This window comes from Giraffa tippelskirchi, chromosome 8 (assembly GCF_054371585.1).
Source record: "Giraffa tippelskirchi isolate mGirTip1 chromosome 8, T2T-mGirTip1v1.2.pri, whole genome shotgun sequence".
Classification (NCBI taxonomy): Eukaryota; Metazoa; Chordata; class Mammalia; order Artiodactyla; family Giraffidae; genus Giraffa; species Giraffa tippelskirchi.
This window is the reverse complement of record NC_137282.1, coordinates 142,064,272-142,179,975: the sequence shown is the minus strand read 5'-3', so window position 1 is coordinate 142,179,975 and position 115,704 is coordinate 142,064,272. Positions and strand designations below refer to the sequence as shown.

Genomic DNA, 115,704 nt, shown 5'->3' with positions numbered 1-115,704 from the left:
CCCAATTCTGGGTTGCTAGGACTGTGGTCCACAAGAGGGACTTGGAAGTTGAAGCTGGGTTTGGGGGAAGAGAGTGGTGAAAAGTAGGGCAGGGGTGGGGAGGGGAGATAACAGGCCCTGTGCTGGGGAAACAGGAAGCTGAGCCCAGGGGCCTCATCACTGGGAGAGGTCTTCTCCCTTTCAGTAGCCTGTTCAGCTTTAATGCGTCCACTTCTGCCCCCCATCTGGACCCCCTTCCTGAGTCTTTTGCCCTTTTCTCAGTGACTGGTTGCCTTGGAGATGAGGAAAGCATGGGGTTACTGTAGCCCTAGAGTAGAGCAGCACTGATCCTACTGGGCTGGTGGAGCTGGTCCTCTCGTGGGGGGAAAAAGTGAAAATCAGACAAGATAGTGTGAGCGGAGTCCTTAGGGAGAGAAACAAAGAAGTAGAGAGGACAGAGGAAGAATAGTTCTCTCCCTCCCTCCCTCCCCAATAACCTTGATTTTGAAGGTTCTATCAAACTGTATGATCTGCTGAAAAATAGCCCCCAAATATGTTCTCCAAACAGGACATATGCCAGCCTCCACATTTGAATCTCTGTCCTATTCAGCCATCTCTTTCTTCCTCACTACCCTCTGTCTAACAAGACACCTAGAGTTTCAGAAAATCATGGTGGGATGCAAGGATATAGGAGCAAAACAGGGCTTGAAACTTAAAGAACAGGAGAGAGTTGGGGGAGGAGTGGGTGGAGTGAAGAGAGGTGCTGGAACCAGCAGTTAGTGGTTTCCTCTCACGCTTCCTCTTCTGTGGGTTTTCTCTTCCCTGGAGGAAGGCCTTGCTCTGTCCTCCTCACAGAGGGGATATATTTGGTGTTTGTTCTCTTTTGGGCTTCCCTTGTGGCTCAGCTGGTAAAGAATCTGGCTGCAATGTGGGAGACCTGGGTTCAATTCCTGGCTTGGGAAGACCCCCTGGAGAAGGGAAAGGCTACCCACTCCAGTATTCTGGCCTAGAGAATTCCTTGGACTGTTTAGTCCATGGGGTCGCAAAGAGTCAGACACAACTGAGTGACTTTCACTTTCCTTCAACAGAAGAATGTAGAATGATTCAACAAATATGTGTTCGTTGAGGGAATCTCCTCCAAGGTGACCCTTGAAACCTGCACACATGACCCCTTCCATTTGAAGAAGGAAGTCAAAGCAGCACTACTTCCCGGGGTCCTTTTCTGCTCCAGCTGGTCCATGTCCACCAGAGAATCTGCCTCACAAAAATCTCCCCTCTGGGAGAAGCCTCAGGCAAACTAGGCCAGTCCTGAGCTCAAACGGGTTTGGCAGCTTCTCCCCTACCTGTCTTTTCTCTCCTACAGTTTTTATAGCTAGAACTGCCTTGATCATCAATATTGACTTTGGCTAGCTGGCATGGCTGCCCACAAAGTATTTTTCCTTAACTTCTCAGGTGATGGGTAATGTTGCCCTCTCCTGATACCATCCATCAGTGTCTCATGGGTTTGAACTCAGGGGCTACACCCCCCAAATCCTACCTCAGAGAAGTTTCCCTCCCTTCTCAATCTCCTTGCCCCTGCTTTTCTCCTATTTCAGTCTCTCCCCTTTACTTCTCCAGGCTTCTCTTTCCACTTCCTCCCCTTCCTCAGCTTGGTAAACCAGTCCCTAATCTCTTCCCACCCCAGATTGGAAGGTGTGTCCCTCCCCTGACACTCTTTAGAGCTGTCACCTGGCCTCCTCCAGGTTTCCATAGCTCCGTTGCTCAACAGTTTGCCAGGGGTAACCATTAACCTAGTCTTCAACTCACTCCTCCACCTTTCTCACTAGAGGAGATTTTCCATTTATTAGCAGAGCCAGTTTACCCCTAAGTGCTTGGATGGGAATCTCTGCATCTCGAAGTACTCAGAACAACCTGGGGGTGAAGACGTATTTTAAGAGATTTTTAAAAAATATATATGTATTTGGCTGCATCTTGTCTTAGCTGTGGCACACAGGATACTTAGCTGCAGCCTGTGAACTCTTAGCTGTGGCATGTGGGATCCAGTTGCCTGACCAGGGATCCAACCTGGACCCCCTGTATTGGGAGCATTGAATCTTAGCCCTGGACCACCAGGAAGTCCCTTAAAATTATATAATTGTTTATTTTGGTCTATCTTCTTGTTTCTCCTCCCCTCATATACACACTCAAAAATTAGGCTCATGGAGTAGGAACTTATGTCCCTGCTTTGATTCCACCACCTGGCCCAGAATGAATAACACTCTTCTGTTCTTAGGAGTGTGTGTGTGTAAGTGTAGGGGCATGTGCTTGTTAGGTGTGTAGGGGTTTTTTATTAGGTCTACTTCTCTCTGCCAATATTCTTGCCTGGAATATCCCATGGACAGAGGAGCCTAGTAGGCTACAGTCCATGGGGTCGCAAAGAGTCGGACACAACTGAGCGACCTCACTTTCTTTCTTTTCTTTTTCTCTCTGCCAGAATTTGGTGAAATTCGAATACTTCCAACTTCTCCTGGGGCGCCGAAATTATTAATTAGGCCTTGTGGTGCCCCTATGGCAGCGATCATAGCCTACACCCAGGAAACAGGCAGAGGTGGGCTGAGATAGGAGCCTCGCTTCTTATTTCAGCTTATTTATATAAAATACTCACAGCTCTTACTGTGTTTGCCAGGCACTGGTCTAAGCTCTTTATAAATATTAACTTAGAATTGTTGGCATAGGTTGAATTAATGTTGCTTATCTCCATTCTCCGGGGGGGGAAAAATGCATTTCTGTTCCTTTAAGGTCGGTCCCCTCTGCAGGGGACCCCAAAGTCCCTAGACCCGTTGCGGGGTAAGAACCTTTCTCACAGGCTCCACCCTATGTCAATCAAAGCCCAGAAAGCCTGAGAGCCAGAGGCCCGGGTGCTAGGCAACGGCAGAGGGCGGGAAGTTTGAACCTTCTGGCAACGCCCCGTATGCGAATAGGCCAATTATCATCCAGTCTTCTCTGTGGCCCCTTTCTCCCTTTCAGTCTGTTGGATCTCCAAGTAGAATCCGGGTTTCTTCGACCAATAGCGGCTAAGAAGGCGGGGCGTGTGCGCGCGCACCCCGCCTTCGTGTTGGCGCACCCGTCCCGCTGGTCCGCGGCTGTTAGTGACGAGGTGTCGCGCACGTCGCGACTCAGGTGACTGAAAAGGCGGGAAAACACTGCGAGTTTCCCGCAACCGGGTCGGGGAAGCCAAGATCGTGAGACTATGATCTTGGGGGCTTGGTTGGCAGGAGGGGAGAGAGGAGGCGTGTAAAACTCGCCCTCCAAAGGACCCTCAGACCGTCTCCAAAACAACCTCCGCGTGACAGGAATGAGGGTGGGGCGAGTGGTGTTTTCCACAGTCTGTACTTAAGTGAAATACCGGAGAAGTCGCCCCTCCAAATGTCCTACTCCTGTAACCACAGGTCTCGAAGGCCCACGCGCCCTTGCCCCTCAGCCCTCTCCCAGTAGTTCTCAGTGGATTTGCTTCTTCTGCGCGCCCCACTACCCCCGCCTCCTAGCAGGTGAGCTCTCGCTCCAGGTCTGTCTTCATTTTCTGCATCCACAGAGCCTCCAAAGCTATGGCCTCGGTAGCAGCGACCCCAGCCAGGACGCTGAACGGACCAGGACCCGGGGAGGCCTCGGCCAGCTTCCCCACCGTGGCTTCAGTGCCGGGCCCCCAGGAGGCCGAGGAGGAGGGAGAGGAGGAGCCTGCTGAGGTCTTGTAGGGGGAGAGGCGCTGTCGGAGGGGCAGGAGCTCGACAGAGCCGGATATTGATTGGAACGCCTGATTGTTAGAATATAAAGGGGCTGGGAAGACCTTGACTAGTCACTTCCCTCCGCTGAATGGGGGTGATGATACCTATCCCTGAGAATCAATAAAATAATTAAAATTAAATAAGACATGGCCCAACCCTGTACTTATCAGTGGTTCAAATATTAGTTTCCTTTCCTCCTTGCCTGACAGATTCATCTGTGTGTCCTGTGGAATTCAGGATACCTGGGCATTGCCTATTATGATACTAGTGACTCTACCATCCACTTTATGCCAGATGCCCCAGACCACGAGAGCCTCAAGCTGCTTCAAAGAGGTGAGGACAGAACTAGGAATTCCTCTACGCTGGCACTGGAAGTGTATTTCACTCATATGGCTTTACCTGACTCAATCTATTTTATTAGTTGACTCCTAGAGGCTCCCTTTATTGTTTTCAGGAATTCATCTTGTTATTCACAAATATATCAGGTACAGGAGATATAGTCCTGGGTAAATCAGTCATGTCTGTCCTTTAGGAGTTTACAGTCCAGTGAGAATCTCATGGGCACCCCTCTTCCCTCCCACTACCCCATCAGTCTTACTGCTCTTTCTTTTTCTAATCTCATATGTGACTCCTACTTCTGCTCCCAATGTGGAGGGCCCTCCCTACTCTTGGAGGAAATAAGTTTTTGAGGAGTGAAGGGAGATAACAAGGGGAGGGTTACAGGTTCCCTTTTAGTCAAGAGATAAAAGATCCTTGAACTCATTTGCTCTCCATTCTCCTTCCAAGTTCTGGATGAAATCGATCCCCGGTCTATTGTTACAAGTGCCAAACAGGATGAGAATATGACTCGGTTTCTGGGGAAGCTTGGTAAGCACTGAAAAAGGGAAAGAGGAAAAACGGGGAAGGACAAAATTATGGAATGTTCCAGAGATTAAAGGGTCTTGTGGGGAGCTACAGCCAGGAGATCAGAATTGTGTGAGAAGGAAGATGGGAAAGAGGCAAAAGGACTACAATGTACAGACTGATGGCCCTTTCTTTGTTTACTTTACAGCCTCCCAAGAGCACAGGGAGCCTAAGAGACCTGAAATCATATTTTTGCCAAGTGTGGATTTTGGTATCTCCTCCCTTTTGCTTTGCCCACTCCCCCATCCCAGTTATGTGACTACCCTTTCTCCTAACTCCAGTTTCATCATCAGAGGTCTTCTCTCAGCCCTGTCTCATTCTAAACCTGTATGTTCTTCAGGCCCCATGACCAGTCTCCCCACGATCTCTCCTAATCACTACCTTTAATAACCTGCAGTTTAGGCTTGTTTAGGGATGAGGGCCCTCCCTGAAAGAGGGCGTGGTAGCATTTTTTGGTCAGTTTTGATTGTTGGCATTTTCCCCTTTAAGCCAAAGCCATTTGCCCCTTAGTAAAAAAAAAAGGCACTGCCTCAGTTACCTTGTTGGTCTAGAAGGCACTTCCATTATCTTCCCAGGTTTGTAAAAAGGACAGGGAATGTTCTATCCTAAATTCCTCTATTAATATGATGTTTTGACCCCAAATCCCCAATTCCAGATATCTTACTCGCCTGAGCCGTTTATCTTTCTCAGCTTATGTTCCCAGTGAAACATCTTTATATTATATGTAGACTAAAGAGAGAGTCTAAAATTTGGTTCTTGTCTCAGCTTTCCACCAATTGCCTGTGTGAATTTGGCAAGCCACATCATCTCTCTGTTTTCTCATTCTTAAAATAAGGTGAAGATTGGGGCTACAAGATCTTTCCCTCCCGTTCCCCCCTCAAAATAGGCCTGGAGATAAGCAAACAGCGCCTCCTTTCTGGAAACTACTCCTTCATCCCCGACTCCATGACCACCACCGAGAAAATCCTCTTCCTCTCTTCCATCATCCCCTTTGACTGCCTCCTCATGGTGAGATGGGTCTTGCGAGATAAGGGCTGGGATGTAGTAGATTAGAAAAAGGCACAAGCACCTAGACACCAGGGTTGGGTCCTGGAGGTACTAGCCCAGCTCTGGAAAATAATAGTTCTTCCTGGTGTTGTCCAGCCACCAAGACACTGGGATTTAAGCCCAGCTCCATTACTGATCTCCTCCTAGGTTCGAGCACTTGGCGGACTGCTCAAGTTCCTGGGTCGAAGAAGAATCGGGGTTGAACTAGAAGACTATGATGTCAGTGTCCCCATCCTAGGCTTTAAGAAATTTGTGTTGTAGGTGACTTACCCTAACCTCAACCAAAGTAAGGTGGGATTGGGAGGCCCGGAAAGTAAGGCAGGTTGGGGAGTGGTGGCAGTGACCCATCTGGTAAAGTGCTCCAGGACACACAAGGGTTCCTGAGAGGGTGTGGCGCTCTGGGGAGAAAACTGAGACAGTCTTCTCGAAGGAGGTGCGACTTAGGAATGAACTCAGACCCCTCATACCCCAGCCACCTTCCTTTCTGCTTGTTTTCTGTCCTCAGGACCCATCTGGTGAGCATAGATCAAGACACTTACAGGTAAGGAGATGGAAGCAGGCTGTCATCTTTGGGGAGGGAGAAGGATTAAGCTTAATGCTGTAATAATCCTAATGGGGCTTCAGTTTCTTTAATCTATAAGATCTCTCTCCCTGAAGGAAAGAGAAGTCAGAGGTGAGAGGAGAGAAGAAAAACACAAAGATGTTACACTCCTTTTCTAAAGGGAGAAACTGAGGCAGAGAGCAGTGAGGGACAAACCTTGCATCAAGACTTGATCTCAGGAGGGGTTCCCAATCCCCATTCCATTTTCTCAATCACCTTTAAAAACCCAAATGACCCTAATTTCTCCCTGATAGTGTTCTGCAGATATTTAAGAGTGAGTCTCACCCCTCGGTGTACAAAGTGGCCAGCGGACTCAAGGAAGGGTTCAGCCTCTTTGGTAGGTGTGCCCGTCCCTCATCCCACACTGCACAGGCCTGCCAGAAAAGCAGCTGCCTCCAGAGACGGATCCCAGCCCCTCTCTTCCCACTTTACCCCACTCTAGTCCAGCTTTATTATCTTCTTTGTACCCTTTTTGAGCTTGGGCATCTCCCCGAAGCCTTATCCAGTATAGTTGTCCCATGTCATTTGCATATCATTCTCTACTTTACCAACTCCGTCTTTATTCCTTGGGTTTGTATGAATGTTTGTACTAATGATGTACCTGTCTAGGGACTTTGGGAGACCCTATGTATAGAGGAGAGTTATGTAGTTGCATAACTCTTGTGTTTGTTTTGTATAGAGTCTTATCTCTTACAGTTGTCTCAGGCTTTAGGCTGTGTTGGGAACATCACCCAAGTATCCATGTGGTTTCACTGTGCATCTCAGTGGATTGGGTCTAATGTTTACGTATATGTGTTGGGCTTTTTGTGAGTCTAACTGTGCCTACTCTGAGTATTTTTCTGGCTGAGTGTTCCTATGAGTGCTCATTCCCTTGCCCAGGCTCATGTAAGGTAATCCCAGCTCAGACTTGTGACCAGACACTGGCTTTGGCTGCCTTTGTGTCCTATATCTGGGGACTAACCCCCAAGCCAGCCAGCCCAACACCCAAACCTCTGACCCCAATGCCTCAGCTTAGATACATCCATACATTCCTTTCTCTGCCCCTGCTTGTAACAGGCTCACTCCCTACCCCAACAGGAATCCTCAATAGATGCCGCTGTAAGTGGGGAGAGAAGCTACTAAGGTGAGCGAGAGTCACACATTTGCATGCCGCCTATAGCCTCAAACACACCACCCTTAACAGTAATGAAAACAGCTGCCCTTTCTCAAATGCTGGCTAAATGCCTTTAGTCCTTACAACGACCCCATGTGGTAGTTAGTGTTACTCTCATTTTACATTGTCAGCACAGATACAAACCCATTGATGACACATGGACTTTCACACATACTTGCAGCAGAAACACAATCACAAGACAGCAGTGTACACATGGTAATATCTTTAATGATTAAAAACACACTTCAGATGTGAGCTGTTCTCTGATGACTTGCAAATTAGTATCTCTAGTTCTGAGCTTCACATGTGGAATGCTCTTTGGCCCATCATTACCACCTGCAATTTCCACAGGAAGCTCAAACTCAGAGCATCCAAACTGATGCCCACTGGCCCTGTTCTTACTTCCTGCATTCCCTTTTCTGCTTAGTGGCATTGCTGGCAATATAGTTTTTCAAACTCTGAACCTTGGATTGATGCTTATCCCTCACCCCCCATATTCAATTATTCACTAAGACCTATTGATTCTATCCTGAAATGTCTCTCCCAGCCATCCCCTTCTCCCTCTTTCCTCTGTTCTGATTCTGGCTATCTTCATCTTTAACCTGGAGCATTGCATTCACCTTCAAATTGGTGTCTCTGCCTCTATACTCTTCTTTTCCCCAATCTATTCTTCATTCTAAAATAACTGTCATTCCAAAACAGAAATCTGAGCATGTCACTCCCCTATTTTTTAAACCTTAAGTAAAAGCAAAAGACAAACCTTAAGAGGCTCCCTCATTACCTACAGGATGAAGATTTTCATCTTTAGCAGTATGATGCTCAGGGTCCCTCAATTTTAATTTCAAGACTTATCTCTTCAAGTGTATGGTTATTTTTTGTTGTTGTTGCTGTTTGGCCACAAGACTTAGGATCTTAGTTCCCAGACCACGGATGAACCTGGGCCCTCACAGTGAAAATGTGGTGGTCCACTGGACCACCAGAGAATTCCCCTTCCAGTCTACATTTATGCTGTTCCCTTTAGAAGGCCTTTCCCCTGTTCTTCACCAGTCAGAATCTTACATCCTCTTCAAGGTGCAACCCAACTATCACCTTTTTGGTGAAGCTTTCACAGGCACCTCTGAGTGTGTTGGCATGCATCTTGCTGTGTGGTCACATAGTGCTTATTTATGTTTTTTAATTGCACTATCACATCAGGTTGGAATTAGCACTTAGTGAATCTACTTGCCTTCTGTGCAAGTGAGTGAATGCTATGCCATGGCACATTCCTGTTACCTCAGCACATAACTCTCTATGAAGTAGAATGCAAGCACACTGGTTACATCATCTCTAAAAAGTTAGGAAACCTTTGCTAGCCTGCAGGTACACAATCCTTTTCCCATGCCACCTGCCTGCAATCTATATCTTTTGGAGGTTAATTTAGGATTATCTCTGAAATCATCCCTAGACAATTGGTGAGGTAATTTAATTACCCCTACATTCTCTAGTTCTTCAGGTACAGATCTCTAATCTCAATGAGAGATGAAAGGAAAGGAATTCTCAGAGGGGAAGAGAACTGAATAAAAAATGAGGGAGAGTGCAGATTCCCTAGATAGGACCCCACAGGGCATTGAATCACAACCTCATGATCAGCTAAGGGCCCAGCTGATCTAAAGCCAGACAAGGAACCTGGAAGGTGACTGTCACAGTATGGTCTGAAGAGTGATGTCTGAGCAGTCTGGAGATCTGATTTTGAAATCCAGCTGTCCTTCTTACTAGTGGCATGACTTTGGACAGTTTGCTTATCTTCTAAGGGTCTCATCTCCTCAACTGACTTGAGCCTGACTTGACTAAGACCTCCAGGCACTCGAAGTACATGAGTCAGAGACACTCAGGTGTTTTATAAGGAAGCCTGTCTGGTGAGCCCATGTGCTCTCCATGTGGGGAGGGTATTCACAGACTGGCCTACACTGCCTCAGGCACCCCTGCTCCCTTGTGTCTCCCCTGCTCCCCAAGAACCAGAGGTGCCTGAAACCCACCCTCGAATCCAAATGAGTCCTCCATTTCATTCTAACCTAGGGTGTTCTAACCAAGAATAAGTGGCCATAGACTCAGTGTGAGATACACATTCTTAGGCCCCAGTGTCTCCACAGGTTGGCTCTTATACAAAATGGTATGCCTAATGGCTTGCTCTAATACAGGAAAGAATCCGTGGGCTCCCAGGTCATTATAGAGTCTCACTACTCTTCATGGCCATAGAGAGATAGGGGTACCCTCCCTGAATTAGACAAACACAGATGATACATTTATTTCTGTTTAAGAATTTGTCAGGAAATAATCTCAGCCACATAAAAAGTAGTAATAATAATATAAACCTCTGTGTTTCTACTAGCCAGTTTAAAAACAAGACAATGTTGTGAAGCTCTTTGAGTACCTCTACCCAATACTTTCTTCCCTGCAAGCATTACCTTGAGGACTTATGAATATGAATTGAGGACTTATCATTCTACATGGAACAGTTACATAGTTTCATAGGAAGGACGTGAAAAGACAAATATCTGTGCTGTTTCACAGCTAAATACAGATATGCAAACTCTTTCTGTCTGACTCCTACTCAGCTGCAGGGAGAGCTAGAGTGTTGGAATTCAAATGCCTCAGCACGCTGCTCTCCCTTTAAAAATATTGAAAAGCTCCATCACATATCCACAGGGAACGACACATGGTCGTATCCATCACAACCAAGATACACAGTCACAGTTGTGCTCTCATCCAGGGATTTTCAGTAGGTGTGAGTAAACACACCTGCATAGGTAGGACACTGTACTTACAGTATGTACCGATACACATTGCCACCATCCCCCAGGGCCTTCCAAGGGCACATTTTCCCAAATTGAGATCAAGACACTGATGAGAACAGGTGTAATTTCTATTCTCCCCACTCCAACCCTCACTTCCAGGCTGTGGTTCACACGTCCAACCCAGGACCTCGGGGAACTGAATTCCCGTTTGGATGTCATTCAGTTTTTCCTGTTACCTCAGAATCTGGACATGGCTCAGATGCTGCACCGATTGCTGGGTCACATCAAGAACGTGCCTGTGAGCCCAGGTTGGGAGGCGGGGAGTTGGGAAGGAGGCTGAGGAGTGGTGGGTATCTTGAAGGCTACTAGAGTGGGAGAAGGAAACCAGCAACTGTCTCTTTGTTCAACTGTAGCTGATTCTTTTTTTTTTTTTTTTGTAGCTGATTCTTAAACGCATGAAGTTGTCCCACACCAAGGTCAGTGACTGGCAGGTTCTCTACAAGGTAAGACCTCCCTTCTTGAACCTAGAAATCCAGGTTAAGCCCCCAGCATGTGTCCCAAACCCTCTTTACTCTTGTCCCTCTGTCCAACTGTACCCCAACACCTTAAAAAAAAAAAAAACAACTTTGTAGTGTGGAAATTGTCAAAAAAATTTTAGAGAGAATAATATAATGAACCCTTGTGTACCCACCCGGAGAAGGCAATGGCACCCCACTCCAGTACTCTTGCCTGGAAAATCCCATGGACGGAGGAGCCTGGTAGGCTGCAGTCCATGGGGTCGCTAAGAGTCGGACACGACTGAGCGACTTCACTTTCACTTTTCCCATTCATGCACTGGAGAAGGAAATGGCAACCCACTCCAGTGTTCTTGCCTGGAGAATCCCGGGGACTGTGGAGCCTGGTGGGCTGCCGTCTATGGGGTCGCACAGAGTCGGACACGACTGAAGTGACTTAGCAGCATGTACCCACCATGTAGCTTTAACACTTTGACTTATGCAAATCTTGTTTGATGTATCTCTTCTTTCACTTTCCTTTTCTTGGATTATTTTGAAGTCTAAGCCATCACATCACTTCACCCATAAATATTTCAATATGATTTCTAAAAGAAAATTATTTTTTAAAAAAGAACAATACCACTGTCTCACCTAAAAATTAATATTTTATTATTGTCAATTATCTCATTTAGATTTTTATTCATCTCTGTGATGGTTTTTTAAAATTTTAAATTATTTATTTATTTTTGGCTGTGCTGGGTCATCTTTGCTGTACAGGCTTTTCTGTAGCTGTGGCGAGTGGGAGCTACTCCTCTCTAGTTGTGGTATGCAGGCTTCTCATTGCAGAGGCTTCTCTTGTTAGGGAGCACGGGCTCTCGGATGCGCAGGCTTCAGTAGTTGCAGTTTCCGGGCTCTAGTGCGTGCATGCATGCTCAGTCGTGTGCAACTCTTTGCACCCTCATGGACTGTGGCCCACCAGGCTCCTCTGCCCATGGGATTCTCCAGGCAAGAATACTGGAATGGGTTGTCATTTCCTCCTCCAGGGGATCTTCCCAACTCAGGGATCAAACCCACATCTCCCACATCTCCTGCCCTGCAAGTGGATTCTTTACCACTCTGCCACCTGGGAAGCCCTTCCTAGGTTTTAGAGCACAGACTCAATAGTTGTGCACTGGCACAGGCTCAGTTACTTGGGCTTAGTTGCTCCAAGGCATGTGAGATCTTCCTAGACCAGGGATCGAACCTGTGTCTGCTGCATTGGCAGGAGTATTCTTTACCACTAAGCCACCGGGGAAGCCCCATGTTAGTCTTATTCTGTGAACTTCCTTAGTAATTTTAGTTAGTTCCACAATTTGATCAGTCTTTTTTGTGAGTAGCCATTGTTTTTGCTACTTGTTTGTTTCCATCATGGCTAGATTATAAGCCCTTTGATTTATATACTCTATATGTCCTTTGACACAGAGTAAGGTTCAGTAAATGTCCTTTGGATTGGGTCTGTGCACTCAATCTAATCCCTGGTTAGAGCAGCCACCCCAGGTCACTGACCTTCAGGCTGGGAATTAACTCTCAGTGACTCTCACCCGTCCTGTCTTCATGCTCTCTCACCCAAATGCTGGCATTGCCCCTACTGCCTATTTACTTCTTCTCTGCCTTTCATATCCCTATTTCTCTTTCTCCTTCCTCTGTACAAACTTCTCTCTTGGGACATTGTACAAATCTCTATCAAAGCACCTACCACTTTATTTTTAAATATTCTGGGTATATTTCTGTTTTCTTCACTCGACTGAGAGCCCATGTGGGACAAGGGACCCTGCTGTCTTTGTTGTCTTCAGAGTCTCAGTGTTTAGTGTGATGCCTGGTGAAGAGTTTTGCAGATGCTATTTTCTCTTGGTTTCTTTTTTGCTTTTGAGAGCTCCTCTGTCTCTGTTATTATGTTTTCCCCTATTGGTCTTTGTTCTTCTCCATCCAGCCCTGTCCCCTTGCCTCAGCCTGGCCTGGGTACAGGCCACCCTCCTCTGTCCATTTCTCCCACAGACAGTGTACAGTGCCCTGGGCCTGAGGGACGCCTGCCGCTCCCTGCCCCAGTCCATTCAGCTCTTCCGGGACATTGCCCAAGAGTTCTCAGATGACCTGCACCACATTGCCAGCCTCATTGGGAAAGTGGTGAGTGGCAGGAACGAGGCAGATCTCCTGGGAAACTAGGGGAGAGGGACGGATCTGAATAATGGAGAACAACGGGTGGGGGCTCTGGGGAATATGGTGTGGAAGACGAGGAAGCATGGGAGACACTGAGGTCAGCTGGATGGCCAAAGGATGGGATGGCAGACATCAGGGGTGTGCTTTGAGGCCTAGAGGGTCAGGGTTAAAGCCAGGACTGAAGGGCGAGTTGGGGCCCAGGTAGAGGTGAGGAATAGGACGAGATTGTGCTGGATGGAAAGAACCTGGATTTCTTGTCTCCTCAGGTGGACTTCGAGAGCAGCCTTGCTGAAAATCGCTTCACAGTCCTCCCCAACATAGATCCTGAAATTGATGAGAGTGAGTGTTAGGTGTACGGATGGGCCCCTGAGCCCTGAAACATGAACCTTGCCCACGATGGGGTACCGTGCTTGGCAGGTGACCCCTGCAAGTGGGGATGATCATCACAACCAGGGTGGGAGCCTTACTTTTGATATCTACGTGTCTTCCCCGCTCCTAGAAAAACGAAGACTTATGGGACTTCCCAGTTTCCTCACTGAGGTGGCTCGGAAGGAGCTGGAGAATCTGGACTCCCGGATTCCTTCATGCAGTGTCATCTACATCCCTCTGGTGAGGGCAGGAGGCGGGGACGGTGCACTCCCCGGGGAGGTTAGGGAAACATGAGGCTTAGGACGGACACATTGGTAGATAAGAAAACTCCTGGAGAAATCAGAAGAACATGAACACTCTTTGGTGCTTAGGCCCCTGAGGGAAGCATTTGGGGGACACAGGGGACTCTGGCTACTTCTAAAGAAAGTGCCCAGAGCATCACTCCTTGCTTTATCTCTTCTTTACTCTCCCCAGATTGGCTTCCTTCTTTCTATTCCCCGCCTGCCTTCCATGGTGGAGACCAGTGACTTTGAGATTGAGGGTCTGGACTTCATGGTGAGACACTTGACCTCTGTAGGGGGCGATAAGGAAAGGCAATCAGCAGCTGAGGGAGGGCGTTTCCCCATCAGCTCTGCCCAGTGTGGGATCCCTCTTTCATTGTTGTATCTTTACCAGCTCTGAGACAAAGGAGAAAGAAATTAAGGCCGGGGCTGGGGTGGGGTGAGAGAGGATGAGGATGGAGAGGTGCACAGCCCATAGCTTTGAACCCTTGTACCCAGTTCCTCTCAGAGGAGAAGCTGCACTATAGAAGTGCTCGAACTAAGGAGCTGGACACACTGCTGGGGGACCTGCACTGTGACATCCGGGGTGAGGAGAAGCGAGTGGCTGGCGCGGACCGGGCAGTGTGGAGGTGATTCCGATAGGCTCCTTTCCTTCCTGCTTTTCCCTCTCTCTCTCTGACTCTGCCTTTTCTGAGTGTCTCTGGATTTCAGATGGTTTCTAGGTTCATCTGCTGGCTTCTTTGTCCTCTCCTTTGTTCTCCCCTGGAGCTGATACCAGCTCCTTCCCTCCCCTGCTCCCAGACCAGGAGACCCTGCTGATGCACCAGCTGCAGTGCCAGGTGCTGGAGCGGGCAGCCGTCTTGACCCGGGTGTTGGACCTTGCCTCCCGCCTGGACGTCCTATTGGCTCTTGCCAGTGCCGCCCGGGACTACGGCTACTCAAGGCCCCGTTACTCCCCACGGCTCCTCGGGGTACGAATCCAGAATGGCAGGTGAGGACAGAAATGGGTGGAGGAATAGACATGGGGGGGCCCAAAGGCCCCATCTTCTGGATCCACAGGCCACATGCAAGGTAACTTTCCACTGGCTGCAGGCATCCGCTGATGGAACTCTGTGCCCGAACCTTTGTGCCCAACTCTGCAGAGTGCGGGGGGGACACAGGGAGGGTCAAAGTCATCACTGGACCCAACTCCTCAGGGAAGAGCATATACCTCAAACAGGTAGACGAATCTCTGCACTCTCTTCTCCATCTTCTCCATCCCCGACCTCCCAGTCAGCCCAGGTCCCCACATCTCTTCTCCACTGTGCTCTGACCCCACGTGTCATGAAAAGACTCACACCCGCTGTCCCTCTCCCTGCCATGTTCTCATTCTCTACCTGAGGAAGGGCCGTGTGCTAATGACCATCCTCTGACCTGAATCCTCCTCTCCCACCTCTGAGGAGGTCCACGCTGTTCCTCAGCATGCCTCAGCCCACTCCCTGCCTCTTTTCACTGACTCTAAAGTGAGCTGAAGGGGCTGTTAAACTGTGTCCCTCTATCTTGATCTATCATTCTCCCCTGAGATCAGCCTCACCTTCACCTCAGCCCACACCACCGGGTACTGTACCTGTCTCCTCCCTTATTCAGGTAGGCTTGATCACATTCATGGCCCTGGTGGGAAGCTTTGTGCCGGCAGAGGAAGCTGAAATCGGGGCAGTAGATGCCATCTTCACTCGAATTCACAGCTGCGAATCCATCTCCCTTGGCCTTTCCACCTTCATGATTGATCTCAACCAGGTCAAGAGGAAGCAGGGTTGGGGGAGGGGGTAATGGGGAGGGAACCCTAGCCCTGAAAAATGGTCAGAACAGGAAAAACTTTCCTTCTGCTGCCTGTTCTCTATGCTAGGGGCAGGGAGCACCCAGTTCGGAAACCAGGAGAATCAATACCATGAACCTTGCCAGTCCCTGACTTTGTGTGAGGCACTGTTGTCAATGAAAGGATGAATAAAACATGGGTCTTGCCATTAAAGAACTTGCAGTTCAGTAAGGTGGACACATATTCAAGCATCTTTACTCGCAGGCACACTGGTCAGTGCCAGGCCTCGAATGTTTATGAAACTCTCCCTTATCCTCTGGGTGCCCAGCAGGTGGCGAAAGCGGTGAACAATGCCACCGAGCGCTCGCTGATCCTTGTGGATGAATTCGGAAAGGGAACCAACACGGTAAGGGCAAAAGCTGATGAGGAACTAAGGAGAGGAAAATGAAAGAGGGTGAAGGAGCAGGAGGGTGGGGCTGGCCTCTGGAAAAGAATAGGGGTGTGTGGGCATGAGGTGGGAAAGGCCCGGCAGGAGGAGGGGGCGCATGGGGCACCTGTGGCTCCACACCTTCACCCTGTGCTCCTTGCAGGTGGATGGGCTCGCGCTGCTGGCTGCTGTGATCCGACACTGGCTGGCACTTGGACCCACGTGTCCTCACGTCTTTGTGGCCACCAACTTTCTGAGCCTTGTTGAGCTGCAGCTGCTGCCGCAGGGGCCGCTTGTGCAGTACTTGGTGAGGAGACCTACCCAGCTCCCCAGGGGCCCCGAGGCTGAGCATTTCCCAGAGTTTGGAACTGGCTCCTGCATCAGAACAGGGACCGTGTCCCTTCCCGTTTCTTAGTCTCAACAGCAACTGACCAAGGGTATTGGGGCAGGAAGCAGAATGACTGATGAACACTGTCCCTTTTTATTCTCTTTGAAGACCATGGAGACCTGTGAGGATGGGAATGACCTTGTCTTCTTCTATCAAGTTTGCAAAGGTGTTGCCCGTGCCAGCCATGCCTCCCACACAGCTGCCCAGGCCGGGCTTCCTGAGAAACTCATTGCTCGCGGCAAGCAGGTGAGGCCCGAAGAGCAACCACCTCCATCAGGGCTCGCATCTGCTGTCCCTGCTTCTCTCAGGGGTCCAGATTTCTGGGCCTATGGAATTTCTGACCCATACTTTCTCTTTTACCCAATACCCACCCCCATCCCTACCCCTTCCTCCTTGGTTCCAGGTTTCAGACTTGATCCGCAGTGGAAAGCCCATCAAACCTGTCAAGGAGCTGCTAAAGGAGAAGCAAATGGAAAAGTGAGTGTGGGCCCTGGGTCCTTGTTCTCAGGGTCCATGTTCTGCAGCTCCTCTGCCCCTTCCAGGGACTCAGACAGCCTCTTTGCCCTTTAACGATTCACAGTTTCTTCCTGAAATTCCTAAATTCTCAAGGTCCTGGATTTCCTGTGCTGCATCGTCTCCCCTCTGCTCAGGGATTCTGTTATCCATCCTCCCCCAAACCTCACTCTTTTCTCTCCCTTCAGTTGCCAGACATTAGTAGATAAGTTTCTGAAACTGGATTTGGAAGATCCCAGCCTGGACCTGAACATTTTCATGACTCAGGAGGTGCTGTCTGCTGCCACCACCATCCTCTGAGAGACCACCATCCTCTGAGAGTCCTTCCTGGGCCCTCCTCCAGGTCCCAAACCCCCCAAGGCTGCCAGGCCCCTTGTTTTCTTACCTCCCTCAGACCCAGAGTGCTCAGTTTCCCTGGAAATTCTGTTTCATGTTAGTAATAAAGCTTATTTTGGAGAAAGTTGTTGTTTCCTTAGACCAGCCAAAACAAAGCAAAGCAAGTAGGAAAGAGATGAAACAGGAAGCAGCAATCTACAGAGGAACCTGCCTTGCCTCACTGTAAATACAGTATCACTGCTGGAGGGAGGCCTCGGGCTCTACCAGGGGGACTTTATGAGAACCAGCCCCTACAACAGGCCCTACAAAAACAGATGAGAGGGAAGACAGAAGCCCAAGATGTTCTTTTCTCTCAAAGTAGGAACACCCTGGCCTCAGACAGACCCAGCTGGAAGGCCTCTGAGAGGCTGAAAGATTAGGCAGGACCAGTACAAGGCTGGGGGAAAGGGAGGGCCCAGCCCTGCACCAGTGGGCGTGGCTCCACCCTTCCCACCTCAGAGCCATGGGGAGCCAGGGTCCTGGTGGGTGGCCCCTGGTGCAAGCCCCCTACACAGTTCTGTTGCTGCCACTGGAGACAAGCCGCCAAGACCCAGGGGCCCGGAGCTTCTTTATCTGGGTGAGTATCAGTCCCACAAGAAATCCCGGGGAAGCCCATCTCCCTAGATCAGTCTCCTACAGTCCTCGTCAATTTTGAGGACTCATAGCTCCAGCCCCCTGCTTTCGCTCGCCCTGCAGGTCCTCAGTGGCCAGACAGTGAACCCAACCAGACAGTGAAGCCAAGCATGGCCCATCGCCCTGCTGTAGAGTGAGTCAGCCTTTGCTCCTTGCCCTTTCAGCTGCAGAGGATGCAGGCACTGGAGCGGGAGCAGGACGCCCTTTGGCAGGGGCTGGAGCTGCTGGAGCATAGCCAGGCCTGGTATGAGGGCCGTCTAAGGGAGGCTCAGCAACAGCAGCTGCACGTGGGGGCCCTTGGTGAGGTACGGGGCTGACCCAAGGTGGGGGGGCAGGGGTCGCAGGGACAGGTGGACACAGCCTGACACCATCCCGGAAAGGCAAGAGTTAATGGACAGGGATCAAGAGTGGGAAGCAGCATTGTAATGACAGGATGCCACCAAGTGTTAGGTCGGTGTTCATAGTTGGGCCTAGAGGAGGCTGGTCGGCATTCTATTCAGAGGGACACAATTTGGATCACTCCATGGAGCTGGGGGAGTGGCCTGGATTGTTCCAATGAACTGGGATGGGCAGGGAGGATCCATAAAGAATAGAGAAAGTGGGGACTATGCCATTTGAGGAGCTGAAGAACTGGACTATTACAGAGATGAAGCAGAGAGTACTGGAATTGCCCACCTGCCTGGCAGGGAACCAGGATGAGGGGTCTGGATGGAGGAGAGGAATGGCCTGTGGTGACAGGAGAAGAGTGGCAGATGGAACTCAAGTTTTCACCACGGTGTCTGCCTCCAATTTCTCCTTTAGAATTTTCTAACGGATTTACACTCAGAGCCTGGTGGCCCTCAGTTAGCCCAGATTCAGAGAGTGAACATCTGCTTGCAGAATCTGCTTCAGGGGAAGGTGAGTTTATTGTTTTTAGTTTAGACTTTTGGGAAATGGGGATGAAGAGGGGACTTGGGGTCAGCACTTGTCTAACAGAATATCGCATTTCCCCCCAGTTCTTCCCACATCCCCCAAACAAAGCTAGTTCCTGCACCACCCAGGCCTGGAAGGGAAGGCCAAGGAAACAGGACATGTGGCGGCAACAGGTGAGTGGTGGGGGTGGGGGCAGGAGCCGGCCAGCCGTGGGAGTGAGGAACACAGATGTCCAGACTGTCTCTCTCCTCTTCTCCAGGAGATGTCAAGGCAGCAGAAAGGAGGCATTCAGCCAACAGGGGAGATGGCTCAACCAGGCTGCCCCCATGGACGGAGGGGTCCTACCCGTGTCTAAAGGCTCCTTTGGTCCCCTCAGTCATGCTGGAGAGACTGAGAGAACCCCCAGCCTCCTTATTCTGACTCAACAACTAAATGGCTCTGGGTGGCAGGTCAACTGAAATCCTAATATACTGGTGTAAAGTTTCCTCTCTGCTCCTGAAAACTTCTGTTTCATCTTTTTTGGTATTTCATGCTCTCACTCTTCCCTATGCATGCATGCTCAGTTGCTTCAGTCATGTCTAACTCTTTGCGAGCCCACCAGGCTTCTCTATTTATGGGATTCTCCAGGCAAGAATACCTGAGTGGGTTGCCATGCCCTCCTCCAGGGAATCTTCCTGACTCAGGATCAAACCCATGCCTCTTATGTCTCCTGCATTGGTTCTTTACCACTAGCACCCACCTGAGAACCCCACCCCTCCACCGCCCCCCCCCCTTTCCAATACGATGTACATAAGTGATCTTTCTCTGAAATCTCTTTGGGGAGAAGACATGTTTATTGGCATTGTCCTTCAATTTTAAATACAAAAATAAAATAGAAGCCTCTCCAGAATTTCAAAAATAAAATAGGAACATCTCCAGAATGTCAATAAAGGCAGTTCTATAAATAACACTTTGGGTAGGAAGTGGGGAACCCTTCTCCCCACTTCCAGTCTTAGTCACTGCCCCACATTCTTCCCCTCCACCTGAGCTTGGGAGAGAGCATGAATAAGTAGTGGAATAAAGATGCTGCAGAGAAAGAGAAAGCAACTGTCTCCAAAAATGAGTCTGTTAGTTTTTTTTTCCCCCACAAGGGTTAGGGAAAGTGCATTGTGGGAAATCCATTGCCCTCTATCCCATTCTTGGAAAGAAAGGCAAATGGATGAGAAGGAAAACCTCTATCCCACCTAGAGAGGTAGAGGCCCCTCCTATCTTCTCACCAGTGGGCAAGATGGTGCACAGCACTGGAGACCCTTCCCTCCAGGGGCTGCTGCATCACCAGGGGCCGAGGAGCAGAAGCAGCATCCCCCCAAATGTGGTCCACCAGGGGTTGCCCACCAGCCCTCCCCCAGCCCTTCCCTGAGTCACCAACGTGGAAAGATGGAAGGCAGGGCTGGTGGTGGTGAGGACCGAGTCAGTCGAGTAGGCGGGAGCAGGGAGCTGGTCCTGGGGAGAATTAGAGACTGTCAGGGTGGTTGCCCCCAGATTAATCCCGCACCACCCTCCCCTTACCCTGCCTATCCTGCAATGGAAAGTGGGGGCACTCACCTGCAGGGCGGACGCCCGCACCAGGAGCCGGAGGAAGGCATGGGTCGGGGGCATCGTGCTGGCTTCTCCATCCTTTGCAGTCACCGTCACCATCACCACGGAATCAGAGGCGGCTGTGTCTGGTACCTCCAGCCACAGGTGCCCCCAGGCAGACTCGTTCTGTTCCAGATGAACCCTGGGGAGTGATGCCAACATCTGGCTTCAGCCACACTCTAAATAGCTGGAAGCCAAGGGGAGGTGGGGAGGGAAGCAAGGAATCTGAGCTCCCATCCCAAAGGGCCAGAGGAGCACGTACCAGATCCCATGCCTGGGCACAGAAAGATGGGACCAGAAGGGAGCAGGAGGTTTCAGGGGCTTCACCTGGAGAGGTTAGAGGTGATGGCGAAACTGGGTTTGGCAGACGTCCTAAGATGGAGATCCTGAGGGCCTGAAAAGCTGGCGATGCGGAGGCTGAGCGGGGCCGTGGTGCCTGGCACCAGGAAACCCGGGGGACCACTGAGCTGCGGAGGAAGGCTGGTCAGGGGAGGAGCAGGGCTGGTTCTCTCCAGCCCCAGCCGCACCTTTCCGCGGCCTCTCACCTCCAGCAGGACTGGAACTACAGCGCAGGGCTGGGGGGCCGCCCGGTGCAGGCCCCGCCCCTCTCTGTCCTGGCCGACCAGCTCCAGAGAGAAGGGTCCCAAGGTTGACAGAAGGGTGGGCGGTAGAGAGGCAGCGAGGAGACCTCGCTCTGGGGGTCCCCTGGGCTCCAGAGGCACCCGGCCCAGCTCAGCACCCTGAGGGACCCCTCGGAAGACCACGTGGGAGAAGTGCGGCAGAGGGCCTCCAGGGTTTCCTCTGGAGCCCAGCCCTGTCACTTCTACCAGTAGCTGGGTCTGGAGACCTGGACAGGGGACGGGAGGGGAGAACAGAGATCGGCGTGAGACTTAGAAATAGGGAGAAAAACATGAGCGGCTTTGAATAGTGGTAGCTCTGGGCCATGTGGATGGGGAAAAGGGGTTACCTCTAGGGGGTACTGATGGGCAGGGCCAGCAGCAAGTTCTGGGATGCTGGAAATATTCCATAGCTTGAACTGAGTGATGGTTATTAATATGTAAAATCCACCCAGCCTGTACACTTTAGTGCACCTTATTAAATGTGGTAACTCAATAAAAAGTTACATATATACATGCAAGTTAGGGGTGGGGCTAGATGTACCTGCAACTGGTTGAGTCAGGGGGTAGAGGCCAGGGTGGGGTCCATCCTCCATGGGGATCCCAAAGTGGAAGAGGAAGTCCAGGGAGGTCTGGGCTGAGGGAGGGTAAAGGCAGTCAGAGACCCTCCCGCGATGAATGTGACTGATATTGCTCTCTGGTCTCCCCGTCCCTTTCCCAGGAATATCATCCTCCTTACCTTGCACTCTCACCCGGGGGGTACCCTTGGCTGTGACTTGGATCTCCCAGGTTCCTGACTGTGGAGGGTCATTCACGCTCACCATCCAGAACCGCCCAAAGCGGCGAGTGTGACCTAGAGGCCCCTCACCTTCCTCCTGGCCCTGGGAGACCCCTGGGTGGGTGTGTGGGGTGAGAGATTGGCACAGAAGAATTCCTTTCGCTTCGTACATTACCCCACCTTCTTCAGTCTCTATTCTTCCCACTGCCTTGAGACACACACAGGGAAGTACCTGCAGGGTTTCTGATCCAGAAACTGCTGACCTCCCCGTGGATCCGGACCGTGACCTTCTGGAGCAGTCCATCCACTCTGAACACAAGTGGCCTCTCAGCCACCACAACACGGGGCTCCAGGGGAAGGGTCACCTTGAGGGGGTAGGACCGAAAAATGGGGGAGAAGAAAAGACATGGGATGAGGTGGGAACAAAGGCAGGAGAGAGGCAGAGACAGAAAGAAACGAAGGAACACATGGAGAAGGGATCCCAGTGAGAGAGGAAGGAGCAGGGGTGGAGCTATGGTCAATAACAAAGCTGGAGGCAAGGGATTAAGGATGACGCAACCACCTCCTGCCCACCCCATAAGAGATGGCAGGACTTCCCAGAGGAGCCATGAGGACAGAATACTGGAGGTCAGGATTGGGGGGGACAGGTAGTACTAAAATGGAAGAAGCACGATAGAAGAGGGTAGCCGTGGATCTCAGAGGGAGAGAAACTTCCTTCCCACCCTTCTGCCTGGAATGGCAACTCAGCAAAGGGAACCATTCCTTATGAGAAAGAGAAATGCAGTGTCGCCCGTCCCCTCAGTTCTTAGCTGAGCCTCCACACGTACTCACCAGGTCAGCTATACTGTCCCCAACAATGGCCGCCACATCCTGAATGTACTGGTCCTCAGTGAAAATCACTTCTCCTCCTGAGGCCAGGGCCACCGTCTCGTATGGCTCAAAACGCAGAGGGGACAAGACCTCACGCCGGGCCCGGCCCTGAGCCCTAGATGGGTCCTCAGTTACCAGGAACGTGACCTGTGTCGGAAGAGAGGCCAGTACTTGAGGTTTCTACTTGCTATCTACCATTGTAACCAAGGATCTCCTGTGCTCTAGCTCTCTACAGAGCTGACCATTGGTGATAAATTCTGTCTCCCCTCTGGCTGCTACAGCATTAAGAGCAGGGCCTCCCACTCTAGGATTGTTAAAGGGATTTGGAAATGTTACAGTCATGATCAACTTCTTTCCCCTCCAAGCCAAGGCTGGTTTAACCACCCTAGTGTGAGTGTCACCCTTGTAATGAGAGTTGCCCTGGGGTTTCCCACATCCCTGGGTACCTAACATTGAGTCTCCCACCAGCTATGCTCACTCTGCAACGCCGTTCCTGCGTCAGAGATTCCACCCGGTTGGTGAGAAAGACGTCCTTGGGGGAGGCATCAGTGAAGACAAAAATGTCTGAGAGTGGAGGTGTGTGCAGCAGAGCCAGCTGGCAGGGAGAGAAAAAACTGGTAGTAAAAAATGACAGCCTTCAATGAAAAATAAATAAATATTTCAAAAATGGTGGCAGTAGGGGAATGGACAGAGCAAGGGAGGACAGAGTAGAAGGCAGTATGGCCCTGAAATCTGGAATGAAATGAGTGAGACTAGTTTCTGAAGATGGGATGGAGGGGAGGGTCCTAGGGAAGCTCTAGCTCCCTTGATGGTGGGGCCTAGAGAGGGGGTAGGGGGCGGGGAAGGGTGGGGAGAGCAGACCTCCAGGGCTGACAGGCACATCTCTGGCTCATCTCCACCTCCCAAGGCATGCATCTCTTTGAGTTGTTCCCAGAAGTTGTCAGGGTCACTTGTTGTAAAGACAGGGCCAAACCCTGGGGAATGAGGTTGAGAGAGTGAGGAAAAGGCTTCCCTCTTTCCTGCCCAGGGCCATCTCCCCAGTCAAGAGGCCCTGCAGTATTCCTTGGGTGGACATGTATTGAGATAACAATATTCTTTTTTTTTTTTTTTTTAACAATATTCTTTATATTTATACTGACAGGATAGGATAAGGCAGGGCTTAGGTACCTCTGATGGGAAAGTGGACCTCATTTCCTCACAAATGGTGGTACTTCCTGTGGTCTTGAGTGGGCCTTTTTTGGGTATATGTTTAAGTATAAAAACAACTGGTGAAGCAACATGGAAGGACCTAGAGATTATCATACTAAGCGAAATAAGTCAAATATCATTATGATATTCCACTTGTATGTGGAACCTAAAAAAATGATACAAATGAACTTATTACAAAACAGAAATAGATTCAAGGACATAAAAAACATATTTATGATTACCAAAGGGAAAGGGGGGGAGAAATTAGGAGTTTGGGATTAAAAGATACATACAACTATATATAAAATAGATAACCAACAAGGACCTATTATATAGTACAGGGAACTAGATTCAATATCTTGTAATAACTTATAATGGGAAAGAACCTAAAAATGATATATATAACTGAGTCACTTTGCTGTATATCTGAAACACTGTAAACCAACTATACTTATCAATTACAAAAAAAACAAAAAACCTGAGTCCTCAGTTTCCTCACAGAAAAGCCAGAGAAATAATAGTGCTTACCTCAGAGAAGCCTATTGAGATGATTGAGTTGATTTTGTAAATTTCAGAACAGTGTTTCGACACATAATAAGTGCTAAATTCTCAATTATTTATTTATTCATACCCTTATCAAATATGTGATAAGCTCCTGTTGAATGTCAGTCACCATGAGATTTATATAGGTGGATCAGACTCAAACCCACTCCTTAGGGAAGTTTCAATCCAAATTTTATTTGATGATCATTTCAACCTTGGGAGATAGTCAGGATAAATACTGACCCATTTTATGGATGATGAAGTTGAGGAAAGAGAGGTTAAACAAACAGGCTAAGGACACATGGTAAGATTGGTCAACCCAGGGCAAATAATCTGACTTCTAAGTCAGTGGGGGAAGGAATGTGATGTAAGTAGCTGTCTTAGATATTTCATAGAGGCCTGGACACACCAACTTCCCCATCTTCATCCCAACCTCCACAGGAAATGGAGAGAATTGAAAATGACTTATTAGGATGGATGCATAACAACTCAGAGGCTGCCTGCCTAAGCACCCGTCATGATTAAACTCCTATGGCAAGTGTTATCATATTGGAAACAGTGGAAGAAGTGGCTGATAGTTCCCTATATGCATAGAGGTACCAATAAAGGACAAGGATCCTAGGAAGTGCCTCCATTCTATTATGGAAGTGAAGCCATGAGGCCCACTTCCCTACCAGTGACATTACCTCTTTCCCCAGACTTGCATCCACTCTCCTGGCCAGACCACAGTTACCTGGATCATGGAATGGCACCAGGACATAGTGAGTGGGCTCCATGGGGGTGCCCCGTCGCTGCTCCACAATGTGACGGGCCTGGATCTTGGCAGCATTGATCTCCTCGCCCATACTGCCTGTGGTATCCAGGACGAAGCTCAGGCTGGAGGCTGGGGTGATGTCCAGCAGCCTGAGAAGCAGGCCAGAGATACGGTGCACAGTCTGCACACTCATCCCCAGGCCCTTGGTTTCGCAGCTCCAGAGCACCTACCTATTAAGGAGCCCAGCTCCAGGAGGCCACTCACCTGGAGAAACCCCTGTCTCCCAGGCGGCTTCGTAGGAGGTTGAAGGCCTGGATGGAGGCCATAAGGGCCAGTTTTGCAGCCTGGAGGTGCAGCATGTGGTGCGGGGAGAAGCCTGGGGACGTGCTATCCTTGTTGATGCCTCCCCGTGGCGGCTGGGAGCTGCTCTGGTCAAAGTGGCCCCCGTGGCTACATTTCCCTGGGTTGGGGAAATGGATCTGAAGGGTGAAGGTAAAAAACCCACTGCCTTCTAATAAAATGAAGCCCTTTCTGACTTGGCCTGACCCTCTCACTCCTCAGGAAAGGATCAGCAAATTAGGACATTTTGCAGAGGGCAAATCTGAAGTAAATCTGGAATGGTTGGTTACAACAGCACGTGGTAGATCCCCTGATCCCTCAAGTTGGTCCCCAGAAGCTCCCTTGGGCATTGAAGTCTTATCAGCTCTGTAAGAAGCTGTCCCCCCTGCACTCCAACAATCATGGCCACCTCGGTGGGCCTTCAGCCAGCCACCTACCCCCTTCCCAGCATCCTTTCCTTCCAAGAAATGATACCACAGGATTTTAGGACAAGGGCCTACAGGACTAAGGTCCTTAGGAAGAGGGTCAGGGGAGAGGAAGGGACTTCACCCCTTACTCCTGGGGGTCTTCCCATCTGGTACCTGGAGGTTTGGGGGGATGAGTTCCAAAGTAGCCAGAGGTGAGGAGTGTGAAGCCCAGCAAGTTCCCAGGGCAGCTCAACTTCTCACAGTCAGAGCAGGTAGGATCACCCGCTGGGAAGAGAGGACAGGGATCCAGCACCCATGATTCTGCTGCCCCTGACATTTATCCCAGTCCACCCAAACTTCTTCAGCTTTTCCTCCCACCTGGAACAAGATGAAAGCCCACAGGTACTCTTCATGGGTACCTTTCTAGGCTTTCTGAACTAAACCCTGGAGTTTATGGCTGGCAATGAGACTCGATATTTGAGACTGAGAATGTGCTAGAAAACCATGGGGACCAACCCTAACAGGGAGTATACCCTCTGTTTGCTGTGGACAGGAAGTGTACTTGTAATAAACAGGAGGCAGCTTCTGGGTCACAGTTCAGTTGGAAGGGGGACTGAGAGAGAGAGTCCCTTGCGATCCAGTACAGGGAGGAAACCTCATGAAAGAGAACTCCCTGTGGTCTGCAGAAATGGTTCTGGCTCTGTCCTCCCCTGCATGATCTTGGGGAAGCCAGCTAATTGACTGGCCTTTGGTTGAACTGAGGGACTTCACAGGCTGTCTCAGATTTGAAACCACGTCACCTCCTAGTCGACCTCAGGATGTGACCCAGTGGCTGGATGGGCTGAGAGGAGGTGGTACTGTGGGCTTCCCCCTTAACAGCAGGGGCACGGCCGTACCTTGTGCCAGGCTCCGGAGCTCCTGCCTTGGCCAGAGGAGGTGAGGGTGTGGCTGCTGCCTCCCCAGTTCCACCCAGTTGCTGTGACTGTAGAAATCCTGGTCCAGAAGAAAGACAGGGAAGAAGCACTAGCTGACTGCTCTCGCAGTCTCCAGCCCTAACTGCCAGTCCTTCCATTTCCCCAGCCTGAATGCCTCCTCCCGCCCGGCTGCTCCTCCAGACACTCCATGTCCCCTCCAGTGCTCTCTCCCTTGCCGGGAATAGAGCTCTGGTGAAGTGGGAGCCTCTCACTGTTTCTTCCCATCTCACTCAGAGCCCAACCTAAGGCCTTTCAGTGGCCTGCATGGCCCACCTCTGGACCTCAGCACCCTCTTCTCACTCGCTTCACTCCAGCCACAAAGGCGCCCTGGCTGTTCCCACAGGAAGCTGCCAGTTTGGAGGTGGGGTCTAGGGAATAGCCCCAGGGTCTTTGCAAGCAGGGCCCCAGCCCCTTCTACAGTAGGGGGAGGCATGACTAAGAAAGCACTATCCGGGAGTCCAGAAGACTGGAAGCGAAGACCTCTCTGACCACGACCCCCAACTCTGTTCTCACCTGCAGGGCGTGAAGCGCAGCCCCCAGGCGCTGGCGAGCCAGGGTGTAGTCAAGGGCTCTGGCTGCCGCCATAGTCTCCTGCAGAGCCTCCACCAGGCGTGTGCGGCCCTGGCCCAGCCGCTCGGCATCAAAGTGCAGGTCAGGGTCATTCTTGGAAGTTGGCAGGAAGTCCTGAGCGGCATTGGCACGAGACACCTCTCCTAAGGCTGCTCGGAACCGCCGGGAAGGAGACCCAGGTCCAAAGTAGGCGGCAAAGAGGTCATCGGCAAGGAGGGTGCGGCCCTGGGAGAGTGGGAGGGGCAGGGGTTCCAGGGAAGCCCCTTGGTTGGGACCATTGCCCACGCTCGCCCGGCTCTAGCGCTCAAGGCTGGATGTGAGAGGAGCTGAGGGTATTGGGCCCTACAAGGGAGGGGCAGTCCTGGACGTCTGTAAGGAGGGCGACTCCTGATAAGACTAGGACTCCTGGGCACTGTTGCTGTCTGGAGGACAGGAGGGAATGTGTGTGGGGGTCCCTTCTCTTGGCAAGCAGGACCCTCAAGTAGCAGAGGTCCCCGGAATGGCGGAATCTGGTGGGGATGCGACCAGACCCAGGGACGCTCACCAGGAAGTCCTCAAGGCGAAGGGGGGGCCGACCTGGGGGCGGCTGCTCTAGGAAGAGCTGCAGGGTGACGTTGAGCGCCGCCTCCTCGGTCAGGTCCTGGTGGGTGATGGAGCCAGGGGCCGCCAGGAGGCTCCAGATGTTGGGGAAGAAGGCAGATGCGGGAGGCGGCAGCAGCTGCAGCAGCAGCAGCACTGAGGGGCCCAGGTGGGGTAGGGGCACGTCCGCGGGGAGCATAGCTAAGACATGGACCTGAGGGACAGAAGGCACTCGAGAGACGAAAGGAAGCAGCAGAGACTCAGGCCAGGACTGGCTTTGTTTGTCTCCATGGGCACCTGCTTTGGCCCTTTATCTCCTCCGGCTGGCTTCCCCGCCCCCCCACCTTCAATCATTCAGCAAACCTGAGGGCCTATCAGGCCAATAGGAACTTACACCTGCCAGGGTGGAGTCTGAGGCTCCTCCTCCAGGACGCCCCCCCCCCCCCCCCGCCATTGGAAGTCCCCTCTCTAGGCCTCTCCCCTACCTGGTTGCTGGGTCTCCGGGCAGGACCGCGGGCCGGGCGTCACAGGGCACTTAGGTCAGAGTTATAATTAACCTAAGGCCCTCAGTGGAGGGGGAGGGAGGCCCCGGCAGGGTGGGGGCAGGACAGGCGGCCCCTAGCCCCTCTTCTCACGCCTGCCCGGGGCCACAAGCAGCAGCCAGCACCAGGGCGGGCCTCCCTTGGCCGCAGTGCGGAGGTGAATGAAGAGGCAGGAGGAGGAGGGAGCGAGCGCCGTGACTCAGGCCTGGCTCAGGGCCAGGGCCAGGCCCAGACAGACGCACCTCTACCCACCAGGACCCAGTGCCTCATGCCCAGCCTGCTGCCCTCCTGTTCACACTGGCACCTCTGAGGATCCAGAAATCCAGCCCCTCGGAACCCCCTCCCCAGCCCCACCACACATACACAGTCGAGAGATGGTTTCGTGGCAAAATATTTTATTGCTGCCATCGCCATGGTGGACCACTGGGGGTCATGAGGGTTGGAGTTGGGTGTTTCACAGCATCTTCTGAAATAGGGCGATGGCCTCATCAACCTTCCTGAGCTCTGCTTCTGTCTGCTGGAGCTGAGGACAGAAAAGGGGGTGGTGGGTGAGGAGGCCCAGGCCCAAGAGAGGAGAACCCAAATGCCCACAAGAGCAGACAGATTAGAGTTGGAAAGGGGTGAGGACCATGGCCAGGGAGTAGGTTGGGGACCTGTGTGTTTGACTGGCCTATCTCCCGCTAATTCTCACCAACCTCCCACCAGCAGCCTCCTCCTCTCCAACTAGAACACTCATTCACTTCTATCAGCACCTTGTTCTCTTCCACCATCACTGGTCTCCTGGGTCCTGCCTTTTCCCAGAGTGGTCAGTTTCCAAGGACAAAGGGGCCTCAGAGCTCATGTGCGCCACCCAGTGGCCCAGCCCCAGGCCCTGACCCGGAGGTAGAGCACAGTGGTTAGGAACGCAGGTTCCAAGGCAGGCTCTTAGCCTTTGCTTGGAAAATGGTGATGGTAATACTGCCCTACTGTGAGAGGGCTTCTGGGTAGACAGGAATGAGAGAACCCTGCTCAGCCATCCGAGTTCTTAGCCTCCACTCTTGTTTCTTTGTGCCCCTGGTTTACCCCATGGTTCCTCCCTGGAGGGGCCTTAGGTGATCTGCTGAGCTCCCTGACTATACTGGCTCCGTCCTGATCCCAGGTCCCGGCATGTGGATGCCATGTTCTGGGCACTGGGTGGTGTGTGAGGGGTCTGGCTGGCTGGCTGGTCTGCCTCCATCTTCAGATTGCTGTGACCCAGGGCTGTGCCCCTGCCCTGGCTGTCCTTCATGTGTAAAAGGAAGGATTACATGGTCCCACCTGCTCTCCTGCCTGGGCCGGGCAGAGCAGCTGCAGGAGGGGGTCTGATGGTGAGGGAGCAAGACGTGGGAAATGGGGAAGGAACTGCCCCACACACCGCACACCTTGGCTTCATCTGCCTCCTGGACTTTGAGGGGCACCTTGACAGTGTAGCCTGAGGCGGCGCGGCGCTCCCGCAGACGCTGGGCCTGCCGCTGCGCCTCGTCACGCTTGGCCTGCAGTTTGCCCAGCTCCCGGGCTGGGTCTACTAGCCCCTGCAGCTGCAGATGGACGGAGCAGCGGTCAGAGGCCAGGGCCACAGCGCAGCCCTGGGGCGCAGAAGCCCCCAGCGCCAGGACGGCCACGATCCCCGCACTGGCCAGCGTCTGCACGTAGACCGACACCACCGATGCCAGGGCACCTGTGGCCTCGTCAGCCACTTCAAGGAAACCTGCCAGGGGAAGGGAGAGAAGTGAGGAGACAGAGACGAGGCAGCCATGCTAGACACTGGTCCTGGGGTGGGAGGGGACAGGGGAATATGCGGGCCCAAGGCTCACAGTCGGGCCGGATCCGGGTGAGGTTGTAGTCAGCACGCAGGGAGCGCACGGCTCGAGTGATGCTCAGGGCCAGCTCAAAGGCAGCTTCCGCCTCAGGGTCTTTCCAGGAGCACTGAGGGGAGGAGAAGGGGGTGAGGAAGCTAGGGGCGGCTCTGAGGAGCTCCCCGGAGCCCCCTATCCAGGCCGTACCCCATACCTCCGAGGGCTCCGGGTAGGTGGTGACGCAGAGGCTAGGGGGAGCTTGTGGCGTCCGCCGGGGCAGCCGCTGGAACAGCTCCTCAGTCACGAAGGGCATGAAGGGTGAGAGCAGCCGCAGGCCCACGTCCAGGCAGGTGTAGAGGGTCTGGCGGGCACACTCGGCTGCCACCTGGTCCTCCCCATTCAGCACAGGCTTCAGGCACTCCTGGGGGGAGGGGGGCACAGGGTTCAGGGCTGGAGAAGGCCAAGGACCGGGAAGGGGGCAGGCGGCTCCCCCTCACCAGGTAGACATCGCAGAGCTCGTAGAGCCAGAAGCTGTACTGGGCGGTGGTGGCAGCCGGGAAGTCGTAGGCCTGGAAACCTTGGTTGCTGAGCCTCACAGCTTCGGTCAGCCGGCTGCGGATCCAGCGGTCCACCAGGCTCTCGCGGCCTCCAGGCTTGTGGGGGGGAAGGAGCCTGTCAGCCAGGGGGCACCATGTGCCCAGGAGGAGGGGCCACAACCCCATGGGAACGGGAACCACGGGGAATCTGCATTCCAGGAAGAGATGGGTCCAAAGCAACCACCACGTGCTTTCTGGCCCAGACCAGAAAGGGCCAGCCCCCGCCACTGTGCGGGAGGACCGCAGTGCCTGAGGCTTCCCCTGTGTCCTTCTGTCCCCCCAGCTACACGCAAGCTCCTTAGGGGCACGGGCCAGGCTTAATGTTGGGATGGCAAAGGTGTGACCCGCGTGGGTGCTGCCCACCTCACTGCCCACCAGGGCCTCACCTCGGACGTGGGTGAGGGCACGAAACCCTTCCCAAGGCCACGGAGGGCAAACTTGGTGGCGTTCCAGAGCTTGTTGCAGAAATGGCGGTACCCCAATATCCGGTTCACATCCAGGTTGATGTCACGGCCTAGGCAGAGGTGAAGCGTGAGTCTATACTGCTCTCCCTCCCGGCCCTAGGCCCTGGGCAGCGGAGAGCGGGGTGCCTCTGGGCAGGAAGAAGGATGCAGCTGAGACTGCCGTGGGGAGCCGTACCCTGGGACGTGTAGGCGCATAGTCCAAATCGGAGTGCATCAGTGCCACACTCGGGGATCCCCGTCGGGAAATCTGCCTTCTGTGGGGGGAAGGAAGAGTCAACGGGGGGAGGAATCAATGGAGGAGGAGTCAGGGAGGGGAGTGTTCTAAGCCAGGCTCACCCGCCTTCTGCCCACGTGCCAGACACCGGCCCACCCCTGTGTCTGCCCCCGTACCTGCCCCTCTTTTGCCTTCTCCACCTCGCTGGGATCCAGGTTGCTGTTCAGCAACTGGTCGTGGAGGCCCTGAAGGTGAGGTGGGAGCAGTCAGGGGCCTGTGGCCACCGCCCCATAGCCCTTCCCGGCCTGACCCAGCACCCAGCCCCACCTGCAGGGAGACCCCATGTATAACGTCCAGGGGGTCAATGACGTTGCCTAGAGACTTGCTCATCTTCCGGCCGTGGGCGTCCCGCACGATGGCATGGAGGTAGACCTGCGAGGCCAGGGCAGGGAAGGCCTGTGAGGACGTCTCCCCACCTAGACCCCAATGCCTCTCTCCTCACCCCTACATCTGGTCTGCTCCTCTCTGAACCTTGGGCCCCTCAGCAGCCCCGGCAGCCCCTTCTCGTGAATCAGAAGTGCTCCCTCTTCTAGGAAATGGGTAAAAGAATCTCCTAGCAGAGCGCGGGCTGGTTTTCAGCCCCACCAGCCCCCTTGGCTGGGCCCACCCACAGCTGTCCGGGTGAGGGAAGGGACTGTGAGGGTCTCAGCAGTCTCCATACCTCTTTGAAGGGCAGCTTGCCAGTGAGCTTGAGGCCGAGCATGACCATCCTGGCCACCCAGAAGAAGAGGATGTCATGGCCTGTCTCCAGCAGCGTTCCCGGGTAGAACACACTCAGATCTTCTGACTGGGATCACAGCAGGGCATGAGTGATGGGGAACCACGCACCCACACCCAAGATTCCCACCCGGCCTTGGGCTGGCCCCAGGAATGTACCTGGTTGGGCCAGCCTAGGATGGAGAAGGGGAAGAGGCCAGAGGAGAACCAGGTGTCCAGTACATCTTCATCTGAGGAGGGCCAGAGGTCAGAGGTCAGAGGGGTAGAGGTGAGGATCGGCCCCCCACTGCCCCCCACCCCAAGGCCCCGCCTTGCCTTGCTGGAGACTGATCTTGTCAGGGGACACGCCGAACTCCTTAGCTGCCTTCTCGTGGGCCTCGGCCTCAGTGCGCCCGCTCACCCAGTACCGCCCGTCAGGGTCCTGCCATGCCCAGGTGGAGTGAGTACCCAAGGGGATGCCTCTGCCTGTCCCCTACCAAGACCCAATGCACCGAAAGCCCTCCCCCACCCTAGATGTGCCAGTCCCCAGCCTGGCATGGTTCTCACCTCCCCTGGGGGCACGGTGGGGTCATTGACAGTGATGAAGTAGGCTGGGATGCGATGGCCCCACCACAGCTGCCGGGAGATACACCAGTCCCTGCAAGTGGTAGGGGGAGGAGAGGGCATCAAGGAAGGGCAGGCGGGGTGCCAGGCTGTGCCCAGCTTGGCCCCTCGCCTGGTTGCCTTCCTCACATCAAGGGGCCTGACGCACCGGATGTTGTCCATCCAGGCATGCCATGTCCGCTGATGGGCCTCCGGCAGGATGCGGAGGTCGCCTCGTGTCACAGCAGTGCTGGCGGCCTGAGCCATCTCCCCACAGCGAACGTACCACTGCGGCCGCAGCAGAGGCTCCACCACGTCCTTGGAGCGGCTGCAGGTACACGTCGGTGAGGAGGCGGAGTGGTGAGCACCCCGAGGCTCCACCCCCTTCCCTGGCCTCCGCTCTCACTTGCAAAGTGGCACCACCATGGGATTGTCCTCAATGCCGCGGAACAGTCCCTGCTCCTTGAGCGCGGCCAGCACCGCCTTTCTGGCCTCAAACCTGGGCAGGCCCTAGGGGGGAGACAGGCTCCGTCATGGCTGTGCCAGGAGCCCCACTGTCTCCTGACACGGCCACCTCGCCCAGGCTTTCTCACCAGGAAAGGTGGGGGCACGTTGACGAGGGCCCCGCGGGCGTCCATGATGCTGACGGCCTCCAGTCCGTGCCGCTGCCCAACCTCATAGTCATTCTGGTCGTGGGCAGGGGTGATCTTCACTGCGCCTGGGGTGTATGTGGGGGTGCAGGGTCACGCAGGACTCAGGGCAGTCTCTGCTCATGTGCACCCTGCCTCTTGTCAACAGATGTGCTCTCAGACCACCCCATCCCCCTGACCCAGTCCCCTGAAAACCGGTGCAAGTCCTGCAAGTTCAGGTGAAGCCTCTTTTCCTTGAGAGGGAAGGTGACTGGCAGGAAGGTGTGCCTCGTGGCTCCTTCCTCTCCCCACAGGACAGCCCGGTGCTTACCTGTGCCGAACTCCATGTCCACAAAGTCATCAAAGACGATGGGGAGGCTCCGAGACACAAATGGGTGGATCACGCTCTTCCCCTTCAGGTGCTGGGGAGAGAGGGAGACGCCAGAAACGCACAATGGGCTGGGCCCAACTCCCTCCTAAGCAGGGTCCTGATTTCTTGACACCCAAACTCCATCCACAGGGCCAGAAAGCAGCCAGAGCCATGCGTTTCTAATCCAGTTTTCTCAGTGCCCATCCCATCCCCACACATAGTGTGGAAGCCCTCTTCGGCCAGCATTCTTCCCCCAACTGCGGGCAGCACCCCCACCACACCTGGTATCTGGGGTCTTTGGGGTGCACGGCTACGGCCACATCTCCCAGCATTGTCTCGATCCGAGTTGTTGCCACCACCACCTCCTCGTCGCTATCTGGGGTGACAGGAGGCCTTGTGGTCTCAGCACTGGGCCCTTCCCGCCCCCGCCCAACCCAGCCCAGGATCCTGGTGCCTCTGGCTCCTACCTGAGCCTTGGACCTTGTAAGCAAAGGAGACGAGGACCCCAAACTCCACCTTTTCTTTGTAGCCAGGCACGGAGAGCAGGGTACGACCTGTCAGCTCCTTCTTATCCACCTACGAGACGGAGCTTAAGAAAAGCGGCCCAGCGGCTGGGGTTGGGGGGCGTGCGGTGGAGATGTGGAGAGCTGTGGGGAGGGAAGGGGCACACCTCGATGTCGGAGATGGCAGAGTTGAGGGTGCAGGACCAGTTGACAAGGCGGGTGCTGCGGTAAATGACTCCCTCCTCATGGAGCCGTACAAAGGCCTCCGTGACGGCTGCTGACAGTTTCTAGTGGGAACAGGGGAAGCCAGAGATGGGCCTGGGTGCCGAGGCAACAGAGACCAGTGGGACCCGGCCGGACCAGAGCCCCCTGCCAGCACACAGGCCCCTTTAAGGGCTGGAGGGGAGAACTGCTTTCCTTGAGCAGGGAGAGGGGACTATGGGAAGACACAGATAGGAAACGGCGTGGTGACACTGGTATGGCAGGGAAGTCACTCAATTAAGAACAGGGGCTAGTGCAGAGTCCTAGGGGTGCAAGCTCGGGGGAGGGTGAGGCCCCTCAGGTGCCGCCTGAAGGAATTTGAGCTCCTATAAGGAGCGACAGGGAACACAAAGGGCTGTGACATGGGGTAGAAAGCGGCATTTACAGCTGAGCCCTAGTGGTTTCCTATGAGTGGACCACCTCCTGGGGGAGGGCCCCCAGCGTGTGCTCTCTTCTGTGGGGAGCTTCCCCCTGCCCTTCACCCCAGCCCCGAGACCCCTCCTACTCCTACTCACAGGATCCATGGTGAAACAGGCTCGATTCCAGTCCAAGGAGCTGCCAAGCTTCTTCAGCTGGTGGTAAATCCGGTCACCTTTCCTGGGAGTGGAAAGACACACCAGGATCAGCAATGGGGTCTGGGCTGGAGGGTGACATGAGGTAGCTAAGGGGGCAGAAGGTGGGGATCACTCATCGCTCTGAGATGGACCTGGGCCCTGGGCCCACATGACCCTCAGTCTCTGTGAGTGGGTCTGACCCTGCAGCCAGGGTCACGGGGCTGCGAGGCCAGCAGGCACTTGGCACTCACTCCTCCTTCCACTTCCAGACCTCCTGCAGGAAAGCCTCTCGCCCCAGCTGGTGCCGATTCAGCCCCTGCTCGCGCCAGAGTTTTTTCTCCACCACCACCTGGGTGGCAATGCCTGCGTGGTCACAGCCAGGATTCCACAGGGTGGTCTCTCCACGCATGCGGTGCCTGCAGGGAGCATGGAGAAGCAGAGGTGAGCGGGTGGTGGAGGGGTGAGCGGGTAGTGGAGGGGTGAGCGGGTGGTGGAGCTGCCCTGAGGGAAGCAGGGACTCCAGACAGGTGGCCGATGGACTCAGGAAAGGAAGGGGCGGTGCATCAGAACTCTTCCCATGCTAAAACTGTCAGGGAGAGATGTGTGAGGACAGCCCAGGCAATTTGGCAAAAACAACTAAGAGGAGGCTCCTGCCCACCTAGATAGATAGCAAAACATATCAGAGAGCTATGATTATTAAAACAAGTTTTCACAGGAACCAGGAACAAAGTTACCTATTAAGGAAACAAAACAGTGACTGGAAACAGATCTAAGCATATTTAGTATTTGTTAAGGGTGGCATTTCATGTCAGTGGAGAAAGGACAAACTGTTCAATAAATTTGTTTGGGACTGTAGCTAATTTGATTGGAAAATAGCCCTACTTCCCCATAGTCACAAAAATAATTTTATTTTGAAATCTAAATTTAATTCAGTTTTTAAAAAAACCCTTCAACTTAAGAAAACAAAACTATGAGAAAAAGCATTGGAAAATGCTTTTCCATTAGAAAATCATTTCCAAAAATAAAAAAAGAAGAAAATAATAAGTGATCATGTTTATAACTTTGACCCAGGGGAGGCTTTCTTTAACAAGATAGTGAAGATTACACCAAAGAACATTGGTAAACTTAATTAGGTTCACTGTATTTGTACACTATTTTCAATGACTCACCAAACTACATTATATTCATTACTGTATTGATCTGTTTACCCCCACTAGGTTTAGATCTCCTTGGGGACAGGACTGTAGCAACTCCTTTCTCATACAGACCACAGGTATTTCTTATATGCTGTAATGGATATGGACACTTTCTGACATTTTCAAGATATTGTTGTTTAGTCGCTAAGTCATGTCTAATTCTTTGCGGCCCCATGGACTATAGCCCACCAGGCTCCTCTGTCTATGGGATTTCCCAGGCAAAAATATTGGAGTGGTTTGCCATTTCCTTCTCCGGGGATCTTCCCAACCCAGGGATCGAACCTGTGTCTCTTGCATTGCCAGGTGGATTCCTTATCATTGAGCTACCTGGGAATCCCATGGGTACATGAATATATAAGTAAATAGGAAAGGTCTTGAAAGACACACATCAAAATGATAACAGTGGCTAATTCTTAGGAGGGAGTGAATCTGGAGGAAGATGGTCAAGGAAACTTGAAGCTAGAAAGAAGAAAATATTCACATTATTTCTTTCTAAATACAAAATAACTACTTTTAGTGGCATGAGAAGAAAGTTTGCAAGTGGAAGTGTTGATTATCTGACCAGAAGAGGATGCTAAGTCATTAGACGGGAAGGACCTAGAGGCAAGTGTAGCACCACCAGGGGGCAGAGGTGAGGGCCCCAGTCAGCAAAGAGAAGGGAGTCAAGGAGCAGGAGCCAGAAGGCAGAGAGAAGCCTGGAGGAGAGGACAGGAGCTCACCAGCGGGTCAGGGAGTCCTGGATGGCGTTGGTGAGCGCATGGCCCAGGTGCAGGGAGCCTGTCACGTTGGGGGGTGGGATGCACATCATGAAGATGCCCCGGGGGTTTGGTGCTGACACACTGGAACGCTGACAGGGAGAAGATGGGTGCTTGCTAAGGCCTCATGTCACCTCTTCCATGGCCTGGCCCCTTCCTGGGCCATGTATCCTTCAGCCCTGTCCCTCCCCGCCTCCAACCCCTCCAGGCCTGGGCAGCAGTGTCCACTCACCCCATACTCGGGCCTGAAAAAGCCCTGCTGCTCCCACCAAGGGTACCAGGCAGCCTCCACGTACTGAGGGCTGTAGGAGTCAGGCATGGTGCCACTGACATCTGAGGGAGAAAGGCAGGGTCAGAGCCGAGGCTGGGAGCAGCTGGGAAAGGGACGAGGGGCCAGCAGAGAAGGACGTGGGCCTCTGCAAATCCTCACTAAGCAAAGTAGTGGGACCAAGGACAGAGCAAACAGGGTACAAAGAAAAGAGAAAAGGAGGGGGCGGTGAAGAGTGGGGGGGGGGTCCCTCTTCCCGGACCTCCTTTCTTTTAGTACCTTTCTTTTCCCCAGGTGGGGTCGGGAGATCGTAGGTAATGACCCCAGGATCTCGTTTCTCCCTCTTCTCTGGTTTTGGTTTCTTCTGCTTAGGAGGGAAAGGATATAGGCCTAGATACCAGCTACTCACCATGGCACCAACCCTCCATCTTGCTCCACTACCCTCAGCTTCTCACCTCCCCAGAGGGTGGCTGCTGCTGTTGGACCTTCTGCTTCTGCTGGAATTTTTCTAGTTTCTCCCGTTTCTTTGCCTCTTTCTTGAGTTGAGCAGCTGTCTTTGGGGGTGCAGGGACGTCAGGGCCTGGAAAGAGGCACAGAAATGCAGACCTGTCGCTGTAGGTCTGTGAACAGCATTGTTCACAGCTCTACCATATCTCAGATGGCCTATTTAACTCCCCAAAGGCTCCCCCATGTTGACCTCCCACCTACCATCCCCCAGCTCCTGTCCCATTGATTCTGCTATTCCTAAGAGAGAAAAGAAAATGAGCATATGAAAGGGCCCAGAGGAACCTCCTCCCCACCCACTCTCCATCCTTCCTCACCTGGCTGTTGGGAGCGAGACCCGGCCCCTGAATACAGAACCACCTCTCCCAGTACGGCCCGGAATTCTGGCTGCTGAACACATGTGATAAACCAGCGAGTCACATTACCCCAGATCCGGCGGGCAGAGGGGTCCAGGACCTGGGGTAGGGGAAAGAAACGAATTATCCTTAGTCACCCTGTAGTGAGGTCCGAGGGAACCTGTCCTCATTCTTCCCCAGGTCCCAGTGACTCACATAACGGAAAGGCAGCAACAAGGCTGTGACAGCTGCCAGGTCAGCCAGAGTCGGGGCCTCCCCGGCCAGGTAGGTGTGCAGTCGAAGCCACTCTTCCAAGGGGCTCAGGGCTCTGCCCAGGGCCGCCAGTGCAGCCTAGTGGGAAGGCGAAGGGGTATGAGATAACATTTGGCCCACCTCAGTCCCCACCCCCATGCAATCCATTTGGGCCTCCTTCCATTTCCACAGATCACCAGTTTCTTCTTCACTGAAATGATCATAATAAAAATTCTTCCCACTCATTCAGTAAATGCCTACTGAAAACTTTTTTTTGCGGGTGGAGTCACAGGGCATGTGGGATTCCTCGACCAGGGATCCAACCATGCCCCATGCAGGGAAGCACAGAGTATATTAATCACTGGACTGCCAGGGAAGTCCCCCTACTGAACACTTATTATATGTCAGCTGCAATATACTAAGCACAAGAGGCTAAAGATTACATGAGGCAACATAGTAATTGCTTCAGCAAATATGTATTAAGTACCTCCTGCATGCCAGGCACTTATCTAATGAACAAGGAGGCAGTTTGAACAGATGGAGTCCATGACCTGTTGGAGCTTACATTCTAGTAGGGGGGAGTGACAATAAATGTGCAAATATATAATGCATTACCCTACTATTCTCCTTAAAAGCCTGGAAGAAAAATAAATGAGGCTGAGGGGGAGAGAGAATCCCAGAGGGGGAGCCCTCTATTTCGACTGGGTAGTCAGGATATGAGAGGGTAAGTCAGGATCTAAGTCATATATTCATTTCATTCATTCATTCATTCAAAAACCATTAAGTGTCCACCATATGCTCAATACTCTGCAAGGAGGTGGTGTTATTAGGCCTGTAAGGCATAGCTCCATTCAGGAAGAATTTACATTTATAATCTGGTGTGATCCTCTCTCCTTTCCCCTGCTTCCCTTTTTCATTTCTTTTCTCCTTTGTCTTCTTCCAGCAACTGTCTTCTCTGACTGCCTCTCCTCACCTCTTCTTCACTCAGTCTTTTCAAAAATTCATAGTAACCTCCAACTAACCGCCTCAGTTTCAGATTCACCAAACTCATTCAGAGACTTTTAAAGCAACTGGCACGAGATTATGTGCTCTGCACACATCTTTTAATCTTCTCAACATGTTCTCAATTTTCATTTCATAGACGTAAGAAGATCAAGGCTCAGAGAGTTTAACCTGCCCAAAGTTACCATACTAGGTGGCAACCCAGGATATAATCAATCTTTTTCAACGTCTGACATGCTATCTTCCTGGCTCATCATCCATTCCGAGTTTTGCTCTCTTCTTCTAAATTTCCCCCTCCCACTTCGCGCTCCTTCTCACCTGGGGGTCTTGGGCGGAGCTTCGGAGTCCCAAGGCCGGCAGCGTAGCCCCACAGGCAGCTGGTATTAGCTCGGTGTCAGCGTAACTGACCCACTGTTGGACCAGGACGGCTGCCCGACTACCCCCGGGACCCCCCAGGCCTGCTGGCCACAGCAGCTGGGACACAGCCGTGGCCCCCCACACCCAGAGCCCACCAGGACCCTGTTCCAGTGCTGGCAGACGGGGTGGAGGAAAAGGAGTCCGGCTGGCTGGGGGCGGCTGGAGGCAGATGCGGGGGTGTGCTCCTCCCCATCCCGGACCCTCCCCAGCTTCCCCGTAGCGAGCAGCTATGAGGGCTCGGAGGCTGGGGAAGGCATCCGGGTGAGGAGAGACATACAGAATGGACATGGTTTTGCGGGAGGTCCGAACGCGGTGGAAAAACCCTAAGGAGAAAGAGAGACAGGATAAGACCGAAGCATCTAGGACTAAGTACGACTGGGCCTCCGAGGACCCAGCTCTCGGAGTGGCAGTGACAGTGGGGAACCAACTTCCCATGACCGCGGGCCCTCGGGGAGTGTGGGAAGCTCGTAGGAGCCCCTTGGCGGCCGTGGGACACGGGTTCAGGCTGCATGTACGTACTGGAGGGAGGTGGTCACACTGAGCCGGGCATCCACCTCATAGCCGGACGCCGGCCGAAGCTGGACTGGCCTGGCGGCTGCGGCCGAGGAATCCGGCGGGCAGTTCTCTGGGCGACCCTAGCTCCCTGCGACAGCCGCCTGGGCCGTCGGCGCCCACGTGTCCCCCCTTTGTGACTGCGAGCGTTTCCGGGCCCGCGGGTCCTGGCGCGGGCGACCGTGCCCCGCCTGTGTGTGCGGGCGCGGTCCTACCGGACCCTGGCTTGGGGGCGGTCACGCCGCCCGCTGCAGGTCGCGCTCCTCAGGAATGGCGCAGGGCGCAGGCACGGGGGTGGCGGGGGGAGGACGCCTCCGGGAACCGCCACCCCGTCAGGCGCCGCCGCGGACACCCCGGGCGGGTCCTCGGCCGGGAGGGGAGGCGGCGCTGAGCGGGCAGCCGGGGAAGCGGCTGGGAGAACGCTACCCGCTGCGGATGGCGCCCGGGACCAGGGTTCTTTCGACCAAAGGCCCCGGAGTGCAGGTCCCCCCCCCCCCCGGGCCTCATTTCCTCCTCTGTGGGAAGAGGGAGTCACGCTGGAGGGCCTCTAAGGTCCCTTCATGCTGAGAACTCTCATCTGTAGCGGGAACTCTTATTTGCTAACCACGTGTGTTCAATGCCAGCAACTCTCCACAGCAAAAACCGTCACTTGTTTGTAGCTATCTAAATAGATATCAGGGAAAAGTGTACTGATTTGGGGGGCTTGAGGAAAAAAATCCAGCAGCATCAAACGCACTTTTGGTGTCTCATTAACTTTCATATTAATGGAAGGACAGCAAGCACTGTAGGTACAGTATAAGAAGGCTATGTTGGGTAGGCGAACGTTCAGAAAAAAAGGCCTAGTCCAGTTGGGGTGATGATATCGTTTATACCAGGAGAGTAGTAGCGGATAATGCTGGGGTAATTGAGAGTAACCGGGCTTGGACGAATTCAGCACGCCTTTCCCACCCACTCTCCAGCCCCCTTCCCAAAGCGCACACAGAACCAGAACTCGAATTTGCTTCATAAATTTTATTCCCGATGCGGGATAGATTCCTTCCCTCCCCACAATAAATCACGTGCTACCCTGGAGAGATCTGAGAGATTCTCCCACCATCTCCAGGGAAGAAGTGAGAAAGGCAGGTGCTGGAGACAGGGAAGGCTTCTCAGTTCCTCAGCCTACTCAACAGAGGACAGCCACTCCCCATTATTAGCCCTCTCATCCACATTCCTTAAAAAAAAAAAGCTTTTGCTATCAAAAAACAAACAACACCTCAAGAAGTATGGGAGGGAGGCCTCCGGTGGGACGTGATGTTAAGGGTTACAAATGGAAGGAGGGGAAGGGAGGAGGAACTATCACTGCTTCTGCTGCAGGGCCTCCTTCCTTGCTGCATCTTGTAGCAACTGTGTGTCGACTTCATCTGCTGGCAACTGCACATAGCGAACCACTGAGCCCCGGATGAAGCAGTTCTTCACTGATAACTAGACAAAGATAGGCAAATGTGAAAACACCCTTAAAAAATGCCCTCTATCCACCCACCGGCCTCCTGCTTTCTTTGAGAGGTGTTCCTCTTCTCTACTATCCACAACTCACCATGTGAGGGTATTTCTCAGGGTCTGTGACACTGATATCAGTTAGTTTGATGTTCAGATACTAAGAAAAGATGAATACCATCATTAAAACTAGAGACAAGATTAAAGTACCCAGCTCTCAAGCTCTCCCGTTTCCTTCCCCAAAACCCCATTCAGGGCCCTTATTATAATCTCACCTGATCCACAGAATGGAGGGTTCCACAGATGCTGTTATGGGCAGAGAGAGGGTAAAACCAAATTAATTTATACCAAAGTCAACACAGAGGTGACTTCAGAGCAGGGGATAAGAACATGGTTGGGGCAAGTAAAGGACTTGAAGAAATCAGAAAAGTTACAACCAGAAAGGGGCATGACTAAGCTCTGGAGTAGGAAAGAAAGTGCTTCCAGAGCAGTGTGTTATTTTAGATCTCACATCTCCTCTCCCCAAACCAACTCACTCTTGTAGCTGCCATCAAACAACTGTTATTATGTGCCAGACCTGTATTCTCCATAGTATCTGTAATCTTTACAGCCATTTCATAGGGTAGCTATTATGAAACATCCAGGGGTCCAGGAACATTTTGTAACTTGGCCAAGTTTAGAACAAACAAAGACTTTTGGTCCAGGCCTGTCTGACCCCCCAAATCATCAGTTCTTTTCAAATACTACTGCTTTGGAACCAGAGCCCCATATGTAATGTATATAAATTAACAAACTAGCAGTGTTCTTGATGACATAGGCACAAGGGATGTCCTGTCCTTCAATCCAGGAGCCCCCTGCAATGTTAAAGAGGAATGCTATCTTAAGAGTCTGGCTTCAAGCCAGACTCTCTCCCAATCCTTTAATTTCTGCCAATGGTTTCAACACTGTCTCACAACCTCAAACCCTGTAAATCAAGGACCCTTCATGTCCTACGAATCCCCATCGTTTGCTGATGTCTAACATTTCTGCAATTTCTATAATTCTCTTTGACAAACCAAGATCTAATGACTTTACAGCTCAATCCAGGCTAGCCTCCAGCCTGGCTGCCCTCATCCTAACCATCCCTCATGTCACCACCAGATTCTAAGTTCCTTAGAACCTGTTTCTCAAACACTAATGTGTGCTCAAAGATTCCAAGAATCTGTGACAGAAGAGGAAACATAAGCTAGTGTAGTATGTGTATAGTGTGGTGAAGGTTGTCAATAGTTTTCTTTTTAAGAATAGCTGCTCTTTAATTGCCTTTGTATTAAAAAAATTGTTAATAAATGGCAGTTTTTAAAACATCCTTATCTTGCCAAAATTCAAGTTGTCGGTTGGGCCCTCTGTTGGGCCCTAATTTTTGTAAAATTCTAAGTATTTGAAATTCAGTGTCAGACCAACTGCCTCAGTGGTGATTTCACCATATTCCTAGATGCTAAAAAAAAACAAAAAACCTTTGATGATGCCCTATCACCTACTGCAGCTGTGAAATAACTTTCAGGAATTGCATAAAGTGGTAACTTTTCTTCAGTCCCTTTAGAATGAGATACTTAGCACAAAAGTGGTCCGACACCCAGCATGAGAGAAAGAGCACTTCTCCCAACCCAATGGATTACCTTTGAATCTTTAAGTCCTTGCTTTAGGGTCTGGGGCTATAACAACAGTTATTCTTGCCATTTGGAAAACCCAGGAAGAAAAAAAGAGGAAAATAAAAAAGAAGTCATCTCATAGAAGTGATGGAAGTAGCTGTGGTTTCCACACTTGTCTCTCTATATGGACCCAATTTATATGCCATCAATATCACATGCATTGCGGGTACCATAGATCAGAAATCTCTGACCTAAAAGGCAAATAAATCCCTTGCTTCACCATTCCGCCATGTCAATGTTTCCCCCACTAAGAAATTATCTCACGTAGAAATGTAGAAGAAACTGCTGGGGAGAGAATACATTGACTCAAACTTTCTAAAGGACAGTCAGGTAGTATGTTTTGATATTTAAAATGTATATTTCATTCAAAGGATTTTTTTTCTTCTAATGAAACAAGATGTATACAAAGATTTACGCTTGAGGATGTTCAGGACAAAATCATTTGTAAAAACAAAGAACTGGGAACAGCCTAAGTGTCCAGCAGCACGGTTTTGCTTAAATCGGTTCTAGCCAGCTAAGAGAAGGCAATGGCATCCCACTCCAGTACTCTTGCCTGGAAAATCCCATGGACAGAGGAGCCTGGTAGGCTACAGTCCATGTGGTCGCTAAGAGTCAGACACGACTGAGCGACTTCACTTTCACTTTTCACTTTCATGCATTGGAGGAGGAAATGGCAGCCCACTCCAGTTTTCTTGCCTGGAGAGTCCCAGGGATGGCGGAGCCTGGTGGGCTGCCGTCTATGGGGTCGCACAGAGTCGGACACGACTGAAGCAACTTAGCAGCAGCCATCTAAGAAAAATGCCATTCAGACATTAACAATGTTAAACATCAACTTTATTGACATGGAAAATACCCACAACATACTGTTAAGTGAAAAGCAAGTTTCACTTAACTGCATAGACTATGACCCTGTTTTTAATTTAAAAAGGGGTGAAGTGAAAGTTGCTCAGTCATGTCTGACTCTTTGCGACCCCATGGACTATAAAGTCCGTGGAATTCTCCAGGACAGAATACCGGAGTGGGTAGCCTTTTCCTTTTCCAGGGGATCGTCCCAACCCAGGGATTGAACCCAGGTTTCCTACATTGCAGGTGGATTCTTTACCAGCTGAGCCACAAGGGAAGCCCAAGAATACTGGAGTGGGTAGCCTATCCCTTCTCCAGCAGATCTTCCTGACCCAGGAATTGAACCAGGGTCTCATGCATTCCAGGTGGATTCTTTACCAACTGAGCTATCAGGGAAGCCCATTAAAAAGGTATGGGGGGATGGGGCAGATAATGGAACTTAAGTTCTGGTTTTGTCTTTTACTAGTTGTGTAGACCTAACCAAGTTTCTTAATCTATGCAACCTTCAGTTTCCTCATGTGTAAAACAGCAACAACAGTGTATGTCATGCAGAGATGTTCTGAAAATAAAATGAGTTAAACAATTTATTCAGGCCTGTGTTAGACATTAGGTACACAGTGGTAAGCTTAAACATGGTCTTGGCCCTGTAGGAAAGACGGTTCCTAAACAGTAAATACATTTCTATGAAATCACAATTTGAGAACACCCACTAGCAAGAAAAAAGACTTTGTAACAGAAGAGTGTACTTGGCTAGAACCAGGAAAGTCCAGGGATATAGCGTTTAATCCAAGTACTGAGAGATGATTAGAAGCTAATGATACAAGGGGGCAGGGGATGTAAAAGCAGTACAGACAGAAGGAGCTGCACTGGTCTCCTGTGTATCTTTTATATTTTCTTCAACAAAAGGGAGATTATGCCACATATACTGTTCTGCAATAGCTTTTCCTATTGGTATCTCATTTCTATGTGACAGCTCTATTATATGGAAATACCACAATCTAACCCATTCCCTATTTATGGCTATTTTCCCAACTTGTGACTATTACACACACACACACACAAATCTACCAACGTCTTTCTACATGCATCGTTACTTGTGGAACTGAAAACTTCGATTTCTAGAAGTTGGGTCTGCCCTGTCTTCTCTCTGGTACTTACTACTTATATAAGGCTTTATATTGTTTTCCAATACATGATACAACTCCCCAGCTAACCTGTAAGTTTAAAGCACAAGTCATTTCTTTCTTTTGTATCTCTCCCACCTTGCCTAGCACTCAAATACTCGTCAAATTAAACAGGTTCCAGGGCGCTGGGCACGTCCACTCCTTACAAACTTGTGGTAACAAGTACCTACCTCAGGTCATTCTTGAGTTCCACGACCACATCCTTGCCGACAAGAGACTTGAAAAAGGAATAGAAGAGCTATTGGGCGAGAGGGGGAAAACCATCATATGGGAAGGGACATAGTAAAGAGATGTGAACCCCTGCCAGTATTACCAAACACTGGTATTGGGATCCCGCCACATCTCTGGCAGTTCTCTAAACTTCACAGGAAGGAATACTCGGATGAACAGCTGCAGCCCTGACGATGATGCACACTACGAGCCAGACATAAAGCCCCCGAGTCATTCTACCTTGCACACCTCGGGTCTGCCTCAATGGACCATCTCTCCTGGGGTCCTGCCCACGCCTCCTAGAGAACTGTAGAAAGTATTCCACCCGCCCCTTCTCGGAGCCTGGTCTCTGTCAGGGAAATGCTCCTTGAGGTCTACTGTCCCTGCTGACTCTCTCATAAGGGGTAAAAAATTCCATTTGCTTTCCAGTCTCTTTTCAAAGAACTCGAGGTGCAGGAACCAACAATGGAGGGAAAAATCTAGGGCCCAACGCCAGCCCAGAGGAACAAAGCCTCCAAAGGGACGGCCACCCCGCCCCCAACCGTCCCAACCGCCAGCGCTGCCTAAGGGCGCCCCCTTGTGACGTCACGGTACCTACCATGGTGCTTGCTCCGCCAGCTCTCCGCCGGACAGGGAAGGCGCCGGCCGGGTGCTGTGGACCGGAGGCCTGGCGGGAATTGGAACGCGAGCCCGCGCGTGGGGCGGGGTGGGGTCGCGCAGGCGCAGTGGGGTGGCGCAGCGGAGAGCTCCGAGTGATGGAGAGCGAACGGCCGGCTCGCGGTTCAGGAGGAGCCGGCCGGGTAAGACTGAGGAGAAAGCCAAAGCCGGGAGAGGGGCGGGGCTTCCCGCCTTCCGACTTCCTCCCAGAGGGGCGACCTCCAACTGCGCAGGCGCGGGCCGCAACTGCTCCCGGAGGGTCGAAAAGGCTGGCTCACGGTCTCTCAGAGGTTTTTGTTCCTTTCTCTGACAATAAATTCACTCCCATCCCGATTTGCTCATACCCTAAAGACACTTCCTATTGCAGACTGACTGCCGGGGAGCTTGTGAAAATCCATGATGATTTGTACACTTTTCTCTGTATGCTACACTTGGGTAACAAAAAAAAAAAAAAATTGCGAAGTCCCCGAGATAAAGATCCTGCACGCACGCAAATCTTGATTTTATCAAAGGTTCGCAATAAACACATTACTGTCTCAGTCCACATTTCTTTTACACTTTGCCTGCGGCTGTCCTGTAAAGGACTGAGTAAAACAGAGCACACTGGATCGGGGATAAAAATACCCATTCTAATATTTCACTTCCAAATATTTCCCTCTGAAAGGCAAAGGGACACAAATGCAGTAAATGCAGTTACACATACTTCTATATCATGTTCCCCCAGGCTTTATAAGTATGCGAAATTATGACACAATAGGTTAAAGTATTTTTTAAGGAATAAGCTCATCATGTCTTTCATTTCTCTTCTTGCATAAAAGTACACATTTGTTATGAGGTTTTTTAAGAAATATATTCAGCAGGTAAAGGATTGTAATATTGAGTGCGCAGGGGCTAGATCTCCTAGGCCCCACCTGTGAGTGACATCAGGACATCAAGCAGAAGTTTGGGTTCTTGCCCCAACTCCCTAGCTCAACCTTAAACACCTAAATGAGTCAATCACTTAAAAGCAGTATCTAAATTAACAGCTACTCTAACTGGGGGCTAAAGGTTAAAGGTGCCTGAAAATCAAAAGTTTTTTTCCTTCTTCAATCAGCTCATGAAAATTCAAATACTTTGCCCTTACCAGCTTAATCATTCACAATTAGCTCACAAACAGACCACACATGGTCGCTCCATACACTCTCCCTTTCCCTACTTTACAAGATACACTCATAGTCTAAAAATACCACAAGTAATTTGCTTTAGGAACAAATTTACTGAGGGACAAATAACCATCCACACAGGAAAAAGGAAGTTGGGAAGGCTGGAAATAAATAACAGACATTCAAATTCTTCAAATGTTTCCAAGAGGTGCCTAGTTTTCCTAAGAGTCTCATTCCAGAGTCAGAAATTTGTTGGAATGTGTCAGAAAATTGTTGGAATGTGAGAAGATGGTATATGAGACTCCTCCATCAGAATTCAAAAGGGATGGTCACTTATATTCAGGTCCAGTCAATTCAAGAATCATAACCATGTTTGAGGATGAGGGCAACAAAATTCATCTTAGAGGCACCCTGGAACTGTCCAGCTCCACATAAGATTAATCTACTTCTTCAATCGTGGGGCCTGTTGCAGCCCTTCCAGGTGTATACCCTGGTCCACAGGAAGGCCCAGTGCATCCTCCCTGGTAGAGTTTTGTGATGATTGGGTTACACACTTGCTCCAATTCCTTTCTCTTATGATCAAACTCATCTTTCTCAGCCAGTTGATTGGCTTCCAGCCATGAAAGGACCTCATTGCATTTACTCAGTATTTTCTTTTTATCAGACTCACTAATCTTGCCCTGTAGGCCTTCATCACTCACAGCACTCTTCATGTTAAAAGCATAGGATTCTAACGCATTTTTTGCAGCAATTTTCTCTCTCTGGACCTCATCCTCAGCTTTGTATTTTTCAGCATCCAGAACCATGCGCTCGATCTCCTCCTTGCTCAGCCGGCCCTTGTCATTAGTGATGGTGATCTTGTTGGCCTTGCCTGTGCTCTTGTCCATAGCTGTTACATTGAGAATACCGTTGGCATCGATGTCAAAGGTCACCTCAATCTGGGGCACTCCCCTGGGTGCTGGAGGGATTCCAGTCAGATCAAAGCGCCCCAGCAGGTTGTTGTCCCGCGTCATGGCCCTCTCGCCCTCATACACCTGGATCAGCACACCCGGCTGATTGTCTGAGTAGGTGGTGAAAATCTGTGTCTGCTTCGTGGGGATGGTGGAGTTGCGCTTGATTAGTACAGTCATGACTCCCCCTGCCGTCTCCAACCCTAAAGACAGGGGAGCCACGTCCAACAAAAGCAGATCCTGTACCTTTTCAGACTTATCCCCCATCAAAATGGCTGCCTGAACTGCAGCCCCATAGGCAACTGCCTCATCGGGGTTGATGCTCTTGTTGAGCTCACGACCATTAAAGTAGTCCTGCAACAGCCTCTGAACCTTAGGGATTCGAGTAGAGCCCCCGACTAAGACAATGTCATGGATTTTAGCTTTATCCATTTTGGCATCTCGAAGAGCCTTCTCCACAGGCTCCAGGGTGCCCCTAAACAGGTCTGCACACAGCTCTTCAAACCGGGCTCTGGTGATGGATGTGTAGAAGTCAATGCCTTCATAAAGTGAGTCAATTTCCAAGTTGGCCTGGGTGCTAGATGACAGGGTCCTCTTGGCCCTCTCGCAGGCGGTGCGCAACCGCCTCACAGCCCGCTTGTTCTGGCTGATGTCCTTCTTATGTTTCCTCTTGAACTCTTCCACAAAGTGGCTCACAAGCCTGTTGTCAAAATCCTCTCCACCCAAGTGGGTGTCCCCAGCTGTGGCCTTAACCTCAAAAATCCCATCATCTATGGTCAGGACGGACACATCAAATGTACCTCCACCCAGATCAAAGATCAAGACGTGTCGCTCTCCCTGACCTGCTTTATCTAAGCCATAGGCAATGGCAGCAGCAGTGGGTTCATTGATAATTCTTAGCACATTGAGACCTGCGATAACACCTGCATCCTTGGTGGCCTGGCGTTGAGAGTCATTGAAGTAGGCTGGCACAGTGATCACAGCATTGGTGACAGTGTAGCCCAAAAAAGCCTCAGCAGTCTCCTTCATCTTAGTCAGTACCATAGAAGAGATTTCCTCAGGATAAAAAGCTTTCTTTTCCCCTTTGTAGGACACCATTACCTTGGGCTTGCCTCCTTCGTTGATTACTTGGAAAGGCCAAAGTTTCATATCTGATTGCACGACAGGATCATTAAATTTTCTGCCAATCAGACGTTTGGCATCAAAGACAGTGTTCTGGGGATTCATGGCTACCTGGTTCTTGGCCGCATCGCCGATGAGCCGCTCGGTGTCAGTGAAGGCCACATAGCTGGGGGTGGTGCGGTTGCCCTGGTCGTTGGCGATGATCTCCACCTTGCCGTGCTGGAACACCCCCACGCAGGAGTAGGTGGTGCCCAGGTCGATGCCAATGGCCGTTCCCTTAGCAGCAGCCATGGTTTTCCTAGGCCTGTGGGAAAAGAATGAGATAAAAGTTTTTCAGTGAGAACTTTTAATTTTTATTTATTTTTAACTGTGGTAAAATACACACAACATAAAATTTACCCTCTTAACCAATTTTTGGCATACAATTCAGAAGTAAGTCCACTCACACTGTTGGTCAACGAATCTCCAGAATTTTTTACCTTGCAAAACAAATTTTATACCCATTAAACAACTCCCCATTTCCCCTCTCCTCCCAACCCTTGGACCACCACTTGTCTACATGTATTTTTTTTTTTTTTTGCGTATGTTATGTCTCTCAGAATTTGACTCTTCTAAGTACCTCACGTGAGTGAAATTATACACTATTTTTCTTTTTGTGACTAGCTTACTTACCATAATATCCTAAAAGTTCATCTATTTTACAGGTATGTCATAATTTCTTGCATCTTTATGGCTGAATAACTTTTATTGTATGTATATACCACATTTGTTTATTCATTCTTTCTGTGGCACTTAAATGGTTTCCATTTTATGGCTATTATGAATAATCCTGCCATATAATCCCTGTACAAACATCTCTTCCAAACAAGGTTTTTGAACGAGATAGAAAAACTCCTAGCTGGGACTTCCCTGGTGGTCCAGTGGCTAAGACTCCATGCTCCAAATACAGGAGGACATGGGTTCGATTTCTGGTCAGGGTAGATCCCACATGCTACAAGTAAGAATTTGCATGCCACAACTAAGACCTGGCACAACCAATAAATAAATACAAAATTAAAAAAAAAAACCTTCATTAAAATAAAAAAAAAAAAAAAAAAGAAAAACTCCTAGCTAACAGGAACGAAGAGGAAGGGCAGTGGCATATTGATTTTAATTCCTCACAGGGCCTGACTCCACTGTCCTGTTGCTGCGTCTGTGATATAGTTTATTCTAATACTGCACAAGTCTCTTGCTGAACTCATTATTTGAAGTTCTAGTCTCCTCAGGAGACATCACTCTCCACAGGTGGGTTTAGCAACCCTGCCGGTTGTCTTTTACCCTCTTTTAGGGATTGTTGAGATTTCGGCCAGTCTAAAGAATGCCGCTAAGAACCCAATCAAGCCCTCATGAGTTTTCTCAGGTGGTGCTCTCTAAGACTTTCTCTTTCTCTAATCTTCTCAAAAACAGAACTCCTGTTATTTGGAGACAATAACCTACCAGCTCCTTCACTTTTTTTGGGGGGGGGGTAGCTCTAAGCAATTCCAGCCACGTTTGGGGCCCTTAAAGGACCCCCCTTCCCTGACTAGCCGACGCACCCATACCTTATATTTAAACAAACTAGAGAACTTTCCAATACCTCCTCAAACCAGGACCTACTAGTCTTGCCTATTCCCAGCCCATTCCAGTCACAGCACTTGTGACTCACCTAGTGTCCCGCCGCCTCCGATCCAGTTTGATACGGTTCGGATTGAGGAGCCCCTATAAGTTGGGGCTCCTTCAATAGCCAAACTGCGCAGGCGGTGTCCCCCCACCCCCCACCCGCCCCGCCCTACGACTTTGAGCTGGGTCCAGACCTATCATCCTAATTCTCTACTAGTCCGTGACGTCAGAGGCAGCACTTCCATTGTAACGCGACTAGAGCGGGGCGGCGTCAACACCACCGCCCCAACTCCCGACCCACCAGCCCCTCCCACCTCTTCCCCGCCCATTACTGCTTAACAAGACAGTGCCAGCCAGCAAGTCCCAGAAGAGTCTGGAGAGTTCTGGGAAGAGTGGCATCCAGGGTGCTGACTGGTCCCAGAAAGCCAAGGGGCAGGACTTGAGGCGAAACCCCTGGAATATTCCCGACCTGGCGGCCCCACTGAGCTCGGTCATTGGCTGAGGAGGGAAAAGGCGGGGCTTGATGAAGAATGATAAACACAGAGCCGCCTGAAGAGAAGCAGCGGCCTGGAGAGAGCTGATAAAACTAGAACTTGCGGCGTAGTCCGTGAGCACAGGTTCCGCAGACTCGCTATCTCCAGAGACCACTCCCAGCGGCACCGGCGCGTTCACTTGTGGGGTTCCGAAAAGACTGAGCTTCTCGTCGCGGGTCCCGTCGGCCGTTTTCAGGTTTGAAGCGCATCTCGGAACCGGAAAGGCAGGGCACCGGCATGGCGAAAAACACGGCCATTGGCATCGACCTGGGCACCACCTACTCCTGCGTGGGGGTGTTCCAGCACGGCAAGGTGGAGATCATCGCCAACGACCAGGGCAACCGCACCACCCCCAGCTACGTGGCCTTCACCGACACCGAGCGGCTCATCGGCGATGCGGCCAAGAACCAGGTGGCGCTGAACCCGCAGAACACCGTGTTCGACGCGAAGCGGCTGATCGGCCGCAAGTTCGGCGACCCGGTGGTGCAGTCGGACATGAAGCACTGGCCTTTCCGCGTGATCAACGACGGAGACAAGCCTAAGGTGCAGGTGAGCTACAAGGGGGAGACCAAGGCGTTCTACCCGGAGGAGATCTCGTCGATGGTGCTGACCAAGATGAAGGAGATCGCCGAGGCGTACCTGGGTCACCCGGTGACCAACGCGGTGATCACCGTGCCGGCCTACTTCAACGACTCGCAGCGGCAGGCCACCAAGGACGCGGGGGTGATCGCGGGGCTGAACGTGCTGAGGATCATCAACGAGCCCACGGCCGCCGCCATCGCCTATGGCCTGGACAGGACGGGCAAGGGGGAGCGCAACGTGCTCATCTTTGACCTGGGCGGGGGCACGTTCGACGTGTCCATCCTGACGATCGACGACGGCATCTTCGAGGTGAAGGCCACGGCCGGGGACACGCACCTGGGCGGGGAGGACTTCGACAACAGGCTGGTGAACCACTTCGTGGAGGAGTTCAAGAGGAAGCACAAGAAGGACATCAGCCAGAACAAGCGGGCCGTGAGGCGGCTGCGCACGGCGTGCGAGCGGGCCAAGAGGACCCTGTCATCCAGCACCCAGGCCAGCCTGGAGATCGACTCCCTGTTCGAGGGCATCGATTTCTACACGTCCATCACCAGGGCGCGGTTCGAGGAGCTGTGCTCCGACCTGTTCCGGAGCACCCTGGAGCCCGTGGAGAAGGCTCTGCGCGACGCCAAGCTGGACAAGGCGCAGATCCACGACCTGGTCCTGGTGGGGGGCTCCACCCGCATCCCCAAGGTGCAGAAGCTGCTGCAGGATTTCTTCAACGGGCGCGACCTCAACAAGAGCATCAACCCCGACGAGGCGGTGGCATACGGGGCGGCGGTGCAGGCGGCCATCCTGATGGGGGACAAGTCGGAGAACGTGCAGGACCTGCTGCTGCTGGACGTGGCTCCCCTGTCGCTGGGGCTGGAGACGGCCGGAGGCGTGATGACCGCCCTGATCAAGCGCAACTCCACCATCCCCACGAAGCAGACGCAGATCTTCACCACCTACTCGGACAACCAGCCGGGCGTGCTGATCCAGGTGTACGAGGGCGAGAGGGCCATGACGCGGGACAACAACCTGCTGGGGCGCTTCGAGCTGAGCGGCATCCCGCCGGCCCCGCGGGGGGTGCCCCAGATCGAGGTGACCTTCGACATCGACGCCAATGGCATCCTGAACGTCACGGCCACGGACAAGAGCACGGGCAAGGCCAACAAGATCACCATCACCAACGACAAAGGCCGGCTGAGCAAGGAGGAGATCGAGCGCATGGTGCAGGAGGCGGAGAAGTACAAGGCGGAGGACGAGATCCAGCGCGAGAGGGTGTCTGCCAAGAACGCGCTGGAGTCGTACGCCTTCAACATGAAGAGCGCCGTGGAGGATGAGGGGCTGAAGGGCAAGATCAGCGAGGCGGACAAGAAGAAGGTGCTGGACAAGTGCCAGGAGGTGATTTCCTGGCTGGATGCCAACACCTTGGCGGAGAAGGACGAGTTTGAGCACAAGAGGAAGGAGCTGGAGCAGGTGTGTAACCCCATCATCAGCAGATTGTACCAGGGGGCGGGCGGCCCTGGGGCTGGCGGCTTTGGGGCTCAGGCCCCCAAAGGAGGTTCTGGGTCTGGCCCCACCATTGAGGAGGTGGATTAAGAATCCTTCCCCGGACTGGCCATGTTTGTTATGGAGACTGTTGGGATCCAAGGCTTTGCATTGCCTTATATATCTGCCTTTCATCAGCTGTAAGCTATGCACTGTTTGAGATGTTGAACTGTCTCTCTTGGTGAAGTCAGGAACTCTTTTCCAGAGTCTTAAGTACAGAGATGAATGTATAATGCCATCTTTTGTCAATTTCTCTTTTTATAGTATTGCCAAACTCACGCTATTTTTCCCCCCTTTCTCACTGTTTACTTCCAAGTAAATAAACTCACATAATTCGAGTGATGTTTGCTTCTGTGTTTTTATTTTGAAGTCAGAAGGATCTGCAGAGATTGTCTTTTTTACAGTGTCCAAAAATGAACTGCAATTTCCCTGTTAGATAAGGTCAGGGATCCAGGAAGGAAGAATATAGCATTATGACACATTATTTTAGGCAAATAGCATCCTTGGGAAACATAAAACTGCTTATTTGAATAGTTGGGTTTGTGAATCCAGAAAATCTTAAGGGCTACTGGCATGGTAGCCTCAAGGTTGGGGGGGCAGTCCATACTTTAAGGGTGACCTCAAAAGGAGCCTGTGAGTGGGAGTGTTCCTGGAGAAGCAGGCAAATAAGAGGCAGTTAGATTGGAAGGTCATGGCTGCTACTGCTTGTAAGTACAGGTGATACTTTAGAGCCCTGTTACTTAATCTGGATTCAGCATGAAAGAGAAGATAAGTCCTAAATTGGCACTGAGGAAATGTGAAATCTAGTACTGGCTTGACTAGTTGTGCACGAGTGTGTTAGCCACTGTGATCCCCAGTTCTTCCAGTTTAAAATGGAAGGGTTTGGCCCGATGCTTCAGTTTACATTTAATTTCTGAAAGAATGCTGAGATTAAAAATGCCGCGTTTTCAGTACTGGTTACCTCCATTTTAAGTATCCCAGTGAGTACCTTAGAGAGGTGTCCCTGTTTCATGCCCCAGCAGGAGGACCCCCAGTATTTCAGTGCTCTTACCTACCAGGTACTGTACCAGGGGCCTTTTAAATGTTTATTAATTTCTATTCCACCACACTGAGTATAGGCAGTGTTTGGCTTCCACAGGTGGACATATGTGGAGACTTAAAAGTCACTGGCTTGACTAAAATCTATTTCATGTTTAGAAAAACAAGTTCAGCGAAGATGTTGAACCTGGATTCCAACTGCGGTTTTATTGGTCTTTGCTCTGCTCTCCACGGGGCTCTGTGCATGTCTAGTTCTGGGTTATGGGTCTACCCTAGGTTTCACAATCAGTAATCTTTCAGCTTTGACTCTGTATAATCCTAAACAACTATATCAGATAATACGGTTAATGCCAGAGGTTTAATACTGGTTAATTTAGAAGAGTGATTGAAAAAACCTGCAGCACTGTACCAGGAAGGCTTAACCACAGGCTTCCTTCCCCTGGAGATGCTTCTTGCCCTAACTGCTGCTAGCATTCTGGGAATAATCCCCTCCACAGCCTGTTTGTGGGAAAAGGCCTGGCACAATCCTCATGACTTGGGGAGTGAGCCCCTTTAAAAGTCAGTTGTATCTGGGGATTACAGACATTCTGGAACCAGGTGGAAGTGGTGATTGCACAAACTGGGCTAGGTACCACTAAACTGTACACTTTAAAATGGTTTATTTTTATGTGAATTCACCAAAAGCAGAAAAAAAAAGGGTCAACATTCTGGAAAAGCGCTTTGTGAGTGTGTGTCTCTCAAGGCCTACCAAATCTTTCACTAAATACTTGCATTAGAAGAAACTTGAATATTAATGGGAATAACATGTAGAGGTAGACCTGTCCCTGTAAGTTTGGAAATGGAAATCTAAGAGATGCTTAGACTTGCAGGCCAACATACAAACACAGGTTTAATCCTCAGGGTAGGTGAACTGTACCACGGTGGACTCTAGCCACAATGTGAGTCAACCTTCATGGGGATATGCGGTTGCAACAAGACGACCTCTACCCCCACAGAACTGCAGTACCATCTGTGACTGTCATCTGCAGATAATACAGTAACTCTTCAAGCAGTCACTACATTACTTTAGGGGGAGGTGGCAAGGGATGGGGAGGGTGGGTGGAGATTGGGAAAGAACACCTTTGATAAGAGAGATTAGGGAAATCTCCAGATATTAACTTGGAGAAAATGAGTTCCTATGGCTAAATCAGTTAAGATAATCAGGATGTTTTATTAGGAAGTCAATATACGATGTTACTGCACAGTCCCTTGCACAGACTACTTTGAAAATAATCACCTTCTAAGCTGTAGGACATGAAGCTAAGGGACAGAGAGAAGGCAAAGTCATTCCTGGAGGTGTTTGCGGTAGCAACAGGGACTCTGGGGGGAGAGGAGGTGCATCAGGGAAAAATAATGGTCGATCAAAAAGCATTTTTAAAATCTAACACCTTCCCTAATTCCAATCTCACCTACCTCCCTATGCCAGCCCTCAAAAATTAGGTGGTTATGGTAATGCGACTGATTTTAAATCCAAGATATTACGTTATTAACACAAACTGTTACTCCTGATGTTTAACTGGATTCTGTCATTAAAAATGAAAAGGATACCAAAGCAATAGCACAATTGTGAGAGAAGTGCACAAAAGCATGGGCTTTCAGTTAAAATCAATGGTTTTCAGGTGAAAAGTCAACATTGGCTATTTCTGAGGGGGCGAGCCTCAAAGTAGGAATAAGAAAGGGCAACCGTCATCATTCTTTACTCCAACTGATCACCTTAAATTCGTCCCCGAGGGGCACCCGCAAAGTACCCAGAGCAGTTCAGTGGGATATAGCAACGCCATCAGTCCTCTCCTAACTTCAGGTCACGTAGAGACGTTAAGGGATCAGGTATCTCAGCGAATTCGGGATGTTGAGCCAACCTGCCCCACCCACGGGCGCCAGTACCGCCCAGCAGGGGATCGGAGGAAAGGGCACTGTGGGGAAGGAGGGAGGGCACACAGGAAATACAGGGTAAGAGGGCGGGGGAGTCCGGAAGATCAGAATCACCCCCAGAGGATCTTCCGCCTTTTTACCCCTGCAAACGTCCCCATGAGAACCAGGGACTAGATTCGGGAGATGGGGCGGCGGCAAACAGAAGACAGCAAGCTCCCAGCTGTAGCCCATCCCTGCCCAGGGCTGCGGCGTACCTTCCTCGGGCGGTGGGGACCTTCTCGCTTCTGGCCACCCCAATCCATCCGACTTCCTTGTGTCAGTTACAAACCTGTCCAGTGTTTTCACCCAACAAATTAGCGAGTTTGAGGGAAACTCTAAAGGTCTCTCCTTTATTGACTCCTTTAATCCCATTTTGAAAAAGACACCCGAAGAACGCCGGCACCGGCCAGGCAGCTCCGCGGCCAGCCCCGCCGTCAGGCCCCGCCCCGCTCTATCGGGGTCTTAGTCGCTCTGGCTCCTTGCCCCGGTTTCGGGCTGCGTCAGGAACTTTCTGGAGCTCTCTGGGCTCAGAGGCGGGGACTGGCTCGTAGGAATACTCTTCAACAAACAAACTGCCCCACCCAAGTCTCCTTCCCCCCCGCCCCGCCCCCTGCCCCGCCGCCACCCTAGAACATCAAGCTTAGTCACGGCTCTACATTTAGTTTCCAGAAGATTCTTGCCAGCCTTGCCATAGTAAGGGGGCTCCCCGACTCCCTTCCTCTGTTAACAACCGACCGGTCTGTGATAACGGGAAGGGGAGACGGTCCTGGGAGAAGCTGGAAGGACTGGAAAGGTGGAAGTATGGGTGTTGCGGGGGAAGCGGGCGGGGCTGCGGTGGGTAGATAGTTGTGAGTCAGAAGCAACAGCCTGGAGGTGAGTCTCTGCAGGTCACACACCCCCATGGTGCACGTAGAGCCCTGGCATTCACTCTTTACTGTCTTCCATGGTCGTTTCTATTCTTTTTTTTATAGAGCGTGGAACGATAGGGTTTATGTGCCAGCACTGAGTAGAGGCCAAAGTAGGAAGTATGCCGACATGTCGGTTCAATCACCGGTTCTGTAATTGGGTGATCTGGCCAAGCCAGGAAACCTCTGAACCTTTGTGCTCATCTTTGAAAACGGAAAGGTTTAGCTGAAGGACTCTGCCTAAAAATCTTAAGATAGTTTTTATGGTAAACCGAAAGTATTACTATCATAGTCCTGGCAGTAATCCCCAACCTTGTAAGCGCCTCAGTAAGAAATGATTGAGAGATGAGACTCGAGAGAGTATTACTCCAATAAAAGAAGGAAAGGCACAAACTTTTGAGTACTACTATGTCACAGGCACTGAACTACAGTCTTTTAAATATTGTCTTTGTACTCCTTGATGGTATCATACTATGAAATAAATATTAATTATAATTTATACAGACTTGTGTAATTTAGTTCATTTACAAGTATTTCATTGTTAAGAAAGAAAGAAAAACAGCGTCAACAAGGAGGTAGAGTCCAGATACAAACCCAGGTTTTCCCTTTCCCAGTTTTTTCCCCATGCTGCTGGAAATTGCAGAGTTCCCAGGCCTTTGCCGGGCTTCCCTGGTTGATCAGACCGTGAAGAATCTGCCCACAGTGTGAGAGACCTGGGTTCTATCCCTGAGTGGAGAAGATCCCCTGGAGAAGGGAATGGCGACCCACTCTAGTGTTCTTGAGTGGAAAATCCCATGGACAGAGGAGCCTGGCTGGCTACAGTCCACAGGGTCACAAAGGAGTAGGACATGACTGGGTGACTAACACTGTCAGGCCTTTGCCCTTTGAAGGTTAAAAATGCCTGGCTCGGGGCTCGCCTGGTGGCTCATCGGTAAAGAATCCGCCTGCCAATGCAGGAGACACGGGTTCTATTCCTGATCCAGGAAGATTCCCACATGTCCTCGTGCCAAGGAGCAGCTAAGCCTGTGTACCACAACTATTGAGCACGTAGAGCCCATTCTCTGAAACAAGAGAAGCCACCACAGTGAGAAGCCTGCGCACCCCCAACTCAACTGAGAGTAGCCTCTGCTCACCACAACTAGAGAAAAGCCTCTGTAGTAGCAAAGATCTTCTAGCACAGCCAAAAATAAAATTAAAAAATGCCTGGCTCTAGGTGTCACATTGTTCTCTGCTTCTGTCTGAAAAACCTAGAATTATACCGTCTTTTAAAAACAAATAGACTTGAGAAAAACCATACTGGATGAAAAACTGTAGGAAAAAGGAGAGAGAACAAAAAAAAGATCCTACAACTTCAGACTGAGGAAGGCTCCCCCCGCAACCCACTTCCTGCCCTTGGCAGTCAGCATTCTTGGCACTCTCTCTCCCATCCCCAACCCTTAAATTTTACCCTGTCAGCCCGTCAGGCTTGGGCAAACTTAACCTTGATTCTGCCAAACACTAAACCCGATTAAAAAAAAAACGAATTCCAAAATGCATCAAATAACGTTGTGAAAAATCTCTTGGGATTCTTAAAATCTCCTTAGGCACCAATTAAACCTGTACCTGAGTTCCTGCCTTGGGAAGCGTCCAGTGTAAAAGGAAGACAAAATTCAAGAGACTCTCCCCGTAGGAAATGGAAAAGAAATATGGATATTTAGGTTTCCAGGTCATCCAGAGAGAGAGACAACGCAAAGCATAGGTCAATACAATGTGTAGCTGACTGCTTGATTCATGAAAAACAGCATTTTCGAGTGGCTCCCCCAATTCCCCCACCCCAGCAACGGCAAGATTTGAGGCCCTATCACCTTGTCTCCCTGTCCAGCAGTGGAGACAATGATGCCCTTTGCTTCAAGCCAAGAGAGGAAGAGAACTGCAAATTTTGGAGAGGGGAGCGAATCTAGAACTCCTGCTGGTAGCAGCTGATGGTGAGGAAGCTTCCAGAGAGAAGGGATGAGGTTAAGGACTTCTCTGGACGTGAACACTTGTGTTCACAAACTGGGTGGCTAAGATGAAGTTTGGGGAATCCCTATTCAGATACTGCATAAAGAGATGGAAAATTCCTTAAGTTTAACCAGTTTGACTAGATTAAGGAGGTGATTCATTAGAGCGCCACACCTGAATATAAAAAAAAGTTATCACCTACCTGCACAGTAAAAGATACAGATTTGTTAAAGGAATATTTTTATATCTGATTAACCTGAACAAATTATAGAATAAACAACTGAATACCCTCGGATTTCAGGAAGAGGTGTTTTGATGGATGGCTGTGCGCGCGCGCGCGAGTGTTGTGTGTATGTGTGTGTAAATATCAAAAGTGTTCAAAAGTGAGATTTCGTCCCTTTATCAGAAATTGCCTCCTCAGGTACTTCTCTGGTGGTCCAGAAGGGCTAAGACTCTGTGGAGGAGAATGCAGGTGGCCTGGGTTCCCTCTCTGGTCAAGAAAATAGATCCCACATGCTACAACTAAGATTGACCATGCTGCAACTAAGGCTTGACTGTTAATTTTAAAACAACAACAACAAAAACCCCACAACTGCCTCCTCCCACTTGTGCTGTTATGTTTTCTATGTTTAAGACATGTGGATACAGTAATGAGTCTATTTCGTGGGTTGTGAATCCCCTCCACTATGGCTTTAATGTCCCTCACGTTTTCACTTTAGGCGCCTAATAAGGGATCTTGCATTGCCCATAAAGGATGAAGAAAGAAAAGCCAAAATAAATTACCAAATGTGACTGTATTTAAAACAGGAAGGAGGGTAACAACAGAAAGCTGAAATCTAGGATAAAAAGTTAAATGGACGAATTAAGTACACAGCAAACAACCTGAACTTTTAGAGGAGATAGAACCTAGGTCCCGCCAACCTCTCTCACCTTCCAGCATCATTCCAGTTTACTAAAAATGGGCCACCCGCCAGCCAACTATATAGCATGCTCTTCAAACAGGACTGAACGTTCCTCCACCACCACACCAGGTTTACTTAAAAGTGGTGGACAGCCTAGGAGCCGCAAATGACAAGGCAGAAGCCCGGATTCGGGACTCAGGTTAATCCGGGCACCACTGATCATCCAAGGCTGAACCAGGAATTTAAAAGGCACAGAGGAGGGGAGGGGGGCGTCCCACCCCAGGCTGGGAAAGATGGGGAAGCCGGAGAAGCGCAGAAGACAGCTAAATATCTATGGAAAATATTTTCTTTTTCAAGCCCAGTCCAGCCCGAGGCGAAAGGGAGCGGCGCTGGGCGGGGACAGGGGCGCTGTGGCTCTAGCCTCGCCCTTCCCACGCCGCCCCCCCCGACCGAGCAGGTCCCTTCTAAGGCGTTGGGAACCTTCTACAATCTAAAAACCATATACCTAATTGCTTTTCTTCTGAAAATTTAAATTTCCCCACCCATCTGAATAGGGCTAAAGAGAAGCCAAAACTTAAACAGCCTTATCTCTCTCCTTTTTCTTCCGATTTTAAAAATAAGATGGAAAAAGAGCCGAAGATGACCAAGGCATTTCTCGGACAGCCCGGTCGCTCGGCGAGCCAGCCCAAAGTGGCTGCTTCCATCAGCGTTAGCCTCCGATCACTCTCCTTGGTCCACAGATAGCCAACCCTCTTCGAGAAACTCGGGAACTTTCTGTATTTTGGGTGTCCCGGGAGTCGTGTAGCCCTTAATTCTACTTTATTTTTTTTTTTTCTTTTTAAAGTGAAAGTGAAGTCGCTCAGTCATGTCCGACTTAGCGACCCCATGGACCACAGCCTACCAGGCTTCTGTGTCCATGGGATTTTCCAGGCAAGAGTACTGGAGTGGGGTGCCAGTGCCTTCTCCAGTCTTAATTCTACTTTAAACCACCAAACTAATTTGAGCCCCAAGAGCCTCTCACCGCCCTACAATTAATTACAAGCCGAGGGCTGACTGATCCTTCCAGTAGACTCCAAACTACTTGGCTGGCTGGTCGCCAGGAAACCAGAGACTGAGTGGGTGGACCTTTCCAGCCCCTTTCCCCCTCCCCTTAGGACTCCTGTTTCCTCCAGCGAATCCTAGAAGAGTCTGGAGAGTTCTGGGAGGAGTGGCATCCAGGGCGCTGATTGGTCCCAGAAAGCCAGGGGGCAGGAACTGAGGCGAAACCCCTGGAATATTCCCGACCTGGCGGCCCCACTGAGCTCGGTCATTGGCTGAGGAGGGAAAAGGAGGGGCTTGATGAAAAATTATAAACACAGAGCCGCCTGAGGAGAAGCAGCAGCCTGGAGAGAGCTCATAAAAGTTGCGGCGTAGTACGTGAGCGCAGCTTTCGCAGATCCGTTATCTCCAAGGACCACCCCGACCGGCACCGGCGCGTTTAGCTTTGGGGTTCCGAAAAGCCCGAGCTTCTTGTCGCGGATCCCGTCGGCCGTTTTCAGGTTTGAAGCGCATCTCGGAGCCGGAAAGGCAGGGCACCGGCATGGCGAAAAACACGGCCATTGGCATCGACCTGGGCACCACCTACTCCTGCGTGGGGGTGTTCCAGCACGGCAAGGTGGAGATCATCGCCAACGACCAGGGCAACCGCACCACCCCCAGCTACGTGGCCTTCACCGACACCGAGCGGCTCATCGGCGATGCGGCCAAGAACCAGGTGGCGCTGAACCCGCAGAACACCGTGTTCGACGCGAAGCGGCTGATCGGCCGCAAGTTCGGCGACCCGGTGGTGCAGTCGGACATGAAGCACTGGCCTTTCCGCGTGATCAACGACGGAGACAAGCCTAAGGTGCAGGTGAGCTACAAGGGGGAGACCAAGGCGTTCTACCCGGAGGAGATCTCGTCGATGGTGCTGACCAAGATGAAGGAGATCGCCGAGGCGTACCTGGGTCACCCGGTGACCAACGCGGTGATCACCGTGCCGGCCTACTTCAACGACTCGCAGCGGCAGGCCACCAAGGACGCGGGGGTGATCGCGGGGCTGAACGTGCTGAGGATCATCAACGAGCCCACGGCCGCCGCCATCGCCTATGGCCTGGACAGGACGGGCAAGGGGGAGCGCAACGTGCTCATCTTTGACCTGGGCGGGGGCACGTTCGACGTGTCCATCCTGACGATCGACGACGGCATCTTCGAGGTGAAGGCCACGGCCGGGGACACGCACCTGGGCGGGGAGGACTTCGACAACAGGCTGGTGAACCACTTCGTGGAGGAGTTCAAGAGGAAGCACAAGAAGGACATCAGCCAGAACAAGCGGGCCGTGAGGCGGCTGCGCACGGCGTGCGAGCGGGCCAAGAGGACCCTGTCATCCAGCACCCAGGCCAGCCTGGAGATCGACTCCCTGTTCGAGGGCATCGATTTCTACACGTCCATCACCAGGGCGCGGTTCGAAGAGCTGTGCTCCGACCTGTTCCGGAGCACCCTGGAGCCCGTGGAGAAGGCTCTGCGCGACGCCAAGCTGGACAAGGCGCAGATCCACGACCTGGTCCTGGTGGGGGGCTCCACCCGCATCCCCAAGGTGCAGAAGCTGCTGCAGGATTTCTTCAACGGGCGCGACCTCAACAAGAGCATCAACCCCGACGAGGCGGTGGCATACGGGGCGGCGGTGCAGGCGGCCATCCTGATGGGGGACAAGTCGGAGAACGTGCAGGACCTGCTGCTGCTGGACGTGGCTCCCCTGTCGCTGGGGCTGGAGACGGCCGGAGGCGTGATGACCGCCCTGATCAAGCGCAACTCCACCATCCCCACGAAGCAGACGCAGATCTTCACCACCTACTCGGACAACCAGCCGGGCGTGCTGATCCAGGTGTACGAGGGCGAGAGGGCCATGACGCGGGACAACAACCTGCTGGGGCGCTTCGAGCTGAGCGGCATCCCGCCGGCCCCGCGGGGGGTGCCCCAGATCGAGGTGACCTTCGACATCGACGCCAATGGCATCCTGAACGTCACGGCCACGGACAAGAGCACGGGCAAGGCTAACAAGATCACCATCACCAACGACAAAGGCCGGCTGAGCAAGGAGGAGATCGAGCGCATGGTGCAGGAGGCGGAGAAGTACAAGGCGGAGGACGAGATCCAGCGCGAGAGGGTGTCTGCCAAGAACGCGCTGGAGTCGTACGCCTTCAACATGAAGAGCGCCGTGGAGGATGAGGGGCTGAAGGGCAAGATCAGCGAGGCGGACAAGAAGAAGGTGCTGGACAAGTGCCAGGAGGTGATTTCCTGGCTGGATGCCAACACCTTGGCGGAGAAGGACGAGTTTGAGCACAAGAGGAAGGAGCTGGAGCAGGTGTGTAACCCCATCATCAGCAGACTGTACCAGGGGGCGGGCGGCCCCGGGGCTGGCGGCTTTGGGGCTCAGGCCCCCAAAGGAGGTTCTGGGTCTGGCCCCACCATTGAGGAGGTGGATTAGGGGCTTTACTCTTTGTCTGTAGTAGATCTACGGACTTTGGTCTTTCCCTATATTTTAGTCCTGTGTTGTGTCAGTTTGTTACACGATTAGGTTGTAACCTTTTAACTAGCTTGTTTGTTTTATTTGTGTATGTTATGAGTGTTCACCAGAATTTTTTGCGTTTCTTGTAAGTTGGTACTTTAAGGATGGCTTTCCTTTTATCTTTTTTTGGTCTCAAGTGAGTCAACACTGCCACCCTGTGTCCTGTTTTTTGCTTTGTAAACACACCAAAATTCATGGAATTAAAAATTTGTATACTTAAGGAATAAAAAGAAAATGATAAATACGGATGTTCACTTTTATTTGGGGAGGGATAATGGCTTCTCTGGATGTCTGAATTCCATAGACTATGAAAGGGCAGTACTTCTGGAGTCTTAGGAGCCATGGTTATAGCTATACTTTGTTGTGACTTTATTGTAGGTGGTAAATTATGTCCATGACAGAAAACAAATTCCAGGTGCCCCTTTTGATTTTGGTGGGGTTTGTTTTAGGGAAAAGGAGGGACGGGATTTGCAAAGGGTTTGGGGGAGGAGATTAGTGTGGGTTTAAAGGCAGTGTTGAGAGAGGTTTATGGTTCATTCCTCTCGTACTCATTCTGTGAAGAGCTGTTCATATTTAACCTGTGAGTGTTCGTCTTTTGTTTAAGGTATAAATAAATTTAGGGGTGGGCAAAAGAGTAAAAATGAGGTGCAGTTTAATACTCGGTTTTATAAATCCCACCTGGGTGATTTAGTGTAAATTACTTAGCCTCTTAGTTTTGGTTGTCACCTTTTATAATAAAGCATTTGTCTGAATTGCCTCACTTCTGAAGTTCTAGTTCATCAAGAGCAGAAATGTGCTGTAGGCAAGCATTGTCTTCAGCTGTCGGCTTTGAAGCTGAAGTTTTCCAAGTGAGGGTTTTAGGGAAGTGAGCAACTGAGAGTTTGGGGGCAAGGCAATAAAGAGGGATGGGCCAGGCACTGTACCTGGATCCTTGAGTCACCCCAGTAATCCTCAGTAATCCTCATCACACCATTCTCTGCCCTAGGTATTCTGAAGCTGTTTTCAGAGGTTAGCATGTGGAGGTGGTCACTTAAGCTATCCAGGACAAAACTAGGGAGAAACAAGTGATTTCAGGGCCAGGGTGTTTTTCCACTCTGCCTGAACACGGGTTGGCGTTGTATGGTTCCTGTCTGGCTTCAAGTGGTGATTTTACTCCAGTTTTAGATAAAAGAGTCTGCCTTCAATGCAGGAGACCTGGGTTCGATCCCTGGGTCTGGAAGAGCCCCTGGAGAAGGGAATGACAACCCACTTTAGTATTCTTGCCTGGAGAATTCACTGGACTGAGAAGCCTGGTGGGCTACAGTCCATGGAGTCAAAAAGAGTCAGTCAGGACTGAGTGACTTAACACTTTTTCACTGACAGGTAGCCTTTTTGTACTTGTCACGGACAATCTGTAAACAATAAGCACATTTAATTATGAAAAAAAGAGGGAATAAAAGCTGTGCATCATAGAGCTGGGGAAATGGGTGTTCTCCCACACAAGCCCTTCCCTAGGGGCGGCTTCTCGCTAGAGCAGTTAAAAGTCCTTAACTTTTGTTGTGTTAGTCACATCCAGACTCGTGCAGCCCTGTGGACTGTAGCTCAACAGGCTCCTCTGTCCATTGGATTTCCCAGGTAAGAATACTGGAGTGGATTGCCATTTCCTTCTCCAGGGGATCGTTTCAAACCCAGAGATCCAACCTGCATCTCCTGCATCGGCAGCAGTGTTCTTTACCACTGAGCCATCTGCGAAGCAACACTTTCTTTAGCCTGATTAGAATCCCAACCTCTTTCCTTCCAAAAATTGAGTCTGCGAATACCAACTCCAGAATCACGCAACTTAAAAGTTTCATGTTGTGTATTTTTCAATAAATCATTTCCCTCTGGGAAACCAAAACATTTTAGGAATGACAAAGTATGGGAAGCCTTGTTAAGGAAAAGATTGTAAAGGTAAAAAAAACTACAGTTCTCGTTCCTGGGCCAATTCTCAAAGCCTGGTCTTACTAACAAGACAGGTGAACTATAATATGATATTGTATGCTCTGACCATAACTTTTTAGTATGTGCAGTTTAACTGCTGCAGCAGCAGAAATTGGGGGCTTGCTTAAGTTTTCAAAAACTTAAACCTGCCAGGTAATAGAATAAATCTTTAAAAGTAAACCCCTATCTAGAAAAGAAAAAAAAAAAAGTAAACCCCTATCTTATTTATTTTTGGCTGCTCAGAGGGGCATGCAGGATCTTAGTTCCCTGACCAGGGATTAAACCCTCACCCCATGCAGTGGAAGCATGGAGTCTTAACCACTGGACCACCAGGGAAGTCCCTCAAATCTTTTAATTTCAAATCATTGGAGTTAGGGTTTGCCAACGTAGTGGTATATTGAGATGATTTGGGAGGCTAAAAAAATACTGATATGGATCCCCAACCCTGGCTGCCCCCACAAGCGTCAAGAGTCTTGGGAAGTAGGCCAAGGCATTGTATAGAATTAAAGCCACCGCAACGTTTCAGCCAAAGTTGAGAAAAACCACTGTACCAGAGGCTATTCCTGATTATTTTTGAGATATGGAGACACCAGAGAGGGAGGAGAGGAAAGGTGTCAGTGCTTCCAGGAGCAGCAGCTGGTGGCAAGGGATTGTCTGCTGTGATTCAAAGCTGGAAAGGCCTTAAAGTGCTGATTCACTGGCAGCAGCAGTAATGCTAAACTTTAGGGAAATTGCCACCAACAGCTTAATGGGCCAAAAAGAATTCCTGAAGCTGGGTCAATTAATTTCATGAGTCCTTACTAGGGAAATGGTTCATTAGAAAGCAACATCAGGGCATTTCCTGGCCCTCCAGCGGTTAGGACTCAGTGGTTTCACTGCCAGGGCCTGGGTTCGATCCCTGGTAGAAGTAAAATCCCACAAGTGGTGAGGCTTGGCCTAAGTAATTAACACAGAACTTAAAAAGACGTGAGCCATGGTGGAGTACGCTTGCTCAGGAGCCTTGCCCATGGAGAATTGTGGATGATTGCAGTGGAACCTTCATTATGGGTGTTACCTGCCGTGAAGTCTTCCAGACCTTGAAGGGCTTCCGCAAGACCCTGTAGGAATTCGGCACCAATTGAGAGGCAGTGTCAACGCTGTTAAGGAGCAAAGCCCCTCAGACTGAAGGTAGCTTCGCGGTGTGTGGGAGGGAGTGGGGCGGCTGTTTTCCACCATCGACGGGTCTGGTGTGGCTGCGGGACAAGAAAGATTCCTGGAACTCTATTACCAGTGAAGCACTGACAGGTCTGTGCTAGCTGCCCTCGGTGGCCCATTGGCGATTGTGGGCTTGGCAATGATTGGGGGGTGGGGCGGGTGGGCATTCTTTTGGCCCTCATCCAGTGTGTTGGCATCCTCCACACTCACTACACTGCCCAGCAGTTCTGCAGTGCACTCCCCTTATTGAAGGACCCCAACCAGCTGCCCCCACAGGAGGGTACCGCAGCCCCAGGCTACCCCAGCTATCAGCAATATCACTAAGGAAGTGCCTCCGTGGGCGGTCCTCCTCGGTTCCCTCTGGGATGATCTACCTCGAAACAAGAGCTGGCGCTCCCAGTTGGCCCATGGACCCTCCAGAGAGGGCCCTTAACTGGTTCCCTTATCCCAGGTTGGGGGGGGGGCACCCCAGCTGCCCTGATGGATCCGTCCCTTCTCTCTCAGGGCACCCCAGCCCTAACATATGTAACACACTCTCACCCCAGTCCCTTTGCATGGCACTCTGATGAGTATTTAAAGCCCGTTTTGAAATGCCTGTGTGTGTACTCCTTGAGCCACCCATAGGTGGAGCCACTTCCTAGGACAAGGGGCAGAGCCTTCTCCTGGGACAAAAGAGCTGAAGGATTTGGAGTCGCACAGAGAGGTCTCTAATAATGGTTTGTGGGATGGAAAAAAAAAAAGACATGAAGAAGAGGGAAATAGGGCGTAACTGTTCACAAGTACAGAGTTTCAGTTGTGCAAGAGGAAAAAATGGTGGACGCAGCCACCCCCTACAACGGTGCACCCCTTGTAAAATAAGGTTGGGGAAACACAGGATACCAGCCCCCAGATAGCTGAGGAATTGCTTTTACAAGCCCAGACTTTTGCATCTTCCCATACACAGAAAAATAGTAAATTCATTGACTTGAGATGTCTGATTTTCTTTAATTAAGTTAATTTTTTAAAGTTCTGACTACCTGGTCTTTGTTGCAAAAACTCCCATATAGCCTGACTCCTCCATTTCCTCTTCGGAGCTGAGAGGCTGCAACCTGGGCTAAAGTCTTAAGTTTTTGTGTGTGTGTGTGTTTTGTTGTTGTTGTTTATTTAATTGGAAGACAATGGCTTTGCAATGTTGTGTTGGTTTCTGCCGTATAACGTGAGCCGTAAGTATACATATATCCCCTCCTTCTTGAACCTCTCTCCCACCCCTATGCTCTCATCCCACCCCTCCAGGTCCTCACGGAGCACCAGGTTGAGCTCCCTGGGTTACACGGTAACTTCCCACTAGCTGTCTATTTCACACATGATAGCGTACATATTTCAAGGTCCTCAGTTTTGCCTGCAGAATAAAACAGAATTCTCAGCTTTCAGGTTGTGCTGCCCCGCCCGCCCACTCCCCTCGGAGTAGACAAAATTATACCCTAATAAAGCTGTTTATAAAAAAGGACAAGTCTGTGGGCTGGAAGGGGGGTTTGCGAATTCAGATTTCGCTAGCTAGACACAGCGGGATGACAGTCAGTCCCTTGGAATGACCCCAATGCCTCGCTGGAACACGTGAGAACTAAAGACAAGTCTTCGGGTTACACAAGCTGGGACCTGGGAGGCCATCCAGGAAGTGTGCGCCCACCTGGCAGCACTGGAGACTTTCTCCGGCCTGGCCAGTTAGGTCACCTGTTTTTTGTATTTCAAAATTCACAAAACGTCTCCGAGTAGTTGCCCAGAGGAATGTGAAACATTCGCTTGTAGTCTCTCTTTCATATTGCTTTAGTCTTGTTTGGAAGAGTGATGAGGAACATTCTGCGGGTCGAGACAGGCATCTCAGAAGACAGCCATGCCCGTCAGGCCCCGAAGCCGCGCCGCCGTAAATAAATAGCCCTGGCCCCGCCCGTACGGTTCTCTTTGTGCGGCGAACTTGCGCGGAGTAGAGATGGTAGTCTGGCGGTTCGCCAGTCGTCTGCTGCGGAACCTTCCCCAAACCCGGGGGAGGCTGCAGCCTGCGCTGTCTTTTTACAGCTACCGGCGTGCAGGTACCGCGGGGACCGGTTGAGTGGGGGAACCGCAGTCTCGGGCTGAGCGGGATGAATTATTAATACAGACTAGAGTTTCTGATGTCTCTGTGACGCCACTGCTTGGAACTGACCCAGCCCAGGGTACGGGGGACTCATCTGGAGTCGCCCTGATCTCTGCTGACTAATTGCTTTCTTTCCAGGCTCCTGATTCTCGAAGGAGGGTCCGAGGCACCACGAGGGTGAGTGGGTTGTGCGAGCTGGAGTGGCTGGAGGTTTCACTGGGGGAGGATGGGGGTGATGATGACTCCAGGTGATTCTGAGTGTCTCGCTGACGCCATCACCGCAGCGCGCTGACCACCTCCACCCCTGCCCCGCCCCCGACCCGGGCTGGGATCTGTGGTATTTGGGCGCGGGGAGAAGTTACTGTTCAAAAAGTGTTGTTGATCTCGTATTCGTGTGTCTGATTTCTCCATTAGGAGTTAAAACGTTCACCAGTGTGTTATTCTTAAAAGAAGGGTAAGTATTAGCTGTCCTGCTATCTGTCTCTTTACAGGTTTTAACTCTTCGAACTTTTTCTCAGCCTTGCTAAACCTGCTTCCTCCACCCGTTTTCGTAGTATAAGTTACCCTACATACGGTGCTTTCTTGATGGAGGTATTTTCTGCAGTTCTAAGTTTGTTTTCTGCTTTTCTCTCCTGAACTTTTCCATCGCTGAACTCTTAATTTGATAAATCCTTATGTTGGGGCTATCATCTCGGAATGTTCTAGATTCTAATGCCTTCCTTGATCCAGATCTCCCCAAATTGGGAATGATGATTTCTCAGACTAGAGTCTCTGACACTGGTCTTGATGTCAAAATTAATTACTGACTCATTTGGGGAAGTGGATACTTGGATATTTGAGAAGAGCTGGTGGGAAGGCTGTAACTCTGCTTGGTTTTCTCATTGCTTGTCCTGCTTTCATCTTTTTTTCTAGCCTGAGAGCTTTGGAAGCCCAGCCAGGGCAGTACTCCTTCACAAAGATTCCAGGCTAGCCTGGTGACTGAAGGCCTAAAGTTTGGAATTCTCTTGGAGAAGCACTTTTGGGGTGGCTGGGATGTCCAGGTGATGATTCCTGCCGCTTCAGCAACAGGCTGTGACAAGAAGTGGAGAGCAACATGCTTTCTACCTGGGTACTGTGGTAAGTTTCTTCCTAGTTTTTCTTCCAGCTCCAGAGTGGTGATGATGAACTGGTTGGACTAGAGTCTCTGAGTGCGTCTCTGAGGATCTTTGAAACCACCTGATCCACTTGTGCTTCTTTCCTTCTTGTGTGGCAATTTTCTTTAAGAAGTAAAATTGGTACATAGCTATGTTTCAGATATATGGTGTAATGATTGGATATCTCTACATACTAGAAAGGGATTACTGCAGCAAGGCCTTTTTACCTAATCACCATTCTCTCTGATAGTTACCAGTCTGTCCCTTGTATCTATGACAGATTGATGCTCTAATGCCAGCTGCTTGCATGTTTTTAATATGTATTTCTTTTATGAAGTTTTAGGATTTTGCTGAGGCAGAGGATGTCCTACCTGGTGTTGATCAGATCCTTGGAACTTCACGTTTCCTGCATGAACCCGTGTGGGCAGCTGTCAAACTCGGGGCGGGGGGCTGCCTAGAAATTTGGGGAGCAAAATCAATTAGATGGTCTTTATTAGAAAGATTGCAATAAAGTGCTTTAAAGCAAATAAAAAATAGGTGGGTCTGAGTAAAAACAAGAGGGTACAGAAAGATTTAGGGATGTGAATGAGCATCACAGTTTGACACCAGTGTTGAGGATTTCTAGATGGAGTACCATAATATTTTTTAACATTTGAGGTTTTAATTATACTATTAACACAGTCATCCAGTTTTCTTTTTGATGAATTGGTGAAAACATCGGTTGTCTGGACATATCTTTAGAAGAATAATACTCCTGGTGGTTGTCAGGAGCTGGGAATGAGGAAGTGAAGAAATATTTAATGGGTATTGTTTCAGTTTTACAAGGTGAAAGAGTTCATGGGGATGGATGGTGGTGATAATTGCTCAATGTTATGAACATAGTTATTACCACTGAACTGTATGCCTAAAAGTGGTAAAGATTCAGGGAGGGATAAATTGGAAGATTGGAATTGACACATACACACCACTAAGTATAAAATAGATAACTAATAAAGACCTGTATAGTACAGGAAATTCAGTCCTCTGTAATAGCCTATAAGAGAAGAGAATCTCAAAGTGTTTGTATGTATAACTGATTCAGTTTACTGTACACCTGAAACTAACACATTGTAAATCAACTATACCCCAATAAACATGGTAATTTTATGTGTATTTCACCACAGTTTAAAAAATTGGAGAAAAAGTACCTTTTGCTCCTTTTTGTCACTGTCATAAAGGTGGTTCCCCACTAGCATGTACAGAGTATGCTGCTGTAAAGCTGTATTGTAAATTTGTTTGGTAGGGGGCATTTGAGTTTCTTTCAAGCTGTAAACCAGTCCGATTCCCTGCTGGAACCCATTTGAAGTTGTGTTGCACAATACTTCTCCAAAAGTAGAATTTCAGAGTCAAAGGATGTGGGCTTTTAGAAGTGAAAATGTATGTTCTATAAAGTTGTCCCACTTTATTTTTTAATGTTAGTTTACTTAATCAGGCTGTGCCAGGTCTTGGTTGAAGCATCCAGGGTCTTTAGGTGTGGCGTGTGGGATCTAGTTCCCTGACCAGGGATCAACCTGTGTCCCCAGCATTGAGTGTGGAGTCTCAGCCACTGGACCACCAGGGGAGACTTGTCCCAGTTTATACTCCAAATGACAGTCTCCTTCAGACTGCCTGTTTGTCTATATCTACCATCACTAGTCTAGCTGGAGTGTTCAGTTTCTGTATCTAATAACTCATGTTTTAAAAATTGCACATCTTTTGCATCTATTTTTCTATGGAGCATTTACAGCTTGGTCCCCACTTAGCAAAGATTTTTTTTCCAACTTATATTTTCCTTAGTCACTTTTGCCAGTTTGTTTTTTTTCTTCCTTGAAATTGCCTTGTTCGGTACTCCTACAGGGCAAGGTCACCTGCACCCATTGTTATTCTCTGACCTTGGGTTCTGTGTAATCTTTGCAGCTATGATATGTTTAGTGCCTCTGTCTGTGCTAGACTTTGTGTTTCACTTCCCTGAGTTCTTAAAACTTTGCAAAGTAGATACTTACCTACCCTGGTGAGCAGGCAAGGAGAGGAATGCTCAGGGATATTAAGTAATTTGCTTAAGGTCACAGACAGGTATTATGGTAGGAGATAGATGGGCACCTGGGCTGGACAGCTGGTGTTTGTCAAGTGGAGTAAAATTGAAGCTTTATCACCCAGACACTCCGAGGACAAAGCTAGTGGCAGAAGCTAAGCTGAGTTCTGCTAAAATAAAGACTTAAGATGACCACTCCTGAGGTCAAGGAAAACTTTCCTGACTGCAGAAAGTTTCCTTGGGGGTCAAAAAAGGAGGGGATGCTGCCCCATGATAAGCTCGGATATCCCTCCACAGGCCTGTGCAGTGGACTCCACCTTCCCAAAAAGTTGTACACATCTTGGGGAGGGCCTTCAGACTGGTCAGGTGTGAAAAAAGATAATTGGACAAGTGGAAACAAAGACCCGGAACTGTCCTATATGTGTATTTAATTTTTACTGCACTCCTTAGAATACCCATCTGTCTTTCTGCCTCGAAAGTGAAAATGTTGCTGAGTCGTGTCTGACTTTTCGACCCCATAGACTAGCCCGCCAGGTTCCTCTGTCCATGGAATTCTCCAGACAAGAATACTGGAGTAGCCATTCCCTTCTCGAGGGGATCTTCCCAACCCAGGGATTGAATCTCTCCCATGATGGGCAGATTCTTTCTCAGTCTCTCCCATTGTGGGCAGATTTCTTTCCAGTCTGAGCCACCAGGGAAACCCTGCTTTCTGCCTTACTTCAATCTTAAATAAACTGGTTTTTTCTTTCTGCGCTCTCTCTTGTGCTGTGTACCTACTAAAAATGAGGTGTATTCTTTTCAACCCAGTGTTTCCACTTCTGGTAACACCCCCTAAACAGTCACACAGATTAGTGTACATGAATCCTTGATGTTACTGATTGTAAGGGGGAAGAAAAAAGAAACTCAACTGTTCTCCAGTAGGGAAATGGCAGTATAGTTATACAATATACCATGTGCTACATGCAGCAGTAGTATGCCTAACCTACCAGTGTGGATTAATCTCACAATGTGAAGGAAAAAAGCAAGTCACAGAAAAATAGTATGCAATGTGAAAACATCACTAAATATTGTCTAAAGGTCCTACTGTATAGCACAGGAACTATATTCAATATCCTGTGATAAATCTAATGAGAAAGAATATGAAAAGGAATGTGTGTATGTATATATACACTACATATGTATAGCTGAGTTACTTCACTGTATAGCAGAAATTAACAAATTTAAAATATATGTATTGTTTGGAGTTAAGTTATCATAGTAAAAACAAAAAGAAATGCATAGGATTGTTAAATGCTAAATTCAAGGTGGGGTGGGTATGGAGAGATGTATTCAAGGAAGCGTATGGAGGGTCTATGGGAGCTCATTGTGCAATTCATATTTTTGTATGTCCGAACTACTTAATAACAAACGTGGTTTGGAACCTGTGAATCTCAGAGTGTTGAACACAGGCAAAAGCTTAAGTCAGCCCCTGGGATACCTCCAGACAGGGAGCTCCCTTGGAAGACAACTGTTCCCAAGATGAGCCAAAATAAAAAACATCCTCAGGAGAACAAATCAGCAGGTGACTTTACAACCAAGAAACTCAGATGGGGAGCACGCTTGGAGACTAAAGCCGTTCAAAGAGATAAAGAGGCTAATTCAATCCACTGGTAGAGAATTAGTAACCTGGAAGAATCATCCATAATGTGGAGTAGAGAAAACAGAAATGAATAACATGAAAAGGAGTTGATAGGAAAGATGAAATGAGCCGCTCCAGCATTTGGCATTGTTTGCTTAGCGCTGCTCTCACCTTGCTGGTTTGTTTTAATGCTCCTGCGAGAACAATTGCAGGCACAATGGTTGGTTCTGTCCAGTGGCATCTGTGGGCATCTGGCTTTCAGCAGCTCAGGGCCATCTGTTTCTTTCTTTTTTAATTTATTAATTTATTTGGCTGCACCAGGTCTTAGTCACGGCACGTGGGATCTAGTTTCCTGACCAGGGAACTTGGAGTCTTAGCCACTGGATCACCAGGGAAGTCCCTGTTACTTTATTGTTGTACTTTCTTGACCATTAACGTCATACTTTCCCAAAATAGTCTTGCGATTGTGTTTCCCAAAGAATAGGAACAAAGAAATTATCCTAAGGGTTAAAGTACCTGCTGACTCAAAGTGTTAAATTTTATTGGCCCCTGTCAGATGACTCTCAGGTGAGAATAGGTCACATTCCAAGGCTGTTTATTGCCTGTTATTAAACCACTAACTTCTAAATATAGTGATGATAGAGATGTCAGCCAGCTATCAAACACAGTTATGTGCTGATAAATAACCACAGAGGGAGCTGTCTTTAAAAGGCCATGCAACAATGTCCGGTACCACCCGGGACCCGGAGCCTCCCATTTCCCAGCAGCATGCAGGGAGAGGCTGAGCTCCACCCTGGGTTGATTGCTTCTATAATTGCTTTTTTTTAATATTTGGCTGCATCATGTCTTAGTTGAGACATTTGGGATCTTCACTGTGGCACTCGGGCTTAGGTGCCCCGTAGCATGTGAGATCTTAGTTCCCTGACCAGACCAGGGATCGAACCTGCAACCTCTGCACTGCAAGGTGGACTCAACTACTGGACCACCAGGAAGTCCTGATTTCTTCTAAAGGAAGATGAGTAACCGTTATAACTTCCTTTTAAAAGAGGCTGATTGCTTCTTAACATTTATTAGGAAACTTGTAAAACAGTAGGAAGAATATAAATACCCATATGCTTCTGCTGCTGCTGCTAAGTCACTTCAGTCGTGTCCAACTCTGTGCGACCCCATAGACGACAGCCCACCGGCTCTCCCATCCCTGGGATTCTCCAGGCAAGAACACTGGAGTGGGTTGCCATTTCCTTCTCCAATGCATGAAAGTGAAAAGTGAAAGGAAAGTTGCTCAGTCGTGTCCGACTCCCAGTGACCCCACGGACTGCAGCCTACCAGGCTCCTCCGTCCATGGGATTTTCCAGGCAAGAGTACTGGAGTGGGTTGCCATTGCCTTCTCCGAAATACCCATATACCCACCACCTAATCCAAAACTGCAACATTTTCCCATATTTGAAAATATGGCAAATGGCAAATATATATATATTATATATGTGTGTATACATATACACACATATAAAATATATATATTTAGCAGGTGCATTTTAATGTGAATTATAGAGATCAAGGCATTTTATGCTTAAATATTTCAGCATGCATACCCAAAAATCAAAGGACATTTGCCTGCAATACGATTATGCCAGAGAATAATTCCTAATATTACTTAATGGGCTTCTCAGATGGCTCAGTGGTAAAGAATCCACCTGTCACTGCAGGAGACCCAGGTTCGATCCCTGGGTCGGGAAGATCCTCTGGAGAAGGAAGTGGCAACCCACTCCAGTATTCTTGCCTGGGAAATCCCATGGACAGAGGAGCCTGTCGGGCTACAGTACATGGGGTCTCAAAAGGGTCAGACATGACTTAGCAACTAAACAACAACAATAACAACATTACTTAATACTTAATCAGTATTCAAATTTTTTCAACTGTTCCCAAAATATCTTTTATGGTAATTGTTCTTTAAAGGGCCAGTATTCTTGGATCAAGGATCAAGCACTTGATTTTACTGTTAGATCTTGTTAGTCTCTTAATTCTAAAACAGTCCCCTTCTTTCTGTGACAATGATCCTTTGAAGAAACTTGGGCAGTTGTTTTGTAGGATATTCCACATGTTGGTTTCATTAAACTGTACTCTCATGGCATGGTGTTTTTAACTTGTTCCTCAAGTTTCTACTTTTTCTTTAACCTAGAAATTACTCTTCAAGGCCTGATTAGATTCCTTTTTTTTTTTGGCCACACTGAGTGGCTTATGGGATCTTATTAATAGTTCCCCAACCAGGGATTGAACCACTGGACCACCAGGGAATTCCCTTAAAGGCCTAATTAGATTCTGATTACATGGTTTGGGCAAGAATACTTCATGAATGACACACCAGGTATTAGTTTCCTATGGGTGCTAAAACAAATTACTACAAACTTGATGGTTTAAAAAAAAACATATTTCTTCCTTCACAATTCTGGGAGCCAGAAGTTCAAAACAAAAAAATCAAGGTGTCCACAAGGCCTGGCTCACTCCAGAGACACGAGGGAAAAAGTCTGTTCCTTATCTCCTCCAGCTTCTGGCAGCTGCTGGCATAACTTGACTTGTGGCCACTGTGGAGTCCCATCCCAAGGTCACAAGTGTGAGGTCTTGCACCAAGGCCATAGAAGTGGAGCCCAGAACCAAGGTCATCTCTGAAACTGCCTGAACCCCTTTGTAGCTGTTGCCAAAAGCTTGCTGATCATCAGCAAGCTTCCTAACCCCAGTTAAGCAAAAATACCCACTCTGGTAGTCACTCTACAGTGCCCTAACCCATTACCTAATGCCACTCTTCCAGCAGGAATTTTGTCTGGAGGCTGTAAAAATTGGCTACTAACTCACGAAATGTATCGGCTCTCCCTTGAGCCAGCCCACTGTTCTAACAGTATCCCACTGACTCTCCCTGTTCTGTTAGGAGATCAGCCTGCTGTGCCCTCAGCACTCTCATTATCTCTGCTCTTTGTTCTTGATAAACTCACTCCCTTCTGAAATGCTCTGTGTCTGGAAATTCTTTTCCAACCCGCACTTGGACTGCTGTGACAGCCACAGCACCCCGGTCTCTGCCTCTGTGTCACACTGCTTCCTCCTCTATACTTGTGTGTATCGAGTCTTCTGCCTCCCTCTTATAGTGAAAAATGTGATTGCATTTAGAGCTCTCCCAGACAATCCAGGAGGATCTCCCCATTGCAAGACCCTTGATTTAATCACATCTGCAAAGACCCTCTTTATCCCAGTATAAGATAACCTTCACACGTTCCAGGGATTAAGGCACGGATATCGTTTGTTGTTGTTGTCCAGTCAATTCAGTCGTGTCAGACTCTGCGACCCCATGGACACTCTGCGACCCCATGGACTGCAGCATGCTAGGCTTCCCTGTCCTTCAGGGATATCTTAGGGGATCATTTTTTTCAGTCTACCAAATGCTATGTACTTCACAGGGCTTTGTGTCAGGGGGCTCATAATGTCTACTTGTTCCATTATTTTTGACCTTAGTTTGATCACCCAGTTAAGTAGCAACCCCCAGGATCTCTTCCTTGTAGAGGTACTTTTTGCCCTTTTGAGTGGCAAGATGGGTTATTTCTTTGGCACTGTTACCAAACCATGTTTGTCTGTCTGATGCACAGCAAGCCAAATGCTAGGTTTGCAGCAGAGGGCTTATTCATAAAGCAGCCAACCAAGGGATGAGAGGACAAGCCTCAAATTCACTTCCCAAAAGACAAGGGGCTTGGGATATCATGGAATATTAAAGCTGAGGTGCGGTGAAAGGTAATTGGAGATAAGAAAGGTGCTGTGATCAACATTCTGGACGGGAACAACTAAGCTACAGGTCTCTTATTGGGACCTATGTTCAGAAAATGACTGCATTAGCAAGCTCTGAGAATGAAGCTTTTGTCCCTCTGATGTCAAAATGTCACCCAGCAGACACACGTGTCCAAATGGAGGGTCAGTGGTCTTAACTGGCTCTAGCTCACACCAGACACAGCCAGCTCCAAGTCTCAAAAAACAACTTGGGCAAACATTGTTTGGGCTATGTGGTGTTTGGAGGACATGCAAGTTTCTGTAAAAACAAAGTGAGCTTGATCAGTGAAGGCAGGTTACTATTATTACTTATTAACAGCTAACTGCTGACTACCCTTGGTTTCAGCACCATGTGAATGAATATCCAGCCTCCATCAAACTTAACCTAATGATTTTGACATCTACTGATGATCTTTGCCTGTGGAGGGGAGGAAAAAGTTTCCCTTGACCTTATTAGGGTCCTGGGCTGGTTCTGAAAAATCAACCTGACAAAGACAGATTAACAGGAGAAAAGTGTACATATTTAAGTTTCACATGACACAGCCTTCATAAAAAAAATGAAAGCCCAAAGACACGGCAAAACATACTTCTTATATGTTAGGTTGGATGAAAGAGGCAATTGTGGGAAAGTGTCTAAACTATGTGGGGAGGCTAACGGAAAATACGGATTATTTTAACAAGTTCTATTTTTGTTGCAGGATCTTCGTTCCCTAACTGGGAACTTAACCCAGGCCATGGCAGTGAAAGTACTGAGTCTTCACCACTGGTCCTCCAGGAAATTCCCAACAAGTTCTGTTTCTACAGAATTCTCTTGATCTCAGCTTTTTGTTCTCCTGGTTCAGGGAGTTCAGTTCAGTTCAGTCACTCAGTTGTGTCTGACTCTGTGACCCCATGGACTGCAGCTTGCCAGGCTTCCCTGTCCATCACCAACTCCCGCAGCTTGCTCAAACTCATGTCCATCAAGTTGGTGATGCCATCCAACCATCTCATCCTCTGTTGTCCCCTTCTCTTCCTGCCTTCAATCTTTCCCAGCATCAGGGTCTTTTCAAATGAGTCAGTTCTTTGCATCAGGTGGCCAAAGTATTGGAGCTTTAGCTTCAGTATCAATCCTTCCAATGAATATTCAGGACTGATTTCCTTTAGGATTGACTGGTTTGATTTCCTTGCAGTCCAAGGGACTCTCAAGAGTCTTCTCCAACACCACAGTTCAAAAGCTTCAATTCTTCGGCGCTCAGCTTTCTTTATAGTCCAACCCTCACATCCACACATGACTACTGGAAAAACCCTAGCTTTGACTAGACGGACCTTTGTTGGCCAAGTAATGTCTCTGCTTTTTAATATGCTATCTAGGTTCAGGGAGGGTGCCTTTCAAGTGGGAACTGGCACTCAAGTTTGCAAAATGATGATTTTCCAATTTGGTTACTTTTTCTATATTTATTTTTATATTCTCCTGTAAAATAAGTAATCTCTCATCAACTGGTACTTTAACCTGAATTACTTGTTCCTGCAAAGGTAAGGGGAATGATTCACTCTTTTCCTGTATTTATAGTATCGTGTAAGAGGTTGGTATTAAAGTGTAAAAGTGTCCTCCAGAGGTGGTAAATGAATTTCCCCGCTTTTTTGTATACATGGGTCCAGGAAACTTTCCTGTGGTTCCCCATGACTGTGTCAAATGCCTCACTGAGACTCAGACATCCTGAGACACTGGCCACCCCTTGATCTCTCCTTTTAGAGCCATGAGCAAGGAACTGCCACTGGGGTTGGCATGACATCCTCAGTGAACCCGTGGTTAGTTATTGTCTACTAGGCTCCTAGCTTCAACGGCAAGGGCACTTGAATGGCTTGAGGAATTTCAAAGTAACAAAAGCAAGCTTGGTGAAGGTTGAACATTCCTTAAATTGGTTGATAGGAACATCACCAAGTTAGCTGGGCTTAAGATACTGAAGCACAAAGGTGATTGTACATCTTCACTCTTCCCTCCAACTTCCCCCTCTCTCGATACACGTTGGGTTGGGTCATTCACACTATGGGCACCACCTTTGTGATTATATTTTTGCCAAATCACCCAGAGGTCATTTATTTATCTTTTTCCTTCTATTTATTTATTTGTTCCTTTTATTTCCTTCTAGTTTTTGTGTGCGTGCTAAGTTGCTTCAGTTGTGTCTGACTCTGGTGACCCAGTGGACTGCAGTCTGTCAGGTTTCCCTGTCCATGGGGATTCTCCAGGCAGAAATTCTGGAGTGGGTTGCCATGCCCTCCTCCAGGGGATCTTCCTGACTTAGGGATGAAACCCATGTCTCTTATGTCTCCTGCACTTAAGAGACGGGTTCTTACGCCACCATTTAGTTTAAAAATACTTACTTGGCTGCAGCATTCGAGATCTTTAGTTGCTGCCTGTGAACTTAATGTCATGTGGGATCTAGTTCTCTGACCCGGGATTGAACCTGGCCCTCCTGCATTGGAAGCATGGAGTCTTAGCCACTGGACCACCAGGGAAGTCCAGTTACTTCTGATAAGTATCTAGTTCTCCATCTGTGTCAGAAAAGCAGAGGAGATCCCCCGCCCCCAGTCAGGCCTCCTGTTTCTCTTCATATTTCTTCTCTCAGACATCCCCATGTCCGTCCCCCCCCCCCCCCCCCGTAGGCCCACAGACTCTGCCTCTGAATGTGTGTCCTATGTGGTAACAATGTGGTTTACTGGCCAAGGTAAAGTATTATGAACACATCAGTTTACTTTGAGAACTGGCAACAAAAGGGGAGAAAGGAGGCATTTATCCTGCCTTTTCCATACAAACCATGCTTCAGGGTAACCCAACAGCCTTGATGAGGGACACTTCTTTTTCATTAAAGAATTCCAGTTAATAGGTGAAAAGAAAATAACAGAATTAAAAAACCAGTATTTCACAACCCCTCATGAAATAACTGATTCAGGCAAAACTCATCTGTGTATGTAACTGTCAGTTGGAAGGTTGACGGGGAAACCTTACACAGCAGGGTTAATGGCCATCTGAACACATCACTTACTCTCAGCTGTACTCAGCAGAGGGACAAGCAAGCAGTACTTGCTTCCTGAGGGAGCACAATGGGAAACACACAGCTCCTGAGAAGGAATCGTGTCCCACGCTCCTCTTCACCCAATGGAATCAGAATCTAATTAAACCTTCAGGTTTGGTAAGTGGAAACACAAGGGATGGAGGAAAAACTTAAATGACACTCCGAGGAAGAAATAGACAAACCTAGAGAGTGAAACATTTTACAGGACAAAATGAACCTACTTCTGTGTAGATGGTATCCAAAAATAAATAAATAAAATAAAAGAGAAAGGAGAAGTGAACTACTGTAGATTAAAGAGATTTAAGAAATATCAAATGCAATGAGTAGATTTTCTTGGGATCCTGATTTGAACAAATCAACTAAAGTAAGACATCTGATGAAATTTGAATAACCAACTTGGGTTTTAGATTATACCACAGTTATTGTCAATGTTTTGGGTGTGCAAAAGCATTCAGTTCAGTTGCTCAGTCATGTCCGACTCCTTGCGATCCCATGGACTGCAGCACTCCAGGCTTCCCTGTCCATCACCAACTCCCCAGCTTGCTCAAACTCATGTCCATTGAGTCGGTGATGCCATCCAACCATCTCATCCTCTGTCGTCCCCTGGCCTTCAGTCTTTCCCAGCATCAGGGTCTTTTCCAGTGAGTCAGTTCTTCACATCAGGTGGCCAAAGTATTGGAGTTTCAGCTTCAGCATCAGTCCTTCCAATGAATATTCAGGACTGATTTCCTTTAGGATGGACGGGTTGGATCTCCTTGCAGTCCAAGAGACTCTCAAGAGTCTTCTCCAACACCACAGTTCAAAAGCATCAACTCTTCAGCACTCAGCTTTATTTATAATCCAACTCGCACATCCATACATGACTACTGGAAAAACCCTAGCTTTGACTAGACGGACCTTTGTTGGCAAAGTAATGTCTCTACTTTTTAATATGCTGTTTAGGTTGGTTATAGCTTTTCTTCCAAGGAGCAAGTGACTTTTAATTTCATGACTGCAGTCACCATCTGAAGTGATTTTGGAGCCCAGAAAAATAGTTTCTCACTATTTCCATTGTTTCCCCATCTATTTGCCATGAGGTGATGGGACCGGATGCCATGGTATTAGTTTTCTGAATGTTGAGTTTTAGGCCAACTTTTTCACTCTCCTCTTTCACTTTCATCAAGAAGCTCTTTAGTTCTTTGCTTTCTGCCATAAGGGTGGGGTCCTCTTTGTATCTGAGGTTATTGATATTTCTCCCGGCAATCTTGATTCCACCTTGCGCTTCATCCAGCCTGGCATTTTGAATGATATACTCTGCATATAAGTTAAATAAGCAGGGTAGCAATATATAACCTTGACGTACTCCTTTCCCTATTTGGAACCAGTCTGTTGTTCCATGTCCAGTTCTAACTGTTGCTTCTTGACGTGCATACAAATTTCTCAGGAGGCAGGTCAGGTGGTCTGGTATTCCCATCTCTTTAAGAATTTTCCAGTTTGTTGTGATCCACACAGTCAAAGGCTTTGGTGTAGTCAATGAAGCAGAAGTAGATGTTTTTCTGGAACTCTCTTGCTCTTTCAATGATCCAATGGATGTTGGCAATTTGATCTCTGGCTCCTCTCTGCCTTTTCTAAATCCAGCTTGAAAGTTCACCGTTCACATACTGTTGAAGCCTGGCTTGGAGAATTTTGAGCATTACTTTGCTAGCGTGTGAGATGAGTGCAATTGTGTGGTAGTTTGAACATTCTTTGGCCTTGCCTTTCTTTGGGACTGGAATGAAAACTGACCTTTTCCAGTCCTGTGGCCACTGCAATATCATTATGATTATGTAATAAAATGTAATAAAAAAAAGAATGATACTTAATGCATACTTAAGAATGTAGGGGTGAAATGTCATGAGGTCTGGGATTTGTTTTAAAATACTTCAGCAAAGGAAATAGACAAAAGGATCAGATGATGCAACATGGTAACATCTTGATTAATTGCTGAAACTGGATGTTGTGATATATGAGGTTCACTAAGCTCTTTTCTCTAACTCTGTATTTTTGAAAATGTCTATAAAACGAAAAATCAAATATTACATTGTTGATCACAAACTCAGGATAGAACATAACAAAATTACACCTTGTCTTTACACGCAGTGGGATATATTCTACTTCTTCCATCAGAAAGAATAAATTATTCTAACATTGTCTTATAAATGCAGTTGAAAGTAAAAGAAATCTCTAATTGCAAATGAAGGTGGCCCTCATCTCTTTATGATAAAGACATAAAGAATGTCTTGAGGGCTTCCCTGGTGGCGTAGTGGATTAGAGTCCGCCTGCCAATGCAGGGTACACGGGTCTGATCCCTGGTCCAGGAAGATTCCACATGCCGAGGAGCAACCAAGCCAGTGCGCCACAACCACGGAGCCTGAACTCTAGAGCCAGAGAGCCGCAACTACTGAAGCCTGAATGCCTAGAGCCTGTCCTCCACAAGAGAAGCCACCACAGTGAGAAGCCTGAGCACCACTAGGAAGAGTAAGCTCCACTCACCGCAACTAGAGAAAAGCCCACACAGCAACGACAACCCCGTACAGCCAAAAATAAATAAAGTTAAAAAAAAAAGTCCCGAACATTCCTACGATCTTATCCAGGCATTGCATTTTCTTTCCATACAGAGGGAAACTGTGGCTGTCCCACTCAGCTGCAGGCTCATTTCACAGCATCTCTAGGACAAAATGCTGTTTTCGCACGTGATTGCCACAGTGCTTATTTCTCTGCCAGGCTAGGCTGGGAGAAGCTTCTCACCTGCATTTTACACACCTGCTCCCTGATTCACGGAGGATAGCTTCTCATCCCACCTTAGAATTACAATGCAGCTGGTTTTTAATTATCTTACGAGGTTCCTCCTCCTACTCATTACACCTGTGGAGAGCGAACCTTTTCTGTGATAGGAAAGAATGTGAAGTCAAAAGGAGGATTTGACTTGCCAGAGTCACAAATTTTCAGTCAATAAACACACCAGCTTCTTCCCCCAAGTTCACTCCCCATCCCACACGTGTGCACGGGGAAAACAGACATGAAGATGCGCGATGACAGAAACAGAGAGACCCTGCAAATTATTCATTCTCCTTCATTAAAAATGTTAGGTTATAAACATTTTGATCCATAAATAGTCAAAGTGCATGGTGCACTTCATCCTTTCTTGAAGCCAAATGCCCTGCCCTCCTGGAGCTTTCACCAATCCTCTGCAAAACCAGTATTTTACCCCAAAGAGGTTAAGTCTTCCCCAGTTCCCTGAGTTCACATTTATATAATGCTACAGGCCCACCTAGCCCTGCCCAAGAAAAGGACCAATCATTGTCCGGGAGGGCAGGAAGGGCTGGGGGGTGCACAATGTGGAAGGGAAGCACTCCCAGGTGGGGGCAGCTCCTCCTGGGTGGGAGAAGCCAGGTTTTGAGTCTGAAAGGAATTATCTCCCTGTCAAAGATAAGTTGATTTTGCAAAAGGCTAGAATCAAAAAGAAGGTGGAACTGTCCTCTAGGCTCCTCCAGCAGACCCTCTGCAGGCCCGTAGTCCTGAGGCTCAGTTCAGGGCCCTCTGCCCCCATGGCAGGTGCACAGTTCACAGCGTTCCATAGACACTGACTTTGACCAGAGAGATGCTCTCCATGTACTGGTTCCGGCCTTTCTCATACAGGACATAGAGTTGCGGGGCCTGGTCCTTCCCACCCACGCTGCCCTCCAGGGTGGTAAGCGATGAGTAGCCACTGGGCCCTGGCCACAGCTGGACCGTCTCCTTCCACCAGGAGGTACCATTGCTGAAGCTCCAGCGCAGGGTCAGGTTCACTCCTGGGAACAGCAGCGGAGTCAGGGAGACGAAGGGCTTCCCTCCTGGACAAGGCGGCCTTCTCTCAGTCACAGGGGCTCCCCTGCCCACCCCACGCCACCTGGCATATACTCACGGAACTCTGGATGGGCTGGGTTGGAGAAGAAGACAATGCCGGAGCTGGTGGCTACAGCCCCTGCAGCTACCACAGGGTCCACGAGCTCCGTGTCAAAGGTCACATCCCGAGGCCTCAGGGTGTCACAGGCGTCATAGCTGCGGAGGATGATGCGGCAATGGCAGTGGTAGTTGTTTTGGTTGCGCGCGTTGATGACCACCGAGCCGTCGAGGAGCTCGTAGGGCTGAGTGGAGAGAAGAGGGCTTCGGGAAGACCCAGGGCAGGGGCAGGGCCCAGGGCCCCGTCCCCGAGGGAGCAAAGCTGGCTGGCACAGAGCTGGGCGGCCAGACCCGGGGTCTGTGAGTGAAATGGGCCTCTGGAGGGCCGAGCAGGTCGGGCGGGTGGGGAACAGCCCGTGGAATCCTCACCTGGCACTCGTCAGGGTTGAAGTCGTTTTCCCGCTTGGGCTGGCCGTAGGGGATGCCGCTGACCCCACCTCCGTAGCGCCAGGAGACACCGTGGTCATCACTGAGCAGGCAGAAAACCCCATCCCGCTCCAGCGTCCCGTGGCCACACACGATGAGCCGGCCCTTCCGAGGCTCCCGCTGTTTCTGTGGGGAAAGGATCGGGGTGCTGCAGATGGAGACACCGAGGATGCTCAGAGGCAGGGAAGGGGGACCCCTCACCTCCTAAGTGTGAAGATACACCCGGTCCCCTTCCATTCTGTCCTTGCTGCGGGTCCCACAAGCCTTGCAAACACCCACTGACTGAATTTAGCTTTTTGGCAGAATAAACTCCTTGGGGGCACACAGAGTATACTCTGGACAGGCTGTGCAAAGGACAAGGAGGCCTAGCCACAGGCATCAGATGGGAGCTTAAACCCAACCTGTGTTCATGGACCAAGCTGTGGCCCATGGCACAGGCTTACGTCTGCCCAAATGAAGGAGAGGTTTTTTTTCCTAATCTGCATGGGATTTTCTAATTTTTTTCTAATCTGTACATGGATTCAGTTCAGTTGCTCAGTCATGTCCGACTCTTTGTGAGTCCGTGGACTGCAGCATGCCAGGGTTCATGGATTGTTACATGGTTTGGGGCAGCCCTGTGGACAACCCCCAAATGCAATGCCACTGGCAAAATTCCACCTTCCCTGGGTAGAGTGTTCTTCCCAGGACATCCCTTCTTCCACGGAATCCCATCTGAGACAGAAAAATCTGACTACACAGGATCTTGTCTTTGCGAAGGAGTTCATTATGGGGCAGACTCTCTACAAGGCAGCTCCTTCCACCCATCTCAGGACAGAGACCTGAATGCCAGAGCCTGGTCCTGGGGCAAACATCTCAGTGCCTATATCCAAGGAGAGGTTCCGCGGCAAGCTCCAGGAAACACCGTCATCCTTACTCCACACCAGCATGGTAGAGGCCACCTGGCAGCCAGCCTTATGAGCACAGAGGGAGTAGAAAAGGAAGACCACGCCTGTTTTCGTGTCGCTCACCACTGCCCCCAAGTTCAGCCCATCTGGGGTCTCCCCATCATCCACAATGAAAGCTGTCGGAGACCATGTGCTGCCTGAAAAAAAAAAGTAAAGAGACCCAGGGTAAGCACTTTGAAGGTGCCCTTTCCACCACTCCCTGCCATTTTCACCTCCTGGCTAGGGACCCAAGGCCTTATGATGGCCCCGAGGCCTACATGATCTGCCCCTTCTTACCTCTCTGACCTTCTACCTTTGTTCACTCCATCCAGCCACACAAACTCCTCATTTCTTGAATATCTCCCTCCCTCCTTGGGGCATCTAAGCTTGTTACACTGCTTAGCATGCTCTTTCTCCAGGCTCACTCAGACTCCTCCGAGTCTGCTAAAATGTCACATACTTAACATTGCAGTCAAACTCTAGCAATCTCCTTATATCTTGGCCTATTTTGTTTTTTTCCACTGTACTTATTACCTCCCAACACAAAAAATGCATTTAGTTATTTATTATGTATATTGTCTGTCTCCCCCATCCCCTATCCTATGAAGGCAAGGATTTTTGCTCTGTTTTGTTCATAGCTGTATTCACAGAACCTAGAACAATGCCAAGTATATAGTAAGTGTTCAATAAATGTTTGAATGTATGCTCAACTCCTTGGTGATACTAATTTCCAGATCACTACCCTGACACTTTCCCTCCTTAGGTTCTCTCTACTTTTCAGGGATCCAGCAGTCTTTAGGGCCCTAAAGGCAGGTCAAGCTCCCCACCCATCCAACCTCTTGTGACCCAGACATCTTTATACCCTGGTCCATAGACCTCCTCAGAGCTATGAATTTAGCTCCTTTATCCGATGTCGACATTTTTCTGGCCTCAGCAAAGGCAAGAAGAGTGCCTCGAGGAGTGGTGGTGATGAGGGGGATTCGGAAGGTGTCCACAGAGCCGATCTGCTTCCCACTCACCCACAGCAGTTGCTCCATGGTCACAAGAGGATGAACCTAGGAAGAAGAAGGGTCAACAGAACTAAGGTGACTTTGGGTTTTAGAGTGAATGAAGAGCAGCTTGGAGTCAGATTTCTCTGGGAGAGGCAGGGTGATGGGGATCCGGTGTGCGAGCTGGGGTCCCAGAACTAGGAATGGGAACCCGAGGAGCGTTTAGAGCCATACTGGTGGCTCAGAGCGAGGAAGGGGCTACGACGGGAGAATGAGCCCTCGGGGACAGGGAGACCTCAAATGGGGAAGAAGCCTGAAAGAGAAGACTCAGAGGGAAAGAGGACAAGGACCCAGAGAAGGAAAGGAGGAAACGGGGTCGGAGGGTTGCTTGGAGGAGAAAGCGATCAGCAGCCCCTGTCCCGGGGGTGGAGCGGGGGGGGGGGGCAACCGGGCACAGATAGCCCGCGTGGGTCGGGGACGGAACTTTGCGAATGGGGACCCACCAGACTGAAGTCATTCTCTGCTCTGGCCCCGACTCCTGCAGGAGACAACATCAGCAGGAAGATCGCGGAAAATATCTGAACCCTACAGATTCCCCATAATCGCAGCATTCGCGGTCTCCTGGGTTTGCCCAAGGGCACTATACCGGGTCCCTCTTCAGTCATCTCTCCCTCGCTGCGGTCACGACCCTGGCCCCCAGGACTTGGACGCGGGTTGGAGTCGATCAACTGACCCCGGCCCTTTAAACGCTCAGATATCTACCCCAAAGCCGGCCCACACCCAGCCGCCTAGCCGCGCTTCCGCGACTCTAACTGGTCCTCACAGGACTCTGCACGTGACCTTCAGCGCTTCGGAGCCACTTCTTCCAATTGGCCATCTTTGAAGCCCTGGGGCGCGTGACCTGGGCGGGAAGAGTATTGGATGGGGTAAAGAAGGGGGTTGGCATTACTCCGCAGAAACCTTTTGATTGGTCAAGGCATCTGGGGCACGTCATAGGGGCGGGGCCTACTTTAAAGAGCCGGAGAGGTTTAAAAGGCTGCATGTAATCTTGGATGAAATAAAAGTCCGAGAATTTTTGAGAAAACAAAATAGCTAGTTTTTAATAAAATCTTTTTACTACAAAAGCGTGATCTGGAAGGCGGGGAGGCTGTACAGGCGGGAGACAGTCCAGGATCAGGGCTGCGTCTCTCACTTCTTCCTCTTCTTGTCTCCTGGGGTCCCCTTGTTCTTCTTGCCCAGAATCTTCAGAAGGCTCTTGGACATGTAGTAGGGCCGGTCCGCTGAGCCATCATTCCGCTCCAAGTCTTCCACTAAGGCGCGACATAGACAGTAAGAGCGAACCTTTGGGAGCCAACCCCACTACGGGGAAAATGAGGGACTAAGAGACTGCTGCCTGGTTTCCAGACTGCACCACCACCGGCTGGTTTGGGGGGCAGTTTTTGTAACCTATGTAATCGTGTTCTCATCTGTAAAGTGGGGTGAACGATACGATATTTCATAGCGTGATAAGGGTTAATGGAAAAAATACATATCAGTTGCTTGACAGAGAGCCTGGTACACAGGAAACTCTGAATAAACGCATACAGTAGGGTAAGGAAATCCCCCCTCACTACAGCCACCTGCTGGGAAGTCTCCTGGGGCTAATTTCTTCCCTAGTTTTTCTCTAGGAAGATACCAGAGGCCTCTGCCCTAGAATGACCCTTGGGAGAGCCCAGGAGCCTGGGAGCTCATCCCCTCCGTTCTTTCCAAACACCTGCCCTGAGGATGTTAGAAGAGGCTCTGGCTCCTGTAACTCACAAATTCGCTGTTTCTAGAAGCACCACATCTCCTAAAGAGCCTGAACGATCTGGTACTTTTAAGCTGAGGAGAGGAGGTGGGCGGCTGTCTTGTCACTCACAGAAACAGAGGAAGAGAGTGTCCACACACATTCCAAAAACGCTGAAGAAGCCGCTGGCGATGAGGTAGGCCCCTAGGATGGAGACCTGGAAGAGACAAGGCTCCCAATAGTATTCCTTTGGAGAGTTGGAAAGTGAGGTGGGGGTGGGGGGTGGGGTGGAGAGGTGGGAGGATGAGAAGGTATGGAGTGGGGGGGTGGGTGGGAAGGTGTCACTCACCATGATGGGCAGCCAGTAATAGTTGAGTTGAGGATTCTCAAAGTTTTTACCCAGTCCAGGGATGCGACCCGTGAAAAAAAAGAAGGATAGGACCCCTATGGGAGAGATCTGGATGTCACTATCACTGCTCTGAGATCACCTCTTAAACTGTCCAGCACCCCTGTCCTCTGTCCCTGTAACTTCCTGCCCTGGTCCTTACCGACACCTCCAACCACCAGCAGCTTCCCAAAGAACAGTAGCAGGTCTGTGACTTTGTCCAGGACGACCACCCTGTATAAGGTGTTAGAATAGGTTGGGGATAAGAGGCCTGTCTGGGCTGGGAATAGAACGGGCTGCATAATTTGCTGTGACAGATGCAAAATGAAAGCTGTTCACATTTCAAGATGGAGGTAGCAGAGATTAAACCAAGCTCAAGGCCCTTCTGAGCACAGTACACTTGTGGGTGGGAGATGACAGAGGTGGAGTAGGGGGGTGTTGGTGACAGCCTGACCTGACAATGTTCCGCATGAGCAGCATGAAGGCGTTTTTGGCTGAGACACAGAAATTCTTCCCGTAGATGGCAATCTGGGAGAGGTGGCAATTTCAGAGTTAGCTGTGGTGAGCTCACCTGGGCCAGGGCGGGAGGTTGGGGTCAAGAGTGCCCAGAGCAAGGGGTTGCTCATATAGTGCGCTCACCATGATGTATGCATTGCGGTTCAGGAACTTGATGAACTTTTCCAAACACCAGAGGCAGCACTTGAAGCAGCACAGGATACAGCGAGTCAATGGGTTCTGGGCTCCTGGTGGTAAGAAAGGCTCATGTTTGGTCACTGGCTCCTGATAGGCACCCCTTCCCCATCAGGGATACAGCTGATTAGCACAGCCTCAGTCAGCCCCCAGCCTCTGCTCACCTCTCAGTTTGTGGTCAATGTATTCCAGGATGACCCGGGCTATCTGCACCAGGGTCAGGATGAGGGCTCCAAAGGCTAGTGACCCTGTGTGGTAACTGCAGGGGATCGGTGGTCAGAGGCAACCCCAGGACAACTGGGTCTCCTAGGTTCACAATTCCCAGTCCTCTGCCCTGGACTTACCGGAGTGTGCGCAGGAAGGCAGAGCCCAGGGGAAAGGTAGGGATGTCCCGGGGCTTGTGGAAGGCCCAGTAGAAGGAAGCAAAGGCCCCAGCCAGGACACACTGACCCAGGGCCAGTACCCAGTTGATGGTCCAGAATAGCCCCAGAACTGCATAGATTTGCAAGTTGAAGAGAGAACGCTGTGCCAGGCCTGTGGACCGGTAGCCCTGGAAGACGCACGTCAGCCCGGGACAAGAGGAGTTCACTTGCTCCTGTGGAGGAGGACAGAGGAGTCTTGTTCCCAACCAGCTCCTGCCCTCCCAGAGTAGAGGGTGGAAACAGCCTTCCCAGAGCTGGGGAAGCCCGTTCCTTCCAGGAGATTTATCTCTCGGTTCAGCTTGCCTATTGTGTAAGCATAATTTGTTTCCTTCAGTCTCCCGTCTCTGCACTAGCACTAGAGCTCCCAGGCTGTGTTGCTGTTGTGCTGCTGCTACTGCTCAGTCGTGTCCGGCTCTGTGACCCCATGGACTGTAGCCTACCAGGCTCCTCTGTCCATGGAATTTCCCAGGCCCAAATACTGGAGTGGACTGCCTTTTCCTACTCCAGGGAATCTTCCTGACCCAGAGATCGAATGCTTGTCTCTTGTATCTTGTGTGTTGGCAGGCAGGTTCTTTACCACCGCGCCACCTGAGAAGCCCTGTTGTTGTGCTGCTGCTAAGTCGCTTCAGTCGTGTCCGACTCTGTGCGACCCCATAGACGGCAGCCCACCAGGCTCCTCTATCCCTGGGATTGTTGTAGCCAAGCCTTAATGGTATGGAAGCAGTGTGACCAGTGCCTAGCTCTCCCTTGGACTCCATCAGCTGTCCTCTTCCAGAGCAGCCTCTACAACTTCAACCAAAGCACTTTCTAGCAAAACTGAATAGACTGGGTACCAGATGATACTAAGGAATTGTTCATTTTGCTTGGTGTGATAATGGTGTAATGGTTATGCTTTTTAAAAGTCCTTATCTGTTGAGATCCACCCTGATATATTTATTGATGAAATGGCACAGTGTTCAGAATTTGCCTCTTAAAGCTCCAGAAAAAAAAATTGCAGGGGGTTGGGGAATGGGTGGGGAGACAGAGAAAAAGAACAGAAAGCTGAAGGTTATGGAATCTGAGTATGGGGATTCTCCATGTTTGTGTGTGTCTGAAAATGTCTCTAATAAAAAGTAAAAAACACAGACTTGTCTCCTAAAGCAAAGGAAATAAACAAGTGGGACCTACTAAACTCACAAGCTTTTGCATATTAAAGGAAACTGTTGAAAAATGAAAAAAACAACCCACTGAATGGGAGGAAATATTTGCAAATGACATGATCAATAAGGGGTTAATATCCAACATATAAAAACAGCTCATACAACTCAACATAAAAAAGAAAAACAAACACACACACTTGATTTAAAAATGGGCAGAAGAACTGAACAGACATTTTTCCAAAGAAGAAATGTGGATGGGCACCAGGCATATGAAAAGATACTCAACATTGCTAATCATCAGGGAACTACAAATCAAAACCACAATGAGATATCACGTCATACCTGTCGCAATGGCTGTCATCAAAAAGAATACAACAGATGTTGGCAAGGATATGGAGAAAAGGAAACCATTGTACACTGTTGATGGGAACGTAAATTGGTTCAGTCAGTGTAGAAAACAGTGTGGGAAGTTTCTCAAAAAGCTAAAAATGGAACTACCATTATGACCCAGGAATTTCACTTCTGGATATGTACTACCCCTCAAAAAAAACCCCACTAATTGGAAAAGATCCATGCTCTCCCAATGTTCATAACAGCATTATTTTCAATTGCCAAGGAGTGGAAGCAACCTAAGTGTCCATCAACAGATGAATGAACAAAGAAGATGTGGTGTATATCAGTATATACAATGAAATACTACTCAGCCATAAACAGGAACATTTGCAGCAACATGGATGGACTTGTAGGATGTTATGCTAAGTGAAATAAGTCAGACAGAGAAGGACAAAATACTGTATGATATCACTTATATGTGGAATCTAAAAAAATACAACCAACTAGTGAATATAACAAAAAAGATGCAGACTCATAGAGGACAAACTAGTGGTTACCAGTGGGGAGAGGGGAACTGTAAGGGGCAATATAACTCCTTGGTATAAAATAAGCTGCAAGGATATATTTACAGCATGGGGAATATAGCCAGTGTTTCATAATAAATATAAAATGGATGTGCCTTTTAGAAATTGTGAATCACTATGCTATACACTTGTAACTTATATATAATATTATACATCAATTATACTTAAAAAAACAAACAGACAAACTTCTCTTTCCATGGGACTTCCCTGGCAGTCCAGTGGTTAAGACTCCATCCTTTCACTGCACGGGGCTTGGGTTCTATCCCTTGTCAGGGAACTAAGATCCCACATGCCACGTGATGCACCAAAAAACCCCCCAAAAACTGAAGTTTTTCCATAAAATGTGACAAAAATCTTTATAACTGCTGAAACTGTATGTTTGAAATTTTATAACGAGGGAAACTACTTTCCACTTTTTATGAAATGAGTTTGTGTCCGTTGCCACCGCTAGGTCCTAAGCAAGTTGAAAGCAACAACTACTTCATCTGGGGCTTTGTATACACAGTGCCTGGCACTTAGTGGATCCTCCTTAAGTGACTTCCCTCTCCTTTTTCAGTGTGTGGCAATGTCTGTGGGCGGGCTTCCCTGGTGGCTCAGGGGTAAAGAATCTGCTTGCCAATGCAGTAGACACAAGTTTCATCCCTGGGTCGGGAAGATCCCCTGGAGAAGGAAATGGCAACCCACTTCAGTATTCTTACCTGGGAAATTCCATGGATAGAACAGCCTGGTGGGCTACAGTCCATGGGGTCTCAAAGAGTGGGACACAACTGAGCAACTAAACAACAATGCCTGTGGGCACAGCCCATGGTCCCAGTACTGATGCAGTGGCCACATGAAAGCTTTGACAGTAAATACCCAGCAGTCCAGCCCCAACTCCCTGCGAAGCTCACAGAGGAGAGTTTGGGGAAGCAGTTTCTCTCCTCGGCACCCAGGGAACCCACCTGCCTATTGCCTAGAACAGTGTGTTCTGAGGAAGACTAAAAATAAGCTAAAAAAACCCACCTACAGATACCAGCTCTTATCAGGTGCCAGCCATTACACTAAGCACTTTCATGTACCCAGTGTCCTTTCATCTTCTCGGATACCCTGAAGCACAGATATTAAGATTTTCTCCATTTTACAGGTAAGTGAACTGAGACAGAAAGGATGAAGTGGTTAATGTTCCTCTGGGCAGAGAAACGTCCTGAGGAGGGAGGGCGATGTTCTGGGATCTGCCTGCCCCAGGGCCTGGTGGCACAGTACTCCTCCTCTTCCAGCACAAGGGGCGGGGGGGGGGGGTGGTGCTCAGTGGGAGATCTGGAGTCTGCTAGGGGCCTGCTGTGTGACCCTGGGTGAGCCCCTTGCCCCCTCTGGTCCTGTCTCCTCTGCACAATGAGGGATTTGGACCACTTGGCCTCTAAGGTCCCCTGAGCCCTCTTGACGCCCTCCACGACCCCCCTAGATCCTCACCATGGGGTTGCATGATGTATTCATGGGCACTTTCTCACAGCCAGGCAAACTGCTGTTGGGCGCCCAGAACACATACTGGGGTTGCCCCGATGTGGCCAGGAATCCAGAGGGGAGTCAAAGAAAGCATGGTGATGGGGGGCCTCCACAGATCCCCTCCCCTCCTCAGCCACCGCGTCCCAGGTGCTTGAGCAGGTTGTTCACTGCACAGAGGGGCTGAAATTCAGCCTGTGCTTGCTCTTTCAAGGCAGGGGTGTGTCTGCTGGGCAGAAGGGGTGCCTTCTTCCGATGGCACTAGTATTGCCCTGCCCCCCCACCCCCAAGGGCTTCAGGACGGGTGAGCCACGTGGGCAAAGGATACAGAGCGATTATAGCCCAGTAAGCAATGCAGACAAGCAGGAGGCCAAAGGTGACCAGTGGGTAGAACATGGTGGACATTATGTATCCTACAGCCCTGCAAGGGAGATGAGAGCAGTCCATCAGTGAGGCTGACCCCCCCATCCCCTCCCATCCTCTCTTGGGGTTGACCCTGGCACAGGCCACACCTCTGCCCTCTCTGGGGCCTGCCCCATACCCCTAAGACGGGGCACACAGTAGGTGTTCACTGGAAGAACTGAATTGAATAAATCATGCTCAAGAGAACTTTAGAGGAAACTAGAGTCACAGAGAAGCCACCAGGGGGGGCTTTAGGGACAGTAAGGGCCTATTTCCTATTTTGACAAGACACTAATTAATTTAATCCTTATGACCACCCTACAATATAGGAACTATTATTACCCCCATTTTACAGATGGGTAAACTGAGGGACAGAAAGGCTAAGCTACACAGTAGTGTTAATCACCATGCTATGCTACCCTCTTTCCAGAGCTCCCATTTTGGGCCCACCCCTTTGACCTCTGCCCCTTCTCCTTCCCAGGCAGGACTGACCTGCTGGCCTCCTTCAGGAGGGCGATGGCGATGCAAATCCGCTGCCGCAGGAAGATGAGCATCAGCAGCAGGACGCCTTCGAGCACAGCCAGTATGATCACTGAGGGCAGACAGGGGGCAGAGGGGCCTGGGTCAGGGCCAGGGCAGCTTTTGGGCAGCCAGTGGTTCACGGTAGGCAGGGCACTCACAGGCTGCTAGCCAGGTCTCCTGAACGTTTCTGTAGGCACTGAGGTTGGTGGTGAAGCCCAGCTGGGAGATGGAGGCACCCTTGTCCCTCAGCACGCGGTATTCTTCCCAGCAGTGGTAGATGCCATACGCCAGCACACCTAGCACCCCTATGATCAGCACAAACACCAGGGGCCCGGCCACCAGCCGTAGAAGCAGGATAAACAGCAGGCTCAGAACCAAAGCCACACCTAGTGCCCTGTGGGCAAGGAAACAAGTGAGGGTTCACCCCACACTGCTCATATCTCCCCTGTTCAGAGGCCCACAGATGTCTTTCCTCAAACCCCTAATGTCTCCAAGTCAGAACCACCCCCCCACCCCCCCCACACCCTTTGCTTATAAATCCTGTTGGACTTGGGATCCATTTGGACCTCTGGCTCCTCCCCCCCTGCCCAAAGCTTCTGTTTCAGTTGGTGGTCTAGGGGACAAAGGGGCACAGTGGGAAGAAAGGAAGGACGAGAAGGCAGAGGAACCTGGTCACTCACACAAGAATCCAATACCAGGACTGGGCAAAGTCTTCAAAGATCTTGACACTGATGTCACGGGCATTGAGGCTGTCGAGAAGACCACTGTTGGAGGGAGACAGAGTCAGATGGGGCTGTGAGTGGGAAGGGCGGGGTGGGACAGAGATGGAGGGGCAAGGGAGTGCCCACCTGATGCTCTGGGAGATGGATGTGTTGGAGATCCCTGGGAGCTCGGGCACCGTACTATTGGTCCATGGGAAACAGCGCCCCAGAGCTGGAGGGAGAGAACCGGGTGGGAGGCCACAGAGGTGACTTCAAAGTCTCTGCCCACCCCACCAACCCCGTTCCTCAAACTGCTGCTAGGACAGAGTAGAGAAGGGCTCTGCACCCTGCAGAGGGCAGTTCTTGACTCCACAGCAGAAAGGGAGCTCCTGCTCCAAGGAGCCCAGTCTGGTTTCCTTCACTGTCTCTTCATGCCTCTTCCTCCATGCCCTGCCGCTGCCTAGGTTAGACCCTCCTGCCTCTTGCAGCACCTCCACTCCCACCCCTGCCACCCTTCAATTCAGCCTCTGCTGGAGTGCCTGGGAGACACGGCACAGCCCAGACCTGGCATTCCTGGTTCTGGGTCACTCTGCTAGAGGCCCTACCCTGGAGAGTGCCCACACTCGATGTCCACGCTGTAAGTCACCATCGTCAGAGCCCTTTCCCCTCCCCTCTGTACCTTTGCTCTCCCTCCTCTAGAAATTCCATCCATTATGCCCCATTCAGCTCCACTTTCATCTACCCTCCTCCAGGAAGCCTTCTCGCCACCCCCTACTCCTCTCCTCCTCTCCTCCGGCACCTATTATATGCCTACAAAACCATTTATCACCACCCTGACAACAGCTTTGTCATGCTTGCTTTGGCATTTACATTCTAAAGAAAAGAAAACAAGGTTCAGAGAGACTGAGTCATTTACCTAAGACCACACACCTGGAAAGTGCTAGAAATTAAACCCAGATCTATCTGATTCTGGAGCACTCATTTGGAGATACTTGCTATTGTACACATTGAGAGCTGGATATCTTTTCTCATGCTATAGTTAAAAAAACAATTTTTTTCCATACTTTCCATGAGGTTTGCAGGATCTTAGCTCCTTGACCAGGGATCCAACCCGTGCCCACTCCAGCGGAAAAACAGAGCCCTAACCACTGGGCCATCAGGGAATTCCCCTCAATTTGCTTTTTTTTTTTTTCTGTTAAAAATAACATTCACTATTGGGAAAAAAGAGCATACAGGGGAAACAAAAATCAACCATGATCCCATCACCAGACACAGTCCCTTTAACATTTGGGTGAACGTCCTTCCAGTCTGTTCCTGTGCCTGCACATAAATGCACGTGTGTACATTCACCCATGTATGTTCTCGTGGGAATCTCATGCAATTGCTTCATGAATACCTCTGATCTCAGCACCTAGGAAGCAGTTTTCGTCTTCACTTCACCTGTCCCTGGAGCCTGGCATGCAGCAGGTACATAATAAGCACCGGTGATCTGACTCCAGGATGATCAGCAGAGGAAAAAAAGTAAAGACCTGATGCCTGTTCCTATTTTGTTACAGAGAAGCTGTGTGACTTGACTCTCTCTGAGCCTGGTTTCCTCAAAAACCTAGGACTGGATGATGTCTGAGAGAGGAATGTGGCTTCTCACCTGGAGTGGAAGGCAGGAGGAAACTGGGGCAGAGCTCCTGTTGCAGGCTTTGGAGTACTTGCTGGAGGTGGGGGGGAGACAGACAGACACGCAGACATAGAGCAGGATGAAGGAAGGAGTCATCCCCTTTCTACCACCATGATCATCTACCCCTCCCCCTCCTTCACTATGGACGCTCCCTGGTGACAGCAGTGATGTTGCGGGCAGCGCTCACCATGTTCCCAGGCACCCCTGGCAGACAGAATTTCCTATTTGCTGCATAGAAGACTTGTTCAACCGTCTGTGAGAACTGGCTCGGTTCCACGGTCCATGAGACCTCTGGGCAGGAGGATACACACACCTGGGGGCAGAGAGCATGCTGAGGGGCTGGTACCCAGACCCTGGGGGGAGACTGGGGGACAGAGGCGGGCCCCAGACTCTGACCTGGGGCGTGGGGCACTTCAGGCCATTCTGGGCAATCGCAATGATGTTAGCGTTTAGGACGCAGCTGAAGATGTTGAAGTATAGGAGATATGGTTTCTCTCTGTAGGAGAGAAGGAAACATATGCATCAGAGCTTGGTCAAGCTCAGGGAAAGAGACGGACTGCCAGGGCTGTACCTCCAGATGTGGCCAGTGTGACCCAGACACACACCACCCAGCTCCTGACCGCAGGAAGCTTAGCCCAGTTGGGGAGGTGTGGGAGACACCCGAGAGTTTCCCCGAGAAATTCAGCATTGCCACTGCTAACAGATGGTTAAGAGCTTGAACTCTGGAGCCAGATCATCACCAACTTTATGACCCTAACCACTCACCACCTCAGTTTCATCAGATGTAAAATGATAGATAGTACCTACCTCACAAGGTTGAAATGAGTTTGTGTGTGTAAAGTACACTGCCTGCCTGGAACATAGTCAATGCCATATGAATGTTAGTGTATTTTTTTTTCTCATATTTATATATTTACTTATTTATTTGGCTGAGCTGGATCTTTGTTGCAGTTATACAGGATCTTTTGTTGTGGCATGTGAACTCTTAGCTATGGTATGTGGGATCTGGTGTCCTGACCGGGGATTAAAACTTGGCCCTGTGCACTGAGAGCACGGAGTCTTAGCCACTGGACTACCAGGGAAGTCCCAGCAGCTTCACTATGTATCAAGCATCTCCTGCATGCTGGGACTGATAGTGTTGCTTCTGGAATCATCCTTGTGTTTCAGGAGAGGAACTCCAAGTTCAGAGAGGTTGAGTCTCTTGCCAGAGATCACAGACCAGAACTTACTTAGTGCAACTGGAGATGAAAATGCCCGTCTCTAAACTCTAAAACCCGTGCACTCAACCATGACTCTGCTGCCTCCCAATTCTGGGCGTCTGGGAAGCCACTGGACAGCAGTGGGGGCTGTTCTACATGGTGAGATTCAGGGAAGCTGAGGCAGAGTGGTCCCCTGTCCATCCCCTATTGCACCTCCCTCTGCTCCCTTTCCTGTCTTCATACTCACTTGTTTTCCCCAATCCCGCAATAGGCCCCCGTGGAGTTCCTGGGGTAGAGGACTTGTTTGGGGTCTCCGTACACCCAGGCTGCAGATAGAGACATGCAGATAAATCACCAAGAGGAGGGTGTGGGGACTTAAGAGGGAACAGCCATGGTATGGTCCCTCCCTGGGACAGTAATGTCCCCCAGCCACTGCCCCAGCTCTCCCCAGCCAGAAACTCACCCAAGATCCCCACGGCGATGTAACCCAGAATGAAAAGGAAAAAGAGCACACAGCAGATGATATCTGTGCAGCTCCTGGGAGAGAAATGAGGGAGACACCTGGAGAGGGGGTGCTGGGGTAGGGGGAGCATGGTCTGGAAGAGTCATGCTTTGGAGAGTTGGGGGGATGCTAGAAAGTAGGTGTGGGTAGGTTTCATTTTATAACTTTTTTTTTCCTTTTTTTTAAGAAAAACTTTTTCTTGGATGGGTAGACTTTCTTCTGAAGTTTATCACAGGAAAGGGCACAATTCAGAAGTGCTCAGCTGGGTGAATCTTCCAAAAGGACACAGGTCCGTGTGACCAGCTCCCAGGTGAAGACAGAATATAACCAGCAGCCCAGAAGGCCCCTTGGGCCCCCTCCACCCATGACAGTCTCCCCAGGGCCACCCCTCTCCTGGGGCAGGAGTTTTTCCTCCCACAAGTTTCTTAACAATATTTCAATAAACAGAAAGCAAAACCAAGACCCTGCCCAACCCCCTGCCCCCACCAGCAGAGTGCCCAGAACTTACCTGTTCCTGATGGGGCCTCGAAAGGAGGGGTCATATTTGGCTGGTTTTCCTGAAGGGCAGGGGGAGGAGTGTGGGGAGTGAGACATTGAGAGGCATCTCTTTCCCTCAATTTCTAATCTCTCCAAATCCCTCCCCACAGCAGGATCTACCCTAAGCCCTGTCCTACTGGCCCTCAGGAATTTGGAGGAAGAAAGAGAGGGGCAGGGCTGGCAGAAGGGGACAGCAGAGAACAGGGAGGGTGGGATCCAGGCTTGCTCAGCAACTTCGCTGCTCCCTGTGAACTCCAACCAGGCGGCCTTGGAGGTAGGGGGGAAGGGCGGCCTTTTATGTGTCATTTATGCTCACACCTCAAGGCTCTTCACCTCCTTCCCCCACCCTGGCTCCAGAGTCTCTTCTCCGGCTGGGACGTGGGATTCTGTGTTCAGTCATCTCAGTCGCTCTCATATCCCAGTCCTTGTCCCTTCCCCTCTCTGTACCCCCACTCAGGGTGGGCACAGTCCCTTCCATGTCTGCCCCAGTCCTTCCCTCCACTCTCTGGCCCCAGGCTATGGGGAAAGAAGCTGGAGCCAAAGGCATCAATTCCTGTGGGACCTGGAGAGGTAGGAGACCCACCCCCAACGCTGTAGACCTCCTGCCCCGAAGGGACCTTAGTCCCCAGCTGCCGCCAGTCTCCTCTCCGGGGGAGCGGTCAGGCTGACACCTGAGCCGGCAGTTGAGATTTCTGCGGCCACAAGTCCTGTTCCTGGTCCTCCCTGAGTACACACGAGGAGGAGGTGGGGCCAGGCCACCAGGGTCCCATGTGGGACAGAGGGTGGGTGAGAATGTGGGAAGGGGTGTGGCCCCTTCTCCTAGGTGCCCTGGACTCTGTCCCTCCATGGTTCTGGGACATGATGTCAATGATTGACCCAAAACCTCTCCAGGAAGTCTGTGGGGCGTCCCCACTGCTCCCTCCCCTAACTCCCTTCTGACCCAGCCTTGCCTCAGACAGATCCCTTCCCTTGGAGTTCCCTCCTTTCCATACCTGGGGAGACCCCTGAACCCCAAGGACTCTCTGCAGGCAGGCCCTCAGCCCTCACTGCACACAGGGATCCCAGAAGCTGGTGCCCGTTTCCTCTCCCTGCAGATTCTCCCACCCTGCCCCCACACTAGTCCCCGGGACCCCTGGGGCAGGCTCCCAGCCTTTGTTCCTCATAGACACTCTGGAGACAGGCCACCTCCTTCCTCCTCAGGCCTTACCCTTCACAGGAAGCCCAGCAGGCCGCTGCCTCTTTCCTCTGGGCTCCCTCCTAACAGGGATCCTGGAGACAGGCCCCCAGCCCCCTCTCCACCAACATCTGCAGCCCCCACTCCTCACAGAACCTACTCCCCCTGCCATTCCTCACAGTCCCTGGCAGGCAGACCCCAACACCTTTCCCCTCTCAGAGACTCAAGAGTCCCGGCTGAAACTCCCCCTCTTCTCGGGGACCCCAGCTGTTCCTCCCCACAGCAGCACAGAGCCTGGCTCACTCCTCCAGCCCCTGAACTCCTTCCCCTGCTCAGGACCCTGACCCTGATTCCTTCAGGCTTCACTTCTGAGTGCCCTGCTCTGAGGGGCCTCAGAATCCAGGTGTGACATTACCCCCTTCTCCCAGGGACTCCAGCCTCCCTCCTCATGGAGATCACAGCTTCACTCTTCAAAGGCTCCCAGCAATGGTCCCCCGTCCCTGAACCCTATCCTCCTCCAAGAACCCTGACGCTATCTCCTTTCTTTCATCAGCTGTTTCCTGGGTCCTCCCCTCGGGGACCACGACTGCCCTCAGCTCCTCTCCTTGGGGTCAGCCCAACCACCATTTCCACAGCAGGCCTCTCCTTCCTGACCGGGCTCCGGGCCCCTACCCCCGCCTCACGGCCCCCAGCCCTCTGCCTCACCTCCCCCAGCCCTCCGCCTCACCGTAGGCCTCCTCGTCCTGGTCCTGTTTTTCCCCCATGGCTCAGTCTCCCGGAGTGATTGGAACCGGGGAGACCTGGCAGCTCACCTGCCACCCGCCCCGCCCTCTGGCACACGTCACAGCCCCACCCCTGCCTGTGGTCCCCGACACACTCCAGTTCCTCCTGGACTCAGCTGAACGCTGGAAGCTGGAGTGAGGGAAGGAAAGCCTGGGATGTGGGTCAGGTCAGGGCTCATGGACCATGGCCTGAAGAACTCACACACTCTAAGAAAATCCTTTAGAATTCTGTAAACTACTTCCAACTGTAATACAGTCACACCCACACCCTCCTACCGGAAGAATTGAAGTGTGGAGATGAGACCTACCCTAGACTAGACTCTGCCCCACAGTAATCCCCCCACAACCTTTCCCTTCCCCTGGAGGGCTATCCACACCGGCCACACCTGCCCGGCCTCCTTCCCATCCCCTCTGCCCCTTTCACCCACATTCCCTTGGGCTGCGTGTGCTTTTCTGCCAACAATCACCCAGTTTATTATAAACCCAACATTTATTGAGAACAAAGGAAACCAGTTAGCACAGAGGGTCAATTTCATCAAACTTCAGCTGAGGGTGGGGAACGGGGATGGGGGGGGTCGCGTGGGGGGAGGGGTGGCCAGCCCTGAAGTCACCCTCCCAGGAAAGAACCAGCTCTGGGAGACAGGGGCTGTCAGACCTCCAGGGCCTGGCTGAGGAATGTGTGAAGGGATAAGGGAGAGAGGAGATGGTAAAAGCCCCCAGGCATGGGCTGTGGGCAAGCGGCAGAAGTGGCTGCTGAGCTGGTGGCCGTCCAGGGGTGAGACGGCGGCTGTGGTCCGATCTCAGGGGTTGACGGGGGGCAGGGAGCTGAGTTCAGGCAGCAGCTCAGGGTGTGGGTCCAGGCGGGCCAGGCGGCTCTGCTCCAGGGCAATGGCCTCAGCCGAGTGCTTGCACTTCTCAGAGCCACATTGGCAGGTGAAGTACTTGCTTTTGATGTCCCAGAAGCGGTCACCATAGTCAAACCTGTCAGAGGAGCACGAGAGATCTGTGGGGCCCAGACCCACTCCAGAGCACCCACGTCCATCTTCAGAGGGGCTCTAAGCCCTCCTAGGTTCAAATGCCCTGGCAGCAACAGCATTGTCGGGGAGCTTGTTAGAAGTGAAGGCTCTCACGACCCACCCCAAACCTACTGACTCAAAATCCGTGAGATTCAGGACTCTGTCTACAGTGACTTCAGAGAGGCTCTGCTCTAATCCAGGCCTGGAAACCAGGCACTTGCCAGCCTTCTGCTTTTGGTCTGGGGCTTGCTGCATCTCCCACACCCCTGGCTGAGCCTCAGGAGGCCTCACCCCAGCTCCTCCCCGGCCCGGATGTCTCGGGAACTGAAGAAGGCGATGCGTGGAAATCTCAGGTCTTGGTGCAGCATGAAGACCCGGACAGGGATGATGTTGGGGTCACACAAGTGGTTGATGAAGCGGCTGATGTTGCCGTAGTAACGGGCATCGATGCAGTACACCTCTCCATCCTGAGGGGGGAGCATCACTCATCACATCTACCACCACCCTACTGGCTGGCCAACCTCCTTGCCCTACTGATCACCCGGTCCTTCCTCCCCAGGTTTCCATCTGCTGCTTGAGAGGAGGAGGGCAAGGGGGTCTCCTGCCCACCTTGTTGTCTAAGTCGAAGAGATAAGAATCGTCCTCTCTCACATCAGCCTCGGCATCAGAGATCAGTTCTCCGACATACCTGTTGGGCAGGAAGTGGTGGTTCTGAGGTGAGCAGGGAGTTACTGGAAGTAGGCTCCAGGCCCTGTCTCTCCTCACAGCCTGAGATTCCTCTTCCACCATTTGTCAGCTGCCCCAGTCACTGTCCGTGAAATCTCACAGATCCACATGGCTGGGGTGGGTGACCCAAGGATAGCAGACATGATCTGGGAGGGAGGGGGTAGGAGGTCCCCATCCAGAAGAGCGATCAGGAAGAGGAGCCTGGGGACACAGGCATGTGAGGGTACACACAGGACAAACTCTGACCAGTTGAGGTCCCCCTCACGGACAGCTAGATCAATAGGCAGGACTGATAGTGTGGGGCAGGGGTGCAAAGTGTGGGGCCACTGGAGTAGCAGCGGTGAGGAAGCTAAAGGGAAGGGTCAAGCTGCACCAGAGGACGATTTGGGTGAGCATGGAGGCGCCAAGCCTCTGGGGTGAAGGGATGAGTATCTTGGCACTGGGCCTGTGTGGGGAATCTGTTCAGGTGTGGACGTGGGAAGGATGAGGAATCACCCAGCAGGTGGGGCAAGGTCGGGCTGAGGACAGGGGAGAGGTGAGGACTGCAGGAAGGGATGGAGCCCCAGGAGCTGTGAAGAACTGGGGAGGAAGTACCCATGTTTGGAAAGCAGAGGGAGAGGAGCTGGTGAAGAGGAAGAAAGGATGGGTTGCAGGTAAGTGGTGTCATGGGAGCCAGAGCTAAGCGGGTGGCAGATGCCAGGAGAATGTAGACTGAGACACAGGGGTTGGGGTGCGGGGACCACCGAGAGGAAGCATCAGCAGAAGGAGAGGGAAAAGGCAGATCTGGGCAGGGATGAGCAGGGAGCAGATGGGGGGGAAACTGAGGCCCAGGAGGAAGAGGCTGCTTGTCTGAGTCAAATTGAGAGATGACATGATGGAGGAAAAATGAATGGTTTCTTAAATAGGCAAATAGGGCTGAATGACTTTTTTTTTTAAACCAAAGAAGATTAAGTTTGAAGGCCATGGGGTAAAAGCTAGGAGACAAGGAGAAGTTACAGATGCTGGGAAGAGAAAGAACTGATGGATGGACAAGCCTGAGGCCCCTGAGGAGGTGGATGGAAGGGTAGTTGTTATCACCTCCACTTCGCAGACCAGGAGAAGGAGGCTCAAAGAGGTTGTGAACTTGGCCAAGGACACCCAGTGGTAGAAACCCAGGTCTGTTAAACTGGGGCTTTCCCCAGTTGAGAAGGGCAGGGGAGAGGGAGTGTGGGGCTCAGAAAGACACCGATGGGGAGGGAAAGACACAGGCCCTGTAGCCTGGGCAGAGTGGAGGCTCGGGGATGGGAGTCAGAGGAGGCTGGCCAGGTGGACCCATTAGGGAGAAGGGCAGAGAAGGATGCCTGGGAGTCAGCCGTGGCCCCGCTCTCAGCCCTGTGCCCCCAGGAGCCAAAATATCTCTCCCCCCCAACCACTCACTCGCAAATGAAGGTACCCTGGGGAATGGTCTGCAGGGCACGGACCCCCCAGCCCATCTTGGCTGTTCGGTAGAGCTGCAGTCGCACCCTGGGGGTGGGAGAGAGGACAGTATTGAGGGGGGTGACGTGGAAGCTTCCCAAGGGAGAGAAGGGAGAAGCGGGTGTGAGGAGGGCTGAGGGGCAGGGACTCACTTGATGCCACTCTGCACTACTCGGTTCTTGCAGTTTCTCCAGCAAGAGCAGGCCTGGTTACACTCAAAGATCAGCGGGGGCTCGATCTTATTAAATTCCTGGAGCAGCCGCCCATCCTGAGGTCAAAGGAAGGGAAGACAGTAGTTTTTGTGTAGTGCCCCCCTCAGCTGCCCGGGACTCCCAAGACTTCATTGAGAAATCCACCGCTGACCCCACCCCAGACTCAGGGAGGCCACGTATACTCTGAGTTCATCCAACAAGAAACCCACAACCATCGTCCTTGATTTGCATATACCTGTGCCAAGTCTCTGTCTTGGCAACGTCCTAGGAGTCTCCGGTCTCGCCCTACCCTCTCTGCTACTTCCCCCACAGGACAGAAGGCGAGGGACAAGGCCCCAGCGAGTTGGTGTCAGAGGCCAGCTCCTTCGGAGGAGTGGATGGGCAGGTGGCCAGGGCACGTACCTTGTCATACCAACAGCGGATGCTGAGCTGGCCACACAGGCAGTTGGAGCTGGAGCAGTCATCCACACACGTGCAGTGCTAGGGCGGGAAGCAGGATCAACTCACCCCCAGGATTGGCCCAGGCCCCTTAGCTTCCCCCCACAAGCCCCCCAACTGCTGTCCTTTCTCTAGGGTCCACGTTGTAAGGTAGTGGTGGTGATGGTCCCAGGATGAAGGGGAATCAAGATGCTGCTGATGGGAGTACCTCTAGGGCCACCATGAGCCCATGTGATACCTTCATGTATCCTAGAAAAAGGCCCCCCTCCCCAGGTGGATGCAAGCCCACACCAGAGGTCCCTTTCAGCCTCACCACCTTGGCCAGATGCCTTTGTTGGCCCACAACGTCCCCAGCTCCACTTGGTGGCTCTGGGTGCCCCTTTGGGAGGAGGTCCCAGGGCCCCACGCTCACCTGCAGGTGGGTGATGTTGCGGTCAATGTTCATGGTGGATGTCTCGCAGTTCTCCGAGATGTACTTGTAATCCTCAGGACAGGGCTCCCCATCCACACCGTTGACACAGGGGATGGGGACGTTCTCATAGCCCCGAGCCACATCCCTGGCAGGACGGGAGATGGAGCTGGGTGGCTAGAGCACGGGGTGAGGGCTTCCCTAGGAGCAAGGAGAGGGCTGGGGGAGGGAAGAGGGTGTTCTAGGGATTCATCAGGTGTGGGGAGTAAGGTTCCCAGATCAAAGGCAGGACACTTGGTTAAAAATCTGAATTTCAGATCAGATAATCAGGAAATAATTTTTTTAGTACAGGGCTTGCCTGGTGACTCAGACAGTAAAGAATCCGCCTGCAATGCGGGAGACCTGGGTTCGAACCCTGGGTTGGCAAGATCCTCTGGAGGAGGGCATGGCAACCCAGTCCAGTATTCTTGCCTGGAGAATCCCATGGACAGAGGAACCTGGCAGGCTACAGTCCATGAGGTCACAGAGTCGGACAGGACTGAGCGACTAACACTTTCACTTTCGTGTCCCAAATATACTGCTCAGAAAACTCTTAAACATTAAAAAAAGTATGCATTGTTCACTTGAAATTCTAATTTAGCCAGATGTTTATTTTTATTTGTTGTATCTGGCAACCCTAGCTGTATGTGTTGCAGGGGGGATGGAGGTGGTTCTGGGGACTCCGAGGCTCCAAGGGGCCTGGGGAGGAGGCTCTGGGTGTGCAGAGAGCCCAGGCTCACCGGCAGATGATCTTCTCCGTGCGGATGGCCCGATTCCCCACCCCAAGCCGGAGCTTGCGGTTGAGCTGGAGGGCAAACCACACGTCGGAGCGCTCGGGGGTCAGGTCCCAGGCCGTGTCCCCCTCCTTGTTCCGCAGCTCAGGGTTTGCCCCACGTGACAGGAACAACCTGGGAGGGGACAGGGAGCCCGTGAGGCGCCTGGCAGTGAGAGGTGGCAGAGGGGTGTGTGGTGGTGGGTGTGCGGGGGTGGGGGGCTCACAGCACGCAGTCATGGTAGCTCTCCCGGGCCGCAATGTGCAGGGGCGTGTCCCCGTGGTAGTTGACAGCATGGAGGTCGCAGCGGGCGTTTAGGAGGACCTCAGCGATGGCGGCGCTGCCGGTGAAGGAGGCCCAGTGCAAGCAGATGTTCTCCTCCTGTGGAGGTGGGAGGGGGAGAGGCTTGAACCCAGCCGGCACCTAGCTCAGGCACAGGGCGGGGCTGAGCCCACCTCCCAAATCCCCACCAAACCCTCACTCACGTTGTCGGTGAGAGTGACATCCGCGCCCCGGGTCAGAAGCATGCGGATCACCTCTATGTGCTTGTGCTCTGCGGCCCAGATGATGGGGGTCCACCCACCGCTGTCCTGGGGGCGGGGAGGGAAGGGGGAGGGTGGAGACGCAGCTCCGGCCCTGCTCAGAGTCCCGGCTCTACCACTCATAGGCAATGGGGCCCCGGGGCAGGTAATTTAAGGTCTCTGGATCTCAGTCTCATCATTTATAAACTAGGACTAATAGTGTCTACTACTTAAGACTGCAAAGTAATTTTTCTCTTTCTAAAAAATATTTCCTGAATCTACCCACTCAAAAGAGAAGCAGGGACCCCAATAGCAATAACCACCTCCAGGTACACAGATTGTTGTAGTCTCCAAAAAAATATTTCCCACTTAAAGGAACCAGAGTTTCTTAGAAAGTGGTAGAGTCTGAGTCTGGCGCAGGACAGCTGCTGACAAGGATGCTCTCAAAGGCTACTGGATCAGTTCAAAGCCACAGAAGGCTGTGGCAAGGGGCTTCTGGACAAAGGATGGAACAGCTCAAAGATCAAGGAGAACACAGACTAAAACACCTCCAACAGGTGAAAAACTGAGTTAATACTGGCCAATTCCAGAGATTAAGGCAGCAACTCATTTTGAAAACTGGTAAAGAAAAACAGAAAGAAACAGAAAAGAGTGAAGAGAAATACAAGTGAAGTAGGGAAAAGAGATAGGAACAGACTGGAACAGTGTGACATGCAGGGAAAGGGTCAGAGGTCAGACGAGGGGGAAAGGGGACCAGGCTGCTGACCTGGGCATTGACATCAACCTGTCCCGTGCTCAACAGCAGGCTGACCATCTCCAGGTTCCCAATTTTGGCTGCGTGGTGGAGGCAGGTGGAGCCATCTTCCTCCTGGGGGAGATGCGGGCAGACAAGCCTTCAGGCTGGCACCTCAGGCCCGGCCCGAGCCCGGCCTGGGGCCTGTCCGGCCACGCACCTTGCTGTAGACGCAGCCCCCGCGCTGCACCATGTAGCGAGCCACCTCCAGGTGGTTGTTCACCACGGCCTCCATCAGTGGCGTCCGCTGCTGCTTGTCCACAGCATTGATGTTGGCTCCAGCCTGCATGGAGGGGCTGTTGGCACTAGGGAGGGGCTGGGTGGGGGTGGGGTGCTGGTGGTCCCAGGCGGGGCTCACACTGACCTGCAGCAGCACATGGCAGATCTCCACAGAGCCCTTCTGGGCAGCTGCGTGCAGGGGTGTGCGCTTGCTCTGCTGGTCACTCTGGAAGTTGGGGTCCAGGTTGTCCACTGTGGGGAGAGCCCACCACACCGGGAGAGGGAGGGACATGTGGTGAGCAAGCTGGGGGGGTGGCAGCATCTCCTCCAGGAAGGCTTCTCAGGACCTCAAGCCGGGTCAGGGGCACGTCCTGGGCCTCCCCTGTACTCACATCCACCGTGGCACAGTCTTATGAGAGTAAGACGTTAAGAGCACCAGCTCTGCCCAAGTTCAAATGGCCCCAGCCCCTCAGTACCCTGTGCACTGGGCAAGCCAGTTCACTGCTCTGAGTCTCCGCTGGGAAAATACAAGTGAGTGAAGGTGCGTAAGCTCTCAGAACAAGGCCCAGGGCCTCTGCACTCATCGCCACCACAGTCCCCATCATCACGGGCGACCGGTGTGTCTGCACCCCCTACCAGCCTAAGTCCTTTGGGGCAAAGACCCTGTCCCTCATGGCTGCCCTCCTGGCCCTGAGCCCAGGGGTGGGCACATAAGCGGAGCTCAGGTAGGGTCTGCTGAACGAACAAGGGGGACACTCACACAGCATCAGGATCACCTTCTGCAGCTCCCCTTGCTTCACAGACAGGTACAACTGCCGGGGGTGGAACCGGAGCTTCTTCCGCCTGCCGGGGTGAGGGCCCCTCAGATCCCAGTATCAGCCCCAAGAGCCACAGATCCACACTCCCAGCCCCAGTCCTAGAGGCCGCGCCCACGCGTGCAACCCCTACTCACCTCTCCGACTCCTGGATGACCAGGGCCTTCTCCAGGGCCTCCCTGCCTGGCCCTGGTGGCAGCCCTACAGCTGAGAGGCAGCCCCCGTTGGGCAGGGTTAGGGAGGGCCCCGAGCTGTCGATGGTGTCGGCCAGAGGGTCGCAGGGCGGACGCCGAGGCTCCCCTTGCCCCCGCATCCGGGCACTGTGGGAGAAGGTGCGGATGTCTAGGGCAGATGGGGACCACACAGGGAAGAGACAGAAGGCAAGGGCGAAGCCAGTACCTGGGCTGGGAAGTGTCTGCTCTCCCGGGGGCATCCTGGGCCAGGGGTGGGGGGGCGGGGGCTGCAGTGCCAGCCGGTGGGGTCACCCCATCCCCCCGGGGGATGGTCACCTCCTGGGCCTCAGATGCGTCCTCCCCACAGTGGGGACAAAAGACCATCCCGTTCAGCTGGGACACACAGGCCTTGTGGAAGCGGTGGGCCACACGGAAGTCGGGGTGACACTCCAGGAAGGTGCCCTAGGGGCAGGGAAACAACGCGGTTAGGCTCTGGGAGCCCCTGCCCCTGTGGGGCACGCTGCCTGGCTGCCCTGCTGGTCACTCACCGCCGTACAGAAGTAGCCACAGCCGGGGCAGCAGTGATGTTTGACCATGCGCGCTCGGTGGGTCTCACAGAGCACCATCAGGGCCACGCGGCTGGACGGTCTCATGGTCTCCCGCTTGAGAATGGCAGCATTGCAGCCGGACAGCTGTGGGCAGCAAGGCCGGGTGACAAGAGGTGAGGCTGGGCTCTGGGGCCGGTTGTCCTGGCATCTCACCTGCCAGCCCCCAGGCCCACCTCTCCGTCCACGCTCTCTGTGGCCATGCACTTGTGCCCTGCTCTCTCGCTGATGCGGTCTATCTTGGGGGCCTCCATGCGGCAGCTGCAGAGGGGCAGCTCCTCAAACCCGCGCTCTGTCTCCAGCGAAGATGTGTCATTGGACACCCCTTGGATAGAGGGAACAGGGAGCTGAGGGAGGCCCAGCCTCTCACCCCCACCCTGACTTTCCCTCCATGCTCCAGAACCCCCAAAGTCTGGTCATGGACACCCCAGCTCCAGCGGGGTCCCCTCCTCCCCATTCCCTCTGGCCCTGAGGGCACCCCTAGTGGCTCCCTATCCCAGCAATCGGCAATTGGCAATTACCAGCGTGGTTGGGAGAGAGGGTCCCCTCGCTGGGCAGCTCCAGGGACCCCAGAGGGACCTCCATGTACTCACTGGGGCCTGAGGAGCCCACACCATTCACTCCTGACACAGAGACAGAGAGAGTGAGAGTGCGAGCTCACAGGTGCCTGGACGCGGGGGTGCGTGCGCGCTCTGGGGACCGGGAGGGGGCTGGAGGAGGGGACTCCAAAGCAGAGGAGCCTCCTCACCTCGTGGCTCCTTGGCCCTCGGAGGCTCTCGTTTCCGCCGTTTCCGTGATGGCTTCACCCATGGGCTGTCCTTCCGCCATTTCTTCTTGGCTTTGCGGCGGCCACTGGAACCACTCTGGGGAGGAGGACGAGCATTGGGGTGTCGGGTGGCCCCCAGCCCGTAACCCCCCTCCTTGGAGGACTCAGACCTCCAGTCCTGCAGTCTCCACTCCTCCAGGGCCGCCGAACTCCAATCCTACCCTGTCAGACTGATTCCCAGACTCTTCATCTTCCTCTTCTTCTTCTTCCTCCTCCTCCTCCTCTTCTTCTTCCTCTTCTTCCTCCTCCTCTTCTTCCTCTTCCTCACTCAGTTGTTCAGCCAGAGCTTCAACCTCAGACTGGAAGAGAGGTAAAGCTGTGCCCCCCACCCCAGGCCACAGCTCGCTCTTGGGGAGAACTTGGGAGAAAGGCAGCATAGGACACATCCAACCCCTGGGACTCAGAGATGGAGGTATGATCAAGAAAACCATAATTCCCCAAGGATGGTTCCCTGGTGAAGATGACTGTGGACAGGAGAGGAAGGAAAGGCTGGGTACAAAGAGGGGTTGTGGCACATTATACAGCAATGAAAAATAAGGTGCTATAGTGACATGCAACAATGTGATGATCTTGGCAACATAACAGTAAGCAAGAAAAAAAAAAAAGAAGTTCCAGATAACAAATGTATAGTATGAGACTCTATGAAGTTCATAAACAGGTGAGAGTTAAAACAGTACATGAAAAGCTAATCAGAAACGCTATAATGAAATCAGGGTGACATCGTCTGAATCCACTGATCTTAACTTCACTAATAAAAGACCAAATGTCCAACACCCGATGATACAACAGCAAGCACCTGCTATCAAGTCTTACCAAACTAAAAAGAAAAATAACAGGCCTCTGAGGCTGATCACATTTCTAGATCTATGAGTTTACAAGAAGAAACACTGTACAGAGAATTATATGTCAATCCCCACCCAATCAGCAGACTCCTAAGTGTGAAGAATTCTGCAGGACAACTGACTTGGTTCCTTTAACAAATGAATGGCAAAAAAAAAAAGGTTATCTTTTCAGAAGGCAGGGGACCTATATACCAAGAGAGACCTAAGACAAATAATCACATCAGTGTGTGGACCTCATTTGAAACCTGACAAAAGAAAACTCATTTATGAAACAACTGAGAAAATGCGAAGACTGACTGGTAGCAAGGCGATGGGATTAAAGAATCATTTGTAGGGACTTCCCTGGAGGTCCAGCGGTTAGGTCTCCATGCTTCCCCTGCAGGAAGCATGGGTTCCATCCCTGGCTGGGGAACTAAGATCCCTGTAAGCCACATGATTTGGCCAAAAAAAAAAAAATCATCTGTAAATTTTTTGAAAACAGAAAAAGGTCTTATGTTTAGAGAGACTTATGGAAATGTTTCTAGATAAAATGAAATGGTGCCTGGCATTTGCTTTGAACCAATCCAGTAGGTATGGGTATTAGGAGAGGAAGATCGGCTGTGTATTGATAATCCTTCGAGCTGGGTGATGGCCACCTGGGGGCTCACTATTCTATTTTTTGTGTGTATCTGAAAGATTCCATGATAAAACAAACAAAAGTAAAAGAGGCAAGACTAAGCATTATGTTGCATGGGCAAACATACATGTGAAACAAACCAAACATACATGTGAAACAAACCAAACAAGAAGCAATGGAATAAACAAGCAAACAACAAACAAACAGTAAAACGAGATGTTAAACTCCAAGTCCAGGGTGGTGATTATCACTGTGGAGAGGGAAAAGGGGATGGTATGGGGTAGAGCACACACTGGAAGTTAAGTTATAGATAGTATGGGGCAGTGAACTAGTGGGTGTTCAGAAAAAGAAAGAGGAAAAAGTGGGGCAAGAAAGACTGGAGAATGAGCCCTGGATGCAGGGGGAGCATGGCTGGGAGGGTGGTCGGCTCTCTCACCTTGCTGTCGGAGTCTACCCGCTCATCCACAGAGTAGGAATCATAGTAGAGGCTGAAGTCATCCCCCACCACTGTTTCCCACTCCTCCAGGGACCCGGGGTCCCCCTTCTCCAGGGTCACTTCTCCTGAACTCCGTGTAGAAGCCAACTCCTCTGACTAGAAAAAGATTGAAGAAAAATTGATGCTGCTGGCATTCACTCACCAACCCATTTCGCATGAGGGTAAGATGGAGCCCCAGCTCTGGGGCGGCCTCAGAGCAGCCCCCAGGGGGAGAGGCCCTGTTCCCAGCCCCTCCTGGCTCACCAAGCCACCTCCTGAGTTCAGCTTCCTCCTTTTGGCCACATCTGGAAGGACAGACAGAGAGACAAAGGAGTGAGGGCGGCACTCTAAGCCCTTAGCACAGGCCATAGCAAGCCACAGGTAGGTGGGGGATGGGACTGACCTGAGGTCACCTTCCCCAGCGAGTGCACGTCATCACTCATGCGGAAATGCTGCACTTCAGGGGGCCGCTTCTCAGGGACTGGGGGCTGGGGGCCAAGAGGGAGCACACTTAGGGTCAGGGAGCATCTAAGGTTCTGTCTGGATGAGCTGAGAGCCCCAGGTTGGGGGAGGGTGGTGAGCCACACCCTCAGAAATGCCATCCAAAGTTCTCTGGCAATAAGAACCATGTCAAGCCATATTCATATTCCCCTTCTCACACTCAACCCTTCACACACACAGAAGCAGGCCCCTTGCCCCCTCCTTTCCACATGGAAAAACACAAATTATGGCCTTGATCAAAGCTACCCAAAGCAAACCCGGAACAACATGATATTAAGAGCCCTAAAAACACTGTCATAAAGCGTCTGAGATTCTGGGGCTCTTGTCACTTCCCTTGTCTCCTCTGTAGAGACTCACAGTAAAACCTTTAAAACAGCAAGGGCAGTTTCAAAGAAGGGAGATAGAAGTTCCCTTGGGGCTTGCTTTGAGGTAGAAAGAAAAGGTGGTTTGAAGTCTCTATAGTTGTTATCACAAGAGTAATTACGACATTGACGACATAATTAACTTTTTAACTTTCGAATCTTCTACTCTTCTCTCCCTAAGAGCACAAATCCCAGGAAGATAGGCATCTGGTATGTTCATAGATTAAGCCCCAGTAAAGAATCTGACATACAGTAGCCCCTTGGTAAATATGTGAAGCAGTCACGTATTGGATAAGAAAAGGCCTGAAGCTAAATTGTAAAAAGGCAGCCCGCAGGGGTTTATGGTTAATTACCCTGTCTCTCTCCCACTCCCACAGCCATCCCCCTAAGCCTCACCTGTCCATTTCCTGGTTTGGACATAGTTTTCCTGGCTCGATGAACCTTGGGCTGCCCCTCTGGGCTGGCTGTGGCCGGAGGGGGTTCAGGCCCTGCTGCTGGTGCCCCCTGGGCGCCCGGCATACTCAGCAGCCTCATAGCCAAACTCTGAACTGATGGGGGTGATTTTCCGGCCCCTGTCATTGACATCTTGGCTCGGCTGGGACAGGCACCCCCCTTGCTGGGGGAAGACGGGAACGACTTTGTGGCATGGCCTGGAAAACACAGGCAGGCAGGCAGGAGACAAGATAAGAGGGAAGGCAGAGTCAGAGGATACCCCATCTCACCCCTCCCCAGACTCCCCTGGCCTCTCACCCAGCAGGATGCGACCCCCATGGAGGTCCCCATCTCCCTCGAGATTCTCGGGTTCATCCCCAATGAGTGGTGTGGCCCCTACAGGGGTGTCAGCTCCCTCATCGCCGACAGTGACCGTGACAGAGGCTGGGGATGAGGGGCCAGCAGTCTCCAGGGAGTCGGGGTTGGCCTTGGGCAGGGTCTCCTCACTACGAGGGGTGTCCCCCAAAGAGCCATGAACTGTAATGGAAGAGAAAAAGTTCAGGGCTAAGGACTCACGAGATCATGTGTTGCGGGGGAGGTGAAGGTCCAACAGGGCCCGTTTCTGCTGCACTCACCTCTCTCGGTGGCTCCTCTGGGCTCCTCCAGCGCCAGCGCCCCCATCTCAGCGGGGGCCTCCCCCTGGGAGGGGACACAAGGGATAGGAGGGCTGGTCAGTCCGGTAGGAAGTTGGGGGGCCCAGGACGCCTGGGCCCTGGGTAGAGAGAGCAGGCTCCGGGGCCTACCTCTTCCTCTATGCGCACCCCCCCTTCCGCGGCCTCGGCTGCCCGGAGGGGCCGCACGACCCCTCCCCCGGGCCCGCATCAGCCCCCTCCCTCTCGGCAGACCCCGCATCTCAGGGGCCGAGAAGAGAGGAGGGGGAGGGGGCGGGGCCTCTGCGCCCCGGCCCCGCCCCCTCCTCCCGGCTGTACGCGCCGCTCCCCCTTTGTCCCCCAGGCCGCGGGGACCCCGGGCACCAACCCCTCCAGCGCCCACTGCCCCCCAGCCCGGCGGACGGCCCCTCGTGCCCCTCGCGCGTGCTCCTGGGGCCCCGGCGCCCGCCGCCCACTCGGGGGCAGCCGGCGGCTGCACGCGCGCCTCCGTGCCCACTCCCCCCACCTCCCACCCCCTGGTCCCCTCATCCGCCCCCGGTGCTGGCCCTCCGGATTGCTGCAAGTCTCGCTCGGGCCCCCCGGCCCCGTTGCACCCCCGGAGCATTGCACGGGCGCGCGCTTCCCCCGGGCGCGCGCGCGGGCATGCACCCGCCTCTCCCCCTCCCCTTCCGCACCTCGGCGGCCGCCGCCGCTGCAGCTCCCGCCGCCGCCGCCATCGCCGCTTGCGCGGGGGGCCGAGCCGGCGCGCGGCCGCCCCGGGTCACGTGGGTTGGGAGGGAGGGCTGAGAGGAGCCTTAAAGGAGCCACTACGCTCTTTCTGGCCATTTTCCCCCCGAGAGCGGCCTCGGAGATGGCAGTTCCTGTCCTAAACTGGGAGCGGCAGGGGAGAATTGCTGCCATTCCTGGCCTCACTCAGCTGGGAACCGAAGGCGAGGCAC

General features: G+C 51.1%; 11 protein-coding genes, 1 long non-coding RNA gene, 3 other non-coding genes and 1 pseudogene across 43 annotated transcripts; 9 read left to right on the top strand and 7 right to left on the bottom strand.

Annotated features, from left to right (window-relative positions):
• The first annotated feature begins 3,064 nt into the window (after positions 1-3,064).
• MSH5 (mutS homolog 5) lies at positions 3,065-17,141 on the top strand. 13 transcript variants are annotated; one of them, XM_081522459.1, is made up of 25 exons: positions 3,065-3,138; positions 3,551-3,701; positions 3,950-4,073; positions 4,527-4,607; positions 4,792-4,854; positions 5,530-5,651; positions 5,838-5,947; positions 6,196-6,231; positions 6,546-6,628; positions 7,369-7,414; positions 10,378-10,516; positions 10,659-10,721; positions 12,747-12,875; positions 13,175-13,247; positions 13,408-13,517; positions 13,752-13,832; positions 14,057-14,144; positions 14,360-14,549; positions 14,651-14,777; positions 15,185-15,334; positions 15,685-15,759; positions 15,944-16,087; positions 16,277-16,414; positions 16,572-16,645; positions 16,870-17,141. In XM_081522459.1, exons 2-25 carry the CDS (start codon positions 3,564-3,566, stop codon positions 16,979-16,981), a joined length of 2,496 nt encoding a protein of 831 aa, XP_081378585.1. In that variant the 5' UTR covers positions 3,065-3,138; positions 3,551-3,563; the 3' UTR covers positions 16,982-17,141. The 13 variants fall into 13 exon arrangements, with proteins under 13 accessions (XP_081378585.1, XP_081378584.1, XP_081378593.1 ...); XM_081522458.1 differs by having other exon boundaries at positions 15,682-15,759; XM_081522467.1 differs by having other exon boundaries at positions 3,065-3,407.
• Positions 17,142-17,236: 95 nt separating this feature from the next.
• SAPCD1 (suppressor APC domain containing 1) lies at positions 17,237-19,700 on the top strand. Its single transcript, XM_081522483.1, has 5 exons — positions 17,237-17,633; positions 17,854-17,994; positions 18,491-18,586; positions 18,685-18,774; positions 18,861-19,700. The coding sequence occupies exons 1-5, from the start codon at positions 17,520-17,522 to the stop codon at positions 18,954-18,956; spliced, it is 537 nt and encodes a 178-aa protein (XP_081378609.1). The 5' UTR covers positions 17,237-17,519; the 3' UTR covers positions 18,957-19,700.
• VWA7 (von Willebrand factor A domain containing 7) lies at positions 19,416-28,498 on the bottom strand. 3 transcript variants are annotated; one of them, XM_081522473.1, is made up of 17 exons: positions 28,323-28,498; positions 27,803-28,051; positions 27,202-27,483; positions 26,611-26,707; positions 25,889-25,999; positions 25,233-25,428; positions 24,948-25,117; positions 23,345-23,457; positions 22,962-23,078; positions 22,445-22,630; positions 21,846-21,978; positions 21,575-21,727; positions 21,380-21,472; positions 20,764-21,065; positions 20,546-20,685; positions 20,186-20,360; positions 19,416-20,083 (listed from the first exon to the last, which is right to left on the bottom strand). In XM_081522473.1, the coding sequence occupies exons 2-17, from the start codon at positions 28,034-28,036 to the stop codon at positions 19,913-19,915; spliced, it is 2,673 nt and encodes an 890-aa protein (XP_081378599.1). In that variant the 5' UTR covers positions 28,037-28,051; positions 28,323-28,498; the 3' UTR covers positions 19,416-19,912. The 3 variants fall into 3 exon arrangements, with proteins under 3 accessions (XP_081378599.1, XP_081378600.1, XP_081378601.1); XM_081522474.1 differs by lacking the exon at positions 27,803-28,051 and having other exon boundaries at positions 28,232-28,331; XM_081522475.1 differs by lacking the exons at positions 24,948-25,117; positions 25,233-25,428.
• Positions 28,499-28,757: 259 nt separating this feature from the next.
• Positions 28,758-40,568, bottom strand: VARS1 (valyl-tRNA synthetase 1). Of its 5 annotated transcripts, none has more exons than XM_081522445.1 (31): positions 40,392-40,568; positions 39,774-40,195; positions 38,418-38,552; positions 38,184-38,322; positions 38,071-38,106; positions 37,818-37,942; positions 37,642-37,729; positions 37,327-37,427; positions 37,059-37,186; positions 35,395-35,559; positions 35,105-35,186; positions 34,496-34,615; positions 34,293-34,401; positions 34,107-34,201; positions 33,787-33,877; positions 33,420-33,544; positions 33,233-33,336; positions 32,996-33,154; positions 32,791-32,881; positions 32,560-32,665; positions 32,404-32,474; positions 32,189-32,314; positions 31,795-31,899; positions 31,644-31,712; positions 31,429-31,507; positions 31,176-31,303; positions 30,691-30,846; positions 30,408-30,614; positions 30,212-30,323; positions 29,780-30,105; positions 28,758-28,902 (listed from the first exon to the last, which is right to left on the bottom strand). In XM_081522445.1, exons 2-31 carry the CDS (start codon positions 40,158-40,160, stop codon positions 28,834-28,836), a joined length of 3,834 nt encoding a protein of 1,277 aa, XP_081378571.1. In that variant the 5' UTR covers positions 40,161-40,195; positions 40,392-40,568; the 3' UTR covers positions 28,758-28,833. The 5 variants fall into 5 exon arrangements, with proteins under 5 accessions (XP_081378571.1, XP_081378572.1, XP_081378573.1 ...); XM_081522446.1 differs by having other exon boundaries at positions 37,642-37,726; XM_081522447.1 differs by lacking the exon at positions 38,071-38,106.
• An 852-nt stretch (positions 40,569-41,420) lies between these two features.
• On the bottom strand, positions 41,421-46,659 carry LSM2 (LSM2 homolog, U6 small nuclear RNA and mRNA degradation associated). The gene is made up of 5 exons (XM_081522457.1): positions 46,421-46,659; positions 45,783-45,850; positions 42,173-42,203; positions 41,998-42,057; positions 41,421-41,885 (listed from the first exon to the last, which is right to left on the bottom strand). The coding sequence occupies exons 1-5, from the start codon at positions 46,421-46,423 to the stop codon at positions 41,760-41,762; spliced, it is 288 nt and encodes a 95-aa protein (XP_081378583.1). The 5' UTR covers positions 46,424-46,659; the 3' UTR covers positions 41,421-41,759.
• Positions 46,660-47,714: 1,055 nt separating this feature from the next.
• Positions 47,715-57,394, bottom strand: LOC145518329 (heat shock 70 kDa protein 1-like). 2 transcript variants are annotated; one of them, XM_081522451.1, is made up of 2 exons: positions 57,180-57,394; positions 47,715-49,997 (listed from the first exon to the last, which is right to left on the bottom strand). In XM_081522451.1, exon 2 carries the CDS (start codon positions 49,982-49,984, stop codon positions 48,059-48,061), a length of 1,926 nt encoding a protein of 641 aa, XP_081378577.1. In that variant the 5' UTR covers positions 49,985-49,997; positions 57,180-57,394; the 3' UTR covers positions 47,715-48,058. The 2 variants fall into 2 exon arrangements, with proteins under 2 accessions (XP_081378577.1, XP_081378576.1); XM_081522450.1 differs by lacking the exon at positions 57,180-57,394 and adding an exon at positions 51,378-51,515.
• Positions 51,511-54,314, top strand: LOC145518331 (heat shock 70 kDa protein 1B). The gene has a single exon (XM_081522453.1). The coding sequence runs from the start codon at positions 52,102-52,104 to the stop codon at positions 54,025-54,027; it is 1,926 nt and encodes a 641-aa protein (XP_081378579.1). The 5' UTR covers positions 51,511-52,101; the 3' UTR covers positions 54,028-54,314.
• A 3,765-nt stretch (positions 57,395-61,159) lies between the features above and the next one.
• On the top strand, positions 61,160-64,579 carry LOC145518330 (heat shock 70 kDa protein 1B). The gene has a single exon (XM_081522452.1). The coding sequence runs from the start codon at positions 62,331-62,333 to the stop codon at positions 64,254-64,256; it is 1,926 nt and encodes a 641-aa protein (XP_081378578.1). The 5' UTR covers positions 61,160-62,330; the 3' UTR covers positions 64,257-64,579.
• A 2,297-nt stretch (positions 64,580-66,876) lies between these two features.
• Positions 66,877-67,814, top strand: LOC145519028 (mitochondrial import inner membrane translocase subunit Tim17-B pseudogene; annotated as a pseudogene).
• A 1,610-nt stretch (positions 67,815-69,424) lies between these two features.
• Positions 69,425-76,532, top strand: LOC145518335 (uncharacterized). Its single transcript, XR_014062832.1, has 6 exons — positions 69,425-69,556; positions 69,739-69,777; positions 70,015-70,054; positions 70,513-70,716; positions 71,071-75,703; positions 76,173-76,532. It is a non-coding gene; the product is annotated as an uncharacterized LOC145518335 (long non-coding RNA).
• On the top strand, positions 69,832-69,894 carry LOC145519318 (small nucleolar RNA SNORD48). Its single transcript, XR_014063724.1, has one exon. It is a non-coding gene; the product is annotated as a small nucleolar RNA SNORD48 (small nucleolar RNA).
• LOC145519317 (small nucleolar RNA SNORD52) lies at positions 70,343-70,409 on the top strand. Its single transcript, XR_014063723.1, has one exon. It is a non-coding gene; the product is annotated as a small nucleolar RNA SNORD52 (small nucleolar RNA).
• LOC145519407 (small nucleolar RNA ZL8) lies at positions 70,747-70,829 on the top strand. The gene has a single exon (XR_014063810.1). It is a non-coding gene; the product is annotated as a small nucleolar RNA ZL8 (small nucleolar RNA).
• Positions 76,533-84,336: 7,804 nt separating the features above from the next.
• On the bottom strand, positions 84,337-88,457 carry NEU1 (neuraminidase 1). 3 transcript variants are annotated; one of them, XM_081522456.1, is made up of 7 exons: positions 88,383-88,457; positions 88,063-88,097; positions 87,433-87,625; positions 86,466-86,728; positions 85,591-85,773; positions 85,184-85,406; positions 84,337-85,070 (listed from the first exon to the last, which is right to left on the bottom strand). In XM_081522456.1, the coding sequence occupies exons 3-7, from the start codon at positions 87,605-87,607 to the stop codon at positions 84,844-84,846; spliced, it is 1,071 nt and encodes a 356-aa protein (XP_081378582.1). In that variant the 5' UTR covers positions 87,608-87,625; positions 88,063-88,097; positions 88,383-88,457; the 3' UTR covers positions 84,337-84,843. The 3 variants fall into 3 exon arrangements, with proteins under 3 accessions (XP_081378582.1, XP_081378581.1, XP_081378580.1); XM_081522455.1 differs by lacking the exon at positions 88,383-88,457 and adding an exon at positions 88,206-88,373; XM_081522454.1 differs by lacking the exon at positions 88,383-88,457 and having other exon boundaries at positions 88,063-88,373.
• Positions 88,458-88,631: 174 nt separating this feature from the next.
• On the bottom strand, positions 88,632-101,829 carry SLC44A4 (solute carrier family 44 member 4). Its single transcript, XM_081522444.1, is given in 21 exon segments — positions 88,632-88,869; positions 89,457-89,541; positions 89,674-89,768; positions 89,873-89,943; positions 90,164-90,237; positions 90,349-90,452; positions 90,564-90,658; positions 90,744-90,987; positions 94,311-94,426; positions 94,682-94,777; positions 95,251-95,350; positions 95,439-95,674; positions 95,961-96,044; positions 96,129-96,213; positions 97,627-97,687; positions 97,841-97,966; positions 98,050-98,149; positions 99,100-99,178; positions 99,316-99,389; positions 99,863-99,911; positions 101,793-101,829. Coding segments are annotated over 21 exon segments (2,133 nt in total). The 3' UTR covers positions 88,632-88,747.
• Positions 101,830-102,318: 489 nt separating this feature from the next.
• Positions 102,319-115,504, bottom strand: EHMT2 (euchromatic histone lysine methyltransferase 2). Of its 8 annotated transcripts, none has more exons than XM_081522418.1 (28): positions 115,441-115,504; positions 114,731-114,794; positions 114,414-114,632; positions 114,060-114,313; positions 113,204-113,288; positions 113,065-113,105; positions 112,762-112,917; positions 111,029-111,166; positions 110,790-110,904; positions 110,563-110,664; positions 110,218-110,366; positions 109,985-110,128; positions 109,663-109,898; positions 109,401-109,583; positions 109,209-109,291; positions 108,594-108,700; positions 108,390-108,512; positions 108,203-108,304; positions 107,371-107,505; positions 107,142-107,296; positions 106,883-107,050; positions 106,107-106,251; positions 105,659-105,736; positions 105,197-105,312; positions 105,006-105,092; positions 103,473-103,551; positions 103,155-103,330; positions 102,319-102,828 (listed from the first exon to the last, which is right to left on the bottom strand). In XM_081522418.1, the coding sequence occupies exons 1-28, from the start codon at positions 115,480-115,482 to the stop codon at positions 102,648-102,650; spliced, it is 3,663 nt and encodes a 1,220-aa protein (XP_081378544.1). In that variant the 5' UTR covers positions 115,483-115,504; the 3' UTR covers positions 102,319-102,647. The 8 variants fall into 8 exon arrangements, with proteins under 8 accessions (XP_081378544.1, XP_081378545.1, XP_081378549.1 ...); XM_081522419.1 differs by having other exon boundaries at positions 107,401-107,505; XM_081522423.1 differs by lacking the exon at positions 105,659-105,736 and having other exon boundaries at positions 107,401-107,505.
• Positions 115,505-115,704: the final 200 nt, after the last annotated feature.

Bases quoted from the DNA above. Each gene is read 5' to 3' on its own strand.
- MSH5 (XM_081522466.1), top strand. From the start codon at position 3,385: ATGTCCTACTCCTGTAACCACAG. The intron at 4,608-4,791 runs GTAAGCACTGAA...TTTACTTTACAG, and splicing joins TCGGTTTCTGGGGAAGCTTG to CCTCCCAAGAGCACAGGGAG. The intron at 7,415-10,377 runs GTGAGCGAGAGT...CCTCACTTCCAG, and splicing joins TGGGGAGAGAAGCTACTAAG to GCTGTGGTTCACACGTCCAA.
- SAPCD1 (XM_081522483.1), top strand. From the start codon at position 17,520: ATGGGGAGCCAGGGTCCTGGTGGGTGGCCCCTGGTGCAAGCCCCCTAC. The intron at 17,634-17,853 runs GTGAGTATCAGT...TTGCCCTTTCAG, and splicing joins CCCGGAGCTTCTTTATCTGG to CTGCAGAGGATGCAGGCACT. The intron at 18,587-18,684 runs GTGAGTTTATTG...ATTTCCCCCCAG, and splicing joins AGAATCTGCTTCAGGGGAAG to TTCTTCCCACATCCCCCAAA.
- VWA7 (XM_081522473.1), bottom strand. From the start codon at position 28,036: ATGCTCCCCGCGGACGTGCCCCTACCCCACCTGGGCCCCTCAGTGCTG. The intron at 23,079-23,344 runs GTCTGCTCTCCC...TCTCCCTGCCAG, and splicing joins TGTGCCTGTCAGCCCTGGAG to CTGGCTCTGCTGCACACACC. The intron at 21,728-21,845 runs GTACTTCCCTGT...ACACCCACCCAG, and splicing joins CTGGATCAGAAACCCTGCAG to GGGTCTCCCAGGGCCAGGAG.
- VARS1 (XM_081522445.1), bottom strand. From the start codon at position 40,160: ATGTCCATTCTGTATGTCTCTCCTCACCCGGATGCCTTCCCCAGCCTC. The intron at 34,616-35,104 runs GTGAGTAGGAGT...TGTTCCCACTAG, and splicing joins CCTGTTTCACCATGGATCCT to AAACTGTCAGCAGCCGTCAC. The intron at 30,106-30,211 runs GTGAGCCTTGGG...TTCCCCTGGCAG, and splicing joins CACCCGGATCCGGCCCGACT to GTTTCCTTGAAGTGGCTGAC.
- LSM2 (XM_081522457.1), bottom strand. The intron at 42,058-42,172 runs GTGAGATTATAA...ATCTTTTCTTAG, and splicing joins CCCTCCATTCTGTGGATCAG to TATCTGAACATCAAACTAAC. The intron at 41,886-41,997 runs GTGAGTTGTGGA...ATCTTTGTCTAG, and splicing joins CTGAGAAATACCCTCACATG to TTATCAGTGAAGAACTGCTT.
- LOC145518329 (XM_081522451.1), bottom strand. From the start codon at position 49,984: ATGGCTGCTGCTAAGGGAACGGCCATTGGCATCGACCTGGGCACCACC.
- LOC145518331 (XM_081522453.1), top strand. From the start codon at position 52,102: ATGGCGAAAAACACGGCCATTGGCATCGACCTGGGCACCACCTACTCC.
- LOC145518330 (XM_081522452.1), top strand. From the start codon at position 62,331: ATGGCGAAAAACACGGCCATTGGCATCGACCTGGGCACCACCTACTCC.
- NEU1 (XM_081522454.1), bottom strand. From the start codon at position 88,224: ATGACTGAAGAGGGACCCGGTATAGTGCCCTTGGGCAAACCCAGGAGA. The intron at 86,729-87,432 runs GTATAAAGATGT...TTTTTTTTTCAG, and splicing joins GAGGAGGTCTATGGACCAGG to GCAGCACATGGTCTCCGACA. The intron at 85,407-85,590 runs GTGAGGATTCCA...CTCTCCACTCAG, and splicing joins TCAACCCTGACGAGTGCCAG to CCCTACGAGCTCCTCGACGG.
- EHMT2 (XM_081522418.1), bottom strand. From the start codon at position 115,482: ATGGCGGCGGCGGCGGGAGCTGCAGCGGCGGCGGCCGCCGAG. The intron at 109,899-109,984 runs GTGAGTGACCAG...CCCTGCCCCTAG, and splicing joins GTGGCTACTTCTGTACGGCG to GGCACCTTCCTGGAGTGTCA. The intron at 107,051-107,141 runs GTGAGCCCCCCA...GTCCCCTCCCAG, and splicing joins AGCTACCATGACTGCGTGCT to GTTGTTCCTGTCACGTGGGG.